The sequence below is a fragment of the Sturnira hondurensis genome, unplaced genomic scaffold (genome assembly GCF_014824575.4).
Source record: "Sturnira hondurensis isolate 20B ecotype Veracruz unplaced genomic scaffold, ASM1482457v3 Scaffold0005279, whole genome shotgun sequence".
NCBI classification, from domain to species: domain Eukaryota; kingdom Metazoa; phylum Chordata; class Mammalia; order Chiroptera; family Phyllostomidae; genus Sturnira; species Sturnira hondurensis.
Window position 1 is genome coordinate 9,543,528 of NW_028077910.1, and position 144,179 is coordinate 9,687,706.

General features: G+C 36.9%; 1 protein-coding gene and 1 pseudogene across 4 annotated transcripts; one reads left to right on the forward strand and one right to left on the reverse strand.

The window, feature by feature from the left end:
- Window positions 1-3,558: 3,558 nt before the first annotated feature.
- Window positions 3,559-103,380, forward strand: ZBBX (zinc finger B-box domain containing). Of its 4 annotated transcripts, none has more exons than XM_037046604.1 (20): window positions 3,559-3,614; window positions 10,125-10,241; window positions 14,878-14,991; window positions 18,351-18,441; window positions 24,772-24,820; window positions 26,037-26,143; window positions 32,682-32,777; window positions 54,839-54,997; window positions 60,707-60,881; window positions 67,203-67,323; window positions 74,682-74,791; window positions 75,351-75,451; window positions 76,613-76,692; window positions 78,689-78,825; window positions 83,230-83,540; window positions 86,911-87,064; window positions 88,078-88,194; window positions 91,628-91,861; window positions 99,992-100,130; window positions 102,707-103,380. In XM_037046604.1, the coding sequence occupies exons 2-20, from the start codon at window positions 10,174-10,176 to the stop codon at window positions 102,789-102,791; spliced, it is 2,448 nt and encodes an 815-aa protein (XP_036902499.1). In that variant the 5' UTR covers window positions 3,559-3,614; window positions 10,125-10,173; the 3' UTR covers window positions 102,792-103,380. The 4 variants fall into 4 exon arrangements, with proteins under 4 accessions (XP_036902499.1, XP_036902501.1, XP_036902502.1 ...); XM_037046606.1 differs by having other exon boundaries at window positions 88,081-88,194; XM_037046607.1 differs by having other exon boundaries at window positions 78,695-78,825.
- Window positions 69,465-70,343, reverse strand: LOC118987486 (ATP synthase F(0) complex subunit B1, mitochondrial-like; annotated as a pseudogene).
- Window positions 103,381-144,179: the final 40,799 nt, after the last annotated feature.

Sequence of the window (144,179 nt, forward strand, 5' to 3'; positions counted from 1 at the left end):
TGCACCTGAATGAAGGAGGAACTGCAAGGAAGACTACACGAAGGTGGGAGACAGCAAGGCGGGGGTGGGATTACAACACAGTTAAGATTATGTGCTCTCTTGAAGAGTTTGAAAAGGGGCATTTCAAAAGTGCGTTACCCTAGATGCCCAGAAACAATGAACAGGGTTTGCTTAAAGCAAAAAAGCCTTCCACTAAAAAGCTGTATGCCTAGGGCATGACTGACTACAATAAGACCTGCTCCGTTCAGAATTTATGGTCAGATCACTCTGTGAAGTTACTTTCCATAGAACCCCTTTTTCATCCACAGCTTTAAACATCTGGAAAGATCAATCCCTGTCAAGTTAGGGCTCTTCTGTTTTAATCCTTACCATTTTCTGTGACCCTAATACAGGCAATAAGTAAGACTGAAGCAAGAATGAATGGTGAGAAATAGAAGCATAAGCATTTTCAATTAAATTTACTTGGGTTACATTGGTTAATAAAATTATATCGGTTTCAAGTGTACAATTCTATATCACCCAAAGTCAAATCTTCCAACAGCATATATTTGAACCCCTTACCCTTCACTACCCTCCCTTCTCCTTCCCACTTGTACTCACCACACTGTTGTCTGTGTCTATGAGTTTTGTTGTTTTTCTTGTGTACTTATTGATTTCAACTTTGTTTCCCACATATAAGCGAAATTCAATATGGAATATTCCATATTCATATATGGAAGTTCTTCAAAAAATTATGAATAGGGTTACCATATGATCCAGTAACCCCTCTTCTGGGGCATCTACCCCCAAAATTTGAAAACATTTATTTGCAAAGACATACACACCCCTATGTTCATTGCAGCCTTATTCATGGTGGTCAAGACAGAGAAACAACTGAAGTGTCCTTCAGTAGATGATCGGGTAAAGAAGATGTGGTGCAGATGTACAACAGAGTACTGCTCAGCCGTAGGAAAAGATGAAATACTGCTATTATCGACAACATAGATGGATCTTGAGAATATTATGCTCAGTGAGTTTAAGTCAGACAAGAAAAGCCGAGGGCCACAAGCCTTTCTTAGCAGGTCCCTGACTTCATGTTTGCCTGCAGTCAGCATGCCTGGCAACTGCAAAAGGACGACAACCTCAATGCGAAATCACGTGCAAAGCTTTGACAATTAATTATGTGAGACCGGACATTTTTCTTCCTCATCTAAGCACTTTTATTACTGCAACTGACCAGAAAAGTCCTGGGGCCTGCCCCAGTTTTCCTTTAGGCAGTGGCCTACCTACCAATGAGAAAATGAGGTTGCTTATTAAGATGGGGTTGCTTAATGGAAGTGTGCATGTGGATGTGGGTGTGAGAGAGGGAGGGAGAGAGAGAGAATGTATCTTTTTAAGTATGACCTTGAAGCTACCCTTTTAATTCAGTAAATCCATGCTCTCAATTTCTTACTCTTGGGTAATCTTTATCTCTTTAAATTGAATATCCCTAGTTTAGAAAACTGGCATTCAAATCCTGTCTTCACACTAGCACAATGAAGCATGAATTTGCAAAAACTTTTAGGAGTCCTGATACAAACTTGGTAAATTATTTGCTGAATTGCTGGTTTGTTAGTTAAATGCTCTCTGCTTCAGGATATTGTCTCTCTAAAGGTGTCGTTGTTTTTATATGGTTCTGAAAGACAAACTCTTCATTTTGTTACTCATCATGGTTCTGAAAGACAAACACTTCACAGTTTTTGATTTTGCTCTGTAATGTGGAATGGGATTATTATTATTTGGGGGGGCTTTGATTTGTTTTGTATAGCTGTGCATGAACTGAAATATTTCCCTAAATATAAGCAAGATGATGCCCATTAATAATTTTGACAAGTGCCAGGATATTTTGTATATTATTTTCATAAGTTTAATTTTACTATTATACCAGCATATACTTTTAAGAATTCTTTTCTGAAGTAAAAAAAAAAAGTGCTGTACAGAAGTGATCAGAGTTTTACATAAAATACTGCTCTTCATTACATCAGAAGTGACGTTTGTTTCCTGTTCCTGGGCTGGAATATTCCTTGCCCTCATTAGCCCATGTGTGTCTCTATCTCTGCATTCAGAAACTTCCCTGACCTTACATAAATTTGAAGTGTTGATAATGTTTTCTTTACTCTGCCCTCCCTTTAAAACACCTGCCATAGATGTATATGTTTATTAATTGTCTTTCTTCCTCCATTAAAATATATACTTGACAGTTGTGTTTTTTTCACTACCATAGTTTTAGAACATGGAATGGTGGATTCCCAATAAATATTTGTTGAATGAATGAATGAATGAATGAATGCATAATGAAAACCTTTCCCAGTAATCTGAAGAGCACAGCTATCTATTGGGAAACACAGTCCTGAGTAAGAAACGTTTAGGAATATGGCACATCCATTTAAAACTTGTCACTGTGTGAGATTGAAAGGAAGGACCTAGTGAATTTATACTGTAAGCACTAAGATGACAACAACCACCGTCACACCACCACCATCACCTTCCCATTTATTAAGTACCTCTTATGGGCCTGTGCCACATTATGGCTTTGTGCTAAAGACTTAATATACATTGGTTCATTTACTATTCCACACTACACCGTGTGTGGACTAAGGGTAATGTTACCAGTTAAACTGGGTGTTATAACTTGTTCGGGGTCACACAGCAGGTACAATGTGGCAAGTCTTAGAAGTATGACTCAGATCTGCTGTGATTTCAAAGTCCAGAGTCATGACCACAGACTATCGTTGTTCTTCCTTGTCTGTTCTGGTTATAATCTTACATGATTGAATCTGCCAAGGAAAAACATCACATGAGTAAACAAAACATTATTCATTTGAGTATTGGCAGATTGGCAGGCACATCATGGTGGAAAGCTGCGGGGCGAAGTGTAGTATCTTTACCACAGCTGTTGAGATTATTAGTCCAGTAACAAGGGGAAGTCAGTGTGGATACGCACAGATTTGTGTTTTTGGACCCACTAACTGCAGAAGCAACCACCCATTCTAGCTGCAGAATATAAAAACAGCAATAAAAATTACAACAGATTAAAAAGGTCAAAAATAAGCTCTCCACGGGAGATGTTTGTTATATTGGTTTAAAGAAATAGAGTTCTGAGTTTGCCAAGAGACCTCGTCTTGACTTTGTCTATTGCGACCTTTGAGGAGCGCTGGAGCAGAGCAGATATACGACAGCTCTGGACTTGCTTGTGTTCCTTCTTCTTGCGTCTGCCCTTTGCTGGCCTTGTACTTTTGGGCTGTTATTGAAACCTTCTGTGCCTTAATTTTCTTAGATATATATGGGGCTGTACTGAGGATGGATAAAATATTACAAAGGAGGGCTCAGTAAGTGGTAGCCAAGTGTTATCCACTCCAGCAGAAAGCCTCCAGGGTCTGCGGAGCCTCGAAGCCCTTTCCTTTCCTAGGTTCCCCTCTTCCCTACTCCGTCCCTACCCCGGAGTGGCTCCTCTGCTCCCTCTGCCGGCAGACAGCGGCAGGACTCAGCATTCCGGTTGCTATGGGTACGGAAGAAACGCGGTAACCAAGGAGACCAAGGCGGAAGCTCAGGGCAGCAGGACCAGCGGCGGTGACGCGGAAGTCTGGGGTCTCCAGGTGGGCAGGCGGCGGCGGGCAGAGGGCCTCGGGGTCCGCCTGGCGGGGCAGCGCGCCGCGTCTGGGCTGGGGAGCCCGGTGAGATCGCGGGGGAGACTGGGTTCCTGTTGGAGTCGAGATCGCCGGGCCGAAAGGTGATCGCCGAGCTCCTACCAGGTACCCGACGACGCAGTGCCTGGCCCGCGGGCTGCAAGACGCGGCCTGGACCTCAGGAGTTGAATAGTCTTCTTTTCTATCAGCAAAACACTTCCCGGCTAGTGTTGCTAGTGACGACCTGAACCAAGGGTGAACCTCAGGCCGCGAAACCGGGCCTTTGGCAATGGTACCCCTTCTACAACCCGACCTTAATGCTGGTCTCTTTTATTCTTTGAAGCCATTTGCGCCTTAGAAAAAAAATTGGTACCTGAAATACCATGATCGCATCCCCCTTCCTAGCCTTCTTTCTACGTGGCTGCCACGTGCACCCACTTCATTGCCGAAGTGCACTTCTCCAAAGTGAAGGTCAGTGAGAAGGACGCCTGATCCCCAACTGACTAAACTGCAGCTGTGGAACTTTTTCCTTCTTTCCCAAATCAGCGTTAGAGGTGCTCAGATATATAGGTTCAATTATGCATTTTTTAAAATCAAGAGCTAGCAGTCTCAAAAAAAGAAAGTCGTAGCAAGTCGAAACTTAACAAGGTAAAACTATGCAAACTGAAAACTTGTTAAACCCTACAGCTCCCTCTAGCAACTTGGAAGTTACACAGAGGTCTGTCACCTACCATCAAATTGCCAGTTGTATTACAAATTAATTATTTGAAATTTCAAATAATTAATCTACCATCATATTGCCAGTTGTATTACAAATTAATTATTTGAAATTATTTGAAAGTATCTCAGTCCTCAATTTGCTTCAAAACACAATACTTTACATGACTACTTTATTTGTTTTTAATTTTCTTCCTAATTTCTTTACTGGAGTGTAAGTTTAGTTAGGAATGGGTACTTTGGTCCACCTTGCTCCTCAGTGCTTCACCTGATACCTGTCACAGAAGAAGTGCTCCATGTATATTTGTAGAAAACTCATCACAGTCTGGTAGGATACTGGAAAAAAGAAAACAAAAAGATACGTTGCAGTGGGAAAGGTGTTATATTCATTTAAAAAATTATAAGGTGGGTTGTGCAATAAATTCAAAGCAGTAGAAAAAAATTAAATACTTAAAACTTACCACATTATTGTTGGCACAGTACATTAGGCCTTCTACTAATCGCTGGGGATTCAAAGACTAAAGGTGAGATTACCGTCAAGTATTTGAGATACTTGGGGAGACAACACCTATATAAGGAAAGTAAGACAAAAAATAATAATAGGAGGCAGTATATAATAACAAATAGGTGTAATGGATACATATGATATCTACAAAATTGGTGAAACTCAATTTTGATGGAAGAAATATTCATGGTAGAGGTGGCCTTCTAACTGAGCACTGAATAGAAAATAAAACTTAGCAGAGAAGTAGAAAATTAAGCACAAGGCATAGGACGATTGGGATGCGTAATGGAAGATGTTAAGTACCAAGCAGAGAGATGGGTTTTTTTCCTGTGGGTACGGGGAACAGGTTAGAGACAAAAACTTGTGGCCTCCCATTTCATTAGAGCGATTTGACACTCAAAAGATTTTGTAATGGTGTTTAAATATATTGATGTAAAATTAAGAAAATATTTGATGTTAAACAGTTCTTTCAACATCCCTTTTTATGACATTAAGAGTACAAAAGGGGATGAATCCAAAGGAAATGAATGAATCATTTTAAGTAAATGGAACCATATTTAGATTTTGAGTCTTAAGAGAAGCTAACAAGATGGAATAAAATTGTAATTTCTGGCTTTGTTACCAATCTTGGATGCATGCCATAATTTTCCCATTCCTAAAATATTCACAAGGGTGTACCTACAGTAAGAGTTGATTATGTGAGAATCGGTGGGAGAGATAACATAGAAATACATAAATAAATATATGAAAAGGCTTAGGTTAGGGTTTATACTGAAAGGGTTTATACATTTAATATTTTTATTGCTATCTATAATCAGATGTTTTTAGCTGATACAGAATTAATAAAACTTGTATATTGCTCTATTATCATGCCTTTCAAACTTTTTTTAAGTTGTAGAAGAGTGTGCTTATATTAAATCTGATACAGAGGCTCATTACATGCAATAGATACAATTAGGGAAGCTGTGGGTACAGCAGAGCCTTTGACACTCCCTCATTCCATTCCCAAGGAGTTGCTAAGGCTGCCCCTTTCCCCGGACCCCACGGTCTCTGGAGGTTCTTTAGGGGCCCACTGTCTTCCAGGCCACAGATCAGAGAGATTTTGTTTGACTTCCTTCAAATGGGGGTGTAGGGGTCATCCTTACCACCTTCATCATGTGTCTGAGGTGAAGCTCAGAGATCACTGACACAAGGCCTTCTGAACCTAAACTCAGTACCTTTTAATACCACTCATCATTTTAATTGGAGAGTATTTTAAGAAGATGTCTTGCCCCTTAACATCCAAAGAAATGCTCTGAGTTCTCAAGGGAGCCTGCACACAAGGTAAAACATAGGGGGCTGGAGTTCTGCTTAGTGCCCTGACACCAAGTTTAATGAAGGGATGGGTGGGTTGGCTAGAAGACTGAGTGCAGCTTGAAAGTCAGTGCCTGGTTTCCTTTTAGGGCTTGTGCTAGAAGAAAATGACAGATATTTACTTAGTAGGGCACTCAAGCACAAGACATTATACTCAGGATTATATATTACCAGTTTTTTCTTTAAAAAATTCAGCTCTGGCTGGTGTAGCTCAGTGGATTGAGTGCAGGCCTGCAAACCACATGATCGCGGTTCAATTCCCAGTTAGGACACATACCTGGGTTGCAGGCCAGTTCCCAGTGAGGGACCCATGAGAGGCAACCATACATTGGGGGACCCACAAGAGTTCTTGCTCTCTCCTTCCCTTCCCCTCTAAATATAAATAGTCCTTTAAAAATTTCAAATAAAATGTGTATATCTAGAATAAAGGTATCAGATAAATATTAAAGTTAGAACTTTTTAGAGTTTAAAACTATTATTTTTATTTACATTCATTTTCATTTAATATGTCTTGCACAGGTCTCTGATTTCTAAGTTCATGGTACACATGTTGATCCACCCCAAAAGTGTTTGCTTATTTGACCCTTTTAAAGTATGTGCTAACCCCCCAAAATCCTTGTTTATTGGCTGTTAAACTTTCCGATCGAAGATGATCATGGTTTTTAGAAAAATCAAGTAGCTTTAGATAAGTTTTCAGTTATTAAAAAATGGCCCCTCTTGAAAATGGTTTCCCCAAACTTCCCATTCTACCAGTGGTGGGATGGTAAACCCTCTAGGGACGACGGCAACTCTGATGAATGCTCTGAGTTGTTGAGCTTACAGTTCACCATAATTTCCCTGATGCCATCCCATGGCAGCAGGCCTGGGTGCCGGGGGGTTGTAATCAGAATGAGAGCTGTGTAGAAGGATCATCAAACCATCTCGGATAATTTTGAGTCATATTGTTGGTACGTGTGTGGGGAAGAACAAGGTTGGGCTCAGAAAAATGATGCAGCCTAATAAACCAGGTAACTAGAAAATTTTCCAAAATAACTACTAAACTTTTGGTATTTAATGATAAAAAAAAATGAGTGGCCAGAGGACAGGTGGAACCACGAGGTTTGCGTAATAGGGATTTTTATCTGTGTTTCCCTGGTTCTGTTAGGCAGCTGAAGTTTTGTGCTTTGCTATTCTTCCTGATGACACTGTTATCTTCTTGCTGTCCCCTAAAAAGGTGACCGATTCTCTGTTGGTTTTAAGAAAGGAAACAGGCAGAACAGCATGGCTCTCAATTATAATCTTTCTTTTTATTTCATACAAGAAGATTGGTTTATGGGGGTAACTCAGTGTAATTGAGAAGACGCCTTACTAATTGCATTCAGTGAAGTGAAATGCCCCCTGAACAAGACCATTTATTGGCTAAATCACATTATCAGCAGAACTGTAAATCTGAATCATCGCCTCCTAATGAAATTTGCTGACTTGTCTTTCATTCACTTCAGTCTTTGTGATCAGCTTGATGCATATGTACAGTGCACATAAATTGTATTATACGTCTCAATGTATACATAAAATTAGAACAGTTTTAATAATTATAATTAATTAGACATATTAACTTTGGGGATTTGTTTACTTTTTAAATGATAATGGTAATGACGACAGTTGAATTTTTTGATTATAATCAAAAAGGGATATGTAGACTTTATGCTGAAAGAGAAGACTCATCCTGGGGGTTTTCTTTAAAAATAGTTTTTGTAGTTTCTGTTTGATAAAAATGACTCAAAGACTTTACCTACAAAGACGGACCATCCCCCAAATCAAACAAAGTCCTAGTTTTCCATTTCTATGGAACCTTTAGTTCTTGTTAACACTGATTTTAGCGTTGAGAGACAAAAGTGGGTGGTTGAGAAATGAATCTGAATTGGACACCCCTCCTAAGTACTTCCGCCGGGAAACCCCGTAGTATTGCTGCGGCCTGTGTGGTCTTCCCTTTGGCTGTGAGTTCTCGGAGGGAAGACACCACATGTTAGTTACCATTCTGACTCCGGTACCAGTAATGGGATCACAGAGGAGCAGCTGTGTAAATGTTTCTTAATCAAAGACACAAATATGTTTAGTGCAATCACTACGTTGTTTATGATATAAAATTACTTTGTGAAATTCCGTTTTGGAATTATCTTCAGAGAATAAATCCCTTCAGAATTTCCTACAAGGCTGTAAAAGTCTCCTCTTTCACACTGGATTTCATATTCAGAGGTAGAGTGATTTGAACAAAATAGTCACTTCTGCCGGACAATATCATTTCTAGTTTTAAATGAATCATAACAGAGTGGATATGTTTTTTGAGGGTAAGATGGATTCTGCTCAGTTTCAGAAGAGGTGTTCCAAGACAGTGGTGTTTTGAACCGCGGTTGCTCATTGAAGTGATGACTTTCTGTAAAGAACAACAGTGAAGAACTAGTCATTTGATTACACAGACTCTGAAGTCACAACAGCCTCCCATTCGGTTATTCTTATTCTGATACTTTCTCTTCTGAAGTATCTGAGCAAAGCCTCCAGAGTTATTTTATGTTCTTCCCTCTGAAACTTTTGGTGACTCTCATTAGCTACAGAATAAATTCCAAAAGCTTTATGTTGGCATTTAAAGGCACCAGTTACTGGACCTCAGCCTGCATTTCCGAACTTATGCCTGCTTTTCCCCCTTCGTGTGCCTGTACACCAACCAAGTGGAATCTGTCATTTGTCCCCATTCAAGAACTATCCTTCCTTACAATGTGCAAAGTTCATTCAGTCCCTATCATAACACGTAAATCCTGCTTCTCCTTAAAGCCGTCGTCAAATGCTAGCCAGCTTGAATTCTCTCACTTCTACTAATACACATAGAAGTCTTATGGCCCTTACAATTTCTCCATTGTTTTGTGGCTTTTATATATAGTATTAAATACCGTATTGGACTCCACGTGAGCCCAGACAACAAATATCCCTGGGCTTTGGCTTTTTCCTCCCTCTCAGCACCTCAGGCGGCAGAGCTTTGATAAATATTTATAGGGGTTATGAGTACACAGGAACACATGTAAACTGGTAGTATAAAATGGCTTGGGCATTTCAGAGTAAGGACTCCATGATATTGCCTTTTGTATATTTGTAAGAGTATTTGGAATTTGGAAAATTTCATTCATATAAAATAGTTTCGCATGTGATTCAGTAATTCAGTATTACAGAGAAAGTGATTATAGAGCCATGAATACTTGGGATGCTCAGGAAACAGGGTGTTCTGAATAATATAATTTTCTGGTTAACTTGGAATTAGGCAGAAAATCTTTTTTGTTTCATTTCTTGTTGAGAATTGTTGAGAATTCTTTCTAAATATGCTAATTTTATATCTTAGGCAGAGCATCATTAAGTTTTTCTTTGATAAATGAGGATATTAAAATGTCTTTGGGTAATCATTACATATCTTATTCTCATTTTACATTACCATTTATGTAAAAAGGGAGGTTTTTAAATTTGGATTGTATCTCTTTACTATATTTAGCTTTGGATATTATTTTTGGATGTGGACAAACACATGGTACATATTTTTATAATCTTCACATAGGATGATCCAAAATATGTTCTCTAGTTGTCTTTATGAATGCATTTTTTATTTTCAGATGAATATTTCCAAAGTCTTTTGCTGCATAATTATTGCTAAAATTTTATTTCTTCCAGAAATGTTATATTTATTACTTTATATTACTAAATATATTTATATAACATAATAATTAACCATATATAGTAATTCTTTATTGTTTAACCTTTGATTTAGCTTTTTCCCTTGTAACAATTCCTTTTTTTAAAGTTTTTCTGAGTTATATGCAGTTTCAAATTTGTAAGTTAACTTCTTTACCGCTGGTATAATTCTTTTGCCTTTGTTACTTTTTCAGAAGTTTCCACAAATCACAGTAATCTTTTGACAATATTAAAACAGGAATTATGAACACCAAAGATTTTGTAGTTCTTCCATGGGGAAAACCTGGACATTCAGTGAAGCTAAAATATAAGTGAGTACATGCCTATTTACTTAAGCAGAAATAGCTACTAAAGTTTCTGTATATTGTAATTTAAAATCTTCTTTTCACATGAGACTATTTACTTACAAATTTTAAAAGACTTTATTTATTTTTAGAGAGAAGGGAAGGGAAAGAGAAAGAGGGAGAGAAACATCAATGTGTGGTTGCCTCTCATGCACTCCCCAATGGGGACCTGGCCTGCAACCCAGGCATGTGCCCTGCCTGGGAATTGAACCGCCAACCCTTTGATTCACAGGCCCGTGCTTAATCCATTGAGCTACACCAGCCAGGGCTCACATGAGGGTATTTAGAGTTGAACTAAAATTTTGTGAGTTTATCTCTATTTTCTTCACAGCGGTATTTTTATCTGTCAGAGACTCAGTTTGAAATATTATAAATATTTTATAATATTTATAATATTATAATATTATAATAATATAATATAATATAATTATATNCCTCTCATGCACTCCCCAATGGGGACCTGGCCTGCAACCCAGGCATGTGCCCTGCCTGGGAATTGAACCGCCAACCCTTTGATTCACAGGCCCGTGCTTAATCCATTGAACTACACCAGCCAGGGCTCACATGAGGGTATTTAGAGTTGAACTACAATTTTGTGAGTTTATCTCTATTTTCTTCACAGCGGTATTTTTATCTGTCAGAGACTCAGTTTGAAATATTATAAATCTATATTATTTTAAAAATAGGGACCACAAATATTTATGCCATAGGAATCAAAGGGAAAAGTTATAAATGAAGGGTGGGCTCACTATTAAAACTATAACAGAAAGTTACAAATATTTTTGTGACACTTATTTGAAATAAAAAAAAGAATTAGCCTGAAGAAAATGAAAGAAACTTAAAATTAAGGACACTAATCGGGTGAGTGATCTCTTAGAAGAAAAAGGAAGTACTAACTAATCTAGCACTCTGTGTAGTTAAAAGATGTTATATTGAATTTCCTTTTCTCTGGAAGAGTACCTTCTGTTCTAGATGCATTCAGCCGGAGCCAGGCAGTTCTGGGCATCTTGGGAATTTCGTGGCATGGCAAGGATACCCGAAGGGTCACTATGCTGTTTGCCCTTGTGGCCATTGAGAGTCACTGAGAATCCCCAAAACCTTTTTCTCAATTATCACTAGGGCAAGCCAGCATGTGTAGGGGGACTGCCACTTTATTTATTTATTTTTAATCCTCAGCTGAGGACATGCTTATTGATTTTTTTAGAGAGAGAAGGAGGAAGGTAGAGAGAGAGGGACGGACACATGAATAGGTTGCCTCTTATATGCACCCCCATTGGGGGCCAAATCTGCAACCTAGGCGTGCACCCTGACCTGGAACGTGAGCCATGGTGTTTGGGTTTTTGAATGACACTCCAACCAACTGAACCACGCCAACCAGGGCCAGACTGTCAGATGCTAATTTTCGTTTCTGACGTCCCTGATCCAGATCAATAGTCCTGTGGTTATTCAGTGTCTTCAGAGCTTTCCTAATTCCCCATTTGCTGTAAAAGCATTGTGTAAAGTAGAAGATGTTGTAATACAAATTTATGGCATTATCATGATAAGAATTACCATTTTGTGGTGGGGAGGGGAGCAATGCAATTGCTGGTGTTACCAATTATCCCTTTTTATGCAAAAAGATAAGGGGGCATGCATTAGTTAATTTTAGTGATATGCTTCAAGTCTCTGTGTGTAGACTTATAAACATTATCCAACAAACTTTTATTAAGGGTGCTAAGGAATGGTGGATTCAGAGGTAGAAAGTCACAATATTTGCCACTATGTACAATAGCTTGTGGAGAATGTGGATGAGTAAAATGACATTTACAATACAGCTGGAATCACAACAGGATGTAAAAGCGCAGGGGCCTCGAGATCTTGGCCCAGCCTGCGGGGGTGAGGTTAGGTCTTCTCCAAGCAGTTAGTTGGGTGCAGCCTGGGCAAAGGCACAGAGGCTACACAGTTTGAGGACTTTCAGTTGGCTAGGATTTATAGAACAAAGTTGGAGGGAGGGCAGGGTCATATAGATGACAAGCTAACTTGTATACCAGACTAAGGAGATTGGAATTTATCTTGGATATGAGGGGGAATCATTATTTTCTGGCCTGTATGTCTCCCTGATCCACCCCTGATCCACAGCCCATAAAAACTAGGACTGGAGCATCCACTCTGTGGTAATTACTTTGGATTTCCCTTTCTTGTCCTTTTCTTATTCCACGCCTAGCTTCATTTGATGTTACCTTAACAATTTTCCTTACATTTGTCTCATATTTTGGTGTTCTCCAACCCCCCACTACCTCTTTCACAGCCCCCAAGTCATTTCAATAGATTGTTTTTGGCTTTTGGGTTTGTTGTGTTGATGCAGTCTTCCTAGGATCAACCTTAGATTTTTCTTCAGTGGCTTTCCTGGCCTCCTGGCTCTGAGTCCAAAGCTGTCTGCAAAAGGAAGTCTTTGTCTTATTTTAGACACATGCAGTCCCACCATAAACTTGATCACTTGGTCAGTGGGCCAGTGCTTTTTTTCTGTCATACTCATTTCCTGGACCACAGTGGGGACTTCAGAAACAATAGAAGTTCTTTAAGCAACTGATTGACAAAGTCATATTTGTGCTTTCAAATTGTTTCTCTGAAAGTCACGTGGAAAGTATTGTAGGCCTTTGAGACTTTGGGGTGGGAGACCATCTCAGGGACTAATCCTGATCTGTCCTCATCCCACCCCGAGTGATCGATTTCAGGAAATGGCATCACGTCCTCCTGATGACTCAAGTGAGAAACCTGGGATTGTCTTTTCTTTGTTGCTTCCCTTGGGCACTAATCTACTTCTGGTCAGTCTCCAAGGTCAAGTAATTCTCATTTCTTATATTCTCAAATGTTCAAATTTTTCTCTACTGTCTCTGTGGTTAAGATGATTAAAATAGTCTCCTAACTGGTTTCCTTGATTCCAGGCTGTGCCCTTGTTCAGTTTTCCACTATGCAGCCAGCGTGACCTCTCTAAAAAGCAAGTTTGATCAATTCTCTTAAAATCTTTTAATGATTCTTGTTGCTCATTACTGATATGGCTCTTTATGACCTTGCTGCTGTAACCCTCAGAAGTTCTATTTCCACCCACTCTTCCATCCTGCACTTAACTCCTGGTCACGCACGTAGAACCTCCAGCACTTTGGCCCGCCCAGCACTCTTTTTACTTGTGCCTACACAGATCTGTAATCCTGGAACACTGCTCTCGCCACCCCCTTGACGGGCTAAGTCCTTTCATCCCTTAGGGCCCAGTTGAGCCTTCACTTTCAGCCGGAATTGTTCCTGCAGTCTCAGAGGCTGGGTGTGTGTGTGCTTTTCCTGTTTGCTCTGCAGCCTCCCTAGGCGTCTCTGGCGAGCTCACCGTCCTGCTACAGTTCAGTCACCTCCATGCCTGTCTGTGTCCCTCTCCGTACTGGAAGCTCCATTGGGTCTCAAATCCTATTACTTAGTTCAGTGATTTTATGTAGTAGGGGATGATTTACTCCTTGTAGAGCAGGTATAATGAAAATAATGGCTCTCCACCAGTATCTTTGCAGCTTCTCTGAATCTGCTGGATGGCCTTTGCCTCCTGTCATTTTTTATATTCTGTCTGGATTGTGTCTATTTGGGGATGTATCTTTGACCCACTTGCCCTTTGGTGAATGATAACCATCTATATAAATTAGTTCTGATATCTATTATTCTTAATTTGGTTCTTTGCTATAGCACACATGGGTGCCCATGCTACAGGTTTAGAGTAAAGCACTAATGTAATAATGAATATGCAGTTTTAAACTCATGATAGACCATAAGAGATAGACAACTATGTTGGCTTAGACCTATGAAAGAGTCAATGACTAATGCTGACTAGAGAACACAACTGTCAAATGAAGAAAATGGCTTTTGTCAAAAGTTTATGAGCTTCAGATATTAATAGCAAAATCTCTTGTACAAGAATCTATAAGGAAGCTCTTCTCTGTTCTCAGAAAAGGCCTCTTCTCATTGCCTTTCTTCAGTGGAAACATTTGGTGATATTTGGCTCAGTTTCCATTTGTTCTTTTTGACGGCTCCTGTACCAGCACCTTTAATGGGTGTTTTCTCTAAGTGTTCCGCTCTTTTATTTTTTTTTAATTTTTGATTGTACCTTCATGACATAAAGGTAGAAATTTACTGAATGTTTAGCAAAAATATGAATTCTGCTTATATAGAAAAAATTATTTTTAAATAGTGTGCTTCAAACTACTTGAATTCTTAGAGAAAAGATAGTATAAACATTAAGAACATAAAATTTCCTTTGTTTTCTATTGTGTGTCACAGATATTTGCTCACATATAAAGGCAGAGCTCAGATGTAAAGTGGACTATGATTTTAAACCTCTAACCATGCAATGGGAAAAACAAAAGCCTAAGAATTGAAGAAATACTTTATTTAAGAAGAATATTAATAGAAAGCAAATGCTAACTTTAGAAACCGTGTTTCAAAGAAGGACAAAGAAGCGGTTCAAATACTTTATCACTATTTAGTATTCGTAATTTTACTTAAAGAAAAAGATGCTATAAAATTATGTAGCCTTTATTTTGTTTGTTTATTTATCCCAAATGAACGTTCTGCCTTTAAATCTCATCAGAAATGCTCAAGAACTGAGGATGGAGAAAGTACAGCTGGAGCTGCAGAACCAAGAGATGGAAAAGAAATTACAAGAATTCCAGTCAACAAGGAGGAAAGACAAGGAGGAAAGAGAGTAAGTGACATTTTTAGAGAATTTTAGAGGACTAAACTGAATTATGTAAAGGACAATTTTAGACATTATCATTCCTATACAAATCTTCCCTGGAAGATAATTTCTGGCTTTTCTTGATAAACAAGCAATATTAAATTTCTCAAATACCATAAGATTTTACTTATATGTGGAGACTAATGAACAAGCAAACAAAGTAGAAACAGACTCATAAATACGGAAAACAGAAAAAACTCATAGACATAGACAATAGTATGGCGATTACCAAAAGGAAAGGGGGGTGGGGAGAGAGAGAAGAGGATACAGGAAGGTATAAATGGTGACACAAGGAGACTTGACTTTTGGTGGTGAACACACAATACAACATACAGATGATGTGTTGCAGAATTGCACACTTGAAACCTATATAATTTTATTAACTAATGTCATCCCAGTAAATTCAATGAAATTAAAAAAAATTCCCCTACTTTTTCTGTTTGAATCTCTCATATAAGACGTGTTGCTTTTTAAAAAATTACCATTATTTTTGTTTTCTCTGGACCTTATTTGCTCTTACATTTTCTTATTTCTCTTACATTTTTCTTCTGAATCATTTATAGTTTGGAATGTTTAGGACCTCAATGCAGTATTTGCCCTTTGCTCTCATAAAATTGCCATCAACAGGAGGTTGTCAATTAATATTTTGGGACATTTTCTTTATTAAAGACTTTTTGAGCTGGAAGTTTACATGTACATACATAAGAATCATTCAGACCCTTAAGTATCTTCAAAATACTTTTAGCAATGTACTTTAGCTTAAATTTTATGACAACTCTCTGATATTATGTATGCATATTTATATGAATTCTTACTGAGAATTTGGTTTTATTGTAAAAATAATAAATAAATATGATGAAAGCCTAGTAGAAATGATCATTGTGTAATGGAAGTAATCTCTTCTTAGCTCTAAGTTGACTCCCAGCCCATTTTGTAACACCACTTTTAACTACCCCAATTTTTTTTCACCGCAAATGTTTTATCTTTATACAAGCCTATGTATATATGTATATTAACGTGTTTGTAGCTGATGTTTTTTATGTTTTTAGAAATATGATTATCTATAATTATATGTGAATTGTTTCATATCCCGAATTTCTACTTAATGTAAGTGTTCCCGCCGAATCATCACCCAGTGTTCTTAGTTTTCATGGCTGCGTCACATTCCTTTGTGTGGATATGATAGCACTTATTTTTCAGATTTCTATTACGTTTTCAGTGTTCTGTGATTATTTGTACTCCCATGAATACACTTCTATATATATTTTTGCTTATAGGTGCAAGAATATCTCTGGGATAAATTCCTAGATATATATTTTAGGTCCAAGTATATGAGTGGTTTACATATTGATAGACATTGGAGAAATTGTCTTTCCAATAGGCTTCAAAAGTGTGTACCTTTCTCCTATAGAAAATGAGGGCACATGTTTCATGTGCTTTTGCTGGTAATAAATATTACCAGACTCTACATATATTAAATTTTGTTTGGTGCAGGAAGTGATGGTCATCAAATTTCTATGAAGTACCATCTAAACATTTAAACTCGAATGTTTGCTGTAGTTGCAGTAGTATTTATTTTTAAGTATAACTCTTTGAAAAATATCCGTGACATACACACACCCTTTCTAATACCCAGAGTATTGGTTGAATTGAGGCATCTCAATGCTGCACATCATCTCAGGTGACAAAGTTGATTGTTTGTATCTTGCTGCTTTTCTCTTAATGGTCCAATTACTAGTTCTATTTTTTGAAACTTCACTGCTTTGGGCTTCTCAGTGGATCACAAATATGTCTGTGAATCAGAGGTTTTGAAATCAGCTCTCAAGAGAGACTTTTCATTAGCCCTTTTATAAAATTTTAAAAAATATTCTAAAGCTTGACTGAGTTTTCAGAATAGTTAAATGCTTTTCTAAGGTCACCTAGATATTAACTGTCATACCCAGAATGAGAACCTGCCACTTAGTTGTTAGGAAGTTAGAAGTCCAGTGTTCTCGTCTTGGCTTTATTTTTTATTATCTGTGACCTTGGGCAAGATTTTGTCTCATTATTTTTTAAATTGGAATTGGACTCCCTCCCCTGTTGACTTCAAAAAAAATTGTGAGTCTCAAATAAAGGTGCTCTGAAAACTAAACTGTAAAGCTAAACAGTTGCCTTCTTTGTGATCTCGATTACCCTTCAGTGTAGGACTAATTTGAAGTCTTAATATGGAATTGATCATTGAATAGATCTGCTAAAATTTTTTGGTTATTATTTTACTTACTTTCCCTCTTTCCATTTGTGGATCTTAGCTTTTAAAACTACATGACACTCTGTAAAAATTTCTATAAATCAATAAAGCTATGTTTAGTCATAATGTCTAAAAACAGAATTCTTTATCTGTTTGGACATTTTGTTTTTATTCATTTCATCTCAAAAGTCCCAAATATAGTAGAGCAACATGAGGTCTGTCTGGAAAAAGTCCAGCCATTGTTAATATAATGGTTTGTGCATCATCGTGTAACCTGGTAGCCAACAAGAGTGGGCTGGAATGCGCATGCATGAACAATGATGACTTCACTCTTCTAGTCAGTGGGGGCAGTGGACACCATTGAGTGACCGTGTGCACTGTGTGGCTGTTACATACAAAATGCCTGAGCTAATAGAGCAACAAATCTACATCAGATTTTGTGTGAAGCCTGAACATTCCTCTGTGGAAACTATTCAGATAATTTAGAAGGCTGCAGCTATGTGCAACTGGTGATTGGCAGCATCATCAGGACAATGCACCCACTCATGCATCACGTCTCGTGCAGACCTTTTTGGGGCAAACATCAAATCACTCAGGTGACTCAGCCCCCCTAGAACCGATACTGGTGCTCTGTGACTTCTGGGTTTTCCTGAGACTCAGAGCACCTTTGAAAGGGAAGAGATTTCAGATCATTGATGAGATTCAGGAAAATACAATGGGGAAGCTGATGGTGATTGGGAGAACTGTGGGAGGTCCCAAAGTGCCTACGTTGAAGGGGACTGAGGCATCGTTGTCCCATGTACAATGTTTCTTGTCTCTTGTATTTTTTTCAAAAAATGTCTCTATTCTTCATTTTACATAGCTGGATAACTTCTGTATGGACCTCATATTTTAAAGTTACTGAAGATATTGACACTATTTTTTTTTACAGACACTAAAGTTACTGACACTATTAATATTTCATTTTCACTTTGTGGTGGTCTGTTACAAGTTAACGACTGAGTTTCCATTTCATGAAATCAGAAAAATATATCTGTTTTCATTAAAAGGAGAAATGTATTTAGTGGTTACATTTGACTTCTGTTTACATGTATTGAAGGTCAAGTGGATATCACTGGAAATCTGGAAAACCAGGCAAATTGGTTACTCAATCACATAAAATGTCACAAAATAAAGGAAATGTTATTAAGGTAAGAAAACACTATTTTATTCTCAATTTGCTAACAAGAATATATAAATTATTTTTTCTGATCTTGCATTCCCTTCCCATTCTTGTTTTAACAACTTTGCATACTATTTGATTATGATTATTTTTATAGATTACATAGACCTTTCATATTCAGATATCTTTTTGTTTTCCATCTACAAGTTGATTTTTAGAAATTCACTTTGAGTTGAATTTTCTAAACAAATTTATTTCTGTTAAGCTCAGTTCTGGTTTCAAGTATATGAAATAGAACTGTGTAGTTCTAGGTTAAGGTGAAAGCTGTTATTTGATGTAACAAAAAACAAATTTTTTTCTGCTTTTTCATTATATCACATTTGTTTAATATGCTGGTGTTCTGCTTGAATAGTAATTATTATTCATATTCTATCGATTCTATATGTGAAGATATCCAAGGGGAAAAAAACTTACAGATTTCTCAGCCATAGAATTGCTTTATTTTTACCTATGTATTGCAAAATATATCATTACATTGTATAACTGATTAAAACCAGATGAGTGTCTTTCTATAAAGAAAACTGTTTTTCTTCTGAATTCTTAAGCACAAGATTCATGACTTTGTAATTTTGAACTTATATAGCTTTTCCTTTTTTATGTGCCTATCATTAAACTTTCCTCGGGCAGTTGGCATCTACTCACATCTCACTTGATGCTTCTAAACTTATTGGTTTTGAAAAAGCCAATGTCATTTTAATGTCATTTTCTTATTAAATAGGTCTTTTAAATTTTTGGATTAAACAGTTCATAGTCCACTTTCCATTTTTATTATCTTTCTGAGATATAATGTTCCATGTTTCATATGTTATTATATATATGATATACTAAAAATGCCGAGTCTGTGATTATTGACTTATTTATTATTTAATGTTTATTAAGCATCTCCTTGTCATAGGATGAATTTTCCTTATTCTCCAGTAAATTCTCATCTAATGTAAAAAATGATTCACATATGAAAATATTTATAGAAAGCATCAGTACATAATTTTTTCCATAACTATTTAGTGTATGAACCATCTGTGCTTGGGAAATAATTGTTTAATTCTACACATATTGGAAAGTCTACTACTTGTGTTTTTAAGAAAAAGTGCTGAATAAATCTTAATGCTAGTCCCTACAATCTTCATAACTGAGTTGAAGGATGAAAACACAGGGGATGCTGTAGAAGGTTGGGTGTAAAGGTCTCCTCTAGCACAGGAGGGAAGGTCTCCAATGACAGGCTCAGGAGTCTTGATCTTTTTCACTAGGTGGATGGAATTCCCTGACGGCTCTGGAGCAGGAGTACAGCAAGATTAAGATGAGATTTCTGACGGTTGATTTTGTTTAAGAATCTAATGCAGTTGGGACTTATAAATATAGAGCACATGATATCCAAACTGTTTTGATTATGTATCACATCAATAAAAAGTATATTCTGAGCATAGCTTTATATACATAAAGTCTTTATTTATTTATAACTAGAATTCATTTTTTAAAGATTTTATTTATTTATCTTTAGAGGGGAGGGGAAGGAGAGAGGGAGAGAAATATCAATGTATGGTTGCTTCTCGTGCTTCCCCTGCTGGGAACTGGCCTGCAACCCAGGCATGTGCCCTGACTGGGAATCAAACTGCGATCCTTCGGTTCACAGGCTCACGCTCAATCCACTGAGCTACATCAGTAGAATTCATTTTTATATATTCTGTTTACTAATACATCATGTGCACTCTTAAGCAAAATATGGAGGTTAATCAAGGATAATATAAACATAATAGATGTTTCTTTTCTTCTCTCTGGTCTTTGCTTGAGCTCCCCCAGGCATGCATACGTGCTACTTTGGAAGCCACCAGTATAGAGGCAGAGAGACTGTTAAAAAAAATCTAGAGATTCAGATAAGAAGAGTCTAACTTAAAATGTAGCAGAAGAAATAGAAAGGAAAATATTGGATGAAAAAAAGCAGTGATAAAAGAAAGGAAGAAGTCAAATATATAACAGATACTGCAGCCTGGGTTGGTTAGGTAGTAGAATAAAGAAGGAAGTTAGAAAAAAAGTTCTAGGATATTGATTTAGACCTCTCCTCTCTCCCTCTCTCCCTACCTTGTCCCCCAACTTTATTGAGGTATAAGTGACAAATAAAATTCTAAAACATTTAAAGTGTATCATATGATAATGCAATATACATATATTGTAAAAGGATCCCCACGCTGACTTAATTAATACATTTATCACTTCACATCTCTCTCTCTTTTTTGTGAGAACATTTAAATTCTACCCTTTTAGCAAGTTTCAAAGATTTAGAATTTTCATGTGTTAGTTCAAGCTGAGAGATTGAATTGGTTCCTAAGCATTTATAAAAGGGGGAAGAAAGGTATAAAGGATAAAGCACAGGAAGGGCAGGTGTGAAGGGTAAAGCTCAAAGTCTGTGGAGGCAAAGAGAACTTTAATATTTACTCACTGTCTGTTTTACACCAGTCAACAGTTTAGCCTCTCCTTTTGATCTCATTAAATACTTATATCACTCTTGAAAAGCAGTTGATATTTTTTTAGTTCCACAGATGAAGTAATTTACCATCAAAAGGTTAAATAACTTGCTGAAGGTCAGGTGCTGGGGCCGAGATTTGGAATGCAGGGCTTCAGGCTGGTCCTAAGGGAATTTGCGAGCTCTGCAATAAAGGGAGACTGCAAAGAGGAAAGTGGTAGGAGTAGAGTCAAAGCAATGTGATTTCATTGGAGAGGAAAGGGAAGGAGGGTATTTTTAAAACATATGGAGAAGTCAGCCTTGCCTAATACATGGTGTAGTGGACCCAGTTTGGGGTCTAGTTTTAGACCAGGGTTTCTCTGTAGGGGTCAGTCCCCTCCCACCCCAACTTCCTGCTACAAGGAGACATTTTGCAATGTTGGAGACATTTTTAGTTGTCACCAGGAAAGGGTTTTAGGTTGTTGGTGGTGTTGTAGTTGTCATAGTTTCTTCCTAATGGTAGCAATGGCTACGGGCCAGAGGTGCTACTATGCATCCCACAGTACATTGGACAGCCCCCATAGCAAAGAATCGTCCTGGCCAAGGTCAAGAAACCCTGGTTAGACTAAATTTCTCACTCATTTTATTAGCGATGTGATTTTAGGCCAGTTATTTGACCTTTCTGGCTTTGGGTTAGCGTATTTGTAAATATGCATAATGGTACTTTGTAACTACACAGAGTTTTTGGCAGTGTGTGAAATAATAGGTGTGAAGTCGGTTGTAACATTACCTGAAAATCAATTTAAAATGTCTCTTTGTGGAGAATGGGGATTTCTAGAAACACTGAATTTGGTTTGATGATTGGTTCATTATTAGATGTAAAAGTATTTTCAAATGGTTGAAAAAGAAAGGCAGGCAGCAGTGAGTAAAGACTACTGTTTCCGTGATTTTGAGGAAAAGCATGACCTCTCGGGGCTTGAACAGCACCAAGGACAGACTTTACTACGTTGTTTTTTAGACTAAGGGAGAAGATGAGTCAGTGCATAGTTGAGAGGTGACTCACAAAAGCAGAGTAAAGATTAAAGGTGGAAACGAGAGAGGGGTCAGTTTTGGGGGGCACAGTAAAGAGGTGGCTCATTAAGCAGTTCTTCACCAAGGGGAAGGAGGACTCATTTTCTCTGAGACCAGAAAGATGGAAGAAAAAACAAGTGGCAGTAAAGGTAAATTTTTAGAGGTTTTACCTGACAGAGTGAGGCAGAGGGAGCTGTGGAAAACTCCTAATGGGAAGACCTCACTATTAATAAATTTAATGGCAGGATCATCTGCCAGATTAAGGAAGAAAAATGGGGTAAAGTTGAGTGTTTTCGGAAGGGAGAAATTTTGGATTAGACACTGTGGGTGACTGAGGATTAGCAATAGATGAGCACATACGTTGTGGAAGGGCTGTAAGAGTCCACTGGAGTTGTTCAGCATGGATTTGTAAGGGACCCAATCAGTATTATGTCATCGCAATGACGGGTAGGTATGGGAGGTTTAAGAGGAAGGGGGTAAGGTTAGCACTGAGAAACTCTGACTTTGGCATTTTGAAGCTGTGGCCATGCAGATATCTGCTTAGGTTCCTGGTTTGGTCATAATGGTGAAGTGGCTGAAGAGACACTTGGAAGTTCATAGTAGTCAGCATGTTGGAGGGCCTTCAGCCTCAGGATGTCAGGTGGACATGGACATTGAAGTGTCCATGATCATCCCCCAGAAATGTGATGAACTGGGCAGAGCTCTGACCTTCAGGTGGACAAGGATTCTGGATATTGATAAAGGCAGTAAGTGGATGGTGGGGACCTTCAACAGAGGCAGCAGCATTGAGGAGCAAACAGGGAGGAAAAATTCTTCTCCTGCTGAGTGAAAGGGAGTAGAAATGGATCTAGTTCCTCTGGAGAGTTCTGTGGAGGAGGTTGTGTTGGAAAAAAGGCAGGTCCAGTTTATGTGAACTTTTGGAAGAGATATTTTTAGGAAAGGTTTAAGACATAAGATGGTTAAGTGACTGTTCCATTAGTGTTCCATCAAATGTCAGGGGAGCCTGGATAGAAGCACAAACGGTAGAGAATGGCAGGGGTCACGTAGCTAATTAGATTAAGACTGCAAATATTTGAAAAGGTGGCCTGTGGGAGGAGTGCGGGCCCAGCATGGGGGTTAGGGCATCCGAGGGAGTTTGAGGCCTCTGTGAGCACCAGGGAGGCAGAGGATGACAGCATAGTCTGACCCCCATGGCCCAGAGGATACATGGGTGTGGTAGAGCCATGAAGCTGCCCTGGTACCTGATGGCACATCTTCAGCAGCTGCTGGTGGAGGCGTAAGTGGTTGAATAGGGCATAGGCTTTAGTATATTGAATTACTGATATTTGAATATACTTATATATGCATATACTTAAAGCCATATATATGTGCATATTTGTGTATGTATGCATGGGTGTATGTGTGTGTGTGTCCTTGGTTCAGCCCTACTCTATCCTCAACTCTTTCCCAAACAGATAAACATCAGACTTAGGAAGAAATTCTATTTTCTGAAAAATAGCAGCTAGCAGTTTGTTCACTGAAATATTTTTTATGCAGCTTGAGCTATTTTAAGTAAATATGAGTAAGAAAATATTATTCACAATACCAAAAACAAGAGTATAAAAATTCCCTAATTTTCCTAATAATGGCTTCAGTTTGCTTTAGCAAATCCATTCTGCCCAGGTAGCCTATAACTACATTGATCATACTGCAATTCAGATGTATCATTAAGGTAATAACATTAGATAATTTGGTTATAAAAATGAGATTAAATTATTTGTAATTTGTATAACATTGCAAGTTTAAATGTAAAAGCACGATTCACTAAGAATTGCTTATTTCAATTCTATTTTCTTCTTTTTTTGCTCTGTTTCGTACATAGCATCTGAGTAACTACTTAGAGAGTGTAAACAACAAATGTCCTTTTGAAGCAAAACCACAAGATTCACTGAAAATAATTAGGCTGAAATTTTCAGATGAGTGCATTTAGTACAGCCACAGACACAGAGGCAAGCATTGTTCTCATACTCTCACGTACAGATTAGGCAATTGAGCATGCAAATCGCAAATTGGAAACCAGGCACAAATTGACAGCATCTGTATAAAGTGCCTCTCGTCTGCGTTCGTCTGTGCACTTTGGATGTAGGTTTTAATAAGACCAGGGTAAGTGTGTGTGATTGATAAGTCTGTTTTATTTCTTCAAACCTTAAAAATCCCAGGATTTTAAGTGAATGTTTATCTGAAATACCTAGCAGTGAGTCTTAATTACCCATGTATACCTGTATTTCTGCCTACATCTTGGGAAAGTCAGGGATCACGAATAATATATTTGAAGGTTAAGGTTCTCTAAACTGGGCACATAAGATAATAATATTGGTTTCTTCAGGTATGTAAGCAGAGTAGCTCAGTCTAAATTTAGTTTAGAATCAGTCTACACAAATATTTGATTTTGTGCCTCTCAGAAAGATCAGCGATGGAAAAGCCTTTAATATTTGAATAGTAGTGCTTTCCTAAAATCTTTTCTTGATGATATATAATGATTTTGTTTAACAAATAATTTATGGCATGTTTAAAAGACTTGTTTTTATATAGTTCCAAAATTTATTTTCTTTTTATAATTTTTATTAATTTAATTAAAAGTTTTTATGTTTTTATGATGATCTATTAATTTTATATCACTGCTTCAAAATGTTTGATTTGTTCAACAAGCACCAAGATTTTATAGCTTTTTAGTATTTTTGTTAGTGACTTAAACTTCCTTTGAATAAGAAGATGTGTACCTAACAAATGATATCTATTTCATTAATACAGCTTCAACCTGGAAAATTGAGATTAAAATTACTGAAGGAACAGCTTCAAGGTAAACAGCTTACCACTGTACTATTAGCTGCTACCAATATAATTTCTTCTACATTTGAATTACATAGAAAATTAAAGTGCTAGAATTGTTTATTCAGTATAAAGATTCTAACTCTCCAAATGATGACTCTTTACTTCTGGTATTCAAAATACATTTCATTTATGTTTGTTGGGGGTGGCGCTTATTTTATTGTCAAAGAGTGTCAATTTAGAATATGATTAGAATATAGCATTTTTTTATCGTGAGGACTTTCATACCACTGGTCCTTAAAGTTTATTAGTGTAATCTTTAAGATAAGAATTTTTCAATGTAAAGTTCTAAATTGAAATTTTACTCTAAAAAATTAAAAGAATATTGAAAAATGTCTTTATATTTTAAAACTGTTTGACAATAACAAACACTAAAATCAATTTTGAATATACCAATTTCAAAAGAAATTACTTCTTTTTTTAAAAGATTTTATTTATTTACTTTAAAGAGGGGAAGGGAAGGAGAGAGGGAGAGAAATATCAATGTATGGTTGCTTCTTGTGAGTCCCCTGCTGGGAACTGGCCTGCAACCCAGGCATGTGCTCTGACTGGGAATCAAACTGTGATCCATTTCTTCGCAGGCCTGTGCTCAATCCACTGAGCTATGCCAGCCAGTGCCAAAAGAAATAACTTCTTAATAGAGGATAAACACATTTAATTTGAATGGTTAAGATGACTTATTAGAATAAGTTATTACATTATCTGTGTATAACATTTATTCATATATGTTATTTGGTAGAATGAGTTATGTTAATTATATATAAATTATATATATTATCTATAACATTTAATTTGAATGGTTAAGATGATTTGGTAGATTTATTACAGAAGATGTTCTGTGTAGGCTTCAGTTTGATCCAGAGATGAGACAGAATGCTGGAAGTATTCTATCAAGAGCATGGTTTTTAACACTTATTGCATGCTGTAATTTCCCATGTCCTATGTAAGTGAGTTTTAAACAGGGTAGATATGAGTGGATGTGTGTGGCCCTGCAGTCATGGGAAGGGGCTGTGAGCTCCCCAGCCTACTGGGAGAGTTAGACTTGGTTACATGCCATTCTTACTAGGTAACTAATGTTTAAATATTATATGAGTATTTAGAAATAAGCATATTTTTATTACTTTATCAATCAGAAATCTAAACATCATAGTTTAAAGTGATTAGTCTGACTCTTTCTTTTCCTCCAGAATCAGTAAGACCACTTAATTCTAAAATGGCAAATTCTTCTGAAAGTGAAAAACCCAAGATAAAAGGGAAGCCTTGTGGACAGTGTGAGAACAAAGCCGCTCTGCTAGTACGTACGTTACAATAAGATACTGGAATAGAACTTACGCACGGTCTCAGACACTTCTCCCAACTTAACCTGCTTCGGTAGGCACACACTTTTCCTCTGTGGCTCATATTAAGGGTGAGGTGTGCATGCTGCTGGGGATGGCCTGCAATGCCCTGAAGCTCACCCTCTCATTCCTGTTTGAGGCAGGAGCTGAACTCATCCTCTCTGCCTGGGACCATGCCTATCAGCACACAAGCATGCTGCAGTCTCTTCTGCCTACGGCCAAAGCGAAACTGACCCCAAACACTCTCTTTTGTCCCCCATATCGCCCTCTGTACTTCTATTTTGGTAACAGTTGACAAGTTGGCTATACTTGCTTTCATCATAGTCTCTTCTCTCATTCTGTCTATTTTTTAAAATTGAGGTATATTTTATTTATGGTGAAGTGGACAGATCTTAAATGTATAACTAATTGTCTTTTGACAAATATTTACACTCTTATCAAGATAATGGAATACCCCTGAAAGTTCCCTTCTGCCTTTTCCAATTCATCTTCACTGCAAAGACAACCACTGCTCTGGTTTTTAGCATCTTACATTTGGTAGTACCTATTTTTGTGCTTTATGTAATGGAATTATAATATATATGTATACACACATACATGGGTGGGCAAACTAGTTTTATAGTTGTGAGCATGCAAAACACAGAGTTTATTCTTGCATTATTTCTTTATTAATTATAGCACTGTTTATTCTTATTAGTAACCTTCTTTTGCCTACTCCTCTATCTAGATTTTGTGTGTAAGTTTTCTTTTGCTCCATGTAGAGATTTATTCATGTTACATTTTTCAGTAGTTTGCTCATTTGTATTACTGAGTTGTATTCCATAGTACAGATACACTAAAATTTGTTTATTCCTTCACATGTTGAATGACATTTGGGTTGTTTCAGTTTTTTTTCTATGATGTTTAAGACTCCTGTGTACATTTATGTGAAAATCTTTCTTTTTGACCCAAAATGACATTTATTCTTTCTTTCCTTAAAAGTTCTGAAGTGAACTTGAAAAAAAAGTACAAAAATATGCTTTCTGACAGCTCTGGAACTTTCATAGATGTGGATTCATGAGCTTTAAAAACTATTGTGAAATACATCATAATTTAAATGTTGCCATCTTGGCCATTTTAAGTGCAAAGTCCAGTGGCATAAACTACATTGCTTTGCTTCCATCACCACCATCCAGCCACTGAATTCCTTTCAACTTGCAAAACTGAAATTCTGTGCTCAATAAAACAATAACTCCTCTCTGATTCCTTCCTTCGCCCCTGGCAACCTCTACGCTATTTCTGCCTCTGTGAATCTGACCACTGGGTTTCTCATGTGAGTGGAACCACATAGTATCTGTTCTTATCACTATATAGTATTGTCCTCATTTCACTTAGCGTAATGTCTTCAAGATTTGTCCATGTGGTAGCCTGTATCAGAATTTTCTTCATTTTTAAGGCTGAATAATATTCCATCCAGTGTACTGTGAATAATGCTGTGAACATGGGGGTACAATGATCTGTCCAAGTTCCTACTTTCAGTTGTTTGGGGTGTAGACCCGGAAGTGGAATTGCTAAATTCCCATTCTTTCTTGAACCTTCTCCATTCACTACCGGGTCTCTGCTACTGTCCAGCAACTGTTCCTCTGATGGTCACCAGTGACTTCCACTTTCAATTCTCAGTTCTTTTGTTGGTCTATCAGCAGTCTATTCTCAGTTCCTATCTTAATCCATCAGTAATGTTTGATACAGTAACCCTCTCCTTTCCTAGGACTCTTCACTTGGCTTTCTCTGAAACATAATTCTCTCTTGGTTTCATTTTATTTTGCTAGCTGTCCCTTTTCAACTTTCCTTGTTGGTTTTCTGTACTCTTGACCCCTTTGAATGCCTTAGCCCTCAGTCCTTAGCCGCTTCTCTAGTCTGTGTACACTTGCTCTTTAGGTAGTTGCATTTATTTTCTCAGCTTTAAAGACCATCTCTACTTCCATGCTTCCCAGATTTACATCTCTGATTTATGCCCTTCCCCTTGAACTTTCAACTCAGTCTGCTCAATCAGCAACTCTAGTTGGATATATAAAAAGTAAATTCATGAGAATTTTTACTTTTTTTACATTTTTACTTTTTTTTTTACTTAATGTAAATTCATGAGAATGGTGATTTCATTTCACTCAGTGTGGAGGGTCCACCACCTCTGCCTGCAACTTAGCAGGTACTCAAAAATATTTGTTGAATGAATGAGTCATTTCTTTAAAACTTTTCTGTAGAATAGACTTTAGACATATTTTCCTTTCAGTTAATATTGATGATACCCAATACCTTTTGTAATTTAATATGTTATACATACTTAAGAAGCAGTTGTTTTCTCCCAAATAACTTAATAATTATAGCTAGTATTGTGGAATATATTGTAGTTTCAGAGAATGATAATCACTTCTGATTTAAGGCTATTTTTAGTAGCCTTATTTCATGGTAGTTTTAATTGGGCTCAAAGAGTTAGAATGCTGTGAGTTTGATAAAAGGCTAAAAACAACATTAAATATAAAACTCTGGCTGTTGGTAAAATGCTCTGACTATGACATCTTACTGTAATAGTATTAGAGATAATAATGGACAATAATTTAAAGAATATTAGCCAATTATACCTATGCTGGAATGTTTAAAAATTTAAACAAATAATATTTTAGAAGCTGGAAGTATGAAAGGGACTTACTGGTTGAATTGGATTGTTGAGGTTCATTGTTCATGATCTGAAAAAGGATTTATGTAGTAACCCTGGGTCAACATTTCTATGGAATCCTATACTATGCGGAGCGCTTTTTAAGGGCTGTGGATATAACAGCATGGCATATGTAGGCAAGACTTGACCTGAAACTAAAGGGTCAGTTTTTCTCCATCGAGTAGGAAATGTAAGAAAATGACATCCCAGACAGGATAAATGACATATGCCCTTACCGGAAAACACATGAGTGAAATATATGCAGTGATTAAAAAGCTGATTTGCCTGAAAGCTGTGGACGTTAGGACTTATGTCCTAAATATACTTAAACATTTCACTAAGATTTTAATAAAGGATGCTCTTTGATTTGATGAAAATATACTTGTTAAAACACAATAATAGATTGTTTAAAAATTGAAGCTAGGCAGACCTAATGGAGTAGACCATGGTAGCGTTAAACTCTGAGGTTATCCTGTGTGCTCGCTTCCATCATTCTGGATGGTAATGTTGGATAATTAGAGTCACCCTTTCTGTATCTTGTGGTAGGCTCTTCATCAGGGGAAATTGTATACTGGGATGGGGTTAAGACCTTGTGTTTTGGGGTTTTCAATCTCGACTTTACCTTTTATTAACTACGTGACCTTTAGCACATGACTGGATTCCTCTGTAGTTCTGTCCTCTCATTTGTAAAATGGAATACTATGAATAACTCTAGACTATACCGCTGAGTTATTCAGGGCAGTGGGTTAATGCATGTGAAATATTCAGCACCGTGCCAGGTATATTGTCAGGAGACACTAATTTATATGTTTTGGGCACATTTTTTTATGTCCTGGTGCATTCACATATGTTGATGGTAAAAATAAAATATCAAACTTCTAATTCTTTTTTTAATGTTTTAAAGATGTTACAGTAACCTTAGACTGTTTCTACATGGCAAAAGTGAAATGGATATTCAAAAATTGCATATTAATTTGGCAAATGTGGATAATTTAATTAAACTCCAGTGATTTCTGAGGGCTTAGTATAACCGACTAGTCTAGCCTTGATGGAATTAAGATGTTCCATCTGAAACTGCTCCGTCCTTGCAGAAGAGTCTCCGGTGGAATGGAGTGCTTGTCTATGTACTTCGTATGTTCCTGCAAGTTGCACAAACTGCCTAAAAAGATTTTCCAGTTGGCGGTCATTTTAACCCAATTTAACTCCAAATTTGCTTGTATGACAAAATACATAAGCTCCTCTGCTGCCCCAGCTTTGATCTCCCAGTCTGCGGCCTCTGCTTGGCTGCTTCCATCAAAACTCTGCTGTCAACTGACACTCGGCTAAGAATCGTGTGTTGAAAGTGGCCTTCTGTCCTCTCATTGCATTGTAAAACCACTGCTGAGTGTTCATAAAAAATTCATTAAAATAGTAGCAGATAAGTAAAGTAAAAATTAAGCAGAATGTGTTTTGTAATATGCAGTATTATAAGGATATTGCCATATACATATGTGGAATTATGGTTTTTAATTAATTTTGGACTTGAAAAATGCTGCATTTAGATGTGTTCATCATCATTTTTTTAAGAGACTTCAGCTTTTGAAATAAGAGTTGAAAGGGTAAGACTAGTTCCCATTGTAGGGATAGTGTTTATTTTTCTTCCACTTAAATAAAAAATCCAGTGCTGTAGAGCTAATCACATTTGAACAAATATATATTTGGATTTATTTGATTTGATTTATTTTTTAGAGAGAGGGGAAAGGAAGGAGAAAGAGAGGGAGAGAAGCATCAATGTGTGATTGCCTCTCACATGGCCCACACTGGGGGGCTGGCCTGCAACCCAGGCCTGTGCCTGGACTAGGAATCAAACCTGTGTTCAATCTACTGAGCTACACCAGCCAGGGCTATATTTGCATTTTTGATAATGAAAAAAATATATTTGGATTTTGACAAATACCAGAATATGCAGCCATTGATATATTTATTTTATTGCAGATTTTTATTGTTTTAAAATAAATGATTAATGATAAAATTAATTATCAATAATTGATTTAATGATTAGTAATGTAGATTGTGGGTAAAAGCTTGAGCTTTGAGTCAGAATGTGAGGTTGGAACTCTAGCTCTATTGCCTGCACCAACTGACACATTTTTAACCATTATGTTCTTTTGTTACCTCATCTTGATAATGGTCATACAGTGACCTTTATCACTTTAGAGGGTTGTCGTGAAGAACAAATGAGATGAGATATGCAAAGCCCTTAGAGCAGTGAGTAAATGCTCATTAAACATTGTGAATATTGTTGTTTGATTCTAGCTTTCCTTTTTAGTTTCATTGCAGCAATATATAAATTTCTCACTCTTAACCTTTTGTAGTGTTGTCCTACTCATTTTGCATCTGATAAATCTGTCTACATTACTGTAGGTAACTATGCCATTATATGGGGACTCACACAATTTTTTAAAATTAATTGACAACATGTCTGTTGGATTTTTAACAAGACTTAGTCTGCTTTTCTATGTCTTGTACATTCTAATGCCTGGTTCCTCAGTGTGTGGTCTGCACCAGCTGCTGTGTGCTATCACCTGGAGGCTTGTTAGAACCCAGAGTCTCCAGTGGCGTTTCAGACCTCCTGAACCAGAGCCTACGTGACAATGTAATGTGCATGATTCACACGCACATTACATTTCGAGAAGCATCACTCTGTTGCACGTTTCAGTCCACCACTGGCCAGCACGAGGCAGAAGAGCTAGGTCAGCCTTTCCCCAGTCTGCTCCAAATGTTTTCTGCTTATGTGTCCCTGGTACTAGGGCGGAGGAAGGAAGGGAGAAGGGGGGTGGGCACCCTAAGAGCGGGGAATAAAGGAGGGTCAGAGGAAGTGTGAGCTCCTTGATGGAGACTTTCTGACACCATCTCTCCAAACCCTCATGCTTTCTTATTTGCACCAACAACAGTTCTTTACCCAGGCAAACTCAAGAAAAGAGGGATTTTAGCCATTTGCAGTTTTTTGTCATATTGTGAAGAGTATGGAAGTGGCTGTACAGCTGCGTGGTAGTAATTTCACATGCAGTAAAAATGTCATTGTCTTTTATATTCACTTCTGGTTTTGCTGGGTGCCATCATAAATACAAGGACATCACATTTTTCAATTTATCTCTAAATTTAAAAAATTGTATTTTTACACCATAAAGAATTTGGAAGATAAATATCATATTTTTTCCATAATCATTCACTGGTCATAAATGTTGCCGATATTTCTGATGAAGTTCTATTTGGTTTTTTAAAAATACTTTTCTTTGAGGAGTCTTCTAAAAATACTTGTATACCATATTTTGAGAATCGTCAGTGAAGGAGTTCACTGAAGTGTCCAGGGACTTTTGGGGACAGATAATATACATACCATTCGGAACTAACTGTGCCCGGTGAATCCACACCTAGAGAAGGAAGAGCAGAAACCAAAGCTGCGCTGACACAGAGATGGGGCTGTTTGGTTTCCACCACGTCAGAGCGTCTGACCTGATGCTGCCTGTTGTTTTGTGATTTATTCAGAAAATGTATATACATCCCTACATCCAGCACATGTATGAAACCTACATTCTAGCTATTATAGTTATTTTGATATGAGAGCAATTAGTTTATAAGTTCATTTTTCTCAGAGTTAAATCTTAATTGGAGCCAATAGTTATCTCAGATTCCTTGGACTTCTCAATTCCAATGACATCTAGGTATGTAATGGAGAAATAAAGATAATAGCAATAGCATCTTTACACAAACATTTTCTCAAAGTCATGTGATAAGATTGTATTTTTTTAATATCTTTTAAGGTATGTCTTGAATGTGGAGAAGATTATTGCTCAGGGTGCTTTGCTAAAATTCACCAGAAGGGGGCACTGAAGCTCCATAGAACAACTCTTTTGCAGGTATGACTTCAAAACCTTTAAGATGCTTTACTGGTAGTGTATTTATAGAATGTTTCAACACAAAGCCATTTAAAACATGCTTAATTATCTAGAATTTAGGATGATTTACATTGATTTCTAAAGTCGTGTTATGTACAGTCTTTACATGTACCTTAAAACTATTCTCCTGAACACTAATCTGGATTCTATTTCACTATTTAAACTGTGTTTTAATGTAGTTCCTGAAACACTTACTTGATTAGAATTTTTAGATTATGCGTTCTATCTGTGAACTTGACATTTAAAAATTAGGCAGTACTTTTATCTATTGTTTTAAGTGAACACATGCTTTAAGTATTATTTCTAATTTATAAATAGAAATCTCATGTTTGCTTTTTTTGTTTAGCTTTAAAAATGATTCTTTTATTTATCCTTGCCCATTATTATTTAAATAAGCTTATCTCTCAGGTTTCTATGTCTCCTCCTACATATTAGCAGCTTTTAGTCATCCTCATACAGTCATTGCTTCTTGAAATGCCTAAACTCAAACCATGTCAGAGAGTCTTAAAATTCTAATATTTAAGCAACAAATATGGTTAAATATAGATATGACATTGTACCATTTATATTTAATGATGCTTTGATGTCATTCATTTGACAGTCATTTATTCGACAAATATTCACTGAATGCCTTGAGGACACAGTGTCTGTGGGGGCAGTGACCGTGCACAGATGGCTGACACTGGGCTGAAAACCAAGGATCTTGTTTTGTTACACAAGGTCAAGGGCTTTCTTATCTTAGAGGTAAAAAGATGGAGGTGATTAGATCTATATTTAGAGAGATCACTGGTAGATTCCAGTCTTTACATGTTACTTGAATATCAATATTGGTAGCTCTAAAGACCCAAGTTGTGACAACCACAAACATAAAATATGCCTTTGTCATATCATTATTTATCGGAGTCTGTTACTTTCAAGTGGCTCCTCAATGTTTAGATCCTCCTGGCAGAAATGACAGAAGGAACAAGGGAAAAAAAACAAATGAAAGAAGCACAGTTACCTATTATTCTCCACCCTCAGGATGGTGCAATTGAATGGTCTCAAGAAATAGAAATTGATGCATACAGAATTGAGTGTGATTGTTAATGTAGTAATAGTATGGAATTTAACTAAAGACTTTTCACTTTAAGGGGAAAGGGTGTACTTACCCCACTGTGAGTTCACGTGAGGAATTTTCCACCCAGTAATTTATTCAGTACATTTTTGAGCTATCGCTCAGTGACTTTAGCTACTGTGCTGTCTGGTACAGGACACACAGAGAGGAAGAGACGGGGCTTTTCCCCTCAACTTTGGCATTTGACCTTCAAAATTTATCCACGGCTTAATTCTCTTCTCTCTCTCTCTCACACACACACACACACACACATACACACACACGATCAGGGAGAGGAAAGGGGAGAGAGAGAGAGAATATAAATTTCAACCTCTGTTAAATAATTATCTGCAAAGCAAAATTCATGAGGGGAACTAATATTTATCTTACTTTTTTCCTCCTTGTTTTCCTTATCCCTGTGAGTTCAGGTGCTTGGTGCTCTGTGCCTCGGCCTGATGACCGTTGTGCAGCAATTGGTGGGTGTCTCTGTGTAGCTCTTATAAACTAGTCATTAAGTGTTTTTCATTTTCCACTAGTTTGGTACCTATCAAAGTCACCTCAGGGAAGTATCAGGGAAGTATCAGGGAAGATTTTTAATTGACTGCTGAATTTATACCTGATCTGAGAAGTTAGGGTGCACATCTGATATCTGAATATTAATCATTACTATATAAATAGTAAACCTAATGGCTGCTGTGCTTTTTACATTCTTTACCTATGCTGACATTTCTGGTAATTATAAAGCATAGCAAAACTTGATTGTTGTAAATCATTTAAACCCACATCCTATAGCTCACTGACTCTGTACTAAGTCCACAGTCAATAAGGACCATTTTATTCTGGCATATCTTGTTTTACTTATGAGATGAATCACTGAAAAATTGAAGGCAAACTATTACCATTTCTATGTTGACTAACATTATAACTTCACAAGGCCTTTCTTCTGATTTGCAATTAATTTATACTTGGCAGTGAGTCTGACACCAGTGTATTTTTACCTCCTCCAAACTCTATTAAATAACTAATTATTTGCAAAATGAAGTGTAAGTGTACAAGAGTAATTACTAATGATGAAAATTCTAGTTCTATATTTAGGATGATTTTCAATGACAAAGTTTTAAAAAAAGTCATCTTCGTGTGTAAGCCTCATATTGATGAAAAATAAAGTCTTAGTATATCTGGCATTTTTATTTCCTTTTAACAAACCATCAAACAGAAGAGACAAGGTTAACCAGAGTTAATGGGAACTATGGGGGAAACAAACAAAAGACACTCATTCTGTTGTGAGGTGTGGCACGCACAAAGGGAGGGGGGATTAAGGAAATCATTAACCGATTTTGTTATGTATATTTTCTTAATTGGAATGGGGCTTTTCTTAAGTGGAAAGGAGAGACCTTGAAAAGTGGAGAGGTGAGTGAGAAGCAGTAATTGAGGCATTTATATTCAGCCTCTTACATTTTGATCTCCAGTGAAAGGTATGTCTACATAAATATAGCTGAAAGTGGCAACATGTACTTGTTTGAATGCACTTACAGGAAAGTGTCAGGAAGAACCTCAGTTATCATCAGAGTACAGTCTGTGCTGACTGACTCTGGTCGATTTGTTCTCCTTTAGTTGACAATGACCAGTACTAGCTTTGGGGCTCACATTGTCATTATTCTGTTACTATTTAGAATAATACAGACTTTTTATTTTATTTATTTATTTATTGAGGTATAATTTACGTATCAGTTTTCGCACACAATGATTTAACATTTGTATATTGCAAATGATCGCCACCATAAGTCTAGTTAACGTTTGTCACTGTACAGTTACAAGAATGTATTTTTCTTGCAATGAGGAATTTTAAGATCTACTCTTTCAGCAACTTTCAAACAGGCAATACAGTATTACAAACCACACTCACCATGCTGTACATTACATTTCCGTGGCTTACTTGTTTTGTAACTGGAAGTTTGTGCCTTTTGGTCTCCTTCACTCTTTTGCCCTCTCTGCACCCCTGCCTCTGGAAGGCACTCGCCAGTTCTCATAATACAGTCTTTTTGAGTCAGAGCTAGTCATTTTGGATAATATGCTGCCTTAATAGAATGATCTTATTGTGGCCCGTTTTAAATGCCGAGGCTGTGGTGTGCCCCCCTGATTCTTCTCTTTAGGGCTGAGATATTCCACTAGTTGCCTGGAGTGTTGCCTGTGGATGAACCAGAGCTGAGTCTCTCCCCAGGAATTACCTTTGCTCAAAGGGAGCCATGACTTCGTAGCTTAAACACCACCTGTGGAGGCAGCCCATTTCGCAGTCCAATTTCTGGTCGTTGGGAGAGTACACATTGCCAGCAGCTCCCTTACCTCAGTTGTTAACAACTATGACGGCCATCAAAGCTCCCCACCTTGGGAATGGCAGTTGCACGGAATTCAGCTGTCCTCTTTGCCTAGCTCTGCTTCCTTCCCCGCCCCACGGGTATTCACAGAGCAGCAAAAGTCAGGCAGACAAATCTTAGAATTCTTTTCTGGGGGAAACTGACCCATTATGATATGTGATTTTGAGTAAAATGATAGATAATCATTGCCCTAAATTTAGAGTAATTCAGTGCTGCAATTCTGAAGGACAATATATAACATTTTTTTCTTTACTTTCCAAATTCTGAACCAGGTGAGAAATAGATATTAGAGTCAAAAGGTAGACATCAAAATAATCAGTTTTACTATGGACAACGTCAGAATGGCTGGTTGTGGCATGAGTGGTGCACAGACAATTTCAACTTTCTGATAATTCTGTGAATTGAACTTTTTTTTCCAGCCTCTCTGTCACATCCTAGGCATTTCCCTTCAGCAGTGCAGGGCCTCCCAGTAAAACTCCTTAACAGACCCACATCTAGTTGGGAACCACCCCCCTTTGGTCGGGCAGCTCTTAGAGAACCTGGGAGGGGCAGGAGGCTCACTTTCTTCTCCCAAAGCTTAACCAATAAAGTAGAAATACAAGGATGGGGAGTAAATATTCTTTCAGAAGGGAATTATTATAATTGACATGATTTTAGAGTCTGGGTGTATGTATATCCTAAAACTGTATATATTCACTGTTCATATTACACTTAAAAATAAAGCATTGCACACACATAGACGCACCTGACTATTGCATATTTCACTTATTTCTTCAATGGGAATAATGCTTATTTCATATGCCACAAGTCTGGGTACTTTGCACTTTCTCTATCAAGGGGTTTTAAAAACTGTGCTGTTCTTGACTAGTCCCTCTTTTATATCTTCTGATGCCCTTTAAATTCTGTGAGGAGAGGGGCTGTGTCATGTTCATTGCAGTATTCTCAGGACTTAATATTTTATCTGGTACACACAAGTCAATTTGGGAACAAATGAAAATGGGAATGCATCCCTGATGATATGTTCCAGCTCCTGAAATACCTTGAAACTATATTTTAAGTAACAATGTTTGTTTTTCTCTGAATGTTGAAAATCAAAGATTGGATAATTGAAAGAATTCATGATATGCTAATGTGTTATGTTGGCGAAGGGTGCACAAAAGCCTTTGCTCTTTAATAGGAGAATTTGACATTTAGTTAATTTTCCAGCTCTTTCCCTGGGAAACAGATAAGGGTAGTAATGTCAACTGTGTTTCTAGACTTGTGAAAAACATGACTCCTGCTTAGCCAATGGCACCTAAATGGGAGAACTATAAATCCCAGGAGGGAGACACAGCTCCCTGAGGGTGGTGGGCTATACAGCTGGAGCACGTGCCATGGACAGTCCTGCAGACGGGGGTTAACTCCAACGGCAAACAAGGCTTCGAAGGGGGGCACGTCCCTCGGCTCCCTGGACTGTGCCTCTTCACGAACTGCTGCGAGAGTCCAACCCAGCGAGGTGCTGTCCAGTGGGCAAACCCTTGTTCCCGTTCCTTCTGAGCAGTGGATGCCAAGACCAGTTTGATGGCAGCCCTGTGTGTGTTGAGAGCTTAGTGAACCCAGGCAGACTCCTTGGTGGGCATCACAGTTAAGTCTTTAATTAACCAGCATGTCAAAAATCAGAAAGGTGGGGTACCAAAAAGGTAAATGAAGAACACAACCATAAGAATCATGGACTTGAATTTTTTAAAAAGAGCGTTCTTGAGATATAATTTACGTAGCATACAATTAATTCTTTTGAATTGTACAATCCAATGGATGGTGGTAGATTAGCACAATTAATTTCAGAACATTTTTATCACCTCGAAAAGAAACCCGTTTGCTACTGCTTTCATCCCTTCTATTTCTCTCCCTCAATTCCTTAGCAACCACCAAAATCTAGTTTCTGCTTATTCTGGACACTTAAAGATGGAATCATATAACATGTGGTTTTTGATGTCAGGCTTTTTTTTACTTAGTATATTTTCATGGTTCATCCATGTTTTGACATGTGTCAGTACCTTATTTTTATTCCATTGTTTGGTTATACCACATATGTTTATCCATTCATTGTTTGACGGACATTTGAGTCTCTTCCTTTTGGCTATGATGTATAATATTGCTATGAACGTTTGTGCACAGGGTTCTGTGTGGACCTACGTGTTTTTTCTCAGCTCTGTCTCTAGCAGTGGGCCACGTGGTAACTCTGTCATTAATTGTTTGAGGAACTGCCTGATGTTTTCTGAAGGGGCCGCTCCATTTTGCACCGCCATCAGCCGAGTGGGAAAGTTCTGATTTCTCCGCATCCTAGCCAACACTTGTTATCTATCCGTCTTTTTGCTTCTAGCACCTTAGTGGGCACAAAGGAATGTCTCATGGTAGTTTTTATTTGCATTTCTCCAATGACTAACGGTGTCAAACAGCTTATGGACTATTTGTATATCTTCCTTGAGAAAACGCTGACAAGGATTTTTGAGAACATCTAGGTATGGGACTGTTTGTTAGCCCGCACATCAGTGAAACTACATCTGTGGCGACGGCCTTTTAGGTGCCAGCACTAAAGAAAAGCTAGAGGAAAAGAGGACATTTGGAAGGAGCATGGGAAAGGGAGAAGAGGATTTCTGCTGGCATTAGTGGAGAGTTGGAGAACATGGTGGTCTAGGGAGCGTATTGTAGGAGCAAGTGGTCGATACAGCGCAGGAGGCAGATGAGGTGCAAGGGTCTAATGCAGACAGCCCGGATCAGCGTCGAGGGGAAAGGAGGGGTTTCTGTGATATCGGTGCTGCGGGTATCTTTAAGGTAGACTCGTATATATGCAAGCTCAGAAACTCCCAGGGTGGTTGTGTGGGTCAGATGAAATGACGACAAATATAAAAGCATTCTGCTCTTGGCAAGTGCTCGATACATTGGGTTTTATTAGTCAGTATACATCGTTCATAGACATTCAGTACAGTTCCCACACCATCTAAATTTAGAAACTAGAAAACAAAGTCATATTAATAATAATAAATCTAAAGTAATTATAAAATAATGACTTTTGGCTTCAGGGCTGTTTTCCAGAGTATTATAGCATTATATATTTTGGAATGCTTTTGAGAAAAACAGTGAAAAATACAGACTTTCTCTTTATCTAAATTGAGATGAACAGAATCTGAGTTTTGCAGGGGACCATACAGATCCCTAGTCTAAATCTTTAGTCAACCACCTTGATGCTGGATGTCTGAAGAGCCTTTGTGATTTCCATGTACCGCTTATGTTACCTTACAGTTTCATCATGGAGTCTGGCAAATTTTACAGTAGCTTTATTTACTTTAAGTCATGTTTATTGGACTTAATGGGATAAAATCATTTAATTGTGATACAACAGCACTGCTATCTATAAAATGAGATATGACAGATTGTTGATTGATTGTTAATGACTATTATTCTAATCTGACTAAAATCTCTCATTCAAAGCACTGCATATACAATAATTTGTTCCTCCTGGAACTCAAATATAAGTATTTGATGAAAATAGCTAACTCATCTGGATGCATTTTACATGTAATATGAGTTTGAAACAACAGTGAGTACTTGCTAAGATAATTAATATTGTGCATAATTATATGGCATCAAAACTGCAAATAGAAAGCAGATTGCAGGTGTGAATTTCCTGCATAGTTTTCGTGTTGCTATTCTGACTCACTTTTAGGATTGCTCTCTAAATAGAATTTTTAAATGTTCTGATACAATTTGAAAGGCATAATTACTTATACTGAGGTCACATTTTGTTATTTTTTGACACTAAGATATTAAAATTTTTGACAAATGTCACCTTTTGAGCTATTTTATGCTATTTTGCCTTGTTTTAAAATAGTTTAACTGCATTGTTTTATTTTACTGTTTTCCACATGTTAGCTTATGGTGGTACTAAATGAAGAGTCAGATTAGTTTCATTTGTTATGTATTGTCTGTTGAACAGCAAATGACAGTCATGTCAGTGGTGTGTGTCCAGGTCAGGGGACAGAACAATAACATAGATCTGAGATTAGTAAAACCTGTGGTTTCCATTAGACCTTCATAAGATGGTAAATCTGAGGGTCCATTTTGTTCGTTACTAAAAGCTCTATCTACTTAAGTGATACTGAAATAAGCAGTCAACTTCAGCCACATGAATTTCACACTTCCAGGATTTGATTCCTGTCTGGCTTGCACTAAGTAGTTTTTTATAGCACTGATATTTTTGGACTACCCATGCATATTTCATGTCTGTTTTTAGAAATGTGATGAGCAGAACTGGATCTAAAACATGATTCTGTTGTAAGTTCCCCTGTTACAGTTTTATTTTACTTTTTTAAAACACATTACACATGCGTATATAGTTTATTCTGTATATGTAGCTTTTGAATAGCTCGGTGAATTGATTAGATTTAAGTTCAGCGCAGGTGACCTCAGGGTTCAAAAGCAGTGACACACATGCACTTCTCAAATCAAGGCTGGAAGCAGCCAGTCTAGGGTTAACGTGGAGCTCCAAAGGGCTTGGGGACGCAGCTCCTTCTGTTTCTCTCGCTCTGGCTTGGGGAAAGGGTGCTGTGTGTCCGAGTCATCTCACGGTCTGAGATGTCCATGAAGCTTCAGTTGGCACCTGCTGCTGTTTTATTTCACCAAGTAAATATTCAGTTTGTGTCTGCTTTTTATTTATATGATGATTTTTACTCAAATTTGGTTTTGTTTTTTTTTAGTTTCTGGCACATGGAAATCCCTGTCCTGTGCTCCTCTACTTTTTGAGCTGGCTGGAACTTACCATTTTTCTTATTTTTTGATCCTTATGGTAGACATAACCTTCGGTTAAATGATTTACAGATATAGTTTTCTTTGCCTTTCATGGAAAATTCAGATTTGACTTTGTGGGAAAGCATAGAGAACCAAATTTATATTAAGATGATCTATAAGGATGGATTTATCAGAAAAGCAAAGGAGCAGTATGATCTAAGAATAGAAGATATATTTTAATAATGTAGAAAAACTGAAAGAGAAAGATATTTATTTTCATTCTTATTTAATGAATTAGGTTGTTTAACATTATGTATTGTATAAGTAAAGTATTTTCAAGTTGCAAACATATTTTTACTAAATGGAAAGTTAATGGTATCACTGCATCTTATCGTAGATCTATGGTAATTTGAGGAATATGTCTGCTTGGTGCAGTTAGGATTTCTTCCCTTCCACATAGTTTCCAGCTCAGAGAGATGTAGCCTGATGTGTTATTGATTTTAGTTAACGGGATCCTTGGACTGTCATTATGCAGTGTGTTCAATGCGATGTATAACTTGCAATATGCTGGCAAAATAATTTGTAGAGTTTTCTTCAAATAAATAGATCTTGAGCAAATATTTCATAATTTTTAATAAAAATTACTTTGCTGTTAAGTTGAAGCACAATTCTTTAGTGTACATGTGTTTCTACCCTAAAATGATACAAATTTGTACATGTACACTGAAGATATATGATTTCTGAAAAATGTCCCATTCTGGAAAGTCACCCTCTTAACTAACAGGGTTTAGGGAAAAATTAGGCTTAGGGGAGGGCCCCTCAATCCCTGTGGCACTTTGTAACTGGAGCCCTCACAAAAACAGTGAACCAGCCTGATTAAAAACCCTACCAGTGTAGGTGCCTTGAGGACTTGTGTTTCATTCTCCGTGGTGTGAATCCTGGTAGCATATCGCTTCTAACAGAGATCATTTTCCTCAGAATGCAAAATCTCAATCAAACTGCTGCTTCCTTTATAAATCAGTTGTTTAAAACCAAGGAGTGTCTTTATAGCCTCTTGGTCTGCATTCTTATTTTTCCCCAATCACTTAACGTAGTGGAACACAGGGTTGTTCAAACCATTCACCAGTCAGCACTCACACTAAGGGGACCCATTGCTGTATATTTTCAACTTTCTTCTTAAGGTCTTCATACATTGATGGCTTTAATTGTGAGACGGCTTGCCCCCATTGCCTCCAAACAGTAATGTGCTGGAGAAGAAAAACTTAAGAATCGATAGGACTCCACAGTTTTACTGATACCACATTTCGATTTGCCAGTTGCTTACGAAGCATTTCACAGCAAAGAAAACAGGGCAGACTGTGCTGGGGCGCATCTTCCTGATGTGTGAGGGGGAGTGCTTTTATTAAAAGGCAGGCCAAAACAAACAAACAAACAGATGGAATTATATATGTGAAATTTAAAAATTCCTTTTAGTGCACAGCTTGTTCTTCCTGAAATGATTTATTGTTTAAAACTATCTGAGTCCACCTGTATTCAACTCCAACAACCACTGCACCCAATGAATTCATAGTGTTTCTTCTGCTGTAACACTTTTTTTCTCTGTGTGGATGTTTACCCCACCTCTATCTTTTGACTTAGCATATACAAATGAAATAACAGAACTCTCCTGCAGAGATTGGTGTTCAGTTTCTCATGCAAGGCTGTGGTTGCAGTAAGTCTCTTTTAAACTGTTGTGATTGGAAGATCAATGAAAGTGAACACTGTGAGGAGAGACACTGCAGCGTTTTCTTTCTCACACTCAGGAAGTCATTTGGGTCCAAGTTAGGTGTGAGCTTCCCGGTCACATGAGGAGGCATGGTGATGTCCACATATGTGATCATCAGTGTTTGGTGCTGGATGGTCAGGGTTTGCAGTGGTGGTGGTAGGTGGAGCTCGGCAGCACTGACACCATCATAGAGTACATCACTTTTCTAACTAAACTAAAACTTTTACTCTTGGACCTAAACTTCTACAAGGTGCCATCCATCCCAAAATGCTATAAAATATCAACTCTCTTTACTTTGATTAATGATACATTGTCAGAGTGATGAATTCTTCCAGAGTGTAATTTGAAAGATAATATCATTCTGGGGAGAACATATAAAAAGTTCAGGTGAGAATTTTGTACTTCAACCAGATGAAATCCTACCATCACGCCATGTAGTGAAGGATGTGGGGGGAATCTGGAAACGCTGGCAGTAAATCACATTCTTTGGTTTTAGTTTAAACTTCTACTCTCTTCTACAGTGAGGTACATGATTTACTGTGGGCCCTGAAAACTGTTTTGGTTTGGTTTATAAACATTTTTTAGCATGTACAGAAGTTGCTCAGGTAATTTTAATCATTTTTAGTCCTCTCTGCTTTCTGTTGATATCTTTTAGTACTCTATATGTAAATTTCCATATTCAGGAGAAGGAAATGCTATTATCTTTGAGTCTTAAAATTGGAAAATATCTTTTTAATAGATATGACACAGTGTTATGATATTTAATGGGCACAGTTACCTATTTTAAGTATTTGATAACAATACCCTTCACATTCTTGTTCACTGGCTGCGTATTATTTAAAATGATAGTTTTTATATTGGCAAGTGAAAGATCATTTGTTTTGTGTTGCACATCTAGATGGGTCCTTCCAAGCAGAGACAGAAGGCCGCAGACACATGTGTCTGTCAAACGGTTCACAGCTGTTATTCCTGGAAAGTACTCTTTGTGCTGTGGAAGAAACGTGTAGTTTGGACTTTTCAATATGGCGGTGTTATGATTTATTTTCACTGTGTTTCTGTAATTTGTAAAATGTTGCTAATGTAAGGCTAGATCTCTGTTTTTCTCTATATAGGGAATGGTCTTGAGTATTTTGGGCAGGAACTCTTCTTCTTAAATTGTACCATCCTTCATATTTCAGAATTTGCTAAATCTGGTTATTACCCATTCAATGTTAGTAATGGTCTTTCATGATTATGAAAACCAAAAACACCTCCCTACATTGTCAAATCTTGCTGCCTAAATGGGAAGCACCGATCCTTGTATTTAGATCTCTTTACACTAGCTTGAGCAAATAAGAATTTTTCTTGTTGCCAAAGGCCTCACAGATGTAAGGGAGTAGGGATGACAGGGCTGAGTCACCGTAAGAACCAGGACTGGGAACTGAGAAGCTGTTTCAAGCTCAGGGAGACTCCTCCTTCACTTCCAGCTTTTTTTTCTGTGTATCTACTGTATTGCTTTCTTATCTTTGACAAATTATGAATGGACATAACAGGATCACTAAAAGACAGACCAAATGTCTCTTTCTTGATTCTAAATCTCAATTTTCATGAAATCAATCTGGATCAGATGCTCACTTCTTGTCCAAGGAACCTGGGCTCAGAGGGCAGACATTTTTAAAAGTAAATTTACAAATGTGTGTAAATTTACAAATAATTTTTAAAATATTTTTTATTTATTTCTTTTTACAGAGAGGGGAAGGGAAGGAGAGAGAGTGGGAGAGAAACATCAATGTGTGGTTGCCTCTCATGTGTCCCCCTACTGGGGACCTGGCCTGCAACCTAGGCATGTGCCCTGACTGGGAATCGAACCAGTGACCCTTTGCTTCACAGGCCTGTGCTCAATCCACTGAGCTACACCAGCCAGGGCACAAATCATTTTTAAGTATATAGTTCAGTATGTTCACATCATTGTGCAATTAATCTCCAGAATTTTATCTTGTAAAACTGAAATTTTATACCCATGAAATAACATTCTACTTTGTTTCTACCTATTTGACTACTCTTCATACCTAGTATAGGTGGAATCACATAGTATTTGTCCTTGGTGACTAGCTTATTTAGCATAATTTTCTAATGGTTTATTTACATTCTGAGATGTTAATTTTTTCTTAAGGCTAAATAATGTTTTATTGTACCTGTATACCATTCTGTTTATTCATCCATTGATGTCACTTGGGTTGCTACTACCTTTTGGCTATTGCAAATAATGCTGCTAGGATTATTGGGTGTGCAAATATCTCTGTGAAGTGCTGATTTCAATTGTTTTTAATATTGGATGAGCAAAAAGTTCATTTGTTTTTTTTTCTGTAAGATTGTTTCAGTAGCACTTAGTTGTCTTTAACTTCATTCAAAACAATTTTGTTTGGTTGTATTGTGACAGCTTTCATGCCAGCATGAATTAAAAAACTCATTAAAATTTGTCAGTTTTGTGTAGCCATTTTAATATTGAAGATGGAAGAAAATATGTAATGTTTTCAGAATATTATGCTATATTATTTCAAGAAATGTAAAAATGCAACTGAAACACAGAAAAACATTTGTGCAGTTTATGGAGAAGGTGCTGCGACTGATCAAACATGTCAACAGTGGTTTGCAAAGTTTCATTCTAGAGATTGATTGCTGGAGATGCTCCACAGTGTGGTAGATCAGTTGAAGTTGATAGCGATCAAATCGAGACATTAACTGAGAACAATCAGAACAGTCAATGTTATACCACATGGGAGATAGCTGACATATTCAAAACATCATATTCATATGATGTTAGTGTAGGATTTTTGTAGATGCTTCTATCAAAATACACAGGGACTTTGTATTCTTTGTTGTGATTATTTTCTGGTCTTATTAAAATGGTCATGTTGTTTTATTTTTGATTCTTATGGTTTATTATGCTAGTTGATTTTCAGATGTTCAATTAAGACTGCATTACCGGGATGTACTTTTACTCGGTCATGATGCATACTTTACGTGTTGGTGGGCTGGATTTGCTGATATTTGGTGAAGGGAATTTGCACCTACATTCATGTGGGTTATTGGATTGTAGTTTTATTTTTTGGCAGCGTGGTTATCTACTTTGCTATCAGGGTTGTATTAGCCTCATAAAATGAGTTTAGAACTATTTACTCTTTAATTTCTAAATGTATTTGTGTTGGACTAGTATAATTTCTTCCTTAAATATTGACTATAATTTACTCAGTGAAGCAGTGAAGCAGTCTGAGTTTGGGATTTTTTTATGGGAGAATTTGTAATTATTAACTCAAGCATTTACCTTCTATCTGATTTTCTATATTTAAGTCAATTTTGATCATTTCTTTCACTGAATGTTATACAAATGTTGGCATAAATATTTCCGATTTCTTTTTTTAAGGATTCCATTTATTTAGTTTTAGACAGAGGGGAAGGGTGGGAAGAAGGGAGGGAGAGAAACATCAGTGTGTGGTTGCCTCTTGCACAACCTCAACTGGGGACCTGGCCTGCAACCCAGGTGTGTGCCCTGACTCGGAATCGAAGCAGTGACCATTTGATTCACAGGCCCATGCTCGATCCACTGAGCCACACCAGCCGGGGCTCAATTTTTTTACAATCTGTTTAATTTCTATATATCTATACTGATGTTCTTATTTTCATTACTGACTTTGTTAACTTGTATGTACTCCTTTTTTTCTTGGTTAGTCTAGCTGAAGCTTTATAAATTTTCAACTCTCAACAAACCAAGTTTTAGTTTCATTGATTTTTAAATTTATTTCTTTTCTATTGCATTGATGCCATGCTTATTCTTGTTCTCTGATTTTCACCTATTTTGTACTTTTTTCTTTTATTTTTTTGTCTTTTTGAAGTGAAGCTTAGATTATTGATTTTAGACCTTTCTTCCTTTTAAAACAAGCACATAAAGCTATAGAGTTTACTCAAATCACTCCATTAACTGTATCTCATACCTTTTGATATGTTGTGTTTTTTAATTTTCAGTCACTTCAAGATATTTTCTAATTTTTCTTGTGATTTGTTTTTTATCTGTAGATTACTTAGAAGTGAATTGTTCAAACATTTTGTCACTCCCCAAAATTATTAGCTGTTGATTTTTTAATTTTTTTGTTTGTGGGGTCAACTTTGCCAGCAAGTCCCCCTGTCTGCCACGGATGAAAATGAAACTACCAAGAGATGATCTGCTTGGGGAGGAGACGTGGTCAATCCCTCAGAGGAGAAAGACCAAGAGCCCCTTCCTCAAGGGCTTTTATTAGGTTCAGAACACACAGGAGTACAGGTAAAGCTCATCAATCAATGTCAGGCAGCAAGGATCAAACAACAGATAACATTTCAAAGAAATCTGAGGGCTTAATCTGAGTCAGTGTCTGTCAGGTAAGGGGGTTGCAAAAACTATGGGAGACATACTCATTTCCTGCTTGGCCCCTTATCATATGAATGAAAACACTCTTAGCAATCAGGCTTCACAGGACTTTACGAATTCTTTCTTATGCCCGATCACCCTGGAACCCATTCTAGCAGGCAGAGGGCTGTACCGCCCTCCCTGTCATAGGTTTTTAGGCTTAAGTGGATTAGATCCAGAAAGCCCTTCTCCCAGACGGAAATGGGGACTCAGGTTATGTCAGAATAGCTGGGGAGTAAGGGTCCATCACCCCCTCTTTGCTGCAGCCCCCTGAGCCCTTCCTTCAGGGCCTCTTAAGTGATTGTGTCTGGCTTAGGTTGCTCCCCTGTCTGAGGGGTCTTACCTGTCATTGACTAACTGACCAAGCATTGGGGGCAGAAATGGATGAAGCAGAAGCAGCGCTGCTGCCAGGGAGATAAGCTTTGTCTCCTCAGTGGCTCACAGCTCCTGGTTGCTCACTCAGCCTTATCCATGGGGGGCGGTTACAGCTCCTGAAACCAGGCAGAGCAGTTCCCAACATTTGTTGAGGTCAGAGATCATGCTTTTTATTTCAATTCTCATGAATTTATTCCCACTTATTTTATGTGGAGCATACTGTATGTTCTATCATGAAGAATGTCTCATGCGAGCTTGAAAAGAATTTATGTTCTGATGTTGTGAGGCTGAAGATTCTTTAAGTGCTACTTAGGTCAAGTGACTTGAAGGAGCTGATCAAATTTTCTATATCCTTACTGATTTTCCTACTAGCTGTTTCATTAATTTTTAAGAAGGGGGTTTTGAAATTTCTAATTGTAATTTTTAAAGGACTTACTCGCTTTTTAGTTGTCTGTTGTTGCTTCATGTACTTTAGAGATCTGTTGTTAGTTGAATACATAATTGTTATATATTCCTGTTTTTTGACTGTTATGATTATCAAATATCCCTCTTTGTCGTATTATATCTTTTATTAACATACCACTGTAGCTCTTTTATGGTTATTAATTTTAGGATGTATATAATATATATTATTAATGAATATACTAATAAAACATGATCAATGTATACATTAATAAATTAATGATTTACATATTGATAAAGATATTTTATACTATAAAATTATATATATATTTTCATTATTTTACTTTTGACCTGTCTTTGAATGTAAAGTCAGTCTCATAAAAGGCACATATTTGGGTATTGCTTTTTTTTTCTGTCTCTTAATGAGAGTCTGACAATTTCTGCCTCTTAGTGAGAGTGTTTAGTGTTCTTATATTTAGTGTGACTATTGGTGTGTGGGGGTTTACATCTCTGTGTCACTATTTGATTTTCATATGTGTCCTTTGTTCCTTTATTTCTCCTCACTGCTTTCTTTTGTGTTCAACACATATCTTTATTGTTCCACTAAAATCCCCTTTTTAATGTGTTCATGCACGTGCATGTCCATGCAAATATATGCATATATTCACTCAGTGGTTGTTTTAGGTGTTACAATATACGCCTTATAACAATTTATATTAGCAGTGACTTACTGTGGTAAAATACTGCATAAAAGGCTTTATTTTAGTTCTATTTTTCTCCACTTCTTCGTGATATTGTTATATATATCAATGTTACAAAGCCACAGTAGTATTAATGTTATTGCTGTGTATAATTTTATGCCCTGGAATTAAATATTTTCTTTAAATATTTAAAGAAAATAAATATTTAATCATCTTTTATATTACCCATATATTAATGTTCCCACAGTTCTACCTTTCTTCTGGTGGATTTAATACCTTTCAGCTGTAAAACCTTTCTTTAGTATTCTTTTTAAGGCAGATCTGCTAGTAATGAATTATCTCTTACTTTGTCTACTTGGGAATGTCTTAATTTTTGCCTTTATTTTTGGAGAATGGTTTGCTGAATATACAATTATTTCTGGCAGTTTTTTCTTTTGGCACTTTCTATCATTCCACTGCTGTCTGTTCTTCATTGTTTTTAGATGCAGAACCAGGTGATATTCATATTGGTGCATGCTTACATATGAGTTAATTTTCCCTTGTTGCTTTCAAATTTTTTTGATTGTCTTTGGATTTCAGTAGTTTGTTTATAATATTTGGTATGGATCTTTTTATGTTTATTTTTTGTGGGCTTTGGTGAGTATCTTGGCTTTTTAAAGTAATTTCCATTTCTCAATCAGCCCTTCTATACTGCTTTGCAGGCAGATCCCATTACATGTTTGGCTGGTCTACGGCTCACCCCACCTGGCTCCAAAACCTCAGTCTGTCAGAGCTGTCGGTTTCCCCCCTTGTTTATAACCGAATTTTCTAGTTCATTGGAAATGCCATGGAAACTTCAAGATTCTGTCCTCTGCTGAAAGTCAAGCACACTCCCCATGGAGCAGGACCAGTCTTACCCTTGTTGCACTGATAGACTTGGGGAGGGAGATACGAAGTAGGAACAGCCCTATGGAAGGAAACCTTGCTCTTACTCACTAGTCACATCAGTTTTTCTTGAGTAAATACTCAATTTGCTGTTTCCTTTTGGTTGATTTTCTGAAATAGTTTTTAATAAATTTATCTAATTTAATATTTGTTTTATGGAGATATAATTGTTTACTGACTTCTTTATTATATGGAAGTCTGAAGATTCACTTCTGTCTATTGAATTCAGTAGAAATTCTGTTTTCTGGGTATTTGAACATTTTATCATACAGAGAAGTAGTATATTGTAATCTAAATAAAATGGCAGCAATCATATGATTGCATTACATTATGTTATCACCCTGCGAGGTGTTTTTCATCAGGATGTATATGCAACAGCTCTGCAAGGTAGCCAATGTCTGCATTTTACAGGTACAGATACTTAGACACAGGGAGGTACACGACTTGCCCTGTTGTGCATTATTAGTGGTGTCATTGATGTTACCTGTGTTGACATTGACTTAGTTTGGGTATAAGGAGCAAATGTTCAAATGGCATTTTTAGTCATTTTTACCTCAGAAAAAAAGCTAAATTTGATTCAACTAACGTTTGTCAAGAGGTTAACCAGCGTTAAGTAATGTCCTTCACACTTTGCAGAAGTGTGAAGGACAGGGCTGCAGGGAGGAGAACTGAGAGAGGGCCATGTAAAACGCTGTATGTAAGGCAGAAGAAGGCACGGTTCCCTCTCTCAGGGAGCTCATAATCACGGTATTCAACCAGTTGTAAAACAACCGACCCAGTAAGTGTTTTGACACAGTGATGCTCAAAACTTAATGCACATTCAGGTTACCTGTTAAATTATGGAGTCTGATTCAGTGAGTCTGAGTGGGAGCTGACATTTTGTATTTGTAGAAAGTTTCCAGGTGACGACGATGCTGCTGATTTATGGGTCATGCATTAAGGAGCAATGCTCTGGTATCGATGTTGGCAAGGATGTATAAGGTTGCACAGAAGATATATTAATTTTGCTATGGTTAGTTGAGGAGGAAAACTTTGTTTCAAAGAGATGAAATGATTTGCCCTTTAAAGCTATTTTTTTATAATGCAATTGGATGTACATTGGAACTGGATAGCATTTGCTCTGGGCCTAAAATGATAAATAGAATAATAATAATAACACTCATCCTTCAGAGTAGACAGGGAAACTTTGGCATGCCATGGAAATAATGTATTTATGCATGCTACCAATGGGAAACACCTTTTCAAAACAACTTTTATTTTTGCTGGTTTAAACAGTATCCAGTTAGGCATAGTTTCCAAATATGAGGGTCTAAGCTAGAGTGATGCTTCCTACACAAAAGGGCCCCTTAATCTTAGTGTTTTAGGATGGTAAAAGTTTATTTTTTATTCACCTAAGAGTTCAGTAGGGATGTATGTTCCTAAGACATCTTCCCTCTTAAGGAATGGTTTGGTGACTTTTACCTTACCATTCACCATATTTGATATGTTACTTCCAAGGTCACCATACATCTTTTTTTTTACCAAGCTTGCTGAACAATAAACAGGGTAGAGAAGGCCATCTGTTTATTACCACCTTGCCATTGGGAGGGAAACTCATTGCTATTTCTCCCATGAAGTAAACTGTCACGGAGATCTCTCAGATCCAAAGGGAGGACCTACCTAGGTGGAGAGAGGTACCTGACAATTAGTTGTCAGTTCTTCTCTGGAATGAATATGGGAGATTGGGTCTGGAGAACAGGAAACTGCAAATTATTAACATGTATTATGTGTTTTTCACATAAAAAGGAACTTACAAATATTATAAAATAGCATGTGATAGTACTATAGTTTATTTTTTTAAGATTTATTTATTCATTTATTTTAAAGAGGGGAAGGAAGGGAGAAAGAGAGGGAGAGAAATATCAGTGTGTGGTTGCCTTTCACGTGCCCCCTGCCAAGGACCTGGACTGCAATTCAGGCACATGCCTTGACTGGGAATCGAACCAGCAACCCTTTGATTTGTAGTCCAGTGCTCAATCCACTGAGTCACACAAGCCAGGGCTGTACTGCGGTTTCTAATCTTATTGATTTTGTTAAATTATATACCTCTTTGTGAAGAGATGGATGGTTTAAGTTTGTTCTAGAATTCAACTCTTAAAGGATACTTTTAACTTGGTTGTTCAAAAGGTAATTTTCTCAAAGTTCATGTTACCCCCTGAACCCTCCCCAGATATGTAAATGAAGAGAAGATCAGCAGAAAGAGAATCTTTATTCCTTCAATTTTCTAGTGCTTGTTTAAACATGAAAATAAGCAAAATAAATTAAAAACAAAATTAAAAATTTTATTTTTATTTCAAGAAAGCATAAGTAAAGCACATTTTCTGTGTCACCATGATTCAGGGAAAAGGATTAGGCCAGAAGGAGGAAGGCCTTGCCTCAGAATCAATCCCTGGCATTTCGTGTCCAGCGGCTTCGGCCTGAGCTTTGTGAGCTCGAGTTTTCTTGTCTCAGTGATGGGGAATCGGTGTCTGTTCCCTCTCCCGAAGGGACTATTTTAGGAATAAGAAACATAAGGTGAACATATACACTTTTAAAACCAAGGAAAGTAATAGTTCAATGTTCGATTTTCAGGAGAAAATTCATCTATCCAGAATCAACATGATGTTAAGACAGCTGGATAACAGCATTCCATTTTATCAATTGTCCATGGTGCTTATCATATTTTTAGGAGTAAGCAGTGTAAGAATAAAATCATTTTTGGCCATTTCATATTCTTTTAAAATGCTCCCTTAGAATATTAGAAAAAATATTGTAACATTGATAGCAAGATTCATTTTAGGGCAGGAATAATCTTTCTTTTGTGTTTAAATATACATACTTGAATGATAATTCTGTCATCATAATTTTATATAAAATGAGTACCATTGTGTTTTATTTTGATATCTGATAAAATAAAAACTGGATATTTTAACTACTTTTGAAACAACAGACCTTTATTTTCAGAAATTTAAAAATCAGGCTTATATTGGACTATTCTGTTTAAGAAATATTTACTGAGTTCTGGCTGGTGTAGCTCAGTGGATTGAGCGTGGGCCTGTGAACCACAGGATTGCGGTTCGATTCCCAGTCAGGGCACATGCCTGGGTTGCAGGCCAGTTCCCAGCAGGGGACTCACGAGAGGCAACCATACATTGATATTTCTCTCCTTCTCTCCTTCCCCTCTAAAAATAAGTAAATAAAATCTTTTAAAAAAAGAAATATTTACTGAAAATACAGGTATTTCTGGAAGGATAAAGCATTACTATAGGCTTGAAATTTTTCCCTTTCTTTCTCTCACCTTCTTTTCATTACTTCTTGTTAAGCCAACTGTCCATAGCTTCAATCTATAGACAATAAAATGTACCTCTCATTTCTATGTGCTCATTATTTAAAAACTGTGGTAAAATCCAAATAACATAAATGATCCCCTCTTAATCATTTTTCAGTATACGGCTCAGCAGTGTTGAGTACATGAGGAGTAAATTTGCCACAGAGATGTAACACACAGTATAATGAATATGCACAATCATAATGGGCTATAATCATGAATTTCTTTTTTAAAAAGGGCCGCAGATGGACTTTTGATGAAGCACCGGGAACTTTGGAGCAGATACCACAGATCTGAATATGCACAGCAGTGTGTGTGCATCGGTCACAGTAGCCATTTTTCGTATATAACTTGCTGATTCACTGTGAAGTAACACTAGTTAATTTGACATTTACTAATTTATTTCAGAATTGGATTGAATCCTAACACATTTTTAAAAGGCCATGCTATAATCTTAGCTATTTCAATAGATAACTAGGTGAAAATTTAAAAATAGGAATATTTTCATTGAAGAGTACAAATTGCTTCTGGCTGATCCCTGCTGGAGATGTCCTCTGTTTTGAGGACATTTGCTAGGAAGTAAGAGCTATCACTTTTGTTCATAACGTGAGGTTCTCAGAGAGCCACTGAAGGGCTTGCATCTTCCCCTGGAAATCGTTTGACTGAAGCTCAGATGGCATCCAGAATCCTGCAGTGTCCTTGGGCAGACCAGGATCACTCTGATAGGAGACTCCTCAGAGAATAGGGCCTTCCTGAGTTTTGCCTATTCCTTTCCAGCCACTTAGAAGAAGGTGCGTGTAAAGGTTTTTTGAATTATATTTCTCAATCATTTATTTTAATTCTGGAGTTCTTCTGCTCCCTCCCCCCGACATCCTATTTTCACCATGTCTTATTTTCCAGGCACAATGTAGCCATTCCAAGATTTAAGAAGACATATTTTATTCTCTGAGCCTATGTGCTATCACAGAATAGACAGACACCAAAAGATTGTATAAAATCAGTATTGTAGAGGTTGGTAGAGATTTACTCAGGGTTGAAGAGGTTACAGAGAGTGGGTGCCTCACGCAGCTGGGAAAGGGAGATAGGGAAAGTTTCCTAGACGTGAGAGTAACTTGGGACAAGGCCAGAAAGAGAAGGGGAAATCTGCCAGGCAGAGGAGAGGAGAGGATGGAGGGCCTTCCTGGTAACTGAACCTCAGTGAAGGCAGGACGTGAGGGGAAACTGGGAGGGCACTAGGGAACAGCAGGTAGACACGCTTCCTGATCTGCACCCGTTAGACAGTTAATAGTTTCTAACGATGTTTTTATCACCAAGGAATACTTACTACTGCTTATTCAGGCTTCTACTAGATTAGCCATATTTAGTTCTTTGGCCATGGTGTGCACAAAATAACACCTATTTATTTGGGGTTGACGTAATGGGAAGGCTATGAGTCAGAATTATACACTCCTGGGGTCACTTCTCAGCACTGCCGCCCACTCATTACGTTACCAAGGGTGAGTAAGTTAAACATGCAGAGCTTTTGTTTCTTTATCCCTGAAACAGAGATAAAAATAGATGATACAGTTGACTTTGGAGTTAAATAACATGGTTTTAAGGCTTAAATAAGGTTTAATAACATGTTTTTTTAGGGTTAAATGACATGTTTAAAAATAGTATGAGTCCAAACTAGCTCCTCAAAAGATTGGCAGCTTTTACTATTACATTGGTTGGTGTGAATGTCAATTTGCATTTTTAAATATTAAAACACTGAATTTAGTAGTCATAGAATAATGAAAATATTATTTTATGTATCTAATTTACTGAGGCTTATATACTCGGCTTTTTAGTCGTGTTTTGTTTCTTTTTTAACAGGCGAAATCTCAGATACTGGCCAATGTATTAGATGTCGCCCATCAGTTTATAAAGGAAATGAATCCCAATGAATCCAAAAGAGAAAATCACTGTACAAAGGACACTAGTAAAACCCAGCATAAACCCCACTTGCCTCTTCTGCAGGAGAGTAGCTCCAAGGTAAGCTGAAGAAAATACAGTAGACATTCTCTGTCCTGTATGATCACGGAGACTGTCATGCATGTACTTACCTGGAGATGCAGAATTTTGCAGATTATTTTATCACATTGTTGTTTAATATGAATTTGTTTTTTTTTTAATCAATCAAAAACCTCTTGACTATAAAGATTCCCTTTAAGAAATTGCTTTGATTCCACTGAACACTGATTTTTTGATGAATGATCTCTTGCCCATGTGGCTTTCTGGGCATTTCCACCATGCCGGGAAATAAATGAGTATTTGAGGAACATAAAAGTAGATAACACAATGCAATATAATGATTTTATATTAATCAGAACTTTAGACAGGCTAAAAATACAAAATCTTTCCAAATGTTTTGGTGACAGTAAATCTCCCAGTTGTTTAAAATTGGATGTATGACAAATGGTGGTGGTTATTGAGATTGATTACTGATCCCACGATGTGTGAGATAAGCTTTCCCCAGCTCATGTCCATGTTTTTATAATAGACTTGTTATATTGATTTTTTAGCAAAAAACAAATTTCCTCAACTTTGATCTATGTAGTAATCTTCATTCATTTAGATGCCACTCACCTGTTCATTGCAGTTCAGAAGTAGTGTACAACTTGCCCAAAGTTACACAGCTCATTACTTGGTGACAGAGTGAGGCTTGAACTTCATCAGTCTGTTGAGTTCCATGCTCATAGAATATAAAAGGAAACATGGTCTGTGTTAGTGAGACCTCTTTTCAGCAGAGGCACTATGCTGGAATTGTCTGGGAAAGTCCGCATATTTGAATGGATTTCATGTTCTAATAGACCTGCCCTGGGTGTTTGTGAGGAACCATTGAACAAGTCAAAACCTCTGGACTGTAATAATATATTGAAGACCGACAATGTGCCAGACACTGTCCTAAATATTTCACCTGTAATATCTACTTCTGTCCTTTCTTAATTCTTTATTCTAGATGATAAATAGTGGTAAAAATCAGTTTTTATAAAGCACCCAAGGAATTATAGATAGCGGAACTTATAGTTGAATCCAGATCTTCTGATTTCAAATTATTTGCTTTTAACCACTACTCAGAGACTGTGGTTTTAAGATTTCCTTCCTGCCATTTTATCTAATTTATCCTGTTGGCAATAATAGTGATAAATCAACAACTAACATTTATTAAACACCTGATGCTGATGCTTGGCATTGTGCTTAATTATTTATCTGCCTTATCTTACTCAGTAATTACAATGGCCATATGTTTTGCATTATTATTCCTTCACTTAACAGTTAAGGACAGTGGAAGTTGAGTAAGTAGCCCTACTAAAAAGCTATAGAGTTTATTGCTTTGCCTGGACTTCTAATCCCTACAATAAATGCTGCCTCTTGTCCACATAAGTGACTGATGTATAGACCCTCCACCCCTCATCTTAAGAGCCTTTAGTTCAGTGGTTTCATCTAGGAGTATATATTTGATCAACTGGAGAAACATTGGAGAAACACACAGAACTGAATTCAGTACCTCAGTGGGTCAGGTCCAGATGTGAGGGTTTAGCACCTGGTCAGTGATTCTGGTGAGTATTCCTGGTTGGGAATCTCTGCTATTGAACCTCAGGTGTGCACCTGTCTGCAGCGCACACACTGAAGAGATGCCCCCTCACCTGTGTGCGTGGTACTCTTCTGCATTGAAGAGCGGTTGTTCTCTACCCATAATGAGCATCAGAAGGAGTGGCTGTGCATTCCTGGCCAGCATTCCTTGCCGCTCAAATTTTGATTTTTTTTCACATCTGGGTTCCAGCCCAAGAATCTGATTTTTAATTAGCCTACCAAGCAATTCCAAAATGGAGCTAATGCCTCATATCTGTCTTAGGACTTTGCTTATGGATTCAGGCCACTGGACATCCTTTGAAGAGGATGCAGTTCATGAGAGAGCTTTGAAATACTGACCCTGATTTTCTTATAGTTTTCATAACATCATACTATTTGCTTAGTCTTTTTGATCCTCTGTTTCCTCTTCTGGAAAGTGGGGATATGTGTATAGAACCAGAATTATCTTCTGGAGGGGATGCTCCTTGTAGTATAGTCTTCCTGCTAAGTGAGTGTTCTTAGGAACCCATCCGTATCAGTGTACCAGCTGGTAGTGTTGTGAGAGGCTGAACTGGGTTTCAGATAATTTTTTGGAAGACTCTTTTAATGTGTTTGCCCATTTATTGAAGGTTAATTTATGAGCACACCTGCCTACACTGTGCTGAGTGTTCTGCAGTTTTTGGTCAAAAACAGCATGACCCCCATGCCCCACCCTCTCCATTCACCTCATTTTGCACCAAATGACTTTTTTATTGCTTGTTCATTTTGCTGGATGAAAAAAAAATCCTCAAATGGAAACATTTTGGCAAAGTGGAAGAGGTGAAACAAAAAAAATGGCAGAAGTACTGAAAGGCATCAAAATAGATGAGTTTAAAACTGTTTTGAGCAGTGGGAAAAATGTCTTGCTAGGTGTATTGTATCAAATGAAGACTACTTTGAAGGTGGCTGAAGTTTAAACATGTAAGAATAAATACACATTTTTTAGTTAAAAATTCCATTTTGGGGGTCCCCCATATATATGTACACATATATATTTATCCACATGTGTATATATGTGTATGTCTATACATATAAGAACTAGGATAAACATATCTTGCAGGAAAGGATATCATTTTGGCCCATCAGGGTAATGTATAGTACTGCTTCTTCACATTTTTCCAGCCCTTTCAGAATTGGGCAGGGTCCTACTGGGTGCTGAGTGGAAGTGACGTATGACCATTCTGGGCTGAAACAATTAAGAGCCATGGCACAATCCACTGGCGTTTTCCTATCCTGCAGCCACTGTGTGGAAGCCAAGTAATCCAAAGGCATAGCTGGAAAACTCAAACATCTTATATCACTGATTTATTGCTTGGAAAGGAACTGCCCTGCAGAGCTGCTAGAATGACTGCAAACGCAAACCATTTTATAATAAACATCGAGTTTTTGATGCTTCTCCCTTAGTGCAGTGTACCAGTCTACATACATGTACATGCATTCACTCACATGATGCTCACTGGATCCCTGTAGTTACCTTCCGACATACTTCTCAAACTCAGTATTTTCAAACCAAGTTCATTATTTCTCCTCCACAACCTATAGTGGTACTGTTGGTGTCAGCCTGTCTTTCAGCTTCCCAGGGTGACAGGAACGGTTATTTTCCGTAGCCCTTTCTCTCCCACCTCTGCACACCCGTTCAGTCACTGTGTCCCATGCAGTCTGCCATCGAAAAACTCTCCTCAATATTTGGCCATTTCTATTCTTATTGTTATCCCAAATGCTGGAGTTAGGTTTTATTTACAGTACAAAAGGTTTATAGAGTGTAAATTTCATTTCATTCTCTCCCTGTCTAAAAATCAATAAGGTTTCCAATTTTGTGTGTATTTATTGAAACCAATAAAGATTACTATGTTTTGCATATTGCTCTGCAAATATGCTTTTTAAACCAACAAAATATTTTGACATCTTTGAAAGGATATTCTAAAATCTCTTTCTATATAGTGGCTGTAAAACATTTCATTTTTTGACTTTTAAAAATCTGATTTCCACTGATAAACATTTACACTGTTTCAGTTTTTCCAGTACAAACTATAGTATAAAGAATAATTTGGGCCCTGGCTGGTGTAGCTCAGTGGATTGAGTGCGGGCCTGCGAACCACACGATCGCGGTTCGATTCCCAGTCAGGGTACATGCCTGGGTTGCAGGCCAGTTCCCGGTTCCCGGCAGGGGACGCATGAGAGGCAACTGTACATTGATATTTCTATCTCTCTCTCCTTCCCTTTCATTCTAGGATAAATAAATAAAATCTTTAGAAAAAAAAGAATAATTTGGGAAAATGTTGTTTGTCATATATATGTATATTTACATAATAAATTCTTGAAATTTCTAAGTGAAGAGGGTTATGCCTTTGTTGATATTTCCAAATGGCTGTAACATTTTCATTGGTTTCCTTGCATCCACACTCACTATTCCTCAATTTCTCCCTTTCCCACAAAACTCTGTGGAACTAACTCTTTAGGGGCTTTGTGCTTCCAATAAGTTTAAGCCTAATTTACTCTGTGTGGCAGGCAGGATCCTTCAGATCTTCCTCTGTCTTTCTACCCTTTATATTTTTTCATATCCCACTTTTCACTGTAACAATATAAACTACTTGTGGTTTCATGCATTTGTGCTGTTTGACTCCATGTCCTAATCTATGTATCACTCCCTCTTTCTGGTGTCCTGCCCCTGCCACTGGTTGCCCATAGAGTTCTTGTTCACCCAAGTTCAATACCTGCTCCATGCACCTGTTTCTGTTGTGAACTTATTAACCCGTGTTTCTGTGGCCAACAAATAGCATGGTGTCTGGCAGGTTCCCAGATCCTTTTTCTTTATATTAAAATTTTTTATACACCTATTTAATGATCTTTTCTCAGTTATACCCTAACAATCTGCACATTTATTTTGCAATTAAAGACTGAACATAAACATAAAACATTCTACTCTTGTATCTAGAAGATACACAATAGAGTTTAGCAATTTGATATCAGTATAGGTAATCCACTCTGGATCATTCCACATTGGTTTGGAGTTTATTTTTCTTTTATTTCCTAACTTGGATGTTTTTTGTGCTTCAGTGAATAACTGTCAGATCCTACCTGTATTTTCTTATGTGTGTTCAAAGTGGGTCTATATTTTGTACTAAATTCATCTTTTCCCCATCATTACCTAAGAAGCAGGCATTGTTTCATATGCATTTATTTATTCACTCATTCAACTAACATTATGAACACCCCTTTGTGCCAGGCATAGCTCTTGGCACTGAGGCGGGGGTGGGGGGGTGGGAAATGCCCTGATTTTTTTACATTCTAACGTAGAGAGGAAGACAGTAAACAAATAAACATGTAGAGAAATTCACACAGAGATATAATTTTGAGAAAGATAAAGGAGATAAGGGATTATAAAGTGTGTGTGGGGGGAAGAGTCTGTATGGTCATCAGCAGGGTCTGAGTAGGTGACATCTCAGCAGAGACAGAAGGAAATTTGTGGAATGGCTGTATGGACACGTGGAGAAGGTTCATTCCTTCCAGGCATTGGGTACAGCTACTGCAAGGCGCTCTAGTGGCAGTGTGCAGTGTGGCTTCCCAGAACCATAAGAATTTCAGTCTGGCTGGAGCAGGGTGAGTGAAGGGGAGAATGGAAGGAAATGAAGTAGAAGGCAGGGAGTATGAGGTTGTGAAGCCCGGTGTAAGTCCTAGGAGGACTTGGGGCTTCATAGATAGTTGTTGGAGGGTTTTGAGCAGAGGCCTGACATGATGAGACTGACGTGTTGTGAAACTACTCTCTCTGCTCTGGGGAGGAGATGAAAGAAGTGGGAGGGTCACACACAAGGCTCTTGTCACTTCCCAGGGAGAGCACTAGTGGGTAACATAGTGATAAATCCTCAGTTCTGTAGGCACCAGTTTTAATACCTTCTGAAGAGACCATTTATGATCACTGAGATGCAGTTTTAAAGAAATGAGTAAAGCATGTAAAGAAGCACAACTTTAAAACATTCTATTTTGAGTTAAAAATGTGTGATTTATAATGCCTCGCAATGAATGCTACCTGCATTTTAAGATACAGAAAACTTAGAAAAGGATACTTAGATACATTTTTAATTGGTTTAGATGGAAGTTTCAACAACACAAAAAGGAGAATGTACAAATCCAAGAGACAGGCTCCTGTGTGAAGGGTCATTTGATGAAGAAGCTTCTGCCCAGTCCTTTCAGGAAGGTTTAAAGGAACGGAGAACTGGACATCATTCTAAAAATGAGACGCAGAACTCACCTGCAGCAAAACCAGGTATACCTATTTTTATAAAAATGAATGTTGTAAAATGAAGCCAAAATTACTTACCTCTATTCCCCATGAATATAACTGCAATGTTCAAAACTATTAACATTGCGATAGCAGTTTGATATAACTTCTCAGAACTGCATGACCACCGGTTAGTGGTTTAATGTTTATAGAACCCCTGAATGGGGAACTGGAGATGTTTGTACTTGTTTCCTATGTAAATCCAGCCTCTGAAATGAATAGAGAGTTAGTTTCTTTTAGCTCCCCTTCTCCCAAGAGAAGGTTTTCATCAGGACAACTATTTCTTCATTGGATTTCTTAATTGTAATTACAACACATGAAACAGGAATGTCTGTGAGGTAGGGAAGGAAATAATGTCTTTGTATGTGTCTTGAAAACTATGTTTCAAACACTGCCATGAACTTCAGGGGAGACTTGATTTGTCTTCTGTTTTTCAAGAAGTACTTCCTGTGTTTATTTTTCCCTGATGATTTCACACCTATTTCCTAGATGCTGAAGAACTGGATGACTGAAGTGTACAGTATTTTTTGCTTTGAGTTTTTCAGTGTCTCTTGAGTAAAATCATACTTGTAAAGGTATTTGATTTATTAATTTCATTACTAAGAATCTTGTAAGGACTTTCAGTTGCTTTTCATTAAAAATAAAATGTTAGATAATACGTTTCAATAATGTATCTTAGTTGACAGCATCCAACTTTATTATTTTTATTTTATTCTTTTTCAGTGGGGACTCTATTTTTTCTCCTTCATAACTCAGCATAATTTCTAACATCAGGGCATCACATACCATCTTCCCATTAGAACTGCATTTTTACTAAATATATGTCTGTCCTTGAAATATTATTTTCTTACATTTTTCTGATATATTAATTTTACTTATATTTCTAAGATTTTATTTGTATACTTTCTTTATTATGTGCCTCAATATGATGTTCATTGACTATGGTTTTATGTACTTTTTATTTTAACTTTCATACTTTGATGTACTTTTTTCTTTTCTGCTTTGAAAGGGACTAAGTCTTTCATGGAAATATCTTTTTGATTGTCCACTTTGAAAGACATAGGATTTTAAGCAAAAGAAGGACTGATTTGATAAATCAGATTAGGTCAAGGAAGCCCCAAAATCATTTAAATTAAAAATATATTTTTCAATTACTTTTTACATTCAGTATTAGTTTCAGGTATACAGCATAGAAAATCATATAGTCTACAAAGTGTTCCCCCTGATATTTCCAGTACCAACGTGGCACCATACATAGTTATTACATTATTGACTATATTCATTGTGTTGTATTTTATAATCCCATGACTATTTTGAACTACCAGTTTATATTTCTTAATTCCTTCGCCTTTTCCACTCAGTCCTCCAACCCTACTCTCCTCTGTTCTCTGTGTCTATGAGTCTGTTTCAATTTTGTGAGATCATACAGTATTTGTCTTTCTCTGATTCATTTATTTCACTTACTGTAATACTCTCTAGATCCATTTATGTAAATGGTAAGATTTCATTCTTTTTTATGACCAAGTAATAATTCATTATACATATGTGTAGCACAATTTTATCCAATAATCTATTGATTAACACTTGGGTTGGTTTCATATCTTGGCTATTGTAAATTACACTGCAATGAACATGAGGGTGAATATATTCTTTTGAATTAGTGTGTTGGTTTTCTTCAGATCTATACTCAGAAGTAGAATCACTAGGTCATTAGGTAGTTCCATTTTTAATTTTTTGACCATTCTCAACACCATTTCATTGTGGCTACACCAGTCTGCATTCCCACCAATTGTGCATGAGGGTTTACTTTTCTTTTTTTAATATTTAAAAATTTTTATTTTTAAATATATTTTATTGATTATACCATTACAGTTGTTCTATTCCCCCCTTAATTCCCCTCCACCCTGCACCCCCCCACCATTCCCTCTCTTTAGTTTATGACCACGTGTCTTAAGTTCTTTAGATTCTATATTTCCCCTACTATTCTTGCCCTTCCCCTATCTATTTTCTACCTACTGTCTATGCTATTTTCTGTGCCTTCTTCCTGCTTCTCCTCCTCCCACTCCCCTGTTGCTAACCTTCTATGTGCTCTTCATTTCTATGGTTCCACTCCTGATCTAGCTGTCCTCTTGGTTTGCTTTTGTTTTAGGTGTGGTTGTTAATAACTGTGAGTTTGCTGTCCTTTCACTGTTCATATTTTCCATCTTCTTTTTCTTAGATAAGTCCCTTTAACATTTCATATAATAAGGGCTTGGTGATGATGAACTCCTTGAATTTGATCTTATCTGAGAAGCACTTTATGTGCCCTTCCATTCTAAATGAAAGCTTTGCTGGATAAAGCAATCTTGGCTGTAGGTCTTTCGATTTCATGACTTGGAATACTTCTTTCCAGCCCCTTCTTGCCTGGAAGGTCTCTTTTGAGAAATCCACTGACAGTCTGATGAGAAGTCCTTTGTAGGTGACTGTCCCCTTCTCTCTTGCTGCTTCTAGGATTCTCTCCTTCATTTTATTCTTGGCTAATGTAATAATGATGTGCCTTGGTGTGTTCCTTCTTGGGTTCAACTTCTTTGGGACTCTCTGAGCTTCCTGGATTTCCTGGAAGTCTATTTCCTTTGCCAGACTGGGGAAATTCTCCTTTATTATTTGTTTAAATAAGTTTTCCACTCGTGGCTGTTTCTTTTCCCCCTCTGGTATCCCTATAATTCGGATGTTGGAACATTTAAAGATGTCCTGGAGGTTCCTAAGCCTCTCCTCATTTTTTTGAATTCTTGTTTCTTCATTCTTTTCTGGTTGGATGTTTTGTTCATCCTTCTGGTCCACTCCATTGATTTGAGTCCCAGTTTCCTTTCCATCACTATTGGTTTCCTGTGCATTTCCCTTCATTTCAATTAGTTTCACCTTCATATGTTCCTCTAATTTGTGACTATAATCAACCAGTTCTGTGAGCATCCTGATCACCAGTGTTTTGAACTGTGCATCTGAGAGGTTCACTATTTCTTTTTCGCTTAGAGTTATCGGCTCTGGGGCTTTGAGTTCTTCTTGAGCCAAATTTTGGACTGTTCATGCCTGTTACGTGTGAGGAGCAGAGCCCTAGGTGTTCACCAGGGTTGGGCAACTCAGTCACTGGGTTGTGACGCTATATGTGGGGGCGGGGTCAAAGGAAAGCAATGGCGATCCCCTCTGCCGCCTCCCTCTGCTGCCTCCTGCCAGGGCCTGCTCAGTCTGTCCCACTGCATGCAACTGTGCGACCGAGGTCAGCCCGTCGCCTTGCACACTCACTGGGTTTGCGAGCTGGGGCCTGTGCAGTCTGTCTCACTGCTCGCTCTTCTGCTGGTTTATCTGTGCACGAATGTGTGACCACGGTCAGCCTGCCCTGCACTCTCACTGGGTCCGTGCTGCTACCCCAGCTGCCTGCGCGCCTGGGTCGGGGGATCTTTCCTGCCAGACTCTGCTCTGCTGCTGGCTCTGCCCCTCTTACCAGTCCTGGTTGAAGGGTTCGATGTTGTTGGACTTCTGCATAGTTCAATTTTCTGTTCTTTGGCTGTGTCTTTGTTTACTAAACCTTTGTTGTATTCAAACTTGGTTGTGGGAGAAGGCACAGTGTTTCCACCTATGCCTCCATCTTGGCAGAAGTCTCCTTTTCTTTATGTTCTTACCACTTCCTGTTGTTTGTGGATTTTCTGATGGTAGCCATTTTGACAGGTTTAAAGTGATATCTCATCATAGCAAAACCATTTAAAAATATTGTCTCTTATAGTAGAAATAACTAAATTATAAAATCAATACTATGATTATTTTAAATGACTTGACTATAACAAAAAATATTACCAAGAAGAAAAATATAAAAAACCTAACCTTTCAATATGGTGGTAACCAGTGTTAACACCTTGGTAAATATTTTTCAACAGAAACAGTTACACACACAGGAATGTAAGTGAGGTAACACTATATGTGCTATTTGTTAACTTTTTACTTAGGTTGTGTCATGGACAACTTTTTATATAAATGCCTATGTTGAATACATTGTTATTTATAACTGTTGCATAGTATTCTGTATGCCATGACTTACTTAATCAGGCCTTTATTGGTGGATATTTTGTTTCTAATTCTCACTACTATGACAGAAGTTATGATGAACATCTTAGCGATTTGTGTACTTGTATAATTGCCTTAAAATAAATTCTAAATGTAGAAATGTTGCATCAGTGTTGATTTTTTATGAAATTTTGATGAAAATAATAAAATTGTCTTCTAAAAATTACTGCTACTTTTATATTTATTACCAGTGTCAGATGACTTATTTCCCCATATTTTCTAGTTCTTTATCTTTAGCTAATTTGATGGACATTAAATGTTTATCATTTAGCTAGATTTTTCTGTTTACATGTGCAATATAATTGGCTATTTTAATTTTTTTGATAAATGTATTTTCTTATTATTTGCCAATATTTAGGTGTAAGTAGTATTTTAAACATTAGGGTTATAAAAGATTCCTTTCTTGTAATCATTCTTTCAAGAAATAATGAGTACGTATTATATGTTCTGGAGGGAGGTGATGTGCAAAAGCAGTCACAATTTATTCTGGAACTTGTAGTTAAGTAGAGGTGACAAAATCAATCAAATGACTCACATAAGCTGGAGAAGTGCCAAAGCCTGCACCAGGTGAAAATTACCATCCACTGAAGAAGCTGCAGTATCTTGTCGATTTGTATCACATAAGTCTGTGAAGCAAGCAGAGGAAGAGATTTTTAGGAGTGTGAGATTAAGGAAAATAACATAGAAGAATACTTCGGGTTGGGTTTATCAATATAGATGTGCCTTCATACAAAACTGGGGCTCTAATGTGCGCAAGCACTTCAGCAATGCCATTAACGATTTGCTAGGTTGGTTCATTTTAGCCTGGACTTGACTTTGCAGTTAATGACAAGGAGATGCTGCAAGTGGCCTGATACTTTGTTGGGAAAGAATGTTGAAGGCCCTGAAATAGAGGTGGGAAGGTTGGGATTGATAGTGTGCAGCCTACTCAGTCATCTCTAACTATACCTCTATGAGGACCCAGGGGACCCTCTCATTACCAAGGGGTTAAGCATTGGTCTCCTGTGAAAAGGTTTGTTGTGGTGGAAGATAACTGTGGATGGAGGTGCTTTAATGGAGTTGAACTGCTTGATTTCAAAGGAATTGTGGCAATCTGGAGGAGTAGAGGCCAGGTGGTGGCACTTACTCATCAAAGTTGTGGTAGAAACATTACCAAAATAAGTGTCAGGGAAGAGTGGTAAATAGATTGCTTCATTCAATTTATAGAGATGTGTGATGCTAATTAGGGCACCCAAGAATAAAAAGAGCTGTAGAGTCTTCTGCTTTACCTGTATAAGTAGCACATTTCTATCTAATGGCAGAAACCCAACTTGAGCCACCGTATTGGAGATCAGAGTTTTTATAGCATTCCCGTAAAATGGTATGTCTAATTTGTGTACCGCACTATAAATGACAGTAAGTATTTTTTCATACATTTCTTGGCCATCTAGCTTAGTAATATACTTTGAATTTCCAAGTTCCAATTTCCTATTTCTTCCCCAGAAATCGCCATCAGTTTTAAACATCTCTGAATAGCAGTTTTAATTTGGTAGTACTTCAGAAACATCTTAAGCATCTGGACATAAATGGCCATGTAGCTATAAATTCATGAAGACAGTTGTCCCCTCCAGGTGCCATTCTGAGTTATTTATCTTCTGTTTTGCATAATGTGTAAATATTGTCAGTGGCTATAATACATATCTTCATGTATGTGTATGTTTATAGAATATATAATGAATCTATTTGCATTTATTTTTAGCATCTAAAAGAATTAGTTGCTTTTAAAAAACCTTGTGAATCACTAGGTTCTTTTATTTCAAGGGATTATTGAAAAAAACTGTCTATAGTAATTTAATAAGTTATCAATGTTGAACACTTTTGCATTATTTAAACCTAGAACTATTTTTTTAAGATTTATTTATTTATTTATCTTTAGAGGGGAAGGGAAAGAGAGAGGGAAAGAAACATCAATGTATGGTTGCCTCTCATGTGTCCCCGGCTGGGAACTGGCCTGCAACCCAGGCATGTGCCCTGACTGGGAATTGAACCGCAATCGTCTGGTTTGCAGGCCCATGCTCAATCCACTGAGCTATACCAGCCAGGGCTAAACCTAGAACTATTGATTATAAATAAATATCAGAGAATATTTGTTAAGTTCTGTATCTTGAGAGAAGTTATGATAATTTATAGAGTAGGTTACATTAAGTATGTATGTTATATTTATTGTTACAGACTCATTGGAAGAATGTGAAGTACAAACCAATTTGAAAATTTGGAGAGAACCACTTAACATTGAATTTAAAGAAGATAGTATATCCTACATGGAAAAATTATGGCTTAAAAAACACAGAAGGTATTCTCTAATTTTTTTGCATTATTAATAAAAAATATAAAAGCTATTTATGTTTTTTGCTGGTGTGACATCCTTTTTGGTAGCTTCACATTTGCATAAATACTTTTAATGCAATATTAAATTCTCATGAAGCTTCTACTGTTCTAATAAGAATTTTAATTCTATTTATGTATGTGATACATCATTAGTTTAGGGTTTTCCTTGAGAAATGTAAATGTAAATGTGGGGAAAAGGCCCACAACTGTATAAAATTAATGAATAATAGCAAAATTATATGATAAATGAAAAACTGCTTTGAGAAGGTAGTGCTCTCAGACATTTGAAATTAGCATAAACTTTTGAGGCTATATTTTTTAGAATCTACTTTTAAGTTTAATTAGATCTTTAATTTTATATTTTTATTAATAGTATTCAAATATATTTTATCCAAAGACTATTATCATTATATTCACCATTTTATAAATTATTTAAAATTTAACATTAAATATTAATAAACAACATTTATTTTTCACAGATCTTAAGGCTGGACAGTCCAAGATAAATGTACCAGCAAATTCAGTGTCTGGAGACTCCCTGGTTCACTGGTGCCCATCTCTGCGTTGGGTACCCACACACAGATGGGACTGGGGTCTTTCTCAGGTCCCTTTGACAGGGCACTAATCCTAATCATGAAGGCTCTACTCTCATGACCTAATCTTCTCCCAAAGGCCTCACTTCTTACTACTGTGACCTTGGAGGTTAGGATTTCAACACAGACATGTGTTGAAGGAGGAGCACAGACATTCAGGACAGAGTGTTCTGCTCCTGGTCCCCTAAAGGTCATGTCCTATTTCATGCAAAATATGTTCGTCTCATCTCAATAGCCCTAAAATTCTTAACTCATTCTAGAACCAAAAGTCTAAACTCCACATTCTTATCTACATACCATCTAAATCAGATATGGGTAAGACTGAATATATAATTCATTCAGAGGCAAACTGTTTTCTGTCAACCTGCAAAATCAAACACATGTGCTTCCAAATACAGTGGTGAGAGAGACAAAGGCTAGCTATTCCCATTCTAAAAGGGAGAAACAGGAAAGAAGAAACAGGTCCTGAGCTACTCTGCAACCCCAGAGGACAAATTCTATCATATCTCAAATCTTGAGAATTATCCCCTTGGTGGATACTCTGCCCTCCAGACCCACTGGGGTGGAGGTCCCACCTTCTAGATGTACTAGAGCAGGGATCCAGCCTTCTGGAACCACTGTGGCAGAAGTCCTGCCCCTGTCGCTTTGCTGGACAGAGATTGAGCCCCGACATCTCTGTGTGGCTCTGTCCTCTGGCTCTGGGTGGCCTCATTCCTATGGTGGCTCTGTGTTAGTTCACATGCCTATGACTTTCCAGTGCTAGAATCTGGTGCCTCCTCTATTCTAGGGTCATGGGGATGGCCTTGTCCTTACAGTTTCCCTGGACATTGCTCTCTGCAGCAACCGGGAGCTCTCTTGTTCTCTGGGAGGGATACTCCTGACGATTTCTGAATTCCCTTTGGGGTCATTCTTCTATTGTATTGGACAGTAGGTCATAGCTTCTGTTTAGATGGCTGACTGATCTCCCTGTCAGATGATCCTTTGCTCCTATACTTCCTGTTCTCTCCTGCATAGGCTCTTTCATTCTTTTCAATACCAGTAGGCTGAGAATGTTCCAAAACTTTAAGTTTTGCTTTTCTTTTGATTAATAATTTTCTTTAAGTAATTTCTCTCTTTTCACATTTTATTATGAGCATACATGAGAAACCAGGACTCTTCTTTAACACTGCTTAGAAATTGCCTCAGCCATAGAAGCAATTTCTTTTCTTTTCAACTGCCACTTTATTATAAGGTGGTAGAACTAATTACAAAATTTAATTATAACTTGGTAGTCTTTAGTCAGGTACCAACTTCTGTTAAAAGCAGACTGCGCATTCAAAAGTGATCATGGAACAGTAAGAAGCATAAGAAACATTTTTTTGGCCAATAGATTGTTTTAGTTTTGTCACTAGAAGAAACTCATTCTCTTCATTTTTAGGTGGAGTAACCTGCGCTACAGTACAGACAGCTTTGGCCACAGCCCAGTTTCCATGCAGCAAAGTGTTTGTAGTCGTGGCAATCTGTGTAGATTCATTTACAAAACTGCCTGTGCTTGAGCCTTCACTGAGAGCAGTTTTAGATCTGCAATGTACTTGGCGATGGTCTCCTTTCTCTGCCGTCCAGAGATGCTCTGCACCTGGGGTTTCTTCACCCATTTTATCATGTGCTCTTGCTCCTTCCAGCACATCACATTCTGCACAGAGAGATGACAGTATATGTTATCCTTTACCTCCTTGTGCATTCTCTGCAGCCATTCCCAGTAAGTAACCTCCAAGACCATCACAGTGTTATTCCTCTAGACATCAAACAGGTAATGGGACTTTTGAACCAGTGCCTGCTAGGACTTCTCCAGATCAGTTGCATTCTGGATGATTCTTATGGCAACTTGTTTTACTTCTTCCAACTGGGCAATTTTTTTTGCTTATTGAGTTTATCAGTAAAGTACCCAACTGAGGCACCATAGTTTTTTGTTACATAGATAAACAACCTTATTGTTGACATGGCAGAGATGGCCTCTGGACTGACCACATAGATTTCCTTGGCTAGAAAATATAGCATAAGCCCAATTCTGAGCACATAGGGTTCTGTTAAACTGGTTTTAGGATAAGGGAACTGGAAGAATTTCTAGGGATCAGTCTGACAAAATTTCCTTCATATTCAGGAGAGAAGGTACAGGGGTGATTCTTGGTTGCCCAAAGTGAAAGACCCCTGTTGCCTGCAATACTTCTGGACCAAGGATGGCTGTGTTCTTGAGGGAGGGGGAAGCAATGGTGGCAGCAGAAGGTACCACTTGAGACAGAATGCTCAGCAAGAGTCCGCTTGGCAGTCTTGGTGTCCCAGTGACCTGGATGAGACAGTCTGTCAGGGACAGGAGCAAGATGGTTGCTCCCATACATGTGATTCCAATACTCATGAATTCTACCTTTCATAAAACCCTAGGACAGAAAACACAATTCAGCCAAGTTCTTTGCCAGTTTATTAACATTGATGGTCTTTCTTCCATTGTCTGATAACATGTTTCTCATTTCCATCTGATACCTCAAAATGACATTTACCATCCAAATTCCTACTAACATTCTGTTCAAGATTCCTTAGGCATTCTCTGAGAAGACTGTTTTTTTCTATAGCTCTCTTCTTTTCTTTCTGAGCCCTCACCAGAATTGTCTTTAAAGTTCCATTTAGAGCAATGTAGCCTTCTTCTAGCATGGGTTTCAAACCTTTTCTACCCATTACTCAGTTTCAAAATTTGTTCCTCATTTTTAAAGAGTATTTGTCACAGCAGCACTCTGCTTCTGATACCAATTGTTGCCTTTGTCCACTGAGATGTTGTGTAACAGAATACTGCAGAAAGGATGGCTTATAAACAACAAACCTCTATTTCTTAGAGTTGTGAAGATCAGGAACTCCGAGATCAAGATTCGGAGTCTGATGACAGTGTGCTTTCTGATTCATAGGTGGTTGTCTTTTCACTGTCCTCATATGGCAGACTCTGCCCAAATGACCAAATCACCCCAAAGTCCCCACCTCCTAATATAATCACATTCGGTGTTAGGATTTCAACCTTTGAATTTTAGGGGGACACAAATATTCACATCATATGAATTGATAAATATTTTAGGGAGGTACTTTGAGATGATGCAGATTGAGCACGGGCCTGTGATCCTGTGGTTCGCAGGCCCACGCTCAATCCACTGAGCTACACCAGCCAGAGCCTCTGGGTTTTTATTAATGCCTGAAATCAAGGGTTTACCGTAGTACCAAACAGCATAATTCCAACACCTTGACATTTGCTCATGCTTCCCCCTTGTAGTCAGCTCTTCTTCCCTGGACTATGGCAACCATTGGTCGGTTTTCATTCTTATACATTTGCCTTTTTCTGACTGTTGTTTAAATGAAATCATGCAACGTGTAGCCTTTGTGTCCTTCATTTAGCAAAATGCATTTAAGATTCAGACATATTCTTGAGTGAATCAAAATCTATTCCTCTTTATTGTGGAGTATTATTTCATCACTGGGTTATAAAGTTCATCTGTGTAGATGTTGAAATATATCCTGGTGTGCCCTGATTGGCTTGGCTCAGTGGATTGGGCATCATACTGCAAACTGATTGGGCATCATACTGCAACCTGCACATGGCTAAGTTGCACTTCAGGTCCCCAGTTGGGAATATGAGAGAGGCAAACAATGGATTCTTTCTCCTCCCCTTACCCTCCCTTTAAAAATAAATAAATACAATCTTTTTTTTAAAGAAAAATATCCTGATTTCTGGTTTTTTTTTTTTGTAATTATGGCTAAATAGGTTATAAATACCTGCATACAGGGTTTTGTTTGAATATAGGTTTTTAATTTCCTGGGTAAATATCTGAGACTGGATTGGCTAAGTTGTATGATGAGTGTATGTTTGTCTTTCTGAGAAATAGCCAAATTGTCTTCCGTAAGACTGCATAGTTGTGCATTCCTTCCTACAGCCCAGGAGTGTCCTAGTGGCTTTCTATTCTTGCCAGTGCCTTGGTATTTTCAGGTTCTTTTTCTTTTGATGGTCACTTTATTAGGATTGTAGTTGTATCACATTGTGGTTTTTGGCAGCATTTTATGTTCATTCATATCTTATTTTGGATGAGAGTAGCTACTGTTTAAGTTTTATATGTCTCTCTTTTACGAGACCTGTAACAGTTTTTCAGGTGTGAAACTCAGTGATATGTACCTTGCTTCCTTTCAGTTTAAGAATTATTACCTAAAAGTAACATGAAATTCTCTTATCTTTTATGGTAGTTGTTCATTGATGCCTTTCATACTGAATTTGTTGTTCAATAAAAGAAGCACAATTTTGTTTTTAGATGACCACCATCATTTGTGCTTGGACACATGCAAAAACCTTTAATCTTGGGTACATGAAGTCCTAAACTATGCTAAATACTGAGTACTGGTAAATTTTCTTATTAGAAAATAATGGTTAGTGAACATATTTGCTATAGTCTTATTTCCAGTTAATATTTTAAAACAGTGATCATTTCTTTTGAGTTAATTCTTTATGTCTTAATTTCAGATGTTAGTATAGGGCAACCCATTTGTAATTTACAAGTTTGTGATTATAAATTGCTTTCAACATTTCTGATGCTGTGCTTCTGAAGAGTTTCCCATGTTGATAATGATGATCATGGTTAAGACTTTATCTTTGCCTGTCATTATCATGTTTCATAACAGGTTTATGAATATACACTCCATTGCATTTTGTTTTTTGTATTTCTTTTATGATTTGAATAACTTTTTTGTATTTTATGTGCAACCAATATAGAAGTGTTGACAGATCTTTCTGTATCTTACTGTCTCCAGTAGATCTTTAAAATTCTAGTAAAGTTTCATGAAATGAAGCATATGATTTGAACTTAGAGTATTTAAAGAGTGGATATTAGCAATTAGCCGGTTTTCCCATTCAAATTCCCCTAGTCTTTTTAGTACATTTAATTATCAATTCCAGTTGACTATCAGAAGTACGCAGGGCAAGTTTTTCAAATACTGATTCCTTTACCTAATCCCAGATGAATCTTGAAATCAGTGTTTTAAAGGATGCACATGACACTGCATTTAAAAATGATCTTCCTTGATGATTGTGGGTCAAAAATTCACAGAATACCTTTAGCACCACTCATCACGCATTTCCTCAAATGAGTTGGTCAATGTTCAATTTAAATTTTAGGTAATGGTATTTTAAAATGCCCTCTATACTTATCCTTTATTTATGCAGCTTGATCTTTTAACAGGCATGGGTGCCGGGGGTTCAATACCCACAATAGACTTAGTTTATTAACTAACTGGCTATTTGTTCATTGGCCAATCACTTAAATTTTCTTGGCCTACATTGTCTCATCTGGAAAATATTGAGTTTATAACAAACAATCCATAGGGGTTCTTAGCTCCTGTACTTTACTACCTTGACTCTGTCAGTCTTTGGTTCAAGTCTTTACTCATAATATCAGATGTTTTCACTTCATGAAGAAGTGTTTGGATAGTAATGTACTTATATGAATCTATGATTAAATTTTAATGCAGTACATCTATGTCAAATTGGAAAGATTTCTGATGGCCAGGCACCAATTTGTCTTTGATCTTTACCCTTCAATATCTTTATCACTTAATTAAATTATGGATGTAAAATGATATGCTCATCAAATTTGTCAAGATGCAAAGCTGAATGAGGTAAATATTTTAGAGTGTTCTGATATATACATATCCTGTACTGGGAAAATGAACATAACTGTAGATTGCCAGGAAACTATCAGCGTCTTACGCCTTTGCAGATGGAGACAAAGGCAGTATATAGAGTGATGATTACAGATATGGGCTTGGGGGGGGGGCAGATGCTTTGGGTTCAAACTCTTCTGCATTTATTATCGGAATGATTTTGAACAAGTTGGTCTGTCTTTTTGTGCCTTGATGTCTTCATCTACAAAATTAAAATGATACTAGTGTCTATTTAATGTATATACTGAGATTAAGTGCCCCAAATTAGAACCGAGCCTGATGCATGCCAAGTTATATATCAATTTTATGTATCAATATTATGAAGAAGGCCCTGACCTTTTTATGGGGACTGGATTAGATTGTGTGGTCTACAAGAGCTGCAGCTACTTTTATCCTTGGTTTAAAAGGAAACAGCTTCCCATAATATGGGAATGACCTCTGAAACCAGATGCACACTCTTGACCTCTGAGAATCCCTGTGCTTCAATCCCTTCAACATGAAATGGGTCACATCAAACCTCATTATTAATTGGGTGACAGATGCCACAGTCAGAGCATTTCATATTCATATCATGGGACTCTTCTGGCTTGATGGAAACTTACAAAAATGTCTTCAGGTTTTCTTAAACTTATCAACAGAATGCCAAAGCTGTAAGACACAGCACACATTCATAAATTTGCTTGTTCAATAGTGTAATATGTTTAATGGGCTTCCTGTGCCTTTTACAAGAACACTGGCTTCTATTAGAATTTCACTTTTCATCCTAAACAAAAAACAGTGGGATATGCAATTAAAAATGTTATATGATGTTAATTTAATTTACAAAATTATTTTAGTAGATTAAGGTTCTCTTGTGCAATCATACTTTTCTTCTGTGAATTTGAGGTACAGCTGTGATTTCATTATTAGTTTTGTAGACTCACTCCTTGGTGAAATAAATCAAAATTTTGTCTGGGAAGTTTTAGATAATGTATTTTAGTCTCTCAATTCCTTCCTTCTTGTTTTGTAGAACTCCACCGGAGCAACTTCAGAACATGCTACCAGATACGTTCATACCTCAGTGTGCACCCACTGTTGAGGCACAGCTTTCTCAGACTGAAAGTGATGACGACGGTGATGGTCAGTTCAGTCTAGATTAGAGATTTTCACATTTATTATTTCAAATTACGTACTCTAAACATTAATCAGCATCCGCTATTGTTTTTCTTTACTGTATCATTCTCCACTGGACTAGGTACCCTTTATCTCCCAATCAAAACACATACTTTCTTCCCATTTTCTAGATTTATTTTGCTTGATTTAAATAGTTTCATTTAAAAATTGAATGTTAAGAAAATGTATATTGAGTGTGGGCCTGCGAACCAGATGATCGCGGTTCGATTCCCAGTCAGGGCACATGCCTGGGTTGCAGGCCAGTTCCCAGCAGGGAACTCATGAGAGGCAACCATACATTGATGTTTCTTTCCTTCTCTCCTTCCCTTCCTCTCTAAAAATAAGTAAATAAAGTATTTTAAAAAATGTGTATTTTGCTTCAACTAGAGACATTGACAACATTTATATATTTGTGTGCATGCACAAGAGAATATACTTTAAAAAATTGGCTGTGTTATTTAAAGATAGGAAATGATCAGGTAAAGTATATTCTTTGATGACATTATTTTCTAATCTTATTTCCTAGCTGAGGAGACCATGCTACAGTGCCCAGTACTTTTTATGCCTGTAGAAGAAGTCAGAGTAGAGAGACCTGAAACATCTGTAAAAATAGTCGAGCTGGATGAGGTAAGTGCATAATGACCACTCATGTTACTTAACAAACAACAATTTCATAACATATAGTTACAACTACACTTTATTTGCAATAAGCTTTCTTTCATAATTCAACATAATTTAATTGGAAATTTGTAAATATTTGAATTTAAACATGCTGATAGTAATAAGAGTATTATTTTAGTTTGATAGTAAATTTCTGTATTGATAATGTGCCATTCTTTGGAAGCATGTAGTATTGGAGATGAGAAGATGTTTTATTCTTTTAACTTATGTATACAAATGTGGTTTATTGCTTGTTTATTTAGTTTTTTATGTTATCAGGCTTTTAAACACAGATTAGTATGCTATCTAATAAAATATGTATACATTTAGTTTTTTTGAATGTCATTAATATTATTTCCTGTTTAAAGGAAAAATAGTGTGAGTATTTTAGAATTTAGTATAATAATTACATGAATACAAACCTCTGGAAGACAACAAGTAGGATCAGCTAAAGCTAGATCTAGTTAGAGCTAGAGCTTCGGGCTGGAAGTTTAAGTTGTGACCGACTCAGTACATTTCTGACTTTCCAGTCACCTAGTAGTTGAATACGCCACTTATCCTCAGCATTTATATTACTGTGATTGTCAAAGAAAAGTCCTAGAAAGCAGGATGTACCTCTTTCATAGAACTTTCTTCCTTAGCTTACTAGCCCCTGATGTGTGTGTGCACGTGTGTGTGCATGTGCACCTACCAACATTTTTATTTCTCTTCTGGACAAATGTTAGCTATTGAGCAAAATAGATCTGCACACACATGCATATATGCGTGTGTGGACTTGTTACTAATTCTTTATGTATATGGTAAGCTTGTAACATGCTGGCCAGAGAACTAAAATCCTCTCAGTCAGTAATCTGCTGGGCACTTTGTAGTTACGAAATGAAACATAAGTTGTTACTGTTGGTTCTGAGTGTGAGAGTAACGATAAAATGAGTGACAGAGCAAATGCCCTCAACCAATATCTGCTGAACTTGTTGGTTCTTCTAGAAACTCATGGTCTATGTCATGTAGTCAGAGAGCTCATGACATTATTTATTGAAGAAACTTCTCTAAATATTACTGAAAGTTAGCTGCTTAATATACAGCATATTTATTGAATATACTAATATTACACAACATGCATTTAAGAAGACTTATGAAGAGGAATTTGAAGAACGAGGAAACATCATGCCTTACAAAGTTGAATTAGCTGTTGCAGACAGTCGACAAAGGTAAGGCCTTTCTGACTCACCTTTAAGGCTTATTAAAAACCCACTGAAAATCAAGTCTTTTTAAATGAGCAATTTATAATGTAAAAAACAAATAACTTTATGTCAGAGTGTATTTCACTAAAGTTGTGTTTAAATTTGGGTGCAATATTGCTGGTATTTGTCATCATCCAGCAATTTGAAATGTGTCCACAATGATATATTTATACACTTACCTAACATCTGGATTATTTAATACATGATTATGAATTTAGTAATTGTTATTGTTTGAAATTGATGACCAAGGCTGATATATTTCATATGATATGAAATGTTCAGTGTTTTGAAGATAACTGATTTTTTTCTCACTTTAATTTGCTATGAACCCTAAATAAAATAGGTATTACTAAGGATTAGTTTCAGAGTTCAAAAGCTCCCAAATTATAGATTACTTCCTTAGTAGATTTTCCTGTGTAATTAACAAATTAAGTATAATGGTTCACTTGCAAATTTTGTAGAATTTTGTCATTTCCAAATGGAAAATAACATCTAGCTGTGTTTGTTCGTAATGTTAAAAATTACTTTAAGTCCCCTTCACTGTTGAAACTTTAGCTAGGATTTCAGATGTTTTGACTACAAAGTATTAAATTGGTTAAACAGCAACATAAAGTTTCTACTAAGTAACCCCTATGCCAATTCTTTGCTTATATGTTCAGGTCAGTTTAGGCCCCCGTTGGTATTTTGGAACAGCAATGGTCTTTTGTGATGCACTCGGACCTGCAAAGCCCCACGATTAAACACATAGACTCAGATATCTAGCCACAAAAGTACTTTTGATATTTGACATTTTGTCAGCAAGTAGCAGACAACCTTCTGTTCATAAATAAGAGGTGTTTATCCACTACTATATCCCTAAGGAAATGAATGGCACTTCTGCTCTTTAATTTGATTGTTTTATATATCTTATTACAAATTTTTGCTCTGATCTTCACAAATGGTGTTAGAGAAGTCAGAAAAAGCTACTGATCATGGTTTGGCTATAGCTGTGCATCTTGAGTTTGTAAGTGCCCTTGGAACTTATTTTTTAAGAAAAATAATGAAGGTGGCAATACAAGAAGACCTTTTTGTAAGCATAATCCATGAGCTTTTATGATGGTACTGTATAGAGCTTACACAAATATCAGGCATTATTCAATATATTACTCAATTAATAGAAAATGTTAAATTGTAACAATGCTTATATATAGTAATCATCATTAAAAATAGAACAAATGCCACATATGTCATTTAAATTCTTATAGTTTATTGATGAACAACTAAAAGTTTATTTAAGTATAAAACTTTGATTTTATGGAAGGAGACTTGACTTGGGGTGGTAAGCCCAATAAATTATACAAAAGATGTATTATAGAATTTTATACCCCAAACCTATATAATTTTTTAAAATACTTTATTTATTTATCTTTAGAGGGGAAGTGAAGGAGAGAAATATCAATGTATGGCTGCCTCCCGTGAGTGCCCTGCTGGGAACTGGCCTGCAACCCAGGCATGTGCCCTGACTGGGAATTGAACCACGATTGTGTGGTTCCCAGGCCCGCGCTCAATCCACTGAGCTACACCAGCCAGGGCCCAAACCTATATAATTTTATTAATCAATGTTACCCCAATAAATTGTATCAAAACCCTAGCTTTAATCAGATTTCAATGAGCTTGAAAGATAACTCTCCATCACTTGAAGAAAGAATATAAAGAACAAAACTTATTCCAGAATACTTTTAAAAGAAATGTTAAAATTTTGTAATTAAATCAGTGTTCACCCAGTTCCCTATTTCTTTTAAATCCGTAACACTGTTTAGTTACTTAGGGTTTACAATGTGTCCCACAGCAAGGCTAAAACACAGCGTGAATGTCCCCGTTCCCTTAAGGTTTTATTATATTTGTGTTAATCAGCTGGGGCTCTTTACTTTTTTAACATTATTTCTCTCAACTCTATTCTTTTGCTTGTCCGTAAACATGAAAGCTGCAGATTTCATGATTATCAGAATGCTTTTCTGTATGAAAAGGACATCCTTCAGCATCATGTTTTTACAAAGGGAAAAACAGACTTTTTGCATCTTTATCTAACCAACAGCTCCTATTGTGAAGATAACTCAAAAGGTAACTTTTTTCCTTGAGTAATATTATTAGCAGTAAATGTTGTTAATTTAATAAAACAAATTGACATTGCAGTATATAAAAGCTTTGCCTATTTTATTATTCATTTTAAACCCAGAAAATTTAGTACTCAGTAGAAAATTGGTTGAAAATATACCCAAATTGGAGCTTAGGACTTTAGAGGACTCTCAGTCTAGTCCAGAAGGTATTTTTTAACTTACATGGAGCATGGTGTTTCAGTTACTTATGGGAAAAGGCTGAATATAAATGTTTATTGAGTGTTACTTTAAAGATACTTAATTTATGTAAATAGACTTTTAGAGCAGTTTTAGGTTCACAGCAAAATTGAGCAGGAAGTATAGTGTTCCCACATACCCTTTGCCGCCACAAACTCACAGCTTCTCCCACTATCAACATCTCCAGCCAGAGTAGTACATTGTCAGTCAACAAGCATGCACTGATGCATTGTTGCCACTGTATATCCAGAGTTTGCATTCGGGTTCAGTCTTGGTTGCACACTCCATGGGTATACTGAGATGTATCCAGCATTACAGCTTCATACAAAATGGTTTTACTGCTCTGAAAATCCTTTGTGTTTTGCCTTCTCAGACCTCCTTTCTTCCTAAACCCTGGCTACCATTGATATTTGTACTGTCTTCACAGTTTTGCCCTTTTCCAGAATGTCATAGAGCTGGAATCATGAAAATGTACCCTTCAAATTGGTGCCTTTCCCTTAGTGATATGCATTTAAAGGTGTTTCCATGTTTTATTAGGGCTTGATAGCTCATTTATTTTAGTGCTGAAATTCCATTGTCTGAATTTAGTACAATTTATTTACACTTGTATGTTCACATATTGAAAGCCATCTTGGTTATTTCCAAGTTTTGGCAATTATGAATAAAGCTGTTATAAATATCTGTATGTATTTTTTTGTTTGGACCTACATTTTCTCCTCGTTTGGGTAATATCAAGAAGTGTGATTGTTGGATCATATGTTGTACTTATTTGGTTGTGTAAGAATTCACCAAACTGTCTTCCAAAATGGTTGTGCCATGTTGCATTCCCACCAGCAATGAATGACAGTTTCTATTCTCCATGTTCTTGTCAGCACCTGATGGTGCTGGAATTTCAGATTTTTGCCCATCTAATAATTGTGTTGTGGTAATTCATTGTTGTTTTTAGTTGTAATTCCCTAGAGGTTTATGATATTGGACTTCTTTTCATACACTTATTTTCCATGAATATATTTTCTTATTCATTTTTAGAGGAAGGCAGGGAGAAAAAGAGAGAGAGAAACATTGTGTGGTTGGCCCTTGTGCGCCCTCTACTGGGGACCTGACCCACACACAACCCAGGCATGTGCCCTGACAGGGAATTGAACTAGTGACCTTTGGTTAGCAGGCTGGTTCTCAATCCACTGAGCCACACCAGCCAGGGCCAATCTTCTTTGATGAGGTGTCTGTCAAGGTTCTCGGCCCATTTTTTAGTTGGGTTGTCAGAATGACTGAAGAACTAGCCATTCTTACTGTTGAGATTTAAGGGTTCTTTCCTATATTTTGGATAACAGTACTTTACCAGATATGTATTTTGCAAATATTTTCTCCACATCTGTCTGTAGCTTGACTCTGTATTTTTTGACAGTGCCTTTTATAGAACAGACATTCTTAATTTTAATAAAGTCCTGCTTATCAGTTATTTCTTTCATGGATTCTGCCTTCTGTGTTGTGTTCAAAAAGATCATTGTGATACTCAGTATGACCTACATTTTCTCCACTGTTCTAAGAGTTTTATAGTTTTTCATTTTATGTTTAGGTTTATCCTTCATTTTGAGTTAATTTCTGTGAAGGGTGTAGGGTCTGTGTCCAGATTATTTTGGGGGGCATGTGGCGGTCCAGTTATTCCATCAATATTTGTTGAAAAGGTGATTTTTTTCCACCAGTGTATTGCCTTGGTTCTTTGGTCAAAGATGGGCTGACTATATTTATGTGGGTCTATTTATAGATTCCCTGTTCTGTTTCATTGGTCTATTTTTTATGTTTTTGTTAATATCACATTGTCTTTATTAGTAGTCATATAGTAATTCTTGAAGTTATATTAAGTGTAAATTTTCTGACTTTGTCTTTCTCCTTCAATGTTGTGTTGGCTATTTTGGGTCTTTTGCCTCTCAATATAATCTTTAGAGTAAATTAATCAATATATACAAAATAGTTTGCTGAGATTTTGATTGGGAGTGCATGGTGTCTATAGGTTAATTTGGGAAAAACTCACATCTTGATGATATTGAAGTTTCCTAACCATGAACATGGACTGTATATTTATTTAGTTCTTCAATTTCTTTAATCAGAGATTTCTAGCTTTCTCATAGTTTGTACATAGTTTATTAGATTTAGGCTGAAGTATTTCATTTGTTTGTGTGCTAATGCAAATGGTATTACATTAACTTCAAATTCCACTTGTTCGTGTTGGTGTGTAGGAAAGTGATTGACTTTTGTATGTTGACCGTGTATCCTGCAACTTTGCAATAATCACTGCGTTTCTCGATTCTTTTGGATTTTGTACATGAACAATCCTATCCTATACGGACAATTTCTTTCTGCAATCTGTATACCTTCTACTTCGTTTTCTTGTTTTATTGATTAGCTAGAGTTTCTAGCTCAATCTTTAAAAAGGAGGGGTAGGAGGGGAAAACTTAGCCTTTTTCTTCATTGTAGGAGTAGAGCTCCTTGTTTCTCATTATTATGTATGATGTGAAGTATAGTTTTTTTGGTAGTCTTTATCAGGTTGAGGGATTTCCCTTTATTTCTAGTTTGCTTAGAGTTTTTTTATTAATCATAAATGTGTGTTAGATTTTTTTGTGCATTTTCTGTATTGAGTGATATGATCCTTGGATTTTTCTTCCTCTCCATGATGTGATGAATTAAATTGATTTATGAATGTTAAACCAAGATATCTAATTTTTATGACTTAAGAGGGCTTCTAATAAATAGGTTAAATTAAATAAAGCCTCTACTTTCTGTATCACATGTTAAACATTAATAAATGGCTATTTGGTCTCCTTTTCAGAAAAAGGTTCTAATAATGGAATTTTGCCACCTTGAAAAAATAATGTAGAGGTTAGCTGTAGACATTTACACGTAACAAACGGCAGGCGTTTCTGTCAAACAACAATCAAATGATTTCTATTTAAGTTTAGAAGGAAAGTACAGCATTATTGTGGAAGTTTTATTAAACTGAATAGCTTTTATAAAGTTTTTCTTATTAAAGCGTTTCTATGACTCCCAAGTTATTGCATTTCTCAGAATGTTTGTACAGTTTAAGAGGCGATAGTTGTTGGAAGCGAACCTTGTAAATACCGCATGCAGTTGCCCAGCTGTGTCAGCATCTGGCTGCTGCAGGTCCTCTGGCCTGCAGGGTAGAAGTCACATCACTGGAGACTGTTGTGGTCATGGCCTCTGCTGTTTTACACAGTATGCTTATAGAGATAAGGTGTTTATATTGGAAAGAGAATAAGGGGTAATCGGATAAAGCTGTATTAAATCTGGAAAATGGTATAAATATTTTTTACTTAAAATGAAAGCAATACAGTGCAAAAATTGTTCAGTGCTTTTGACTCTTCAGAAAATCTAGACCAATGTTTCACAGTCTGGGTTGCACATTATAATCACCGAGATAGTTGGCAGAGGGAAAGGGAACAAACACACAGGAGACAAGAGAGTGCTTGACCCGACTCCCAGTGTCTGACTCAGTTGTTCTGGGGTCAGGCCCACACACTGACAATTTTAGAGAGTCCATCCTGATGAATCCATTGTGCAGCCAGATTGAAACCAATGACCTAAACCAAGTGATATATTAAAAGCCGACATGATGGGGTGTTGACTAATAATAAAATCTTGCTGATTTTATTCCAGAGGCAGGTGTCCCAGCTTAAACATTCCACGTGCCCCTAACTTCTGCTGTTTTACCCGCAGACCTTCCTCTGCCGTCTCCTTATCACTAGCATGCTAAGGAAAAAAGGTTAAGTGTAGGCGTAAGATTGCCTCTGCATTACTTCTCTTAAATTGCTCTCATGCAACTTGAGTGAGAGAGGAGGTAGGAAAGTAGGAATTAAACCATGGGCCGAATAAAAATTTGCATCAATTTCAAGATTTCATTAAAAAATGAAATCTTGCTTACGCCCAGCAGTCTCTAGCTCATTAAGGTTTGAATGCCTAAGTAAATCATGATTATCATTTATGAACAAAAACTGCATAATCATAATTTAATACTGGGAACTCAGTATAAAAATGTTAATAAAATAGTGTTTAATGATACAGGTTTACACCACAGAGCATTTGGGTTAGGACCAGATTATTCCATTTATTTGTTTAAATGTATTTATTTAACTTTTATAAATGTGTGTTTTGACAGCAGGAACTTCAAATACAAAATTAGATAAAGATGTCGACCCTGATGTGTATTCTCCTGCTGTTGAAAAATTAGGGGAAAGCAGCTGCTTTAAAAGACATTTCAAAGGGAAAAGTATAAACGATGTGGAAAGTAATCAGAAGTTGGATAATTCCTGCATGTCATTTGAGAACAAGGATTCTTTGCCAAGTGTAGCTTTAGAAACACCTTCCATTGAGGAGAAATTATCGCAAGATGTCGAAGAATCATTGGAATTTAGCAATCTTCCTGAGAGGCCAGACTGTGAAGATTCAAAAACTATGGAGTCCCCACTGGTAAATTTCTACTATGTTTATTATATTAAAAATTGTATAGGAAACATCATGAGAAAATTTTATATTCACACAATGTTTTCTTAAATGTTACTTACTGAAGTTAAAATGTGCTACTATATATAATCGTGAGGTAGTTGAAGTTTGAGTTATATGGGAAAGTTTGTTAATGACTTACAGGACAGATTCTAATATGGTAAATGCCATTTTAATAAGTGGTTTCTATAACAAATAACACGTTAAGGCCCACCTGATTCACCATAGTAAGAGTGCTGTTACATTTCTAAATGGCAGTGTTATTATGGAAAATTTAGTATAATGAATCCTTTCTAGTTTTTTCACTGTATAGTATCTGGTTAAAATGAAAAAAAGGCATATATGTAGATAGAATCAGTTTTTGTGGATTGATGTAAGTATAGGATTTAAAGGAACATGGCTAATAAAGAAATAAGGGTGAAGTTTTTGTTTCTTAGGGAAAAAGGTAAACTAGCTCATTATTGCATTATTGCCAAATTTTAAAACTACATATAAATAGCTATTCTACATACTGAAAATCTTAACTAATCGTGTTATTGATAATAAACTCTTGGGTAATTGAGCAAGACAAATGTTAAATTCTTTGGAAATTGGGAAGTTAAACATTTGAACAATCCTTTAAACTCATGTGAAGTGAATCTCCACGGCGCCTAAATTGCAAGTGGTACCAAAAATCAGACTGAATATTGAGCTGGTGCAGCTTCTGCTTGGGGATTGGATTTCTGTGCCCACTTTGTGACAGGCCTTGCTTCTTTCGAAGTGTGAAATTGGAACTGAGACCTAGGCAGAACCTTAGATCCCGAATAGTCTGCTAGTCTCTGAAGGACTTCACCAGGAGACATATTCACAGATGCAAGAATATGAAAGGAAACTGATTTCTGTGGGGATCTGGGCCAGGTCAGTAAGATATCTAATTTGAAAAATAGATGTCTTGAGTGTTCTTTCAGTTATCATAGGTTGAGAGTTTGAGTATACATTTCCTGCTTGGAATCGCCAAGCCATGAAATTAGCATTAATGTTAACCTATGTCTGTCTTTTGATGCCCTGAATGTATCTCACAAAACTAAATTCCAGTTCCTTCTGGGAAGACATACCCACAGCTTAGATAATAATAGATGCCCCCAAATAAACCCTCACTGCAGATGAGCTGTTCTCTCCCGTCTCTCGGTGAAGAAAACAGTTGATCATAGATTGAACTGCAGTCAGAACAAACAAAACCTCTAATTTTCTAGTTTCCCCAGGGCATTATGAAGAGGGCTAGGTGACCCCTGCACATGCAGTGTGTTGCGTTGTAGGAGAAGAAACCTGAGCAAAGAAAACACCATTTTTTTTTTCTACTGGGCATAGGCCTGCCTGACCTTTGTCCTAGGGGGAGACATCATCTTCTGTAACCTAATTAAAGGCATTTGGTAAAACTCACAGGTACATAAACTGTGGTAATTCATATCCTAGTAGGAAGTAATATGGTAAGTGAAATAAATAAAATAGAACTACTTTTATTAACATGGATATATCTCAAAATATGATGTTAAAATTGAAATGTAAAATGATACTTAGAGTTTGATAGCATTTTTGGAAACATTTACAATGTTTATAACTTTTTATGTATACACTCAAATGTGATAATAGTCAGAAATATCATTGGAATAGGGCATATCAACTATAGTGAAATACAATTAGTTAGATTTATAAAGATGAATATCTATTTTTGGTTTAGGAATCGGAAACAAATCTTTCAAATTACTGATATTAAATTGTGTGATCAAATTGAATCATGTGTTGTTTGTATCAGTATATTTAAAGCATTTCATAATTTAGAGTGAAATGTTAAAAAGCTACTAATCATATTTTGATCACTCATGCTACTCTCGTAAAAGAAGGGTAAACGAGTCCGTCATAGAACACAATGCTTTAGAAGTACTATGCTTTCTTTTCATCCCTACTGACGGCACACAGTTTGTGTGCTCCTCCTGCCCTCGTAGAAGCCATTCCCTGAGCAGAAACTACTTTAACATCTGTTGTGTTCTTGTGGAAAATTCAAGAGTGAGCAATAGGAGTAATTTTTAGCAATGACATTAATTGACTTCCAAGTGAAGCGTAAGAGTTCATTTTGCCCCGGGTTTTCAGAAACTGAGTTCTTCACAAAGGAGAAAGCTCCTATGGAATTAAGTACTAACAAGCAGCAGTGAGGTAGGGTTGAGGGCCTGGAAGAACATGGTCTACTCAGGGGCTCTTGGTTCCGGTTCCAAAACAATCAATGTCTACTTTGTGAGTTTGGAAAGAACAACAGACCCGCTCTCATTGTTCTTACTTGTCAACCAAGGCTTGTAAACCCATCCAGATTTGCAATTGCCTAATCCAAATACGAACTCCACTGGGGCTGAAGGGGTTCTGTGGATTGGGTTTTCAGTGTCTGGGGGAACCAGTGGAGATGGGTTAGAGTGGACTTGGACTTGTCTCTGAGGGAGATAATTTATTGGTCACTAACTTGATTTTGTAACATTTTACCATTGTATGGTTTATACACTTTAAACAGAGTTATAATAGTTCTCTTTGCCTTGGTTATGTCCTTGAATAGACTGCACCGAGGCATTCGTTAGGCCCATTATGGAGCTTTTCAACACCGATCGCCACTCTGGCACATTGTAGCCCGTCTGGAGCTCTCACTTCCGAACCATGAATCACCTCCTACTAGAGTCCTGTAGTTTTTAATGGCATTACAGTCTTCCCTAGGATGAAAAGATATCAGCAAATGAATCATACAGTGGTGGAGTAAGCCTAGGCATCAAATGAAATAGGCCTATATTCAAAACGTAGGTCAGCTGGTTTCCAACCATATAAACTCCTCTAATCCTGCCTCCGTGTCCTACTTGCTTCATGATGAATATTTTGTTAATTTGGACTCTGTCTATGACCGTGATCTGATCAAATCTATTCCCTTTGATATTTTACTTTCATTTTTGAAATTATTTTATGTACCGAAAAAAGTACTAGTTTGAAAACACAGCGTCTGACAGGGATTCAGTTTTCCAGATAATGTATGCACAAAGACATTGAGGAAAGAAAATGAAGGGAAGGAGAAAGAAAAACTTTGTTTCATGAACTCTGACGTTCCTTGGATGGATAGCAACTTCCATATTATTATGTAATTGTGGTTTATACATTTCTGAAAACCTACCATATATAAATATTACTATTCATGTCTCCACTATTAGAACGTAAACTTGATGAGGGCAGAATCCATGCTAAGAACACAGTAGGTGCTCAATAAATGAATGTGCTGTTTTGTGCTGAGAAGTAAAATAAACTTAATTTTGTTGAATATTTTGTTTCCTAGTCATTACGAGAAATAGCCTGCAGAAGTAAACCTATAACTGAACAATATCAAGGACTTGAAAGATTCTTTGTTTCTGACAAAAATGAAAGACTAAACTTACTTCCTTCTCATAACTTAGAACACGGCGATTCCAGCATCAGGACTACAATTGCAGGTAAATTCAGTCATCAGATGGCCTGTGGACCAACCTAACAACTTTCTGACATGATTTTTTAAAACAGTCCATCCTTAATTTAGGAAATACTGGGTGATTCTGTCCAACAAATAAAATCTCATTCTTCTCTAGCTGAAGTTATTAGCACTGTGTCAGTTGCCACCAGCTGGTATTGAAGGCAGCTCTCAGAATGACAGACAGCGTGACTATAATAACAACATTGGGCAGAGTTTATTTTTAGCATTTGGAAATGTGGCCCACTCTAAACTGTAAAATAAAAATTCTTAGGCTCAATTGATTAACTATTAAGCATTGTATGATGATTCTTAAATGCCATCTTAAAAGAAAATCCCCAAAATCTCAGGATCTGTGAGATTTCTGAAACATATCTGTAACTTCCTTTTGAAATGAGATTTTGGTGTCACGTGTATTCTTAGGTTTCTTTTTTAAAATATTTTATTTATTTATTTTTTTAGAGAGAGGAGAAGAGAAGGAGAAAGAGTGAGAGAGAAACATCAATGTGTGGTTGCCTCTCACGTGTCCCCTACAGGGGACCTGACCCGCAACCCAGGCCTGTGCCCTGATTGGGAATCAAACCAGCAACCTTTTGTTTCACAGGCCCGTGCTCAATCCACTGAGCTACACCAGCCAGGGCTTAGGTTTCTTATGTGTAAATGTGTTTACTCACATACAAACTATTATACTTTATGTTATATTGTTAACTATTTAAATTATTTCTTTCTATTTGAACATGTGTGCAGTATCTTTGTAATTTAGAGTTTATTTTTCTTGTTTTAAGCTATGTGAAGCTAATGGTTTTTATTGTGTAATTATGAGATTTTTGTCTTTCATAATATATACCAAACTGTCATAAATGTTCCTTATTTAGCTAAATAATATTCACTAAGACAATATGATTTGATTAATTAATAAACTCTATAATAAGTCAATAAAGCGACAAGGATTTTTTCCATTTTAAAATTTATGTAATTGTACCATTTTTTCTGTCTGAGGAGACAGACACTGGATCCCAGAGCACAGTGTGAGCGCGTGTGCCGACAGCGCGGTCGCCCTGGGTGTGGTGCCGAGTGCCGAGGGCTCTCCAACCAGCAGGGCCCGGCAGGGGACAGGTAAGGTGGACTGAAGACCACAGTGACGAACTGGCACCTCACTTTATTAGTTTGACTTCACCAGCTTACTGGCCACCTGAAAATTAAGTTTTGCATTTTTAGTTTAAACTTAGTCATTTTAACGTACTGTGCTCTACTTTTCTTCCCAAATGACAACAACAGCAACAACAAAAAACACTGGAAACAAAAGAAAAAAACCAACCCTAGAGTAGCCATTATTCCTGTCAAACCTGAGTTACAGTCTTAGTTATTTTCTGTAGCAATGAATTAGAGCACAGTGTTTTTAAAATGTAGTTCAGGATATGGTGCATATTTTGAACAATCCTTATCTGCTCAGTTCCATTACACTGAGAGAAAAAGTATGTATTTATACTAAGGTTTGCATACCCTCTACTTGGTTCATATGCAGATCAGATAATGGCTTAATCTAAGCGTACTGCCGGTAGGCATGGGTGAGACACCTCCATTCTAAACCTAAGGCTGAGTGTGTTAATGCTGAGATCTTGATTTCGTTCATTTACTCCATTCTCTAACCAAAATAATTGCAATTTTTTTCTATAGGATAACTCTTTGACATGTTGAATGTTCATTGTAATATTTTCCTAGTAAGTATATACATCATTATTGTTATCCAATAATACCTACTAAAGTAGGTTTCTTTTATGCTGAATTTGACATGAGTTTGCAGTAGATGAATGATGAATTAAGGCGATGCAACACAGATGTGTTGAGTACATTAACACTGTGCTGGGCTGGGGGCTGGGGGAGGATGCATAAGTAATATTCCCAGATGGGTTTAGGAGGAACACTTGAAAAGGTAGCTATTTGCTTTTGTTTGAAGGCCAACTTCATGCCATAAATTTAATTACATATGGCTTGTACAGATGTGTAAGATTTATATGTCTCTCTTGCCCTAAATCCTATGATTAAAGCTCTTTGGCTAGAAAATATATTTTTCATATACATTTATGTTGTGAAACTGTCAGAGATGAAATTTTCTTTAATGGAAAACTGTCTGTTTAAGGTAATGTTTTTGGCTCTATTGTTAATACCAACACTTATATCAGAGTTGAAATCAGCATCAAAGTTTTGGCTGCTTCCTTCTAAGGCAGTCAAAAGTATTGTTTTAAGTCACTGTATAATGTTGAAAACAAATTCACGTGCATGCTGTGAGAAATTTGTTACTTAAGACAAATCTTTATACACAAGTAGCCCAATGCCTTTAATTATCCATTTGGAATGGTCAGTTTCAATCAATAATTTAATATAAACTCCATTTGTGAGAGCACATACTTTAGGTTAGGCAATGCCAGACACTGGTGATAAAAATAAACCCTCCCTAGTGAATGTGTTTCTGGTCAAGAGGCGTAGGTAAACACAGCTCGCCTCCTTGCACAGCCACAACAAAACATTATAACTAGACTACAAAATAAATATCACCCAGAATCGTCATAAAATTGAGCTGTTTGGAAGTCCAACAACCAAGAAATTAAAGAAGTTGCATTCATCCAGACTGTTAGGAGGGGCAGGGAAGCGGCGACATGTGGAGAGGTACAGAGGCACAAAAGTGTGGAGAAGCAGAAAGGGGGTCACACAACCGAGTATGGTGGATGAAAATTGGGAGGGATACCTCGGAGTGACGGACCCTAGCCCCACCCCAGACCAACCAGTCCAATGTTCTAGTTCCAGGAAGATAAATCCCCATGACGTTTGGCTGTAAAAACTAGTAGGTACTGGGGTAGTAGAAGAAACTTTAAGATTCTCAGGAGTCTCCTCTTAAAGAACCCCCAACCGACCTATGCAGACTCACTCCCCTGGGCTCCAGCACCGGGCAGCAGCTGGAAGGGCACCAGTGGCACGCGTGGAGAAATTGAAGTGTCTGGCATCAGGGCAATAGCCCGAGGACAGCTTCCTCCAGAGGCCAGGCAGTGTTATTGTCCCCTTTGTGAGTCGTCCCCCATACAGAGCCACAGAGAAGTGACGTAATATCTGAGATTCCATCATCCTGGTTCACGTGGGTTGCCCACCCTGGCGATTATCAGCACAAGTCTGATCATCTCTGGTGTATTTTTATTTATTTATTTTCTCAACTGGTATCAATTAACCTCAAATACTGTGGCAACCAGATGTTGTTATAAGAGTTCATCAAGTATCTGTACTCTTCTGAATTTTCTGAAGGACGTCAACATTATGTGAAAATTTTCTCACCTTGTATTTGTCTGTTGTCGTAAGTCTAATTGTTGCTAACCATATCTTTTTGTTTTATTAATTAAAGTTCTAAATCCCTTTACATTTTACTTAACTGAGACCTAGCACAATACAGATAGAAGGGTATGGTTTTCTCCTTGGACCTAGAACTTTTGATTTATTCAGGCAAATTGTTGTTACCCTCACTGACTGGAGTTTCTATTCCTGTTCCTACCACTGCTTTATTATGCAGGAATGGCAAATTTGTTTTTCTAGATGGCTATGAATAACATATTGATTCTTTACATATTATAGGTAAAAGGGGAAATTATTTCCACATTCTTGTCATTAAAATAGTTAAAATAGTTCTTAGGGATATTTACATTTATTTTTCTTAAAACATAAGCACATTTTTGTCAGTTATTTTTCTTCAGAATTGTCCCTGAACACAAACAGACACAAAAGGTCAGGATCTTATTTTAATTTATTCATAATTTTATTGCAACAAAATTGTTTTCAAAATTGATTTCTGAAATGTTCATTAAAATTGGTGCCCTTTGGGACTTACCTTAGTCAGTTTTAATTGCTTAAATAATTACATACTGCTCTCAGATTCTTCTTAGGGTACTAGCTACATTCAAAGTAGAGCTTTAAAGATTTTGTTAAAAATGAATAACTCAACAGTCAGTAAATGTTTAATACATGACAACTGCCTAAAATTCAGAATGACTCGAGCTTTACATTTTCCTTTGAATCAGTAGAGTGACATCACGTCATGGCACATGCTGTCACATTGTGACATTTATGACAATGACAACAGCATTTCTCGAAGGAATTTGATATTTTACACAACAGCAATTTGTGTTAAGGGAATGCAGGGTTATCTTATAATATAAATCATTTATACTTAATATACATACACTTATCAAAATCAGAGCAATGAATCAGCACATTTAAAATTTTACCTGTGGTATGAGTTTCTATATGAATTTGCATAGACATTTTGCTTTAATTAATATTCAAATTATTTTATCTTTTTCCAAATGTAGAAAAATTATGGGAAAATAACCCCAAGTCATTGGGCTTAGCAACTTGTGGGAAAGTATGGATGCTGAACTAAAATGTGATTTTTCATAAACTCTTTTGCACAACTTAAGTGCTTTAAATTTGGGAGGCTAGTATTTTGTATTTTGAAGTATTCATTCAAAAATTTAAAAGCAGCTGATGTAAAAAAATTTCATTTTAGGCCAGACATCACAGAGACCTTCAACAGCCAATTTACCACTTTTTAACTCTGTGAAAAGAAGCTCCAGCTGTCTTTCCGTCTTCTCTCGTCCTCCGCCAGGAAGTGCCCCTGTTCTATCATTGTCTAGAGCTACTTCTGAAACGTCAGAAAAGAAACCTATTCATATTACTGATCACAGTGAGCCTTTCTTAGACAGCCTGGAAAAGGAATCCGATGTGCTGAAAAATCTTGCAGGTAATGTTATTTTTTTTACTGCAGACATTGTTAACTCAGTCTTCTGCCTGATTCTTTGTGTTGTGCTTGCTCCAAGAAAACAAGCTAGCCAATAAAAAAGCCTCTCCTGTTCCCTCTTTTGTGGGAAAACGGCAACTTTTGTGTCTGTTTTCTTGGCTATCCCTCGAGGTCACCCTGAAAATGTTACGTGTGGAAGCCATGCAATAGATAGTCCCTTGGGTCACGTAACACGTGATTAAAGTTGTATGTCATAGGAAACTTCATGTGGGCAGAAATATACTTTTTTTCCTCATTTTTGCAAACCCATTGAGTGGCTAATCTCTATAGCTTTATGAAAGCTGCTGCCCCCAATTTTTGTTAGAGAATTAAGCTGTTAGATCTTTTAAGGCAGCATTTCCTAAGCTTCAGTGTATACAGGAAGCCTCCAGGGATCTTGTTGAAATGCAGATTCAATCTCAGTTTGTCTGGGGTGGTCCCAGGTTCTGCCTGTCTAACAGGTACCCAGTTGATACAAATGCTGGCGGTTGGCAGTGCAGTTTGAGGAGAAATTGTATCTCTGCATTCTACTTTCTGAGGCTCAGTGGATGGAATCTAGAAGATCGTAACCATATTCTTGAATTTACAAAAGTCTGGTTTAGTAACAAAATTTCAGGGGAAGAAATCTGAATTTCCATCAGAAAGTTGTTTGTGGCCTTTGACAGAAGCCAGCTGCCAAGCTAAGAGGCAGGCCAGAAACTTCTCTGGGCCTCTCTGTTCCACCGTGGCTCTTCCCTTGCTTTTGTTTGTTGTTGTTGTTGTTTTAGAGATATTAACCTTAGATTTGTGACTCTGCTATTTTTCTAAAAATAATACATCTTGGCTTTTGAAAAATTCAATCAAATTTATAGTTAGAAGGATGGATAGATTGCAGGAAATATGGTGATAATTTTACTAAAAATAGACTTATGTTGTACATAATATTTTTAAGTTATATATTTACCCAATTTAACAAAAAATAATTAAAACTAAAGGAAATTATAAATTTCAAATAAATATTTCTATCACAACAAATATTAAGTTAAACTATATGAAGCTGCCTTTTGTTAGACAAAAAAAAAGTGGAATATTGACAATTTTATATGGTCGAACTTGTAATTTTTACAAATGCCCCTTTAAAAAATTAAGGAAAAGGGTAAAAACAGGTAGTGAGCAATTGAGGCCACTTTTAACTTTGTGATTTATTTTAGATGATAATAATTAAATCCCTACAATAAAAGATAAGAATTCATTTATTTCCTATATATTACACATGTAATTATAGGTAATATTGAAATCATCCCTGTTATAGTGATGGTGTTGGTGGAGATCAGGCTCTTCCATGGACCAGGAGGAAGCATTTTGAGGACCCAGCACGGGAGAGTGTGGTGTGGCAAGATGGTGGAAATAAAGCTGCCACCTGGGTTTTCAATTTTTCATCTCTGTCCGTCCCACTGTGGGAAAAGTCCAACTGTGCCTTCAGCAAGGCCAAAGCAAAAGACAGGGCCCAGAGTTTCTGCCTTATCCTAAAGCTTAGTCTGTTGGAGCCCCCGCAGTCTTCTGCAGGCCTTGGGAGCTGCTGACGGACCCACATGGTCATGTGTTCCACAGCAAGAGAGGATGTGCTAACGTGCCGGATAAGTGCGGGTCATGAACCAGAGAGAGAGAGGGAGAGGGAGAGAGGGAGGGGGAGAGAGAGACACGTTTCTTTGTTCTCCTGGGATTATATTAGTTTGGGTTTGGAACAGGCCAAGTGCGTTTTCAAAATGATGAATCAGCTTCCCAAGCTTTCATGGACCTTTTGATAGGTTCACCCCCTAGTTAGACCGACAGACCTCCATAGTCCAGCACCTCCCCCTGCATCCCCCTAGCAATGCAGTACTGGACGGGTGAGGAGAGGGATGTTAATCACCTTGGGGAAGCAGTGCTACAATCCCCTTGGGTGTGATGCCGTGGCTTGCTGGTACAGCAAACAGGTTTATGCTCCCTGGCTTATTAAGCTCAGTGTCCAATTCCCTTTGTTCCCTTTATTGATAACTAGTTAATTACCCATGGTAACAGTGATGGTATAACTTTTTTATTTTTTCAAATTTTCCTTTTTTAATTTTTTCTTAGTAAAAAATTTATTGATTAAATGATCAGAACCATCATTTTACTGCAACTTCCCAATTTTGAGCCTTTTAATTTTGATTCTTCTCTATAAGATTTGATTAGGGCATTCTTGAGGATGTCTGTATTTTACCTTCATGGTTTATTAGCAAGTTAGCTAGATGAATTCAGTAGATGACAAGTTTTCCCCTGCACTTGTAGACATTTCTCTATTGTCATCTATCCCCGAATGTGGTGCTAGTTAGTCCCTTAGCACAGTTTTTCCCATTAAATTTTGTTTGTATGTGATTATCAAATAGTTTTTCCCTCAGGTAGAGCTCATGATAGCTCAGTGTCTTGAGTTCTTTCATGTTTCAGAATGCCTGCTGCCTTTATATTTGAGTAGCAAATTGGCTGAGGTCACCTTGACCTTTTTACTTCACCCTCTCCCCTGCATGTGACAGGCTTCTTTCCTCATTGAATGCTTGAATGTTTTTATATTTTCAAAATTCAGTAACAACCAGATTGTATTTCAGTTTCAATGGTGCAGCATTTCTTAAAACATAGGCTTCTCTTTCTGTCTGCAAAATAAGTTCCTTTTTATTCTCAGAGAATTTTTCTACTATTGTATATTTAAATTGCTTTTTTGTTCCATTTGGTTTTCTCCTGCTGAGAAACCTATTTTGTTTATGTTGGATCCTCTTTGTACAGTGTATTTACTTATATTTTCTCCAACTATTTTATCCATGTTTTACTTCCCTTTGCATTTACTGTGATTCTCTCAAGCATGGCTTCTGTGTCAGAATTTCAATTTTCAGCTGGCCGTTGTCCATTCTTTATTGATTGACTTAATAAATAGCTCTCCAAAGGTATTTCTTTGACTTTATTTAATAATATTTTCCTTTGGTATAATTTCAAACTTAAGGAAAATTTGCAAGAATGCAAAAATAGTACAAAGAACTTCTGTATACACTTTACTGGATTAACCACCTGTTTGCCTTTTGCCTTTGCTGTGTGTATGTACACACACAGCCCTTTTTTTCAGAACTACTTAAGAGGAAGTTGTAAACTTCATGACCCTTTACCAAAAATAATTTGTGTGCATTTCCCAAGAACAAGGATATTCTTTTACACAACCATAATACAATTATCAAAATTAGGAAATTTAACATTGTTATATAATGATTCTGTAATCCACAGTTTATATATAATTTCTAAAAAGTGTTTCAATGTTCATTATGTCTTTTTTTCTGGTACAGGATTTAATTCAGAAGCAGTTTACCATTTAATCTTTTCCTTTTTGATGTTTGACATATTTGATCTATGAGACTCTTTAGAAAAATATTGTTTTTATTATTTCTTTTGTAACCAAAAGCTTTATGGGGAGTTTTCTTATATTCTTGATCTCTTTACTACCAGACTGGTCTTTTATTTAATCATTCTTTGCATGCTATGCATTCTTGGATTCTAGTTTGTTTGCACAGCTAGTCGCTATCATTTTTTATCTTATTTGTTCATATTTATTGTGGATAGCTTTGCTCATATCCTCTCTCTTTTCTGGTATAGTATGATGAGATTTTCCATGCAATGCTTTCTACCTGTTCTGAGATATGTTGGTTTTCTTTTTGGAGCTACATTTGTGGGTTGGATATTGTACTTTTCTGTATCCTACCAGCTCAATGTCCTGGAGAGGATAGATGAAGGGCTGGGGAACTCAGCTGTCTTTGTTGGAGAATCTGGGTTCTCTTATCTTTTTTGGATTTTATTAAATGCCAAATTCCACTGAACCTGGTTTCAAGTTTCACCCTCTGGAGTCACCTGCAGGTTTCAATTTTCTTGCCTCTTCTAAGATCTTGTGGTGGGTATATAGAGGCTTTAAAAATATTTCAAAAGATTTCCCCCTTCACCTACTATTCTCCCAATTGGTGCTGTAGTAGTAAGACTTGTCAGTACTTTCGGTGACTCTCCTTTTCCTATTACTAGCATATCGAGTGGAGTTGGGGGAGAGGGGAGACAACAGTAGCACTCAGCGACACCTCAGTGAATCTTCCTTTTATTGCTTTGGCTGCCCCTTGTCAAAGTTTATTACATGAACTTGCTTTCTTTGTTTGGCTCTTGATGGTTTAATTTTAATTTTATTTTTATGCTTTTTCTATTTATTTCATTAGAAGTTGAGAGATGAGAGTTTATGGTCCATTGTTACCCATCCATAATTCATTTACTTTACTCTAAAAATCAAATACAAATCTCCTGGGAGGTAATAATACTCACACTAACAGCAAATTATAAAATGAAGCATGTCTCTGGTGTGACCTGGATCTAAAAGGATAACCATACAGTTTTTAGTCAGAAAGTAAAGGGTTTCTTATTTTGATAGATTGATAAGCTCCATTATTTACAAATGAAATACAGCACTTACAAACACTAGTCTTTTTGTCTGTGTGTTTCTAACCACTGAGCTTTCCTTTGCCTTTGTCACTTTTATTCTTACGTGCTTCACGGGAGCCCTGTGTCTTTCATTTTCTTTATACCAATCCCAGCATTTTCACTAGAACACGTAACTTTATATATGAAAGCAGCCACACACAGCATAGCCTGTGGCCAGCAGGGCTTTCCCACTGGGCCAGGAGCAGAAGGCCGTCACTTACACACACTTGACCCAGGCCCAGCTCTCTTTTTCTTTGGGAAGATTAGCTCTGGATGAGTGCACAGCTTTGAGATATTCCCCTGGAGCTGAGGAAGTAAGAAGATGGCATATCAGCTGGATCAACCCAACAGTCAGTGAGGTGACAGATGCTGTAGTGAAATCAGGCCCTATTCTAGAAAATTCACTGATTCTGCACAAGGCATTTTGTATTCTGTTTAGCATCAATGGGCAGAAAAATTCCACCCACATTTTGCTACTTACGATGCATTCTGACAAAACTCTGGAGATTTGGTCTCCCACAGACACAGCCACACAATTTGACTCTTATACAAATGTAAATGTGTTCACATCCCTGTGAAAGCTGCATTTTTGTGAGCAGCTAACCTTGACCCATTTTCTGTGGGCTCTAGGATCCGTCTACTTCTACTAAGTTCTGTGGAAAATAGCTTTGCAAAGGAGCCGCGAGAAGAAAAGACAGAAAATTACTACATTAAGTAAAGTGTTTCTCCTTTGATTCAGATTACTGTGGCTGATATTAGAGCGATTTCGGAAGCAGGTGGGGTGGGGACAGCAGGGGATGAGTGTGTGCAGACACAGCTTCCTGCTGAATCAGGACGGAAGGGCAGCGGAGCAGGGTGATGGAAGCCAGGCTATGCGGCAGGGGAATCTGAAAGGGGAGCTGATTCTGGAACAAAACAATCACTAGTTTGGTGACATTGGGCCAATTATTTTTTTTAAGATTTTATTTATCTTTAGAGGGGAAGGAGAGAGGGAGAGAAACATCAATGTATGGTTGCCTTTCATGCGTCCCCTGCTGGGAATTGGCCTGCAGGGAACTGGCCTGCAACCCAGGCATGTGCCCTGACTGGGAATCGAACCGCGATCCTCTGGTTCCCAGGCCTGTGCTCAATCCACTGAGCTATGCCAGCCAGGGCTGACATTGGGCAAATTATTTTATTAATCTCACTTTGTATCAGTTTCTATGTATAAAAGATGGGTATAGTAATAGGCCCTATCATCAAATGGTCCAGTGGTTGAATTGAAATATGTATTAAATATTATATTTAATAATATATATTGAATATATTATATTTATTTTTGCACTAAGAAGTTTGGGTCTTGACAAGCCACTGGGGGTTTGAAGTAGAAAGACACATGCATGCACGCACACACGTGAACTCAGCAGTGCCCCACACATTAGCACATCCTGGGAAAAATGTTAAATTGACTGTTTTCCCACAGGTACCATTTCCTATCATTGGGGCATGTAGAGGTGTCTGGAATACCAATATTCTCTTACCCTGTGGGAAGCTGGGAAAGACAATAGTAGCCTAAAGCTAGAGAATTAGATTCTGGAACATGGTACTTTATGGTATTGGTGAATTAAAAGAACTCAGGTGTGGTTTCAGTTCTTTGACTGTGTGTTTGTATGAATTTCAACAAGTTGCCAATCCCCTGTGGGCCCCTAATTTTCCAGTCTCTAACAAGAGGGGATGGAACAAAAAATTTAGCTGAAAATCTTTTGTTTTTCCTCCAAATTAGTCTTACAGAAGCTCTAAATGTAAATGAGACCAAGTAAAGCCTTCCTGATTGCTTTAGCAATCCTCCTGAAGCCTGTGGAATTTCTCCATGTATCATAATATGAAAATCAGTGGGCTGGATAATTTTGAGGACACTTTCAGTTATAAATGTATTGAGGTCTATTTTACAGCAGAAACGATCTAAGTTACTTTTAGTAGGGGAATCTGCTTGCTCAAAAACTTTAAATTAATATTAAACCACCAAAAAATATGTCTTTAGTCAAGTGTATAATACACTGTGGTTTGGTGTTTGGTTGTTCTGGTCAGGAAGATGTTACCTTGGCACTTTCATCAGAATGAAGGGAAGAATAGTGCCCAGTAATGTTAACAGTCTTAAAAATCATTGTAATCTTTTGTCATTGATAGAATTCTAAGAAGTCATCTAACTTAGATGACTTCTTAGAATTCTATCAATGATAAAAAGAAGGCATAATGGCCTTTTTAATATACTAATCCTTTATTTATATACTTGAATTTTGGGTAGTTTCTGTAAAGGTATGTTTGCTTATACAATTGCTTACTTGCACTATTTTTTCCTACCTAGGCCGATTCATAGGCCAGCTTTATGAAAAGGGAGATTTAAGGTTTCCCCCTTTCACATACAAATGCATATTATCTACCCAAACAACCCAAGGAAGCCAGAACAAAAACAGAAACAAAACCAAAAACAAATGGGCAACTTTGGCAAGACTAATCTTTGCCTCAGACTATGTGGAGGTAAAGCTTTTATTTCTTAGAAGACAAAAAGATAATAAAGTGTTTAACATTCAGATAAATTAAAGAGTTGCACCATATATTATAACTTTAAGAGGATTGCTTGTCTTCTTTGTAGTTTTATAAATTATCAGAATATTTGACAATTTTCTTAAGTACAATGTGTTTTGAAAAGTCTAGATGGCTGAGATAAGTCAGACAGAGAAAGACAAATGCTATAACAACACAGGGAGTGTGGGGTATGATGGGCAGAGGAGAGTAAGGGTGGAAAAGCGGGGACAACTGCAATAGAAAAATAATAAAAACTGATAAAAAAAGAAAGGTAAAATTAGTTGGTAATAATTCTTACGTCATTGGATTGTTACGAGTATTAAATTGATGATATATAAAATACTTAAAATATTGCCTGGTTCAAGGCAAGCACTAAGTTAATGTTATTTACTACTCTAAAAAACAAAACAAAACAAAGAAAAAAACACATATGGAGTCTACAAAAGCTAAATTCATAGAAACAGACTGGAATGGTGGTTGCCAGGGGCTTGAACGTGGAAAAACCGGGAGATGTTGATCAAAGAGCATAAACTTCCAGTTATAAGATGAAGAGCTTCTGAGGATCTAATGTCCAGGGGATGATTATAATAATATTACTATATGATATACTTGAAAGTTGCTAAGACAGTAGATCTTAAGTGCTTTCACCACAAAAGAAATGGCTTTTATGTGATGTGATGCAGGTATTAGCGAACACTACGGTAGTCATCATGTTGCAATATATGATTGTTTCAAATCAACACATGTGCACCTTAAACTTAAATGTTATGTGTCAGATAGATCTTAATTAAGTTGAAAAAATAGAATTGGGTAATTTGCCAAAAAATCAATATGATTAAAATAACTTGGAATCTCAAAACACATTTACCTCATACTCTACCCATCCCACAAACATTGGGAAATTAAGAGATGATTAAAAATCTCTGATCCTCTTTATATTACTTATTATTCACTCTGAGTGCACTTTTCAAGCCATTTGTCATGCATTTGTTCTTGGATTTATGTGTTGACAATTCATGAAATAAAATATTTCAGATCCTTCAGAAGAACTTTATAGCCTAACAGCGGAAGATTCACCAGCCTTCAACTACAATTCGCTTCATATAAGTCAGTCTGCCTTAGATTTCTTTAAGACCTCACGTACGATGGGCCACTGGGGAACAGAGGAACTGAGGTAGGTTACACCAGCAGCTTATGTGTAAACATGATGCCTGGTAACCATTTTGACAAGCCCCCAACTAACTAATTCATTTTATTATATACGGAAAGATTGTCCTCATGTGTGTACTTTATAAAGCCATTCTTTGTAAAATGTTTGTGGTCTTTGCTGACTTGTTATCAGGATTTAGTAAAAGGCTTATGAAGGTGTTACTATAATGTGAAGAGATCATTTTGAGCTGCAAAACATATGTCAAAAATAAAAAATTGAAATTTAATTATTCTTCAGCATTCCTTTCTAAGTTGAAAAACAGTTGCCTTGCATTAATTAATTAAGCTAAAAATTTTAATACCTTGCATTAATAGAATCTTACTCAATGTGAAAAGTTTTTAGACTAGAATACTGAGAGGATTCTTTCTGGAAATTGAGTCCAGGCTGTTAATGATGGCGTATTTTAATTCACTATTATTTCTTTCTTTTCTCACATAAGGGAAGAATTTTTAGGGATGATAATCAGTTTCTAGGGAATGTAGATAATAGTAACAAATGCTTAAGCAAAGTATTTTATCATGTCACCGTACTATTGAATGAAATACTGAAATTTCAAGGAATTCCTTGAAAAAGAAGGAAAGTATATTTCAGAAGGTTTATCATGAATGTGAATGAAAGTCCTTTGTATGGTAAACTCTGTTGATTGATTTGAAGTCTAATATTGCAACAAAAGGAAACCAAGAGTGTTATACTCTTTTCTGAATAAGGAAATCATTCAGCTGAGGTTCTTGGATTTTTGTATTTCTAACACCACTTCAAATTTATTTTAAAAAAGAGTCAGTCTAAAGCTGCTTTTTTTCTCTCTTAAAGCCATTAAAAACAACGTAACTAAACCTATCACTTACTGTCACCATCCTGTCACCAGGACATTTAATACCAAAAATATATGGGGAGCACATTAACAGAATAAAACAGTACTCTAAAATTAGGATTGTCATGTAAAAGTCATTACCAGTGAAAATTTTTGATCACAGTTAAATCTGTACTGGCTCACAGACGAGAGTATGGGCTCTGCTGGTTTAGCTTCTGTTGGACATGAGGAAGAATGCAAAGAATGCTTCTCTCCATCATGGGATCTCAAGCAAGTCTTTTATATTATTTAGTCTTTTATATTATATTATGTCAGCCCATGGCACACATGGGCTGACCATCTAAATAACTTAGACCAAAACATCTGAATTTTGCAGGCTCCCCTCTATCCCCCACTCTACCTTTTCTCTCACACCTTTGCACGCTATACCCTAGAGCCTCCAACAGAACTTCCTCTTAACAATAAAATGTGACAAAAATAAAATAAGTCAATAATTGGTTGCCATGAAATCTGGTTTTTGTTGGGAACCGCCCTGTCTGATTTCAGGAATTGTAACTGCCTCCCATGGCTAAGTGAGCGACCTCTGAAATGCGGGCCACAGGAGACAAAGCTTGTCTCTGGCAGCAAGCGCTGCTTCTGCTTCTTCCCCTGCCCCCAAAGCAGGGTCGATGTCCATGGCGGGTTCGACCCCTCAGAGAGGGGCAGCCTAGGCCAGACATGATCACTTGGGAGGCCATCATGGAAGGACTCGGGGGGCTGAAACAAAGAGGGAGCAATGGACCCTCGTTCCCCAGCTATTGTGACAAAGCCTGAGTCCCCATTTCTGTCTGAGAGAAGCTCTTCTTGGCTGTAATCCACTTAAGCCTGAAAACCTATGACGGGGAAGGCAGTGTAGCCCTGTGCTAGAGAGGGTGGATATCCAGGGTAAATCAGGCATAAGAAAGAATATGTAAAAATCCTGTGAAACCTGCTTTGTTTAAAATGCTGTCATTTAAATAATAAGGATCCAAGCAAGAAGTTTGTTCCTCAGAGTTTTATGGCTCATTAGCTACCTGACCCTGACTGAGAATAAATCCTCATGGTTCTTTGAATGCTATCTATTGTTTGATTCTTACCTGTATTCTTGTGCAAACGAACCCAATAGAAGCCCCTTGAGCAGGGTGCTCCTGGCCCTTCCCTTTGGAGGGATCGGCCACCTCTCCTCCCCAAGCAGATCATGTCTTGGTAGTTTCACTTTTATCCATGGTGGATGGGGGGACTTTGCGAGCAAAGTTGCCCCCACAGGTTTTGACATATCTTGACTGGCTAGCCACATAGTCCTAATTTACTGTTCACAAAAGAGGTGATTTATCTGGCAGTCTATTCATTGGGATTCTATTAAACAGCCAATTGTAACGATGAATGTCCTTAATGATGACCCCGAGGCGCAACAAGTTTCTGAAGTGTCTTCTGAATCATCAGTGAAAGACATGATCAGAGACTGTAAAATCTTCTTTCTTTGGTACCACTATGGCTGTATTTCTTGGGAGAGGGAGAATGATGAGAATTTCTCATCAGAAGGAGGCTTGGTATATTGGGCAAGTTGAAAATTACGGCTCCAGTCTGAGGCAGCCTCCTCACATCTGCCTGCCTCCAGTGACTTCTATGTATGTAGTATTGATCAGAAGATAAATGAAGAGTTGAGACCTGGTTCTGTATATTGTGTATTGATCTTTTAATGTATTTCCAGCTCTTCTGAAAAAGATACTGAAATTCAGTCTTTCCAGACACTTTCTGAGAGCAGCACAGATGAAGAGAAAGAGGAATTTTCTTGACAAGCAACTTGTCATCACACTACCATGGCCAAAGAGTACCTCAGGATCATTTGTTCATTACTTTTTACTTTTTGCACCCAAAGTAAACAGAAAAAAGTTAACTGATAAAAGTAACCAAGTGATTACTCTTCTAGGTGCTGGAGATGTTCACTATTATTAATGTCTGACATTTTAACATTTACAGACTAATAAAAATTAGTAAAATTATAACTTTGAGGAATTTTTCTTCCAAATGGCATATCATGTATCAAATAATCTATATTGCAGATCATATTAGTAAGATTTGGTGATTTAAAAAAGTAACAGTTATAACTGTGTCTATAGAACATACCATAGTCTATGGCATTATCACATTTAAAGTTATGTTGAATTGTCAATTTATAGTTTAAATAATTATGTCATCAGTAAGAGTGCACATTAATGACCAAACCATACTTGGCAGTATCATTAATTGTTCCTGGACTTCATTTTTTACTTTAGTAATTATAGCTTTTTTTTTTAGTGTTTTGACATTTATAGAAGTTCTTATGGCTTCAAAAGCTTCTGCTAGAGAAAGAAAAAAGGGCTCCTGGACATGTTGAACAGTGTGGTGATTACTGGGTGGGAGGGAGGTGTAAGGGAACTAAATGGTAATCAAAAAATACAATAAAAACCATAAATACATAAATATTAAATAAAAGTTTCTGCTAGAGAACAAAAAGAGGACCCGAAATAAAATGAGTATAATACTTAACCTCCATTTTGATAAAAAACGGAAAAGATCCCCAAAGCGCCCTACTTTAGGAGGGCCAACGTGATGGTTAATTTTATGTATCAACTTGGCTAGGCTACAGTACCTGGATATCTGGTCGAACATTATTCTAGATGGCTCTGCAAAGGCATTTTTATTTATTTTTATTTTTTATTTTTTTTAAAGATTTTATTTATTTATCCTTAGAGGGGAAGGGAAGAAGAGAAGGAGAGAAGTATCAATGTATGGTTGCCTCTCATGAGTCCCCTGCTGGGAACTGGCCTGCAAAGGTATTTTTAGATAATATTAACATTTAAGTCAGTAGACTTTTAGTAAAGCGGATTACCTCCCATAATATGAGTGAATCTCACCCAATCAGCTTAGAGGCCTTAAGAGAAGAAAGATGGAGAGAAAGATGCTTTCAGACTTCCTCCAGACTCAAGCTACAGCATCACCCCTTTCCTGAGCCTCCAGACTGCCAGTTGCCCCATAGATTCTGCGTTTGCTAGCCTCCATAGTTGGTTCTGTTCTTCTAGAGAACCTTAACTACTACATTCACTTTGAAGGATTGTTGTGATAGCCAAAGAAAATAGTAGATATGGAAGTTACTTTATTAGTCTCAGGTAGTAATGGATACTTGGGTTGGTGGGTGTTCAAAGTCTTACAGGATCTTATAATTTAGGGTCTTAAGAGCAGAAGAAGATACAGAGAGAGAAAGTTTTACAGACTTTTTAGGAGAGCTTCCCCTTAAGGAGTTTGTGGACTTAGAAACTAACATCCCTGCAGGTCGGTTGTGCCATCGCTGTGGCGTGGTCGTATCTCGCTGTTCAAATCGTTTCTTCTCTGTGATTCTGGTGGTAATACCTTATGTGAGACTGATGGTTGTTGAGTGTAAATTCATCCTGGCTAGTTTTTTCTATGGCGTTAATAAACTGTATTGACATTCACACACATCATCTACTGACAGGATAGAAAATGCTGAGGAAGAGACCTATGCCCTTTCTATGTCTGTTAACAAAAAAAAAAAAAAGGTCCTTTATTAAATGTGATTAACATAAATAAACAATAATCATCAAAATCAGTCCCACTACCAGAATGAATTTTTTCAAAAGAAATATCTTAAAATCAAGTATGTTACTTCCCAGTAATTTTCACTGTCCTCTGAACATTTCTGCTATTGCCAGCCCACAGAGGGACAGCATGGGTCACTCTTGAATCTTCATCATTTTCTCAAAAGCCCTGCTGGCGTCTTGTCTTGTGGCTGCTAGCTTTCTGAATTTTAGTATCTGTAGTTAAAATAGGGATTGCCTGTTCAAATAGGGTAGTTTTTCCCCCCACATATTTACTCAGGTTCTTGACTTTCCCTACATTCCTTTACTCTGAGACAACAATCATCTTTGTACTTTTGATGAAGAACATTGTTTTGCTGAATGAAGTATGTAACTCCAGTGTCTTTCTCAAAGTGAGAGGAGGTGTTCTATTCTCATGAGGAAAGTGGGACCACTAATACTCTTTCTGTGTTTCCAGTCATAGCTTGAGTCTTCTGTGAACTAGCCCAGAAGGAAATTTTGTAAAATGGCTGTTGCCTTTTACAACATAAGAATTCTGAGATAAAAATTTAAGCTGATAGATAATTAGTTGTCATCGGTGCATTTCTGAGACTTTGAGAAAGAGCATACCATTGACTTTGACTTTGTCATTTGACTTTCAATACGGCATTGGAGTTAAACAGGAAGGCCCTCTGTGACAAGCAGAGCAGACCCCCTTCTGCCTTTATTTGCTTCCCATAACCACACATTTAGAAAAGTTTCTTAATTCCTTTGCCATTAGGCTAATGAGGAAATAAAACTAAATAAGATTAGAGCCTTTGCCTGAAGCAGCTGTAATGTGTTCTCTCATTTTGAAGCTCAAGCTTAAAATTGCTGTTTAAGGCAAGCATCCACTTCTGACTGTTGAATTGAGTTATAGACAACTAGAAAAATCACAGCCATATTCCTAGTGCTGGAGTTAGTATGGTGTGCCTCTCACAACCAGTATACCAACAATCATGTGATATTACCTGCATGTTGGGATTTAGTAGTTTATATTCAGACTTGCCTGCTGGGGTAATAGCTGATGAAATTCTGTACTTTTACAGGTCTGGACATACACGTGATGCAAACGAATTGACATTAAGTTATGGTTGATAGTTTTAATCTGTGGTCATCATTTGTTGAAGTCCTTCACCTCTGGTGCACTCTGAGTGGATCACACAACACCAAACCAGGGGTTCACTGCCCTGAAAACCATTTAATGTCGTTCTTAACTCTGCGATGGTCAGAAAACCTTTTTTCTTTCTTTCTTTTTAACAATAAATGTTACAGAAAATGGCTTCATCTCTGTAATAGGGCACTCAGGTATTTCGAATAATGCCTTAATTTATTAAAAAACCTTTTCTTGGTCCTCATGATTCAATGGTTGGAAAGATCTTGAGCAACACTTATACTCTTATCTCATCTTGTTTTTGCCCACATGCTATTTCTTTAAGGTCTCAAAATGTACCTGCTCAATGAGACTTTCTAATTTCTGTCTAAATTAATTCTTCTTCTTCCTTTTCCTTAATTTTTTTCATGGCATTCTACTTTTCCCTTTATAGCACCTATAATTATTTGTCTGTATTTTGAATGTATGTCTTTCAATTAAACTACACATTTCAATGGAGCATTGATTATGTCTATTTTGTTCATCATTATACATTTAGCCTTTTAGCATATGCTAAGCTTAGACTGGGTTGTCATTAGTAATGAATAAATGAATGATGAATGATGAGTGCATGAATGAGTGGATGAAGCAGGAGCCAACTGATAAGCAATCTCCAACCTTAATGTTTCCCAAAGGGAGGCAATATGATGTGTATAGTGGGAGAAACACAGGTTATCAGCTTACACTGCTTACTAGCTGATGGATTACTTATTTGAAAGGATTTCTTCATCCTGCATTGGAGAAAAAAGATACGGACTTTATTTAGCTCAAAAGAATGTTGTGTGAATCAAGTGCAGTAATCAATGTGAAACACTCGTGGAACTGGAACGCGCTCTGTTATGTTTATCATCACTTTGCATGAACTTGGAGTCATTGAATATAGAGACAAATTAATGGATGGACTGATTAGTGAATTTAGGATAAAGTTGACATGAATGACTCACAAAAATTGTTGAATATCAAAAATGGAGAATGGTTTCAGTGCTTTGGACAATTAGATTGAATGATGTATAAAGCTGGCATTTATGTTGAAAGCTAAAATCTAAATTTATTAAAAATATTTCTGAAACATTGTTCACTGCGTACAGATTTCTTCCATCATGTGTAAATTCAGAGTTTTTAAATATTAACTGGTACTCTATAAACACTTTGTGCATAATATTTTCAAAGAGGAGAAATTTTAAAAACATACTCTTTATACCTCCTAAGTCTGTTTTTTATAGAATATCCTATTTCAGCATAAATTTCATCCCTGGTTATTTATTGCTGGCTACATTTTCATAAAACCGATCTTTATTTCCTCAGAATTCATCTGAGCTTCTACTTCATCCCCCACCTAAAGTCATAATTCTTTGTTAGTGACATCCTGATTGTTTTCTGGGTAAATGATTATGATGTTACAAACAAGATTATGACTTCAGTGGGGAAATATCCAGCAGGCATAGATGAGCTTTAAAGAAATAAAGATGTTCCTTTTTTAATGCAAATGTGTTTCATAGTTAAGAAAGAGGAGTGGATAGTTTTAATGTTCTCTGTGAAATGACAGTTATGTTAACAATAAAAATATTTAATTGATTGATGGAGTTATCTTGTGGGTTTTTTTCAAGTACAGATAATATTCATTAATAGTATGGAAATATAGTTCAGAAAAGGTCTCTATTTGCTTTTATTTCTGACAGGAGGAAACTATATATATATATATATATATATACATGCACATTTATATATGTATACTACATATACATATTCAAACATATATGTGTATTTGTTTTTGGATAAATACATATACATATATACATAGTCATATGTATATATACATATACTTTTCTATATACAAATCCTTAGAAAGATTTCCAAGAGTGAAATGTACATCACCCTTATTTTAAAATTAACTAGTCTTCATATATCCAATAGAAGTGTGAAGGAGCCCTGGCTTGTGTAGCTCAGTGGATTGAGCATGGGCCTGTGAAGCAAAGGATCACTGGTTCAATTCCCAGTCAGGGCACAGGCCTGGGTTGCAGGCCAGGTCCCCAGTAAGGGACATGTGAGAGGCAACCACACATTGATGTTTCTCTCCCACTCTTTCTCCTTCCCTTCCCCTCTCTCTAAAAATAAATAAATAAAATATTTAAAAAAGAAGTGTGAAAGATATTTAGCATACATTTTTGATATAATTTCATGTTTTTATAAGTAATTGCCATATTTTTATAGAATGATTATTTTGTTGTTTCTTCAAACAACGACACAGTTCTTAATTTTTGTTCTTAAAAAATGAACGCCACAAGTGCAAGTGGGAGAAGAACAGATGTATCTGTAATTTATTTAAATAATCATCACATTTACTTTCTCTTCTGACCACCTATGCCATAGCTCTGGAAGAATAGCTTGTCAGGTAAGCTGTAAAATCAGTGAGGATTTGGTTTAAGTTTCTATTACTGGAGACACCAGATGACAGTGGAATAACAGAAGTTTATTTCTCTTCTCTATCAAGTCTGGGTGTAGGCAATCAAGAGCTGGTATGGCTACTATGTCTTATTATGTTATTACCATTCTCATGGTCACTCCATCATCCAAGATGGTTTTAGGTCCTTAGCCATCACAATCTGCATTCGAGGCATCAAGAGTGAGGAAAGTGAGGAGAGCAAGAGAGGTACCTACCAGGTGAAACTGCTTTCTTTAAACCAGTCTTCCTGGAAGTAGCACACAACTCTACTATACCTTTTTAGCCAGAATTTAGCCATGTCTAGATCCAAGGGATGTTGGAAATATACTCAACTAAATGGGCACCTTGCTGCTCAGAATACAATTGGGGTGGTGTAACAGTGAAGATGGGCAGTGGGTCCTGAAAGGACGGACACCTCTGTCACAGGCTCTGATGCTGTCCTCACTACTGATCCACAGATGTTTGTTTCAGAATACGTAGTTTTTGCTGTTAATTTGGTTTGAAATATGTGGTAGAAGGCAACATTTTGAAATTTAAATAAGTCAAATTTAAGAGATGCTACTATTACTTAAATGACTCAATTTTTAATACAAACCATATCTTTTTTCAATCTGAAAGACATATTTAAGTTACATAAACAGAGACCTCATCATTATTCAGCTTTGAGTTTTCACCTTAGAACTTCTTGAAACATATTCAACATCTCTTTGAAGTTCAGTCTTTGGGCTGATGCCCAAGTCCAATGTGCTTTGGCAGAGACTTTCAATATGCTCTGTTAGAAATACTGTGATATGAAATATTTTGTCTAAAATGAATGTTAAAATATTAGGGTTTCTTGATACCTATGATGTTGGACATTTTCACAAGAATACCCACAGAACAAATATAAAATAATATCTTACAGGTATGTTGAATATATTAGTATGGTAGAGCAGGCATTATAGATGGTCTGAGAAAAAGCCATGTGATTATGTTCCTGTACAGCAGTGCTTAAATCCTTCATAGTCCACATACTAAATGAGAGATTAATTGCATTTAAATTCAGTTCTGGGGACTCTTTTGGTTTCTTGACTTAGGGCAGGAGCATTAAAGGGGACTGAGTTACTCAACAAAAGCTTCTATGCTTGGGTATTTTTTATATAAAATGGGATTTTTTTTGTAATTTTTTTAAAAGTCTGCCACAAAAGTTAGAGATCTGTGGCCTTGACTCCTAGAAGATCTCTGAGGCCCATCTCAGTCTAGTATTCTGAGATTTATGATGTCACAAAATATTCTATGTTGTCAAGATATGTGACTGAATTTGCATCTCTTTGCTGGAAGACCAGACTCCAGAGAACCATGGAAAGAAGATAGTTTCTCTTTCTCAATTAATTGCAAGCTATACAACAATTATCCAGCTTTACTCAGCTATCCTTATCGGTAAGTCACTTTTAGATATTTTTTTCTTCAAGTAGAGAAACACACTCAAGATATGAAATAAAGTGTGTTTATTTTACTAAGAAGTGAAATTATATGGAAATCCAAGAACAGGGACTACAGAAGTGTTGGCCTCACAGGAATTCTGTGACCATGGACCTGAGACAGCCCTTCCTTCAGATAGTGTGGACGCTGATGGGTCCCTGCACTGGGGCACATTAGCTCTGTTTCCCCCAACTGATAGGCTTCTTATGTTCACTCACACTTTCTGCCTATGCCTCCGGATCCAACTTATTATGATTCACTCAGGCCTCTCACTCCGCCTTATAGCCTTTCTCTTGGCTAACCATTAAGTCTCTTGAATTGGTTTTCTAATTCTAAATCCAGAGAGAAAAGTTGGATTGGTCCAGTTTATGTTTTCAAGCCAGGCAGCCTGTTGCCTAAGAAGGGCCCCCAGATGAGGCAGACTCAAACAGCTGTTGCCAGGTCACCGTGAGAGACAATGAAGGGCAATTGTTAGGGAGAGATGGAAGGGCAATTTGTTATGAGATGTGGTCTCAGCATCTCAGCATGACTGATTTAAGGCAATAGAAGAAGAAGTAAAGTGTGTGAGATATGCTATTGGCATCTCTAAAGGACCTTTGAAAGCTCAGTGTCAAAGAGATAAGGTACGTGGGACAAAGTTGTCAATGTTGGGGTGGGAGTGAGGAACCAGACTGTAAAGGAAAGGCTATTAAAGGCTAGTGGCACATCAGGATCTCCTTGATTATATGGGTGAAGATGGTACCTTCAATCTCAAGTACCATCAAGTGAAGTGCGCGTGATCCAACTAGATGTCTGCAAAGCCATTCTCTCACCTGTGACTGAAATATTGATATCACTTTATTTTCAAAGAGCCATTGCTGGAAATGAGCGACCTGGAGCTTCATTCTAATTTTGTTCCCTGGTGTCTTCATCACAGAAACTTTTCTATTTCTAGGACTGATCTACTTGACAACTATAAAGCAAAACTTCACACTTAATTTCATTCAGGACAGAGTATTCTCTGGAGTCCCAGCAGATTTTCAAAGCAATATTACAAATGGGGCAGCTGCCCCCCCCTGGCTAGTCTGGCACCCAGGACCGGGCAATTCTGATGGGAACACACTATCACACACAGATTCCCTTTATTGGTTCTTGAAATGAACCCATTTTCTTCTTTAGTGAGGGGGAACTAAACCTCAACCAGGTGCTTGTGATTAAAATAAGGGATAAAGACAATAGAACTTTTACCAAGGATATGTCTCCTCCAGCTATCAGAAAACGCCAAGGTGAAAACAAGCCATTTATCTGCAAATAAACATTGCACTGGGGGTAAATGGTTTGTTTTTCAAGTTTGAAACAATTATAATTTGACAGCACCACTCTCAAGATTTTAGGTTTATTATACATCATTAAAAACACATTTAGTTGCTATTAAGTGAAACACAGTTCATTGCACTGTTATACAAAGGACAGTTTTGACATAAAGCTAGTCAAACAGTCTCATTATAATTTTCTATATTTCTAAAAAATATTTCATACCTTGTCATGAATTTAGGTAGCTGAGTCACTGAGATATCTCTGAATAGCTGAAATTTTCATTTTCTATAAACAAGAATGATAGACTACACTTACCATGCATGACCAATTTTTCATTATGACACTTCCTGTTCTAGAAAGTAGATATAAAATGCTTTCATTTTAAAATTAAATTTAGAGAAATTGTTTTACTTGATTCTACAATACCAGTCCACATAAATGCTACCTCAGAAAAAGAATTGTTTTTGCATTTCCTTTATGGAATCCCAACTGTATGAAATTTAAATCCAGGCTAAGCATCTAATTTCTTGGGATGAATCCCCTTTAGACTACCCACCACAGATTTGGTGAGAGATTGGTTTATAAAAGAGGTAGAATTACCACCCTTTGCTCTATCCAAAAAGTTATTTTTAGAGAAGGAACAGCATACTTTTACATCTTCCACGGAAAATTAATTTTCTGAGCTCTCCTCTTTAGCCATTCCATTCATAATTCCTTTTGATCCCTGCATAGTAAAATTCCTAAAATCACATGTCTGCACTCTACTTCCATTTTTCCTACCTCCTGTATTTTTTTGATCCATGAAATTATGTTCTTGTTCTCACCACTTGACCATAATGCTCTTGTCAATATCGACCTCCATATTTCTCAGAGCCCAGATCGGCCTCTCAGCATTTGATGTGGTCGATTACTCCATCGTCCTTGAGACTGTTCTTCACATATCCCTGAGGGTACCACATCTTCATGATTTCCTTTTTATCTCACTGACTGCTGTTTTACAGTGTTGTCGGCAATTTCTTGTCCTTTTCCCAGCTTCTGGAAGTCAATGGGCTCAGGGCACAACTTTATAACCTCTCACGTATCTACACTTGAAGTGATTCTATACATTCTTAAATATCCACAGTTTTACTTAAAAAAAAAAACATCCCCTTCACTTCAGATTAGGATGCCAACATGCCAAAAGCAGCTGTGGATCTTTTGCAAACTGGATCCTCTTTTAGTTTTCCCATCTTTTAAATGACAGTACTATTCACCTAATTGCTCAGGCTAAAGACACTAGGAGTCACCTTTGCATCTAATTCTCCTTGCAGACTCACATCCGTTCTGCAGCGAGTCCTGTTAACTCTATCTTAAAATATACCCTGAAAATGGCCTCTTCTAACTGTCAACATCACTTCCATCTAACCCAATTCATTCTTATGCTTGATCCAATGTCTCTATTTCACAGAACAGTCAAAATGCCCGTTTAAAAATGAAAAGGAGATCACATCCCTCTGCAGTACAAACTCCTCCTCGGGCCTCACATTACAGTTAGAGCTAAAGCCAGAATTTCCCAAAGGCCACCAAGGCCGTGTGTGATTAGGTCACTACACCTGGCTCTCGGGTCTCATCACCTGCCCCTCTTCTCAAGATCACCCCGCTCTGAGCACACTGGGCTAGTTGCTGTTGAACTCAAGGCAGTTCTGGCTTCATACCTTTATACTTACTCTCCCTTTTTTTAATACTTTCCCCCCAGATCCTCACATGGCTCCCCCACCTCCTTCAGGTTAGGATTTACTTCAAGTATTTATCAGAGGATTCACTGGCCAGTACATGAGAAGGAGACATACACCTCTTCCCTCCACCCCCTTGCTCATTTCCCCCCAATAGCACTACAGAAAACATGTGTTTACTTTTTTACCTAGTGTCCCCCATTAGCATGTAAACTTCCTGAAGGCATGCATTGTCTTGTTCATGCCTGCGTCACCAGTGTGTGTCCGGCACAGAGACGGTGACTAGTTAATATTGATCAAAGGAAGAAATGATTTTTTTCTTTGCAAAGGTCTGTAGAGAGGGCAGTTGGTAGAAACTTTCTACAGTAACTTTGTAACAGATACTGAGTCCCTACAATATATTGCAAGCACTTTTTATCACCTCACAATAACCCTACATAGTAAGTACCATTTTTAGTCCCCATTTTACATATGAGAAAACAGGAACCCAAAATTAAGTGATGTGCCCGGGGTTATCAGGCTAGTGAGGATGCTGGATTACAAGTATAGGCCTCCATTCCCAGAGTCTGTATTTGCCAACATGTACAGTACTTCCCTACTGCTTCCAGCTGAAGTGAACTTTTAAAAGACAGTTTACAGTGTGGTGGTGATTACTGTGGGGAGGGCGTATGGGGGAGTAAATGGTAAAGGGAAAATATGTCATAAAGACTAAAAAGTAAAAAAATTTGAATCCTAAAAAAATAGAAGAATGTTTTTGGCTCAAAGGAATAGTTTACTTTCTCTATCTCTGATTTTTCTGGCTTTGCAGAAATATATCAAAGCAATTAGCAATTTTATTAGAGTGCCTGATTCTTTTCTGGGATTCCATGGCTGGCGACTGTGTTGTGCTTTCTGTGTGGACCCGATCACTGCATAGAAGTGCTGGAAATCTAAAAAACGCTTTTGATTATATTTTATTAACTAATACTGATTTATAGAGCAGATCTTAACTTCAGGTACTAGGAATGGCTCTAGGGGTTTTTTTTAGTAAAATAATATGGCCTCATTAAAGTTACTTTGGTTTTTTAAAATGCATTTTTTAAAAAATTAAAACTCTGCTACATTGACTCAAATCTAGTAGAGATTTAACAGGTCAAGATCGAATAAGATATCAAAAGCAAAATCTAGATATATGATAATATGTGTACTCTCAGCTTTATAATGGTCATTTTTCTTCCAAAGATGGAATATCTAGTTTTCAATGGGTAAGAAGTGGCAGGCTGGGAGACTTAAGCTAGCCCGTGTGGCCTTATTGTCCTTGACTGCAGGCTTAGGTACCACTCGGATCATCAGATTTCCTAGTGTTTCTGCTCAGAAAACAATTCTGAGGCATCTCTCTGATAACAGTAGTCAATATCATCTACCTAATGAACATGTTTGACAATCTATTATGTGGCAGACCCTGAAGTAAGCCTTGAAGAAAGCTTCGAGGCATAAATGAATAAAGTATGAATGCTGCCTCAAGAAATTTATGGTCCAATAGACGCAATGTAATTGCACTAATGAGTGCAGACCAAACTCACCTCTGTGAGATTTGTGCTAAGGGAGTCTTCACATAAGAAGGGGGTGTTGAGAATAATTTAGGTTTGCCATGGCAACTAAGATAGTTAGGTGAGGTTGAAAAGCATTCCTGGCAAAACATTAGTGGCAGAAGTACCCACATATAGAAAGCAAGAATTGTCTTTTAGGGTTCTCATTAATAAGTTAATTAATTATCATTGAGTTCTGTATCCAAGCAATTTATAGCCTGAAAATGGAAGATTCTGAATTTCTGTGTGCCAAGGTTATCTTAAAGACTGACATCAGAGATCAGTAAATTCTTCTCACCACTAGGGACTTGACAATCTGTCCTAAACAGATAGGAAACAGTACAGTCTATTTTTTTCAAGTTACACATTAAGTAGTGATGACAGGACCCAAAAAAAAGAGCAAGGGAGACTTTCACTGATGTGCGGAGACAAGCTGAAGCCAGCCATACGTGGCAGGGGTATGTCATTCAGTATAACAGCAAGGTGCCATTTGCCTTCTTGAATTTCTAGAAAAACAGTCATCACGAGGGACAACTAGCAAAATGAGTGATGGGATCATGGACTGTCTCCTTTTTGGGGTTTGCGATGGGGAGCATTATTAGCACCATTCATTGACATATTTATTGAATCATCATATGCAAATTCAACACAGAGACAAATGTTTTATGTCAGTGTGCTTTAGACTCTGTTCCATGGAGCACTGGTGATTCCATAAAGACCCCTCAAGGTGAAGGCTATCAGGCAGGGGTGTGGTCCCTATACCAGTTTTAGTCACAGAAACTCTACTTCTTTCTTTCTCCTATTCCTCTTATATAAGAGTTTTCTCCACTAAAGATTTCTCATCACAAACATTGAAATACCACTGTTCTAAGTGCACTAAAATGAGAGATGAGTCCTTGTGACTACTGTTTATATTTTAATTGAGTGGAATGCTACTATGTACATGCGTGCTAAGTGCAGCATAATGCGCAAAGCCAGAGACTGGACTGCAGGGCACTTTTTTTTGAGGGGGGTAAACTCGGCTTGACTCAAAAGCTGAGTCATCGTTCTATTTTAGTAATTTAAAAAGCTTTAACTCTGTAACCTCTGCTGAAAGTAGTTTGAGAGAGACCCCCTTAATGTGTGAAGTAAACTACGACTTCTTTTCATTCACTCATAGCTGTAAATTGAACAAATAAGAAAAATTGTGTCTTTTTACTTTATTATTAGAGATTTTTGAAAAATATTTGAAGATGTTTTGGGGTGGACCTGTAGAGATCAGAGGGTCAAGAACTTAGGCTGTAAACATATTCCCTTGGTGGGATAGGCACTGGGGCTCAGGGGAGGGGTCATCGGCCCTTTGTAGGCAAGGAGAGTGGTCTAGACTCACTGGAAATAGAGGGGGAAGCAATTGGCTGAGCTCATATTCTCCATGATCTTCAGGGCACTAGAGTAAGACTATGGCAGCACTACAGCAAGAGAAAATCATGGGTATTTAACGATTTATCCAAGCATGGAACAATGCTATACATGGAAACTTGGTTAGAGAATTAGGTTAAAGTCCATTTCTTAGCCTAAGGTCTCTGGAATATGAGGGAAAGTGTATCTGAAGAACCATCAGAGAGTTTGGGAATCCTATGAAATTGTAAACTTTGGTGATTTTATGCTGGGGATGACTCTGTAGTTGGAGACTGTAGCCCCATGAGAGCAGGCTCTGAAAGGGGCTAGTAAGTCTCCCTGGAAAACCAGGTAAAAACGCAGGTGGCAGACATGACTCGACTCTAACACTGAGGGTTCCCGTGGGAATCATGCCTGAAATGTACATTGTATCCATTGAAGCTTGCTCTGCCTAGCATAGTCCTGTCGCTATAAACTGGGTGTTTAAGTTGAAGGCATAAGGAATAAACTCCTTATCTCATGAAACACGTCTTAAAGACCCTCTGGCGTCAGCATGAGTAACAGACCCTGGCCTATGACAGATCTCTGTGTTCCTTCAATGGAAGGAAGGACTAAAGGACTAAAGCCCTTTGACATCGATTGATGAGCTATGCATGTATGCTGTATACCCCTACACAGACGATTCCCAATAAAAGCCATTGGGGAGAGGGGCTTGGGGCATTCCCCACTAGTGGAGATTGCCACCCTCTTACCCCACGAACAACAAGATTGTGCTGGGATGATTTATTTCTCATTTTTGGTGGCCAAGAGAGCTCCATGGGATGGAGTTCCTCCCACAATTTTGTACCGTGGAAGGAGTCCATAGCTTTTTTCAGAGTTTTGAAGGAATTCACATATGAAAGGCTTCAGGAATGCTGAATGGGACCCAGGGTTAGATTTGACTAAGATCTAGGTGAACTTTTTGGGAGATAACTGAGTAACAAATTGCTTCGCAATGAAAGACATGAAGAGACTCAGAATATGTGTAGGAGTCAGACAGTAGGAGGGTTAGCCCTGCTTTGGGTAGAGGTAGAGGAAAATGGTCCAAGTGTAACTAACTCTGTCCTTACTAAAGACCTCTGTCTGACTAGGGTTAGAGCAATGGTTAGAGCCACAGCTGTGGAGGTCTATGTGTTTCCTTTCCAGTGAGCTTGGATGTCACAGATAAGAGAGAGAGAAGTCCTCAGTTTTAAATCAGATTGAGAGATGGTACTGTCATCACTGGAATGTTATAACAAGTGACAAAATTTAAAAAGAAAATTTCACATGATTATATACTTAACTTATGCTATACTATTTCCCAAGCATACATTTTTTAAATATTTTTCTTAAAGATTTTATTTATTTATCTTTAGAGGGAAAGGGAAGGAGAGAGGGAGATAAATACCATGTATGGTTGCTTCTCATGCGTCCCCTGCTGGGAACTGGCCTGCAACTCGAGAATGTGCCCTGACTGGGAATCAAACTGCAATCCTGTGGTTTGCAGGCCCGTACTTAATCCACTGAGCTACACCAGCCAGGGCCCAAACATACATTTTTTGGTCAGGGTAAAACTACCTAATTCCCACCATTTAGATTTTAAAACTTGTACTATTACACTGTTTTCTTCTGTGCTTCGATATCATTCAGAAACTATATCAATTATATCTGCAGAACAAGACCTTTAGTATGGTAGTTTGTCAAAAATACATGGAATTAAGCAAATATAAATCAATTTACTATGAGCAGTCTGAAAATAACACCGTAAGATGTCTTTAATTGATTTGCGTTGGAATGTGATGGTTGGTTAATTCAGAGGCTTACAGGGAAAACAATCTAGTCCTGATGGGGAGATAATGGACTGCTAATTGCCATGCCTTTGAGCCTGTTAATGTCTTGTTTCCCACCTGCTATGTTCTCTCCTGTTGGCATGTCTGCCAAGCAGATCGACCTGAGTTGCTGGGGAAGGTTAAAGTGCTTAAGGCACTAAAGTCTTCAGCTCTCTCACTCTCATGTATGGCTACTATTTTTTAGTATTTCAAAAAAGAGACATTGGGACAATTAGCTGCCTGAGAGAGATCATTCTCTTTTAATGTCACATTAGTTTATATGTTGAGCCATTAGGAATAAGGAGAGACAAATTGGATCATATGGCTGGTTAAGAACATATTTAGCAAGAGTATAACAGAAGTGAAATTATAAATTCTTGAGGACTGTAAATAGTTGAACCTGGACCAAGAAAAACATAAAATAATGATTTAAACGCATACATTTTGCATCAACTCCAACTTGATTAATGGGTCCCAGAGGGCATTTGTCTGTTAATAATATGTCTGAAAGAGGAGAACATTAATAGAAAGTTAAGAACTAGAATAACCCAAAAGATCAATTTTGCCTAAACCAATTATTTTATTAAAGAAACACCTTGAGGGCCAGAAAGTTTAAGTAACTTGCCCAAAGTCATAGAGCTATTTAGAATAAATGCTAATACTAAATTTCAACTAAGGATTCTCACATAGAATTTCTTTCAGGATGTATGGCCAATGGTTTCCTAGCATGTCTCTCTCAAGAAAAATCTACATGGTTCTTTATTCCTTTATTGAAAAACATTTTTTCAGGACCTACCTTGCTCTTAGCACTTTGCTGAGTATTTTGAAGTTAGGAAACATTTAGCTCTTGGCTTCAAGGATCTCACATACACACACACAAAAAGTGGGGAGATAGTATAGCATAATGGTTAACTCTAGTAGTATGTCAGGTATTGTGCATGGGGTTAGGAGCCTGAGGAGAAGGTCAAGTTGGAGACTGAGAGGGAGACTCCTAATGATGAGTAGATGATTGTTAAGTCAAAGAGAGGAAGCCGGATCTGTGGCTCTATTATTACTGTTGTGTGGGATTTCAAAATTGTCCCCTTTGAGTAGCTATAGCTCGACTAACAAAGGACTGAATTTCAGCCCCCGATCACTCCTTGTGCCTCAATTTGGGCATGTCTCCGTAACATGAGCAGAAGAATGTTCTGAGTGAACTATAATAAATTACTACAGGCAAAAGGCAAAGCTATATAATAGTTTTCGTTAAAAACTAATAAGCAAAACTATACAAGTTACATTAGGGATATCATTATTAATTGGAGAGGTAGATCAATTCTTATGTACTCATCTCACTCTTCCCCTTCCTAAGTCTATCTGTAACTGATCGAGCTGTCTAAATGCCAAGAGTGACACCTTACATTGCTTACAATATACTAGAATAATGCATAAGTTGTTATTCTGTCCTGGGCTATAGTAGTGTAGTTATTATAGGTTTAAATCCTGGCTCTACCAGTCGCTTGTAGCTATGTAAACTAGGGCAAGTTATTTTTTCTGTCCTATAAAATGAAGACAAAATATGCAGTAGGAACCTCATGACAACCTTGTGAGGGCTAAAAAACTGAAAATATTTGGAGTGCTTCCCAAAGTGGTTGGCATATAGTAAGTCTTATATAAACATTAGCTCTTATTATTTCACATGATTGGCATAGTAATTCTATAATGTCAGTAATGAAACATAATCATTCCATTTAACATATGACCCACATATCACTTGAGATCTCAAAATGACTTAAGAACTTGTAAGATTTATTATGGATTGTGGAAACCCAAAGTCAGTCTAAAAGTTTTTGCAAATTCTGAGATGGCTCGCATTGTCATGGTTGCTTTAGCTCCTTCTTACTGCTCCTGAGAATGACTTGACCTTTCTCATTGAGTCATCCTTCCTCTCTCTGCATTCCCCATTATTTACCATCACCATCAATATAAAGCTCTTCAGTATAATAGAACTGCTATTAAAATGTGTGGATTTTGATGAGGGGTCAAACTGTACCTTATACAGTAAACAATTTAAAATTGTTTTCTCCTGCCCTTCCACAGAGGTTTCTAGTGCTTGTGACATGTCATGCTGTGCCTCTGTACTCTTGCCAACCTGCTGTCCTCTCTCTCTCCCCCCTTTTATTTTCTCCTTGATTTTTCTTTCTTTTCTCATTCTCCCTTAAACCATAAAAAACATATTTATCTCCTTTTTTTGTGCAAGGAAACTAAGTCTTCCTTCCCACCCTTCCCTACCCCTCCCTCTTGGCTGCTTCGTCTATCCTCAAGATCTTACCTTCTATCCCAAGTGTTTTATTGCAGATCTTTTCTAAACAAAGACAGTTCTCTCCTTGGACCCAGACCAGCTGTAAGAAAATTGATTTTCTTCTGCATTATCAATACATGAGGAAACCAAAGTACAAAAGATTTATTGTCGATTGCTGAAAGTTACCCACGTGGCATTCAGCAGAACAAGGACTTGAACCAAATTGCTTTGACTCAAATTCAGTACACTTTCTGTTGTCTTATTATTTAAGGAATAGCTATGAGATACTTGAATGTTTTGTCTTTTGACATATTTATTGAGCATGTGTTCAATGGAAGGCGCTGCTAGAGATTAAAACTTTCAAAGATAAATATGACAGTCCATGCCCTGAAAGTGCTGAAAGTATTACTGTGGGCAGTAGCATTTTTACAGGTTGCCAAAAAAAAAAAAAAAAGACCTTGTATCAACTAGAGTAGTTCTTCTTTTGCTAGTAATATTTCCTGGGCTATTGTCTGAGACTCTTGTTGAAGAAATAGTTTATAGTTAAGAAAAGAAAAAGAAAAAGAAGTGAAATAACAGAAAAATAATCATCACTATAGGTAGATTAGTGTGGAAGTCTTTCACTTCACAGTTGTACCTCTTTAATCAGCCTGATATGTTGTGATCAGTGATTTGATATGTTCTTCTCTAAATAAACATTTATTGTTCAAAAATTGAGAAGAATTTAAAGATTAAAACAAAATTAACCTTACTTACTCTGGTCATTTATTTTTGTTAACTTTTGTCATATTTTCTTTGAGTTTTGTCATAATGTGCGTGCACCTATAGTCAGAGAAAAGTCTTTTTGCGTATAATCTGTGTTGTCAATTAAATGTCACCCCCTCAAGTTTCATATGGTGAAGTACCAACTCCTAGTACTTCAGAATGTAACCTTATTTGGAGATAAAATTTTAAAGAGGTGATTCAGTTCAAATAAAGCTGTTAACATGGAACACTAACCCAATATGACTGGCACCCTTAAAAGCTAAGCAGAAGACACCAGGAGTGAGCATGCCCAGAGGAAAGACCATATGAAGACTCAGTATGAAGGTAGCCATGTACTTGCCTTGGAGAGAGGGCTCAGGAAAAAACCAAACATTTCAATATTTTGATAGTGGACTTGTAGCCTCCTGAGCTGCAAGAAGTTTAATTTCTATTGTTTCAGCCATAGGGGCTGTGATATTTTATTATGGAAGCCCTTTAAACGGATTCAGTTGGTGTCATGTTTTTCCACAATTAATATGAGATAATAAGCATATTGACATATCAATTAAATTTCTTCAGGAGAACTTTCAAAGTTTATAGTTCATGAAACAATTGTTCTCTTAAAAGGGTCTGAATAGGAAGTTATGGGGTTGGTTAATCTGAGGGAAAAGAACACTGGTAAAGAGGCACCGCACTATCCACCACAAATGGCGTTGCTTGACTGTGATGGTATCTCATTTTCGCATTCCCCGTTAAAGACCTGTCATATCAGCCTCCATTTCAGGGTTTTAGGACATGGCCCCTAAGACGTGATTTGAAACGCAACTCTGCAGAAGCAATTCCTATGTTTTCCTTTTTATGCGCTTCATTTCTGAACTTGCATTGTGACTCCGCTTGAATTTCATTAAGACGATAAAGGAGAGTAATCACTGGAGTTTACTAGTTTCAGATTTTGTCTTTGAATCCTTTAATCTAGCAGCTTTGCTTCAAAATAGAATATCATAGACCATTACTTGATCATATTGATTAGTTCAGCTTGCTAAGTAATTTTAAAACAAAACCACAGAGATATTAAATCCTAATAAAATTTGCATATCTCCAGTAACTGATTCTCAGCTATTTAACCTGATAATAGCTCTCACAAATCTGAGGCAAACAGAACAATTGCATGTTCTCTGTTCTGGTGCATTATTTCAAGAGGACAATCTTTTCCTGAAACAGTTTGGAACTTCACAGTGTGATAGGAAGACCCCCGGACTGTTAATGAGAATTGTGAATCAGGTTTGTGAATCAGGAGCAAGGACTGCTTCTCTCGCTAGGAAGCTGTGTAACCTTGGACACTGGGACACTGGAGTCCAGTGACTTAATTAAGCCTCCGCTGGATTACCTGTATGGTAAAAAAAAAAAAAAAATGAAAACAGTAGCCCCCATCTCATGCCGCCTCTGTAACTGTTAGGGACCACATGTGACTGAGCAGACACATATGCTTCATAAATTAAATGTTAGTTAGCATTATTACCTGCTGTGTAGATGAGAAGCATGTTGGCCTTTTATACAAATAATACATACTTGGCGCTCTACTTATGTGAAGGTGATGCATGGCATGAACATGTATAGCCTTCCTAAACTAAAAATAAAAAGGAAATTTCTAATGAAAGACCTTAAGAATTTTCTGTACCACTGAGGCTCATCTCTCTGAAAGTTCATATTCTTATGTGTAGGGTTGCATATTTTGCCTCCTTTGAGAAATAGATTTTTTCCTCTAACCATGCAGAGACACAACAAACAACAGTCTGAAATTTGACTTACCTTGTTATTTTTAATTATTTAAACTGTTATTTTAGGTATGTTTTTGGTGGTTTACAAGGAAAAAAAGCCAGTTTCTCTATTTCAGTGAAATTTATCTAATGTGCTCCTAACTCATTTATATCTTTAACCTAAAATAAATAATCAGTTGACATAGTTTTGTTCATGTTTTAGAACTGAGAACATTTGGTTGTCTTCCTTTTGTGTTACTAGTTGGAAACCATTAGTAATGGGCATTTATAAATTAGTTTGGAATGGAAATTATTATTTGATTCTTTAACTGTTTAACGAAAATGAGTAATAGGATTTTTTTATTATTTGTGAAAGGAAGGGAAGAAAAGACTTGTATCAGTGAAAAATCTTCTTGGGTATAAGATTCTCTGATTACTGAGTAGATCTAAAAATAACTTGTGCTATGGAAATAGGAAATAGATTTCCCCTCTTAGTCACTTCTATGAAACCCGACTCCACCCTGCCACATTGACCTTGGACTGTTATGTGACCCAAATACAAATGTAGATTGTGTTTGAGCTATTACATATTGGGTCTATACTGTATTTTGCAATCCTTAAGGAGCCTTTTTTAAAAAATAATGAACCATTCTGGACCTATTGAATCAACATCCTTTGGGATGAACTACAAGGAAGTCAGAATACAGGGGATTCTGATAGACAACAAAGTTTGGGGACCACTGAGTTAGGTGATTCATTTGTCCCCAAACAAGCTAATGACTCCTACCTTTGACCAAATTATTCTCTTTACCTAGAATAGTATCTTGCACGCAACTTCACATTCTCATTCCATTCATCTAAGGCATAATTCCAAAACTACCTTTTCATGAAATCTGACTTGAACTTTCCAGAATGAGTGGGAGAGCAGTTACTTGAGGTTCCTTCCACTTTGCTTATACTTCTTTGGTCATAGCAATTATTGGAAGATGTCTTCTTCATCACTAGAACTAATTTGTAGGTTTTCTGGAGGCAGAGAACCTTATTTCTGTTTCTCTACCAACTGATTGGGTGTCCATATTCATTATTCCCATATATTCTTATATATTGTGGATAACTCAATATTTAATAAGTGGAATTCATTGTGACTTCAGACTCCAAGAGAAAATGGTGCAAAGGAAGAAAAAGGTCGATCAAATACTTATGCAATTATTTAGAGAGAGTGGGTTATGACTTAAGAACAAGGACAATCTGTGAATCTTTGCCACTTATCCTTAATTTCAGGTACCAGTTTTGAAACTGAATCTCTTCAAAAGGAATGTAGAAGGAGGTGATGCTGAAGAATACAAATAGTCTCCAGGAGTAAGTCCAGATAAAAATATAGCACATCTAATTAAATTTTAATTTTAAGTAAATAACAAATAATTTTTACTATAAGTATGCCCTCTGCATAATTTTAGGGCAATCTTCATTGTTTTTCTAAAATTTAAATTTAACTTTGTATGCTGGGTTAAACTGTGTCTTTCCAAAGTTCATGCCACTTGGAACTTGTGGATGTGACCTTATTTGAAAATAGGGTTTTTGCGGATGTAATCAAATCAAGATGAAGTCAGATTGGATGGTGATAGGCCTTAAATTCAATCACTGACATACTTATAAGAATAAACACAGCCACACAGATACAGAGGGGAGATAACACATGAATATATCGGTAGGTATTAGAGTATTGCACCTACAAGGTGATGAATACCAAGCACTGCAGGCAACTGCCACATGCTAGAAAAATCAAGGAAGTACTTTTTCCAAGAACCTGCAGAGAACCTGCTGGCAACATGATTTCAAACTTATTCTCCAGAGCTCTGAGGGGATACATTTTTGTTATTTTAAGGTACTCAGTTTGTAGCATTTTGTTATGGAAGCCCGGAAAACTTATACACTGAGTGTCTTATCTCCATTCTTCCTTCCTTTTTCTGTCTCTGTCTCTCTCTCTCACCAAATCTGGCAACCCTGAAGAAGATGTACTCAGTTTTTAAAATTTCTTATTTGATCATGTTATTAGGCATCTCATGATATCAAGATGTGTTGTGATTATAACTATATAATTACAAAACAGATCATGTAATAACCATAATTTCAATTATTAATTAGTTGTAGGATGAGACTTTTTAAAAAACGAACTCTCATATTTAACAAAAGCCTTAGATAACGGTGTGCATACCACAGACCTTTTACAAATTCTACTGCTAACATTCCTGTACTCACGGTGAGAGACAAAATAAAAGAATAAATCTCTACATGTGAATCCCTGGGCCTAGCAGGTGGTATCATTGCCTCACTTATATTCTCTTTGCTTACTCAGGAGGTCACCTGCATACAATTCCCGTAAAGTCTGATGGTTTACTGAGTTTTCTGTTTGAGAGTATCCTCTGGGTGTTGTAGATAGCGTACTTAGCATCACTGAATTAGACAAATTAGAAATTTCATGCCCTTAGAGAAAACCTCAATCAACAAAAGATGAATGTTGGTGGGTATATTGGCCAATTTCATCAAACATGATGTGCATTTCAAAATTGCTCAGTGGTCCTCAGTGGAGGTCACCTGCTCATCAACTAACCTTCTATTGGCTTCCCTGCTTCTATTCCCACATCCCCACTCTTTTATGCGCTGCCTGAATTCACATATCAAGTAAACCTTTTGTGTTGAAAACATTATGTGCATTTTTTCTCTCTTTCTGCTTTTGGGAAAAAACACAAAGTGAATGCATATTTAAAAAACTTTACATTTTAAAAAGTGTTAAACTGCTTTATAGAAATTAAATCTGCATGCACTCCTATGAGATGACATCTACTTTCATTTCTTAAAAAAAAAACTGAATTAAAGACTTGCCCAGACTTCTAACTCCTGAGTGACAAAGGTAACCCCTGTCTGCCTGACAGGTGTACACCACTGTTGAGGGCACATTTTGTTATTAACAAATCCAGCAGATGAAATTTCATGAATTGCTCAAAATTCCTAACTCAAAAACTAGTTGTACTTTTTTCCTAATGATTTTTTTAAAGATTAGTGATTCCATTCATATAAGTATTTTTAGAGGTTATTTGTCTGGAAACCTTTAATAATTGTAATGGAACTATTTAGACAAAGCCCTTTCAATTTAATCTTGTAATTCCTCAAACATAATTCTGTACTTTAAAACTTTCATTTTTTAATGTTCCTCTTTTGAATTAGTCACATGGTCCATGCTAACAAATTTTTAATTGCCCTTTGAAAGAGGTATGTCACCTTCACATCTAATAGGTAAAAATACTCTTGATTTTCTTCTTTACCCCACTAAACATATGGTACTTCAAGAGTATTGTAGACACATTTTTTACATTATCATATTAGGATATCTATGTGTTTATGACAATAAGACAAAGAAAAAGAGACCTCTTTTGGGTTGATAAAGGTCATATACCAACTTTATCCACATTCATTTAAACATGGTACTAATGAGCAAACAAGAAGGAGAAAGCATAGAAACAATTCTGAGAAATTGTTAGGTATGACTAACAATTTAGGTATGACTCTCTCAGGACACTTCCAGTAACAGATGTGAGGAGAAAGGTTTTCATGTTTTGTTTCACTTTTGGGTCTTGATTAATTCTCAAATAATGTCATAGAAAAATCAAGGTCAATCTTCTAGAAAAGAGCCTTCACATTGCTCTGTTTTTATCAAGCGGTGGATCCTGAGAATAATTCCTTTATGGTTGATTAACAAGATTTTTCTGGAAGAGTCCATGAGTGCACTGGTACTTAAATGGTTCTTGCAGGTCAGGCTGGGAAACTTGAAAAACAGAATTAAGTTGAAATGATGGTCTAAAACCAAGAAAATGGAATTAATCATGATTAAATGCATTTGCCTATACATTCATTTTTTAAAGTAAACATTTCATGAAGCTAAAAAACCTGAAAATAGTAATTTATGTAAAAATACATAGAAATTCTGATATTACTTGACTCTTTTGTTCAACATATGGTTGTCAAAGAAAATAATAGCATAAAAAGTGTTTTTGCACTCTCTTGTGTAGCAAGCAGCGTGTTTGTGCCTTCTACCCTTTGCCCCCCAACAGACACTTCTTCCTTCCAGGCAACTTACCATATTCTTCCAAAGAGGAGAATAAGTTCCAGAGACCCTTATTTTGCTTCTATAACTTGTTTCTTGAGCCCATTTCTTCTACATCTGTGATTTTCTAAGTAAATTTTCTTTTATTAAAAAAGTTTTCTTTGCCCTGGCTGGTGTAGCTCAGAGGATTGAGCACAGGCTGGGAATCAAAGGGTTGCCAGTTTGATTCCCAGTCAGGGCACATGCCTGGGTTGCGGGCCAGGCCTTGTGTATGGGGTGCACAAGAGGCAACCACATATTGATGTTTCTCTCCCTCTCTTTCTCCCCTTTCCTCACTCTCTAAAAGTAAATAAAATCTTAAAGAAAAAAATTCATGCTTCCTGTTTTAAAAAAAGTTTTCTTTGATAACGGTCCTCCACAATCAATATGGATACATAACTGAGTGTTTTTATTTCTTTCCTATATAGAGACAGGGACTATATAAGCTTTTGTATCAGATATCTGGACATGTACTGTAGTACTTTCATGTTAGTATTAGTTTCTATGATTTCCATGTAGTCAATATTAGTGAGTTATGACTCACTAATATAGCAAGATTCAATGACCATTATCTTTAATAATGGCTTAATTTTAAAATATAATATTTTTTGGAATATACAGTGATACCTCGGTACTCATTGTTAATTCACTCTGGAATTCATGACAAGTGTCTAAACTGACTAGTGATGAAGCATTTTCTCTTGCAGGGTGGGTAGTAACTCATATAAGTTCTAGCAAATGCAACAAGTCCCAAGCAAACACATCTTTCTCATCAAAATGTGGCAAGTACTGGGTTTAACGCAGTCTTAAGCTGAAGCGTACCGAGGTATGACTGTAATTTATTTTGACAGCATGTCAATAACACTTTTTCTTGTAATTTTTCCTACTGCATATGCTCTCACAGATAACTGTCAACCTGGGATTTCATGAAGTTATCCGTGTAAGTTAATAGGCTCAAACCAGTGTACTAGAACTTCCAAGGAAGTTGCCACAACATAATCTAGAAACAATTTGTAGGTGGCAATTTATATAGATCTAGTTTTGCTCTGAAATTATATTGACATGCTCTTAGTGATAAGCCTTGTATTGGTGCATTTGGAGTTGGATTTTTGGGGTGCTCTAGCTGCCATGAGGCCTGTAACCCATGCCCAGGGAGACTGAGGAGAAAAGTTAGATATTATATTCAGGTTTGTGGTGTGTGTGTTTCATTTGTTTTGTTTTTAAAAATTGTTTGTAGAGGGTTTTATGCTCAATCCATGTTCCATTTCAGTGCCAGTGAAATGTAGGAAGTCTTTAAAAAAAGAGTAAATATTGTATCTTTTAGTGTCAAAATGGAGGAAGGAGAGGGACTCAAAACTCCCATTCACATATGCACTCACTGACTTGTCTTGGCTTCAGAATGAATCTGCATTGGCTACTCTACAATCATTTCAGTCAGCACAGGTCCCTGGTAAGTTAAAAACTTATAATATATAAGTTTTTATATATTATAATTTGTAATTATAATTATAATTTGTCTTCCTAACTCTTGCTGGGAAAAAAATATGTTCCAAAGGGACATATTCCAAATTGTTTTTCATACTTCTCTTCCATAATTGCTTTTGCTTGATGTGTTAAATACATGCACTGGAGTTTGATTACTTGGTTTATTGGTCATTTGTAACCAATCAGCCAGGAATTGATTATGCTTGGGTACTGTTTTCACAATAAAAATCACTCCTTGAAAAAAATGACAAGAACCAGGATTCAACATTAGAGACTATTCTTTTAAGTCTGAGGATGAACATGGGGTGATAAATATGAAATAGTACATTCTAGCAGTGTATAGGTGGTGATATAATTAAGAGAGTAGAAAATAAGTCACAAAGAAGCTTGTATTCAATATTGACCGTAAAGGCTGACTTGTTGCTTTGACTGCTGAAATTGTAAACTCCTTAACAATGAAAGCCCCTGTCTATTTTTGTATAATTCTTTTTTGTAGATCCATTTTTCATGAGTAGCACACAACTAGTGCCATCAGGGAATCTTGGCCGAATGGTCTTCTCGTACTAAAAGAAAAGCGTCCACTGGTACGAAATAGTGCATGGCGTTCACTTCAATCTATTGTATGAGCACTTTCTGCTCTTACACTATTTGTCAATACTTGTTTGATGTTTTGGCATTTTCTTATAATGTCAATAGTCAATGAAATAGCTTTGCTATGGTTGTCTTCAAAGGAAGAAAATAATGATAGAAACTGTGTAACCTTAGAAAGCCATGGAATGTTTTTCTCATTTTGGAACTAGTTCATCAAAAAGTTTTTTCCTTGAGTGAATTCAAGGCATTGATGTGTTAGCCTCAGAAAGTTATATTGAAGGGTACACTTTCCCACTTCTTTAAAATTTGGGTATCCAATCACAACTTCTTTAAGTGTTAAAATAATTTTAAATGTTTTCTTCTGTTAAGTCACTAATTAAACAATTCCAGCACATACTCGGAATCCCAATTCTCTGGGATTTTCTATAGTCAACAATATCAGCAAATAGGTGATGCCAAAATCAAATTATTACTGAATGAATGAGTTATCTTACTATCCTTGATAGTGCTATCTTAGTGATTTTCAGTTGTTGAGAAGACCGAGATGTGGATAAGGGTCCATTTAAGTTATGTATTTACCTTAGAATCTTCTGCTTAAATCATAACCATAGGGAATATAAATCTCAAGCATTTATTTTATTGAAAGTTTCAGATGATTTTAAATACAGTTAGTGTAGAATCATATATAAGCAGTCTTCTAACATCACCAAACTGATGTGTGTTGAACAATTATGTAGTAAAATGACTTCTTACAAGATGATTTAATGTTTTAATTTTTGCTGCTCTAGGAATTACATTTATGACTTTGACAATCAATGTGAAATATAACTGAGTCCATGTGTTAGTTTCCAGATTCTTGTGTAGAACTTTAGTGAATTGGTTTCCAGTTTGCGCTAGTGAACTGGAAAAACATTCTCATGGTTATACCAGAGGTGAAGGGGCGTTTGGACTGGCTAAAGAAACTGTCTGTGCTAAGGCAGTACTCAGCGTGACAGGTTTTAGAGACCTAACTCCATGAGCAAGGGCATGCAGAAGAATTTACGGCCCCAGTAGTCACCTTAATAACAATGGACAACAGAACATTTGAGAATGGCCTCACTAATTTCAGACATTCAAGTGTTGCAATGCATGTGTATCATTTTTATATTCCACAGTGGAATTCAAAAATAAGTTAATCTGGACAGGGTGAGACTCCTAAACTTCAGTGTTAGGTGAAGGCTTGGGTTTATGTGATGCCAACTGGTATAAACTTCTGTGAGAAGCCCTTAGTTACTTTACTTTGGAAACTGCTGCTCCAGGCTCTTTGGCATGTATACATGTCTTGAGGCTTTCTTTAGGCTATTATAAACATCAGATTTGTTGCATTTAAAGGCTACTATTGTGGCTTCAGTTTTAAGAGCATATACAGTCATTTCATAGATACGTTCTCTAAGAAATTCCCAAAATGTTATTGCCACAACAGATGGTATGACTCTGTAATATAAGAATCATGTCATTCACCAGGAAGAAAATTTGTTTTAGTAAATTTAAGTCTGATTAAGACTGATACTGATTAAATGAATACTTTAGAAAAAACCTACATCTTAAATTTCTATATGAAATAGATTTTGGGAGAGCAGTAGTTTGGCATGAGTTTTGTTTCCAGGTTACTAAGAATATTCATTCTCCTTTTGAAGATTCTTCAAGTTATAGTTATTCAAAAGCAGATTGACCAGTATCAATCTTTTAATAGTAGGGTTGAAGTTAATTTGAATGATTAACTTTAGAGTTAATAATGAATTTACATTCAATGACATTGATCAATTTTTTTCTTAACAGGTTTCCTTTCTTATTACAAAAATAATGCAGTGTTAGATAAAGAAATAGATGCTAAAAGGACAAGGAGTTCTCAAGTTGTCCTTTAGCACAGAGAAACACACTCTGATTTAATTCATCCCAAGCTCATATAATTTTAGAAAGAGTTCAAAGACAAATATACGAAAGAGGAAAAATACTAACCTAAGAGTCATTGAGTTTATACAACAACTACTATCTAGGACTTTAATGGCAAATGTTTGAGATCTGGTTACTGTACATTTTGCATGGTAGATTAAAAATGGCTCTGCATTTTTGGTCAATCTTTTTATTGAGAAGTTGACTTGTTTTTCCTGTAGAATATGGCAGAAGTGGTGCTGTGCCAATTCTAGGCCTAGACTTTATGAAGACTAAGTTTCTGATTTTTTAAACTTGGAATGCCATTCTTGGACACTTGTGAGACTTTGGACAACACACTGTGAGAACCCAGAACACATGGAGAGTCTGGGAGATAAGCCACCCCAGGTGGCCGAACCGTATGATGGCTCCAGCATCAAGCAGTCACCCACCATGTCCAGAGCACCTTCACACGGTTCTCTATGCGTTCTGGGTTCTCACCATGTTTTGCCCAAAGTCTCAGAAGTGTCCTATGAGCAACATTGTCTAGCACAGAAGAATCACTTGGTTGAGCACATTAAATCCACAGAAATGTGAAAGATATAGTTATTACTATTTGCAATCAGCACCGAAACTACTACAAAAGCAAAGTACAAAACTTAAAAAGCTGACAAATATCGCAACTGCCACAGAACCAGTAAAAGGACACAGTTATTAACTACTTGGTACATCTTTACATTTCTACACCATTTGGCATACTCTATTATCTCCTTTTCACATGACGGTGATTTTTAAAAATAATTTAATTTTAATATTGAGAAGAAAGCATAATAAGTTTATTAATAAAAATGTGTTTATTATTATTTTCAGATCTTATTATTGCTAGTCCCACATCTTTATCTTTCTTATCCAGGAAAATCCCTCTGGAAACTCCAGGCTTTTACTCTTTCTTGGAATGACTGATGCTATAGCTGGTCCAGTTCAGCCAGGTCCTTGTTGCCATTGGTAAGTCTCTTAGCTCCATCACCCCATATCCTGGGTCATTCTTTAGGGAGGAGGTTGTGACGGACCAGGCAGCATCTCATTAGCATTATGTAGAGGAGTGATCAACATGTAAAGCCTACAGATAAACTGGATTCCAAGGGAGGTACATGTGCAACTAGGTGTTCACAGCTCTGTGCTCATGTGTCAGTTTCACTAATCGGGAAATCACTTCTCTCTCTTGGGGAGAGGTAAATAAATCCTTCACAACAAAGTCACAAGTTCTCCTCCCAATACTTCTGAGATGGAGGAAGATGAGAAGTACAGTGATGGAGAGGATATCCCTGGAGAGGCAAAGCTCATGGAGACTCTTAATTTATGAATTTTCTGTCTCTTTGGCAATGCACCACCTATACTCATTCTCTGCCTGAGTGAGTATGTTTGTGCCCTTGACAACAAAGGCAGCCTTCTTCTCTTGATTCTTTGAGACTTGATGTGACAAAATCTGTATGAGCTTTCCCTAATCCTTGCATTTAGGAGGAACCCTACTAGATCTCCAGAATGGACTTTCTACTTTAATAATGTAGTTAAAATAGAGAAAGGTTAGTGGGCCTCTGCAAGTTTCCTGTCACAATGGAGCCACTACATCCACGTAGGCAGTCACTGCCTCTCAAACAATGCTGTGAGCCTGCACCTTCTCCATGTTCAGACTGAGCCATAGCTCCATGAAGAGAAGCATGGGTCTCATTCCTGTAGCTAATGTAGAAGCCCCCAGTAGGCTGTGTGCAGTAGCATGTTCTGACACTCACTTCAGCGGCTGTCTAGCTCACTGGCATTCCCTTTTTTGTGCTCTGTGTCCTTAACCCAACTCCTTCTGGCTTGAATTTTAACAAATGACCATGCTTGAGAGAAGTGGTGATAACTGAGTTGATAATCTCATAACTGCACAAAAACTCTTACAGTAGAACCATGTACGTTATTTTCAGCTTTAAGTATGAATTTTATGTATTTTATCTCATTCTATATTTACAATCCCATGAAGGAGTTATTATCACCCCCAATTTATTGATGGTGAAATGGGTTCCACTTGGTCAAGATGGCTTACATTGCAAATGATGTTGCAATAAAATTTTGCATGATTCCAAAGACAATGATATTTTCCCTATAATTCCTAGAATTTTTGCATGTGACATCCAGAACCTTGTCCTTAAAATGACAATGTATACAAACAGGAATATTTATTGTAACCTTGTGCGTGATAGGAAAGTAGACTAAACACTGAATGTCTATTCTGAAGCTACTTCTAAGTAAATTAAAGTATATGTTTATGAGATTTTGTCACATTACCAAAAAATAAGGCAGATCTATCTAGACTCTAATAGGTATTTAGTGAAAAGAGAATTTATAGGTCACTGTGTAAAATAAGAAAATATCTGTTAATAATGTGTGTTATCTATGACAATGGACACCCGTCACTGTACATTTGTCCATATTTGTGTTAGAATACGCAGGACCAACAGTGAACCCTAATGTAAACCACAGGCTTTGTGGTGGTACATGGGACTTTCTATACCTTCTGTTCACTTTATCTGTCAACCTAACACTACTCTAAGATATTCAGTCTATTTACCAAAAATTGTATACCTGTGCCCTGGCCAGAGTGGCTCAGTTGGTTGGAGCATCGTCCCATAGACCACAATGTCATAGATTTGATTCTTGATTAGGACACGTACCCAGGTTGCAGGTCCAGTCTCCAGGTTGCATGTATGAGAAGACAACCGACATATCATTCTCTCCTCACCCTCACATCAATGTTTCTTTCTCTCTCTCTCTCTATCTCTCCCTTCCTCTCTCTCTAGAAGCAATGAAAAAAATGTCCTTGGGTGAAGAAAGATATGCTAGAATGATTTGCATGTAAGTATTTATATTTATTACTCTGAGGTGTGAAATTCAGGGAGATTTGTGATGTGCATGTGGCATTCGCTTATTAGAATACTTCAAGTTTGTTGGGAAGTAATGAGCAATTTTTATTTTGTAAAATGTTTTATTTTTGAAACCTTTGAAGAGTATGACATTATCCTCCTAGGCTTGTTGACATTCTTCAGTTTGGAAGGCACATATTTTCATATTAATTGGGGTGAGCATAACATAAGGAAGAGTCTCTAGATGCCAACATGTAGAAATAAATTATCTCAAGTGTCTGCATTGTGTACAAATCCCAAGAATCTATTTTCTCCTTGAAAATCTGAGGTCTTTACATGACTTGTAGTCTTCTGGAATAATGTAATTTGAGCATATAGGAGACAGGGACTGAGCACAGGAAAGCCATTAAGTGGATGAAAAGTCAAAGTCATCAAGTCTTCAGAGTGAGCAAAAGGAAGGACCAAAAGGCTCTGTGTTCTTAGTGCTTCTTATTTTCAATATTAGATGTGTGTTTGACTCTCAGAATCATAGTAACAAAAATTTAATCTTGCATTGTAGATTTATTTTCTTATGGTGATAATAAATTGATCGTGTTTGCAATCTATTCATCCTTTACGATTTAGTATCAGCATCAAGCCAACTGAAAGTTTAGTGTTTCTCTCAAAGCCCTGTAAATGTTTCCCTTGTACTAACACATGATTCTAGTACAAGACTTTCACACTGTTTTACACAATCTCTCTACCTGTCTTTCCCTCTACTTGTGAAATCTTTTTCAATGAGTTTTTATTATATTTATCTTTATCTCAAGATCTTACCAGATGGCTCCAAGTCATTAGGTACATTTACATTAGTAAATGTTTTGATTAATGAAGCTGTGAATGAATGAATAACCCAATTCTTCTCCAATACTCCCTACTGTCCTGTGTCAAACAATTCCTTGGTTGCTTCCTCAAGGCTTCCCCCATCAAGTAATTGCTTTTATGGAGTTCCGAAGAGACCACAGAGTTTAACCACACTATCTTTATTCTCAGTCAATTTTTAAAAAAATATGATTTCATTCCTCTAATTCCAGATTGTCTTTTCCTTTGTCTTTGAGGTAAAGTTCGGAAGTATGACATTTTGGAGATGTCTGGAATTCTAGAGGGCCACTTTGCTATTTTGAGTCATTCTACCAGTTATAACAACAATGGGATATATTATCAATATTAATTGGTTTCTTTGGCAACCTCCTGTTATGTGATTCAGTACAGAAAAGGAAATCATAAATCAGTTGTACATTTTTAAAATAATTGGTAAATGAAATACTGGACAGTTTCATGCCAAATTTCAACATTCATTTGTGTCCCTTGCCACCTTCAATAGTAATATCCTTAAGTACATTATTATTATTTTTAACACTCCATGAGGACAAAGTATATTATTTTCACTATTAGTCTGATGCAAACTTGGTATTTGTTGGGCTCATCTCAATTCATTATTCAAATGCAAACTGGAGCTGTGGAATTTTGCATAACATAGCTGCTGTTCCAAATAATGTTTGCTTTCATTTCACTAAGCTACTGCACAGCAGGACTTAGTGTGCCAATGAAATGCAGAGCTCTAGTCATTCGTTGTAAAAAGAGAGATGTTTGACTCTGGCCTCTCTAAATATCTCAAATATCACTCACCAGTCACCAGTTCCCAATTTGCCAGGATTTTTTCAGCTTCCCTCCATTGTACACACAATCCTTCTGCATTAGCAAAGTTGGTTCTGAGCACTCCAGATGGGCCACAGATATCCCAAAACCTATTCTTTGGGGGATGCAGCGGCGAAGATTATTTTGGGTAGTACAATTCTCATATGGGTCCTCCAATCTGTGATTTTGCTACCTCTGTCAAAGGTAGATATCTCACTATTCCCACTATTCTGCCAGAAGTATATTTGTTATATTTGCCATTTCACTTGACAAACAGAAATGCCTCATCTGAATAAAATTGGTGTCATATACTCTAGAATGATAAGAGAGGGGAAGTTAAAAATAAAACAAAACAAAGCTAATGTGTGTTTGGGTCAAGTGTCAAAACTTCCCTACTCTAGCATTTTTTCCTTTCTGCAAAATAAGTAATGAAAAACCAAAGCCGAATACATTGAGGGGTGTCACTTTTCCTGTGTAGAAACATAGTGTTCCTCTTACAGATACTTCATCCTCACCTGAAATAAAAGTATGCTTTTATTTTGAATAGGGAAATGTTTAAAAAGGGGGAAATATGGCAAACATCTTAATTCCTGTAACAAAACAAACAAACAAACAAACAAAAAAATCCCAGCTCAAGCCATCAAAAAATGACAAGCTACAGAAAGTTTTGTGACAATGGCAACCTATTCGATGTGACTGCTCCTAATTGTATCAGCAATTTTTTGAAGATAGATGCTTGTTTTTGATTCTTCAGTTCAAAATTACCTGCTTCATTTGATATTGGTAAATAAAATATATCATGTGTTAGTTGATATACTTCATTTACCTCTAAATATTATATTTCTTAGGTATTGTTGAGAGAATAAACCATATATATACATATATATATGACAAATATGGATTTACTGAGGTTAGTAATTTTTATTAAATCTCTCCTCTTTGTAATTGTTCTTCTGAAAGAAAAGAAGACTGCAGTGTAGTTAGCTGCATAATAGAAATATTATGGGACTTAAGGAGATTCAAGAAATAATAAGACCAAATAACTGATGGTTAGGGGTTATCTGAGAAACTCCTCCCAGACCTGCCTGTTGAGGTGATCACTCCTCGATTAAGATTGTTTTTCCCTTGGGGAATGAGTTTCTTTTCCTTCCTTCTCCCTCCTCTACTTTCCTTCTTTCTTTTTTCCCCTCCCACTCTTCTTCCTTCTCTTCTTTCCTTTCTTCCCTTTGAACATCAAATACCACTATGTGGTGGCCAATGTGTAGATTACTGATAAACACCACATGGTCCCTTGCTTCATTTTACTTGGTATAATTTCCCAAGGTAATTTCTCATAAGTCCAGAACGGAACATTTAGGGAAAGATGAAGTAGTCTTTTCATGGTGTTATTCATATTGAAGTTACTGTGCTTATATATTAAAAATACATATGGACTAAAGACATAGGTAGTCTATGCCTCAAATGTATATAAAATTTAAAACAAACTTGTGAAATAGTGAAATCAATGATACACAAGAAAAATAGAAATTAAGGCAAAACACTCCATTTCACACAAATTAAATAGATGTAAATATTGTATATATATATATTAGTAAATGTGAAAGCTTATTAAATTGTTCCAATTTCCATTGTGGGTAGAAAAATAAGCAATTTTTTTTAGTAAAAATGGGCAATATTTATGGAGGTACATCCTCATTATTATAATTCCATGCATTGAAATTTAACTCAAGGGGGAAAAATCAAAAGAAAAAGTGGTTATGTCTACTAAGATGTTCAATGGAGTTTCGATCATTATCCTAAAAATGTTAATGTAGACCAAATGTTCCTTACTGAGGAGAGATTAAACCAATTATATTTTGGCTAAATAGAATAATGTAGAGATGGAAAATGATGATAATGAATATGTTTCTATTAAAAATGCTTATTTCTAAGGGTGAAACAAACAGAATAAATGTTGAATTCAGCTATAGAATTATAGTGTATGTAAATAGTAAATGGAAAAACAAAATAATGTAACATCTTGGGAAGGCAGGATTGTGAATGACTTTAAAGAATGTTGTAATTGCAGTTTTAATGTTTTTACAGGCTGTGCAATGGGACTCCTCTTCATGATCACAGTCAGTCTTGAATATTCAAGGGTCAAACTAATGCGACTTCTTTTTAAATTAAGATAAAGTTTACATATAGCAAAATGTACTTTTATTGTACAGTTCTGAAGGTTTTTAGATAAATTACACAATCACAACCAAAACCACAATCAAGATATGAAACACAATATAAAAAAACTATCCCCCCAAATTCTACCATGCCCTTAATAATCAACCACTACTATCTCAAGCCTTGGTTTTTATTGTCCCATTGTTTTGTTTCTGGAAGGATGTTATATCAGTGGAATTATGGAATATATGACTTTTAGAATTTGGTTTATTTTTTTCAGTATAAGCATTAGATATTTAAAAATGCTGTTTGTGTATCAGTAGTTCTTTCCTTCTTATTGCTAATTGGCTTCCCATTTATAAGTGTACCATCATCATTTTAGCATTTCCCAAGAAGGAGACATTTGGGTTTGTTCCAGTCTAGGACAATCACAAATAAAATTGCAGTATAAACATTTATGTAGATAGTTATTTTTATTTTAATTAATATTATAGTTGAAATAATGTTAAATTCACAGATATTTATAGGAAATAATGGTAACATTTTTTGCAATGTGGTAGTGTAATAGCACAACTGATGTACTGGAAATAAATCTGAGTCTTATTTAAATCCCCTATTTTAACAGGCAGTTGCCCTGAGAGGTCTAGCATAGAAGTCCTTGTCTATTGAAGGCCGTGTTTCTCAAGACTGTGGAGTATTCGCTACGTGGTTTTGGTCTATTTGGTCTACATGTTACCATTGGGTCTCCTGCTAGTTCCTGCTGGTGTTGCTTCCAAAGGGGCTTTCCCCAGGCCTGGTCACTAGATGACTTTGGGTGAACAAGAGGGAGTTAGGCCCATGGGAATTAAGAGGCTTCTTTGCTCTGGCTGTTTCATGTGAATGGTGCTCTCTAGACTATTCCCACTCACCCTTTTAGGTTAAGATGTTGCGTAAAAATAGGTTTTCATTTCAGTTGGGCAAGTACCAAAGAGTGAAATTGCTAGGTCATATTGTAAATGTACCTTTAATTTTGTAAAAAAAACCCTACCAAAATGTTTTCCAAAGCGCTGTACTGTTATCTCATTCCTACCGGAAATAGATTTCTCGTGGCTCTGCAGACTCAGCAGTACTTCATTTTAGCTTGGTCCGTAGAGCACGAGAGTGGTGGTCTCTCATTTGGGTTTTAATATTTGCACCCCGATATTTGCTAATGACATTGAACATCATTTAAAGTGCTTATTTCACACCCTTATGACTCATTTGCTGAAATTTCTGTTCAAGTCTTTTACCCATTTTGTTCTCTTATTGACTTTTGAGAGTTCTTACTATATTTCTGAGTATAAGCCCTTTATCAGTGCTTTGCAAATATTTGCTCAAGTTTATGGCTTGTCATTTTATTATTTAGCCTTACTTGTCTTTCGAAGAGATGTTTTACATTTTAAGGAAGTCTAATTTATCAATCTGTTATCTAATGGATCATTTCTATAATCAAGTTTTATTTACTTTATGTATCAGGTAAGGCACATAAATGAAGTCTATTGATATGTAATCTTTCTAGCACCAGTTGTTGATAAATTACTTCTTTTCTATTGAATTCCATTGCATGGTGTTTATAATCAATTAAACATCTATGTGCAGCTTCCTCTCTCCCTCCCTCCCTCCCTTCTTCTCTCTCTTTTTCTTTCTTTCTTTTTCTCTTTCTTTTTCTCCTTCCTTCCTTCCTTCCTTCCTTCCTTCCTTCCTTCCTTCCTTCCTTCCTTCCTTCCTTCCTTCCTTCCCTTCTTTCTTTCTCTCTCTCTTTTTCTCTCTTTCTTTCATCTATTTATATGTCTGAACTCTCCATTCAGTTCCATTTTTCTATAGCTCAATCTTTTTCCAATACAGAGCTATCTTTAGCTATACATCTAGAAATCAGTTATTCTGAACCTCGGCCTTTTTCGTTTCTTTTTTCCAAATTGTTTTTATTAGTTCAGTTCATTGCTTTTTACATGTGCATTTTAAAATCTGTTTGTCAATTTCTACCAAAAAAAAAAGTCTTGCTAAGCTATCTAATGGTATGGTCTGAGGACCCAGACTCAGGAAGAGGATTTTTTCTGTTTCCTTTCCCCCAGTGGCAGTGGTTCTTTACTGACAACAGGCATTGGCTTCCCTAACCCTGAACACTTGTCTTTTTTTCATAGGAGAGATAGGAAAGAAGAGGCTGGGCAGGACTTTGTGCTTTTTCCACAGCACTGCTATTTTTCCTTGTCTAACACGTACGATGGAGTTTTCCTCAAGCCTCATGTCTGTAACCTGTATTTTTGGTAAGCATCCTGTGAGGTCTTTGAGGAATCCTTGAGTAGGTGTGAAGTCCCTTTACATCTGTGACTCTCAGGGCCTAAATAATCTCATTTGTGTCCACAGTTGGCCTTTAGAAACAGGATAACATTTTTTCCTGAATTATTCTTCCGATGTTTTTTATAACTAGTAGGTTGTTCCTGAATCCTTTTTTTTTCCTTCGAGGCAGCTTTTCCCCTTAAATTTCTGGTTAGTTGTTTCCTGAGACTTCAGCTTAAGGAGTTCAAGAAAGTTTTGAATTCATTGATTATCTGGCATTTTTGGTTGTTTTTATAGTAACAATGGGAGCAAGCTTTATCCAGCTTTCTGCATCTTAAGCAGAATTCACAAATCTCTCTGGTTTCTTCTAACTGGATATGAACCATGGACAAAATCATAACCACAAAAACTGTATTGATAGCCCTATAATGCTAATGGTAGGAGGAGTCATATCTAGTGTTTTAAGTTGCTTTGCTCAGTTGTACATAAATATATTGTTGACATTAAACTTCCTGTAGACCAGGGGTACCCAACCCACAGCCCACAGGCCACATATGACCCAGGGTATCTTTGAATGCAGCCCAACACAAGATTGTCAATTTACTTAAAACATGATGAGATTTTTTTGTGATTATGTGTCACAATGTTATGTAAAATAAACATTAGTATATTCTATTTGTACATGTGTATGGCTTCTGTTTTACAGTGGTATGAGGCTTCCAGTGTGTCATCTTCCAAGCACAGACTGTAGAGTTGACACAGTCAGAAGTTACATGGGCTTGTGGTGACTCAGTGAGGCAGCAATTATCAATATTATTTCAAAGTACTATTGCAATGTCAGGCATTTAATGTCATTTACAAGTCAGGTAAGTATTCTTATCTGATTATTAAATGAGCTTCCACACTTTGGCAGCACCTCACACATCATCTTCCATGCTTTACAACCAGCCCTCCACCCCATCCTACAGCCAGGAGGGCTGTGGAAGGGCCCAAACCTTGCCGTCTATTTTTCAATCAATTAATTTTTATAATAAATGTAAATAAAGTTCATTATCTATTATTATTTTAATCCCAGCATGGCTACTACAACATCTCAAAAGAAAAAAGAACCCCCCAAAAGAGAAATTATGGATGAAGGAAGATTACTCAGTGAAAAGTGGATAGATGACTACTTTTCTTGTCTGGATGAATAATAAGGTGCTCTGCTTAATTTGTAGGGGATTTGCACACATTTTCGAAGACTACAGTTTGAAAAGCATTATATGCAAAAAACATGCTGCCAAATTCAATGCATATGAAGGACTGTATCAGGACAAAAGAGAGGAACTGAAAAAGTTTGTGTTCTCAATAAAATTTTTTTCAAGAAGTTACAACTCAGGCAGATTCCATTGTAAAAGCTAGTTATGTGGTAGCATATTTAATAGCAAAAAAATCAAAACCATTTACAGATGGTGAGTTTATTAAGCAATGTATAGAAAGCATGGCCCTGGCTGGTGTAGCTCAGTGGATTGAGCATGGGCCTGTGAACCAAAAGATTGTGGTTCGATTCCCCGTCAAGGCACATGCCTGGGTTGCAGGCCAGTTCCCAGCAGGGGCCAGTTCCCAGCCAGGGATGCACAAGAAGCAACCAGACACTGGTATTTCTCTCCCTCTCTCCTTCCCTTCCCTTCTAAAGATAAATAAAACTTTAAAAAAATTCTGTGAAAGTAGCATACACCTAATTGACAGGTGCTTAACAATCATTAATCACCTTACCCTTTTAAAAAAAAAGCATGACAGATATAATTTGCCCTGAAAAGGGGGGGATATTTCTAAAATCAGTTTGTCTCACCAGACTATTATAGCCAAAAGAAATGAAAAAATTAGAAAGTCCATTGAAAGAAGTTTGGAGAGTAAAGCTGCTAATTTTAAATTTCATGCTTTGGTGATGGATGATTGATTGCATTGATGCTACAGATGAGGCTCAACTTGACATTTTTATTAGAGGTATTGATGAGGAATATAATATCACTGAAGAAGTGGCTTCTTTATTTTTTATATTTTTTAAAGATTTTATTTATCTTTAGAGGGGAAGGGAAGGAGAGAGGGGGAGAAATATCAATGTATGGTTGCCTTTGGTGTGTCCCCTGCTGGGAACTGGCCTGCAACCCAGGCATGTGCCCTGACTGGGAAGTGGCTTCTTTAGTGCCATTAAAAAACACAAGTAAATCAAGGCATTTATATTAAGCAGTAAAAATACGTGAAAGCGATTTCCTTTGCCCACTGTCAACATATCTGGTATAGTTACTGATGGTGACCCAGCGATGGTAGGTAAAGAGAGGGACTCGCAAAAGTAATAGGGGATGATGAAATTGCCGCCCAGAACTCATATGTGATGAAGTATCATTGCACAGTACATCAAGAAAATGTAAGCACAAAAGCTTTAAAAATGGATAACGTCATGCAAATTATCCTCAAGACTGAATTTCTTAAGAGCCACGGAATTGAATCATTGCCAATTCCAGGAATTCCTTAAAAGTATCGATGCTGACTATGGAGGCATCACTTACTTTCTGGAAGGAAGAGGGCTAAGTCAGGCCAAATGTTGACAAGATTTGATGATTTGTGACATGTTATCAAGTCATTTGTGGCATCAGAAAACAAATCTGTGCCAGAACTTGATGATGAAAGCTGTCTTAGATTTAGCTTTTTAGTTGATTTCGCCACTCGTTTAAGTGTTAAACATGCGTCTTGAAGGTGAAAACCAACTTATCAATACCATGTTTCAAACCATAACAGTGTTCCAAATGAAACTGAAAGTGTGGCAAGCTCAGATTAAGGCAAACAATTTTGTGCATTTTGACACATTGCCTAAACACAGTCCCATGAACAGCAAAAATTATGCAGCCTTGCTTTTTGATTTGATACAAGAATTTGAAAACAGATTTCAAGATTTCTGGGAAAATAATATTTTGCCATCTTTGTGACTGTATTTTCAGTCAGCATAAATATGTTACCTGCCTATTTTCAAGTGGAATTCAAAAGGGTTGCAGTCTGACATTCAACTTAATGAAAAATTTGATCGTGTCTCTTCACTGGACTTTTACAGGTCCTATCTTCCCAGAGACAAATATTCCTTGCTTCACAATCACATCTTATTCATGTCATCTCTCTTTGGTAGCACCTACATTTATGAGCAACTATTTTCAAGAATGAAATGAATTGAGAGTAAAATTAGAACTAAAATATCCCAGGAGTACCTTAAAAGCTTACTGAGAATGTTGCAACCACTTCTATCAAACCAGGTATTGATGAACTCGTTTCTCAACTACAATGCCAAACATTCCACTAGTTCTATGTTGCTTTTTTTTTTACTTTTAGAATAAAAAATTATTTTAAAAGTCCATAATGTTTTATTTTTTAGATACATACATTTTCTATATTAGTGATCGCACACTTGGGACGTGCTCAACAGTTTTAAAAGATTATTGTAAGGGCCTCTGAGTAATTAAGGTTATTATGTGTGAACTTTTTTGCTTATCTCTGGTGGTGGATATCATGAAAATTATGCACAGACCTTTTTCTTTTTTTCTCATCAGTTTCCATTAGTGTTTATGTATTTAATGTGTAGCCCCAAACAACTCTTCTTCTGATGTGGCCCAGAGATGCCAAAACTTTGGACACCCTGCAGTGGACAGTGTTAGAGAATACTACTGCCAAGAATCACAGTGTTAGAAAATGCTATGTACTTCATCTCCTACATGTTAACCATTTTGCATACGTTTCCTCTAATTGTAACAACACAACTTTGAGTTTGGATTACAGGGCCCATTTTCTACAGACGAGCAAACTCAATCTAAGGAAGATTAAAGTATTAATATGTCCTCAGGTAGATGAGTCAGTAAGAAGCAGAATAATAACGTTACTACAGTTATGTGCCACATTATGACATTTTGGTCAACTATGGATCTCATACACCATATACTACAGTGTATAGTGTATGATTATAACAGAGATGAAAATTTTCTATCCCCCAGCAACATTGTATCTTTCATTACATCATAGCACAACTCATTACTTGTACATTTGTTATGATGCTGGTATAAACAAACCTACTGTGTTGCCAATTGTATAAAAATATAGCATGTACACTTATGTGCAATAATACTTGATAATANAGAATAATAACGTTACTACAGTTATGTGCCACATTATGACATTTTGGTCAACTATGGATCTCATACACCATATACTACAGTGTATAGTGTATGATTATAACAGAGATGAAAATTTTCTATCCCCCAGCAACATTGTATCTTTCATTACATCATAGCACAACTCATTACTTGTACATTTGTTGTGATGCTGGTATAAACAAACCTACTGTGTTGCCAATTGTATAAAAATATAGCACGTACACTTATGTGCAATAATACTTGATAATAGTAATAAACAACTCTGATACTGGCTTATGTATTTACTGTACTACACATTTTATCCTTGTTTTAAAGTAGACTCTTTCTACTTATTAAAAAAAAAGCTTTCTGTGAAACGGTATGCTGCATTATGCCATCAGCAACCTCATACATTTTGTGTTTACTTCATCTCTTGATTGCATCATTTTCTAGTGCTTGATTCAATCTTGTTTTGTACAGTAACAAGATGAGCAGGGTTGTAGCCTGGAGCAATAGGCTAGACCAAATAGCCTAGCTGTGTAGTAGGATGCACCATCTACGTTCATGTAAGTGTGCACTATGATGTTCACACAAGGATGAAATTACCTAAAGGCACA

What these genes read in the sequence shown, in the direction of transcription:
- ZBBX (XM_037046604.1), top strand. Translation starts at nt 10,174, where the DNA reads ATGAACACCAAAGATTTTGTAGTTCTTCCATGGGGAAAACCTGGACAT. An exon ending in TCAGTGAAGCTAAAATATAA is followed by an intron (nt 10,242 to 14,877) that starts GTGAGTACATGC and finishes AAATCTCATCAG; the next exon opens with AAATGCTCAAGAACTGAGGA. An exon ending in AAGTGATGACGACGGTGATG is followed by an intron (nt 74,792 to 75,350) that starts GTCAGTTCAGTC and finishes CTTATTTCCTAG; the next exon opens with CTGAGGAGACCATGCTACAG.